This window comes from Salvia splendens, chromosome 14 (genome assembly GCF_004379255.2).
Source record: "Salvia splendens isolate huo1 chromosome 14, SspV2, whole genome shotgun sequence".
In the NCBI taxonomy this organism is placed as follows: domain Eukaryota; kingdom Viridiplantae; phylum Streptophyta; class Magnoliopsida; order Lamiales; family Lamiaceae; genus Salvia; species Salvia splendens.
This window is the reverse complement of record NC_056045.1, coordinates 17831023-17975201: the sequence shown is the minus strand read 5'-3', so window position 1 is coordinate 17975201 and position 144179 is coordinate 17831023. Positions and strand designations below refer to the sequence as shown.

The 144179-nt window shown below is 38.2% G+C and overlaps 7 protein-coding genes, 2 long non-coding RNA genes and 1 pseudogene across 11 annotated transcripts; 5 read left to right on the top strand and 5 right to left on the bottom strand.

Annotated features, from left to right (window-relative positions):
• Positions 1–14936: 14936 nt before the first annotated feature.
• On the bottom strand, positions 14937–16735 carry LOC121763486 (annotated as a pseudogene).
• Positions 16736–25313: 8578 nt separating this feature from the next.
• LOC121764848 lies at positions 25314–26847 on the top strand. The gene is made up of 3 exons (XM_042160874.1): positions 25314–25504; positions 25955–26408; positions 26562–26847. Exons 1-3 carry the CDS (start codon positions 25374–25376, stop codon positions 26757–26759), a joined length of 783 nt encoding a protein of 260 aa, XP_042016808.1. The 5' UTR covers positions 25314–25373; the 3' UTR covers positions 26760–26847.
• Positions 26848–28490: 1643 nt separating this feature from the next.
• Positions 28491–31053, bottom strand: LOC121764689. The gene is made up of 2 exons (XR_006042601.1): positions 30868–31053; positions 28491–28797 (listed from the first exon to the last, which is right to left on the bottom strand). It is a non-coding gene; the product is annotated as an uncharacterized LOC121764689 (long non-coding RNA).
• An 8250-nt stretch (positions 31054–39303) lies between these two features.
• Positions 39304–45151, top strand: LOC121764986. Its single transcript, XR_006042674.1, has 3 exons — positions 39304–39442; positions 40357–40431; positions 45038–45151. It is a non-coding gene; the product is annotated as an uncharacterized LOC121764986 (long non-coding RNA).
• A 7236-nt stretch (positions 45152–52387) lies between these two features.
• Positions 52388–54884, bottom strand: LOC121765957 (uncharacterized protein C227.17c-like). 3 transcript variants are annotated; one of them, XM_042162256.1, is made up of 5 exons: positions 54765–54884; positions 54646–54675; positions 54119–54231; positions 53657–53775; positions 52388–52703 (listed from the first exon to the last, which is right to left on the bottom strand). In XM_042162256.1, exons 3-5 carry the CDS (start codon positions 54198–54200, stop codon positions 52590–52592), a joined length of 315 nt encoding a protein of 104 aa, XP_042018190.1. In that variant the 5' UTR covers positions 54201–54231; positions 54646–54675; positions 54765–54884; the 3' UTR covers positions 52388–52589. The 3 variants fall into 3 exon arrangements, with proteins under 3 accessions (XP_042018190.1, XP_042018189.1, XP_042018191.1); XM_042162255.1 differs by lacking the exon at positions 54646–54675; XM_042162257.1 differs by lacking the exon at positions 54646–54675 and having other exon boundaries at positions 53657–53786; positions 54148–54231.
• A 1700-nt stretch (positions 54885–56584) lies between these two features.
• Positions 56585–57034, top strand: LOC121764277 (glutathione S-transferase T3-like). The gene has a single exon (XM_042160324.1). It carries the CDS (start codon positions 56585–56587, stop codon positions 57032–57034), a length of 450 nt encoding a protein of 149 aa, XP_042016258.1.
• Positions 57035–74587: 17553 nt separating this feature from the next.
• Positions 74588–78019, bottom strand: LOC121764020. Its single transcript, XM_042160114.1, has 5 exons — positions 77837–78019; positions 77679–77759; positions 77499–77581; positions 76808–77010; positions 74588–74794 (listed from the first exon to the last, which is right to left on the bottom strand). Exons 1-5 carry the CDS (start codon positions 78007–78009, stop codon positions 74726–74728), a joined length of 609 nt encoding a protein of 202 aa, XP_042016048.1. The 5' UTR covers positions 78010–78019; the 3' UTR covers positions 74588–74725.
• A 16779-nt stretch (positions 78020–94798) lies between these two features.
• Positions 94799–95851, top strand: LOC121764606 (E3 ubiquitin-protein ligase RING1-like). The gene has a single exon (XM_042160617.1). It carries the CDS (start codon positions 94910–94912, stop codon positions 95669–95671), a length of 762 nt encoding a protein of 253 aa, XP_042016551.1. The 5' UTR covers positions 94799–94909; the 3' UTR covers positions 95672–95851.
• Positions 95852–112183: 16332 nt separating this feature from the next.
• LOC121763786 (transcription factor bHLH94-like) lies at positions 112184–115715 on the bottom strand. The gene is made up of 3 exons (XM_042159866.1): positions 115094–115715; positions 113901–114290; positions 112184–112455 (listed from the first exon to the last, which is right to left on the bottom strand). Exons 1-3 carry the CDS (start codon positions 115424–115426, stop codon positions 112357–112359), a joined length of 822 nt encoding a protein of 273 aa, XP_042015800.1. The 5' UTR covers positions 115427–115715; the 3' UTR covers positions 112184–112356.
• Positions 115716–128767: 13052 nt separating this feature from the next.
• LOC121763573 (probable glucan 1,3-beta-glucosidase A) lies at positions 128768–132464 on the top strand. Its single transcript, XM_042159618.1, has 10 exons — positions 128768–129166; positions 129249–129364; positions 129443–129562; positions 129782–129964; positions 130198–130356; positions 130503–130672; positions 130770–130925; positions 131353–131705; positions 131818–132000; positions 132166–132464. The coding sequence occupies exons 1-10, from the start codon at positions 129091–129093 to the stop codon at positions 132246–132248; spliced, it is 1599 nt and encodes a 532-aa protein (XP_042015552.1). The 5' UTR covers positions 128768–129090; the 3' UTR covers positions 132249–132464.
• Positions 132465–144179: the final 11715 nt, after the last annotated feature.

The following is a 144179-nucleotide window of genomic DNA, read 5'->3' as shown; positions in this document are numbered from 1 at the left end:
TACGCCGAACATCAGCATACGACTTCTGTCGGTCTTGTGCTTCTTTTATCCTTTGTCGAATTTGTCGCACAATCTCTATCATTTCTTCGACCGAATCTGGCCCGAGTATTCTTCTTTCACCAACCTCATCCCAGTAGAGTGGTGATCTACACTTCCTCCCATACAATGCTTCATATGGGGCCATATTTATTGTCGCCTGGAAACTGTTGTTGTAGGCAAACTCGATCAGAGGTAGTACAACTTCCCAATTTTCTCCTCTGTCAAGAACCACGTCCCTCTACATGTCCTCGAGAGTTTGAATCGTTCTCTCGGACTGTCCATCGGTTTGTGGATGGAAAGCAGTACTAAAATTCAGTCGTGTACCAAGCTCTCGTTGCAGACTCATCCAAAACCTTGAAGTAAACCTTGTATCTCTATCTGACGTGATTGTTACTGGCACCCCATGTAGCCGAATGCTTTCTTTCACATAAATCCGAGCTAGCTTGTCGGATCCATGCGTTATAGGGATGGGTACAAAATGCGCACTCTTGGTGAGGCGATCTATGATTACCCAAATGGCCGTATTCCCTTGTCGGGTCTTTGGTAATCCCGTCACAAAGTCCATGGCGATATGTTCCCATTTCCATTCTGGTATCTCCAGCGGTTGCAACTTTCCATAGGGTCGTTGATGTAAAGCTTTTACTTGTTGACACGCCAAACATCTCTCCACAAACGAAGCTATGTCCCTCTTCATTCCATCCCACCAGAATGATCCCTTCAAGTCCTGATACATCTTTGTACTTCCAGGATGAGCGGTGTATGGAGTCTCGTGTGCCTCGGTCAGAATTTCATTTCGGAGTCCTTCGTCACTTGTCACACACAGTCTCCCCTCGTAGGTGAGAGCATTATCAGCTTCTTCTCTAAACTTTTCTTGTTCGCCCTTCTCACCTTCAGTCGAACTTTCTCCAGATTTTCATCATTTCGCTGCCCTTCTATTATCCTTGTCCGTAGATCGGATGCAATTACCGAGGTGGCAATCTTTCCCTTCACGGTCTCCGGAGCTCTCACCACCTGCAATCGCATCTTGCTGAAATCGCGAATCAATTCCGCTTCCTGAGTGAGAAAAGTAGCCAACTGCGGTTGGGCTTTCCGGCTCAAAGCATCTGCCACTACATTTGCTTTGCCCGGATGATAGTTAATGCCACAGTCATAATCCTTGACTAGTTCGAGCCATCTGCGTTGCCTCATATTCAAGTCTTTCTGTTCAAAGAAGTATTTCAGACTCTTGTGGTCGGTAAAAATCTCACACCGAACTCCATAGAGATGGTGCCTCCAAATCTTCAATGCGTGCACAACAGCCGCTAGTTCTAAGTCATGAGTAGGGTAGTTCAACTCGTGTGGCCTCAACTGCCGTGAAGCATAGGCAATCACCTTACCATTCTGCATCAAAACACACCCCAGTCCAACCTTCGACGCATCGGTGTAAACCACATAGTCTACTCCCGGTTCCGGCACGGCTAGAATAGGTGCGGTGGTCAACTTCTCCTTCAACAATTGGAAGCTAGCTTCACATTCCGGTGTCCAATTAACCTTGGTCCCCTTCTTCAGTTGTTGAGTCATTGGCCTGGCGATTTTCGAAAATCCTTCAATAAATCTTCGGTAGTATCCTGCCAGTCCAAGGAAACTCCGAATCTCGTTTGGGGTCTTTGGCGCCTTCCACTGTTGTACGGCCTCCACTTTCGCGGGGTCAACTCGAATCCCTTCGGCTGTCACAATATGCCCCAGAAAATTCACTTCCTTTAGCCAGAATTCACACTTACTGAACTTGGTGTACAACTTTTCCGTTCTGAGTGTTTCCAACGTGATCCTTAGGTGCTCCTCATTATCTTTTTCATCCTTCGAGTAAACCAGCACATCATCTATGAATACCAGAACGAACTTATCGAAGTATGGATGAAATACTCGATTCATTAAGTCCATAAATACTGCAGGTGCATTTGTCAGTCCAAATGGCATTACTACAAACTCATAATGCCCATACCTCGTTCGGAATGCCGTCTTGGGTATGTCCTCCCTTCGTACCCTCAACTGGTGATATCCCGACCTTAAATCCATTTTCGAGAATACTCCTGCTCCCCTGAGTTGATCGAACAGGTCATCTATTCTCGGCAGAGGATACTTGTTCTTGAGAGTCAACTTGTTCAATTCCCGGTAGTCTATGCACATCCTCAGTGTCCCGTCTTTCTTCTTCACAAACAGCACCGGTGCTCCCCACGGCGACACACTCGGTCGGATAAAACTCAAGTCCAGTAATTCTTGTAGCTGGATTTTGAGTTCTTCCAACTCCTTCAGCGCCATCCTATAGGGTGCTTTCGACACTGGTGCGGCTCCTGGTTCCAGATCGATAGTAAACTCCAACTGTCGGTCAGGCGGAGGGCCTGGCAAAGCATCGGGAAATACATCGGGTAACTCACGTACCACTGCCACATCTTCAACTTTACTCTCTTTCTTGTCATGTCCCTGTAGATAAACGAGATAGGCAGGACGCCCCTTTCTAATCATCGTAGTTGCTTGAAGTGCCGATATCACACAAGTTCGCTGATTCATCGAAATTCCGTGGAAGGTAGAGGGCTCCTTCCCCGGGGTTTGTAACGAAATTTGCCTCTCTTGGCATCAGATAGTGGCATAGTTTTCAGCTAGCCATTCCATCCCCAGAATAATGTCGATGTTATCCATTGGCATAACATGCAAATTGTGAGCCGTTAAGCTAAGTTCTCCCACCATGAGTTCTATGTTCGAGCAAGATTGTGAAATTTCTACAAGGCCTCCTACCGGTGAGTTCACATTCATCTTATGTTCAAGTTTAACAGCAGGCAGTTTTAAAGCAATCACGCAGGAGTGCGATATAAAGGAGTGCGACGCACCCGTATAAAACAGAACAGCAACAGGCATGTCAAGTAATGTTCCCATACCTGCCAGATTATCTTGTTTTGGCTCTCCCTATGGGGCTTTTGCTTGATTGCGTCCCAAGGCATAGGCCCTAGCTTGAGTCGGGTATGGTTGGAGACGCTGCTGCTGCTGCTGGGGTGGTGTAGGATTCCCTCGAGGTCCGTTCGGCGTTCCCCCACCTCCAGTATTGTTGTTGCTCGGGCACTCTTTGGCGATGTGTCTAACTCCACCACACTTGTAGCACACGTTGGTCCCGACTCTGCATTCTCCCATGTGGTTCCTCTGACATTTGGCACAAAGAGGTGCTCTCTGGCGGAAATCTCCACCTTGGAATGGAGCAGCTTGCTTTCTTTTTCCCTGGGAAGAGTTTGGGGTACTCTGGAACCTCTTGTTCTCAAAGGGTGCGCGGTTCCCGTCCCATTTCCTCTTGTCCCGAAAATTCTGTTGTGGGGTCGGCGGTGTCGGAGTAGTGGGTGTAACTGTCTTTTCCCGTGGCATCGCTTCCTCCACATCCAGTGCACGGGACAATGACTCGGCATACGAGAGTCTGCCACGGCATGCCAAAGCCATCCTGATTTCGTGCCTCAGACCGGCACAAAACTTCTTAGCCATCTTCTCATCTGTGTTCACCTGCTCCGGTGCATACCGAGACATGTCACATAAGGCACGGTCATATTCTGTCACAGTCATCCGCCCCTGTTTCAAGTTGTAGAACTCGGCCTCCTTTGCCTTGCGATAGCTCCTTGGAATGTACTTGTCATACAGTTCCTCCTTAAAGTCTTCCCACGTCAGGGTGTCTAACCGTTCCTGCGTCATTGTCCGCTGCTTGGTCTCCCGCCAAAATTCGGCGGACCCGGTAAGCTGGTAGGTCACGTACGACAGGCGCTCTTGGTCGGTACACCTTAAGAACTTAAAGATGCGTTCTATGGCCCGAATCCAGGTCTCGGCCTTGGTTGGATCTCCCATTCCGTCAAACACGGGAGGACGTTCCTTTCAGAACTCCTTCTCGATGTTCCGTTCCGGCTGTGGCGGTGGTGGAGGTGGTGGTGGTGGTGGTTGTCCTTCAGGACCCACACTGCTTTGGGTCTCGTTGCTTGCCTCATTCTCGTGGTGAACGGCTGCACGTCGGGGAGGCATTCTGTTCAACATATGCGTTAGTACGAAAGTCCAATTTTTACCATCACCACACCACACCACACAACTTTTCCAAAGGCTATAACACCAACTTTCCCAAACGAACACAACAACGTAAAACGAACACAACGATAAAACAACGGGAAACTTATTAACTTTAAACCAACAAGTGCGTGTTTCCACAAGGTCTTTGAAACAAGGAAAGAAAACAACGTCAAAAGAAACTATTACATCGTTCGTCAAAACAAAACGTTCAAAGGCTAACAAACAGCAAAAGAAATACTACTTCTCTGGAGCTCTCTCGTAATTCGCCCCTTCCTCGCTGTCAACCTCAACCTCTCTCGCAAGGGGCTCTTCTTCGGGGTCTTCCTCATCCTCCATGTGATCTTCCTCCTCTTCCTCATCACTCTCCCGCACATATGTAGCGACGTCGATATGCTTATCGACCATAAGAACTTCCGTCGCGGGAGGTGCGGAGGTGCGCATCCCAAGCCTCCTCCTCTTGGGGAAGTTTGGTTGCGGCGTCTCACCCTCGTACCGACCCCCGCTGTAGGGGCTGCGACTCGATGAGGATGTCTCCTTCCTAGGAGGAGCATAGGGGGGTGGTCCACCACGAGCATCAACCAGTGCTTCCAAGAGAACCTTCACAAAACCATGCATGTCCCCTTGCATGCTGTAGTCGGGAAGCTTATGCCAGACGTATGACCGTGAAGCTTCGTCGGCCCACCTATTCCAAGGTGCCGGTAATCCATCAATCAATCTCTTGATTCCCTCATAGTGCCTCACTCCACAGCCATGAGCATCCCGCCATAATGTCAAGTAATCGGCGACATAAGATATCAAAGGGGTCCTCTCGTCCCTCTCGAACCCGCGATACATTTCCACCGCCTGCAATCCATTCTTGACGTACCTTCCCCTTAACGGTGCGTGGATCATGATCGCCATCTACATAAAAGTGAGTCCCTTTAGCAACCAGTCGTAGAAAAGAGTAAAGCAAGGTAGAGAAAGATAAAACGCGTAAAGACGTCATACGTACTACCGTGCATATACCTGTCGATTTCCATAAGGAAAAGTCGTAACAATTCTTTTTTTTTTTATTATCATCTAAGGATAGATGTTTCGTATTTTATAAACGTGGTACTTTTGCAACTTCGTCTATCCTTCAATCTATCACAATCGCGTTTCACAAGGTTATCCTTGCCTCGTCACCTCATCATTCTTTGGAAATCGCGCCCTTCTGCGCCCCATTCGCTCTTTCACATCGAACTTGCTTCATTTCAAACTTTTGCCTTCTTTCGTGTTGAGCGCAGTGAGACGGAGTGTTGAGTGTTAAGCGAATACTCTTTTAGTCTAGCGAAACGAGTCTAGACTAGATTGAATAAATGACTCTCGGTCCAGAGCGGAAGGAAAAATTGCTCTGATACCATTCTGTCACGACCGCACTTCCTAAGGATAGGAAGCACGGGAAATCGTGACTAGTGGGGGAATTAAGAAGTGGGGAAGAAGGGGAAAAACAATCAAGACAATGCAACTTAACAATCAGAGATGAAATTCCATTTATTTAACCAAAGTTTCAATCCCGATATTGCATAATGGATAATAACAGAGTTCAACAATTTAACGAGAATAACAGAAATTCTTAAAACATTGAGTAGCGGAAGCAATATGAGAGTTTATCTACTATTATGTATGAAGACATAATAGTAACCGGAACAGTTCTTGGATCATCACTCAACATCCTCCGCCTCCCGACCTCGCTCAACCTGCACATAGGGAAAACATATGCAGGGACTGAGTACTTGATGCACCCAGTGAACTCATGCCCGAAATACATTCATCATTAAGATATGTCAAGCCATCATCGAGTGAATCCCGGGTTTTACTCTAAAGGCCGAGAAACACTAAAGTTCATTTCTTTAAAAAGTGTCCGCGCGGACTAACATCATCCTCCATCATATACTATATCTGAACCATCATGTGAAACGAGACTGTGGCCACAATCTCGATCACTGGACCGGCCGACCTAGGGGACAGCTCACGATCCCTATTAGTGCACTAGTCCGAGTAGGGACTCACTCCCTAGTCAGACCCGAATTCGTTAACTATCAAAGTCTAGTAGGATATTATCCCAGTAGACACTCAGATGGGCAATTCAAAACATAAAAACGGCATGACATACTATTTTAAACCACCCTTATTTCACCATAAACATATCATTGCAAATAAAAGAGTTTAAGTAATAGAGCCCACCTCAAACCCTTCGGATTTCCGTAAAAACTTCTTCTTTCCGACTGTTAACGCGCGTGCGAACCACCTTTTCGGAAAACACATAACATTCATATCAAAACGCGGAAACGACGAAAATTAGAATGCATGCACTCTAATTAAATTCCTTAAATCTTCTTTCTCAGTTTCCGTGCTTTTTTTGGTTATTCAACGGCCGCCCAAGGCGTCGCGTGCGACGCCGGTCGACCGCTTATGCTCGTTCTTTTCTTCGTTGGCTCCTCATATTTTCCATAACGTCGGAACTAATTTCTAAAAAATTTTAAGCACATACTTTAATTATCGCAATTATTTATCTTTGAAAACACATTATTTCATGCTTAGGGTAACATTATTCATCCTTCAAAAAAAACCTCCGGGAATTAACTAAATAATTTCCCCCGATTTACTTTTAATTTCCGGCCCAAAAGATTAAGCTTAGCCCACCTTATTCCTCAAAAACTTAATTAGGAAGCCCCAACAATTATTTAGAGTTCCAATTAATTGTTAAAAGGCCCAATTCACAAAAAAAACAAAAGAGGCCCAAATAAGAAACTAATTACAAGGCCCACTTTTACTCTATCTTCTTCCTCCCACATACTCTCTCTCTCTCCCTCCTTTCTCTCTCCCCGACTCTCTTTTTCTCTCGGCCATCTGACCGTCACCACTGCCCTCGCCGTCGTTCTCCCTCCGGCTCGCCACCGTCGTTGCTGGAGCCGCCTGCTGCCGCAGCTGGAGTCGCCGGGGTTGCTGTGCCGTCGCGGAGTTGCTGTCCGTAGGAGCTGCTGCGGTTGGCGACGCGCCACTGTCGCGGCGCCGCTGCTGCTTCGCCTGGACGCTGCGACAACGAGGACGGGAGGAGCTACTGCCGTCGCTCACCGAGAATCGTCGCCTGCCCCGGATTGTCGAGCACGGCTGTCCGCCGCTGCCCATCGCCGGCGGCGGTTCTTTCTCCACTGAAACCACTCCAAAACGTCACGCAACACACGTTATGTTTATAAAGTTACGTTCTTTCTTAGTTTCGGTTACACGCGGCGATCGTTTGGTTGATTCTTAGTTGGTTTCTACTTGAAATGGTTATGGAAAAAAAACAAGGCTATATGCATCATGCAAGGCTATATTAAACTCATGCTTTGAGAAAGAAATGGATTATACCTCCAAGATGGTTGAAAATGGTGGAGAAAAAAAATACACAAGATGGTGGCTCAAAGCTTCCTCCTTCTCCTCGGCACTCTCTCGTCTCTTCTTCCTTTCTCTTTTTTTTTTTGCTAAGGGAAAGGTGAGGGGAGTTAGAGGGGAGGTTATGGAAGGATAGTGGTGACTCTTGGGATGGTGGAGTAATGGTGGAAGATGGAAGGTTTAGGAAGTGGAGAGTCTCCTCCAAGGTGAAAAGGCTGTCGGCCATGAAGAAGAAAGGAGAAGAAGAAAGAAAGAAAAAGAAAAAGGAAAGAAAATTTTGGGCTTGGTCCAATAAAATTAAAAACCATACTTGGGCTCCACTAACTCATTTTAATTGGGCTCAAACAAATAAAAAAGTTACAAGCCCAAGTTAGTAAAAAAACTACTACTATTTGATGGATTAAAAGAGTGATTAGGATCCAAATTATTTTGTAGTTAATTGGACTCTAATTTATTTTGAAAAAGTCCAAAATAAATTCATACGTTATATTTTTCGCATTTTCCTTCGTTAATTAAAATTCATGGGTCCTTATTTAATTTTGTTATCTCGTTCTTCACAACCAAAAAATTAAAGTACGTTTAACGTCATCATTTATATTTGGTGTTGTCCCAAATATAATATCCCTTCGACCATTCCTCGATTTACTTGCATCGTTATCCATAGATAGAAAATATATTCCTTTCCACGTACTTAATTTGTCTTGCTAAAAATAGCAATTTCGTCGTCATTCTTTCCACGAGACCTCCAACATGTCTCCCAACGTTCACAATTAAACAATTAAGCACGTTCCTTTTCACATTTAACACAAAAACCACATTTTTTTTTCAAAACTCCTTCATCGATAAGCATCATATTACGAAATAATTTTATCAATTATTTCGTTACATAAAATTAATTTCATACTTAAGGTACGGGTGTTACAGTTTAGGTGCTTGAACACAAACGGCAAGATTTGGATCTTCTCTCACAGGGATTGGCAGATCGATGTGATTGACGACTCCAAGCAGGTCCTTCATGTCCGAGTTACTGCTGCTATATTCCCGTTTTCGATCTATCTCTCCGTAGTGTACGCTAAGTGCTCCAGAGAGGGGAGATACGAGTTGTGGAATAAGCTTAGGGACATCTCCTTAGCGACTGACGGGGCACCCTGGCTTGTTGGAGGCGACTTCAACATCTTCTTGTTAGAGGAAGAGAGATGGGGCAGTACAACAGATAGGCACGGAGAGATGATGGACTTTGCTGACGCCGTCGCAGACTGCCAGCTCCTGGACCCAGGCTTTGATGGCCCACCGTTCACTTGGACGAGGAGTGGGCTCTGGGAGAGGTTGGACAGACTCCTTCTAGGGGAGCATTGGACGACAGTCTTTGCAGCTACTAGGGTGACTCATTTGCCTAGGATCTCTTCAGATCATGCCCCTTTGCTCGTGCGATGCCAGCTCACTACCCAGATCCCAAGGTCTTTATTTAGGTTTCAGAACATGTGGGTACGGCATCATACTTTCAGGGATGAGATCGCCAGAGTGTGGGCGGCGGAGACGGGCTTCTTCGGCATGCTCAATCTTCAGTTCAAACTCAGCAGAGTGAAGAATTTTCTCGAAGGATATAACAGAGAGGTCTTTGGGAACATCTTCGAGAGGCTGAGGGAGGCTGAGGTGGCAGTTGCCGTTGCACAGGCAGCTTACGACGGGGATCCCTCGGGAGCCCATAGGAGTGAGCTCAGCCGATGCACCGCTCTCTATATACTCTGCACTAGGATGGTGGAGGATTTCTGGAAGCAGAAGGCTGCCATTCGGTGGGCGGCAGAGGGCGAAAGGAATTCCAAATTCTTCCATGGGTGGGTGCGACAGAAGCAGGTGAAGTCCCGGATTCACACCATTAGGCGGGAGGACAGACTCTCACGTCAGAGGACGACATCAGACAGTCTGCGGTTGGCTTCTTCCAGCAGCTGCTCACGACAGATGTTGAGCAGTTGGAGCAGCCGGACCTTGATCTCTTGAGCAGTCTCCCAGAGTCTGTGGACCGCGAGGGCCTCTGTGCAGTCCCCGACTCAGATGAGGTGAGAGCGGCGGTCTTTGGCATCAGTGGGGACAGCGCCTCACGACCGGATGGTTTCTCGTCACTGTTCTTCCAGCACTGTTGGGACATCGTGGGAGCAGAGGTGGTGGCAGCAGTGGAGGACTTCTTTTTAGGAGCCCCTATGCCCCGCAGCTTCACAGCCACGACCATCATACTCTTGCCGAAGAAGGCAAGCCTGGCGACCTGGGTGGAGTACAGGCCGATTAGCCTTTGCAATGTGACCAACAAGATCATCACCAAGATCTTGACATCGCATTTGGCGCCGCTGCTACCTCTGGTATTGATGCGGTTTTGTCAAAGGCCGCTTGCTTAGTGATAATGTGCTCATGGCTCAGGAATTGATTCATGATATCAGCAGGTCGCTCATTCAGAAGGCTAACTCCCCTAATCTGGCCCTTAAGCTAGATATGGCGAAGGCTTATGATCGAGTGCAGTGGCCTTTCCTCCTCATGGTGCTTGAGAGGATGGGATTCCCGCCGGGGTGGGTGAGTATGGTCAGGAGATGTATCTCTTCGTGCTGGTTCTCAGTGCTCGTGAACGGGGCGTCGGCGGGTTTCTTCCAGTCTACGAGGGGACTTCGCCAGGGTGATCCACTTTCGCCATCGTTGTTCGTGCTTGCTGCAGATTATTTCTCGAGGAGCTTGGACAGGCTTGTGGCCACACATCCAGATATGGCATATAGATGTGCTCGACGCGCGCCGGTCATATCCCATCTGTCTTATGCCGACGACATTGTCATTTTTGTCAGGGCGCACAGGCAGTCAGTGGAGAGGCTGGTACATTGTCTTGACCACTATTCTGCCGTGTCTGGTCAGATGGTGAACAAGGGAAAGAGTCACTTCTATCTCTTTCAGAAGTTCGACTCTTGGGCGGCCGAGGTGGCAGAGGTGAGTGGATTCCAGCAGGGATTCCTCCCTTTCACTTACCTGGGAGTGCCTATCTATAAAAGGGGGTTGAAGGCCGACTACCTTTTAGATATCCGACAGAAGATGGTGGACCGGATTCACAGCTGGTCCCACAGACATCTCTCTCTTGGAGGTCTCCTTGCTCTGATCAAGAGCACCCTTGTCACTATCCCTCTTCACATCTTCCAGGTTCTGAAGCCGTTTGAGTACTGGATGAGGGACTTGGAGCAGATCTTGGCCAGGTTCTTTTGGGGCACGGTTGGGGAGCAGAGGAAGATTCACTGGGTTAGCTGGAAGAAGAAGATTTGCTTGCCGTTGGATGAGGGAGGCCTTGGCATCCGTCGTTTTCGTGAGCTCGTCAAAGCTTTCAGCATCAAGCTCTGGTGGAGATTTCTCGCGCAGGATTCTTTATGGGCGCAGTTCACCATGCGCAAGTATTGTTTCCATGCTGGTCGTGCCTTCATTTCTCCTTACTCTGTGCATGATAGTTCTATATGGCATCGTCTCACGGACATTAGGGGTCAGGTTCATGGTCTCATTAGGTGGTCCCTCGGCGAAGGGCGGATTAGTTTCTGGGATGACGTGTGGGTCGGGGATCTTCCCCTTAGGACCTATTGTCTGCCTGGGACTGATCTTCCTGCCGCTGAGGTCTCTAGGTTTTGGCGTGATCATACTTGGCATGTTGATAAACTGCATGATTATTTGGCTTTGTATGTTGTGCATTTGCATGTGTTGGATCTTATCAGGGCTGTTCTGATTGAGGTGGCCAGGCGGGATGTGATGCGATGGAGCCTAACTGGCGATGGCGAGTTCTCGACGGCCTCAGCTTGGGAGCTCATCCGAACACGGTCCCCTAGACATTTCGGACTTCGTATGGTTTGGAATGCTGGGCTGACCCCGAGCATTTCTATCTTCATCTGGCGCCTCCTCCTCCAGAGGGTTCCTGTTGAGTGCTATGTTCAGACCCGCGTTATCTCTCTCGCATCCAAGTGTCTGTGTTGTGTCTCTTCTTTTTCAGTCGAGTCTTTTCAGCATTTGTTTGTGTCGAGTTTGTTGGCAAGATCTGTTTGGGACTACTTCGATGGCTGGTTCCCCTATATTAGCACACACATTCACACGTGCACTGATATTGCACTTAGATTTGGTTTTTGGTGGAGGTCCTCTCACAGGGCTCCCACCTTGCACATTCGTTTTATCATTCCTTGCTTGGTATATTGGTTCATTTGGACGGAGAGGAATAGCTGCAAGCACCGCGGCGTTTCTTTTCGTTCTTCCCATGTTATTTGGCAGGTGATTCGGCATTTGCGGATTCTTGTGGCGGCGGGTGTGCTAGTCCCCCTTCATTGGCGTGGTTGCACCCCGACTGTCGACTTCATGCCTTCAGTTCCTCCTCGCCGACGAGTTTTGAGGTCCTTGAGTGTGCTTTGGCATCCACCCGATGATCCTTGGGTGAAGCTGAACACAGATGGGGCCTTCTCTACCTTGACGGGACAGGCTGGTGGTGGGGGAGTGGTTCGTGGTTCAGACGGTTCTCTCTTGAGGGCCTATTGCACAGCCCTCGTAGCTGCGTCGGCCTTCGAGGCGGAGCTTCTAGTTCTTCTTCATGGGTTGACGATGGCTATGGAGTTCTCATCACAGGTTTGGGTCGAGATGGACGCAGCAGCGGTGGTCGCAGTGTTCACTTCAGGACGCGTGGGAGCGGCGGATGTGAGACATCACATGGCTCGCATTCGCATATTGCTCTCACAGTTGCAGGTTAGGTTCTCTCACATCCATCGAGAGGACAACCGGGCAGCTGACTTTCTGGCAGGTAGGGGGTCCAAACCCCTGCCATCACTTTCTATGATGCAGACACAGCGCCTCGATATTTGAAGTCACTTGTGAGGATGGACCAGTTGGGCTATCCAAACTTCAGATTCAGATATCGCGATGAATGATTTCTTATTTTTGTTATGGAATTTGATATGTATTTTTTGTATTTCCTTTGGGCTTGGCCACTCCTTGGTCATCACCCAAGTTATTATGTATTTTATTAGTTCGTTTGCTAGATGGATAGTACCCGGCTTATGGGGATATCCTAGTAGCTCTTTTTGTGGACCAAGTCACTTTTGGGCTTGGTCAATGTACGACACATTATCGTTTTGATTTGATATGGACAGGTTGGGGGTCCGCCTAACCCCCCGCCGTGATGGTGTTTGAAAAAAAAAATACCTACTTCAACCAACCTTCACCCAATCAGCAAAATCCCTACTTCAACCAAGTTCCCAGTGGAAACCTATTCGTTGGAGGATTCACTCCTTTCGTAGGCAATGTTGGGGCAACTTACTTTACCGGGAATAAATCAACCCTCTGTTAATGATAGTAAGTTAGTTTAACACGACACGATAACGACTAAAACCTGATGTTATTATACGATTTAAACATGATATTCCATGATAAAATAAAAAATTACCAAATTAAAATAATTATTTTCTTAATAAAAATAATAAAATTGAAGTATAGTAATATTATATCTATATAACAAAATTAAATAATTTAAAAAATTAAATTTTAATAAATTCTAAGCATAATATTTTCTTAAAATTCGTAAAAAATTAATTAATATTTTTTAATTAATAAAATTAAAGTGATGTATTTTTAATTAATGAAAATTAAAGTATAATAGTATTTTTTTTAATTAATTAAAATTAAAGTATAATATTTTTTAATCAACAAAAATAACTAAAATTAAAGTTTAATAATTTTTTAATTAGTAAAAATAATTATTTTTTTCTTAACGTATAACCCAAACCCAACCCAACCCAAACCCAACCCAACCCGTTATCTTCGGGGTCTTATTGGGGCGACCCTATAAGGACTCAAATCATATACGTGCGTGTTCATGTCGTGTTAATTATGTGCGGGTTCGTATCGTGTTATCGTGTCGTAACAAAAATTTTCAGCCCTATCGGCGAAGATCCGGTTTCTGGATCCGCATTGCACAACGATACAATCAGGCTGGAGTGAAGCCCGATGGGGCACCGACTCAAAAGGCGCCAGAGCTTCGCAAGTATTTTGGGCATTTCATGTTCCACATCGGTAAGTTTCATGGTATCTACGAGAACAACTGCCGAATGATGAGGAGCGGTATGAGCTACGACGACGTGCTGGATTTGTCGCAAGCGCAATTCACGAGTACTATCAGCAGCGCCGGATTCCAACACTGGGCATCAAACTGAAGGATCAATCCAAATTTAGGGCGGGAATTGAGGTGGCATTGGCGCAAGGCTCGAAGAGGACGAGGCTTGTCGGATCCAAGAGTTTGAGCAGCAACGGTCCGGCGCTAACCGACTTAACCGAGTCGGTTGAGGTACTTTAACCCACTCCTCGGCGCCCGACTGGAGTGAAAGCGGCGAAGGGGAAGGGGAAGGGGAAGACATAGGGGAGCGCCTCCTAGTCAACCGATGGGGACGTGGAGGGTGATGTAAGAATTGTCGCTGTATCGAGATGAATCGGATGATCGTGCCAAGACAGACATCTGGAAACTATCAGCAAGACAAAGAAACAATATGGTCTGGATTCTGATAACGATGCTTGAGTCTTTATCTGTGTTTTTCATCAGTGTTTTTTTCTAGGTTTTTATTTGTGTTTTTGTTTGTTTGTTATTTTCTGTTTTTTTTAAATGTAGGTTTTTTTTAATGAAGTATGTTTTTTTATAATTTATTTGTGGTGAATTTATTCGTGTTCACCCTTTTATCGCATTTTAGTTGAGTGAAACAATAAAATTTGAAATATACAAATATTAATGATGTGGAAATGAAATGGAAAGTGGGAAGGGCCTACTCCTTTGGAGGGAAATAGGCCCTTTGGAAAATGTGGGATAAAATGACGATGTGGAAATAATAAAAAAAGAAGGGCCCTGTGGCCCTTCCATGGTGAATGCTCTTATATATTCTCTTTTTTAAATTGTGTAATGACATAGATGTCTCCCTCCACCTACCGATAAACTTGGTCTAGGAAAATAAGATTTCTAAATTATTTAAATTGAGCCAATTACTAGGTTTAATAAAAGTTAAGTCTGAGACCAATATGCATTGATGCTAATGGTTAATATTATACAAGTTAATAAGTTGCTCGATACACGAAATTTGAACTCATTACATATCACATTCTAGAGGTAGTGGTCTAAATTGAAGATTGAATAATGTATTTCCATCCAAATGTTAGCAACCAAAATAAATATCTTTTTAAGTTCCTTTTCTTTGTTCAATATACGAAAATATTGAAAACCAAATGTACAAACTAAACCGAACCAAATTTTCACGTACATTATTGCTAGTGCGAGTATATTGAGAATAAATATAAGGCTAGACAAAACATGGAGGTACCCATGACAACAACGTGCAACTAAGTTGGTAAAATGCTTCCTCTCCAACTAATAGATCGGGAATTCAAATGATCACAGAGGTAGATGAAGAAAGAACCATTATTGATCCTCTTTATATATAAAAAAAACATGGAGGTACACATTTTAAAATGACAAAACCCTCTTTTAAACAAGACTCCAGCCATGTGAAAAATCAATAACTCTTCCTACTATCTAACCTGATGAGAACAGGATCAGGTTTTCTTTGGAACACTTGATCGATAATACCATTGGCATAAGAATTAAAGATGCAAGATTCTGAATGAGCAGAAACTTCTACTTGTCGTCATATAGATGTCCGTAGTGCTGATTCCAAAAGCGTTCTGCTTCTTTTGGGGTCCGAAAGGTCCATATATGAGTCTGGGCTTTCTTGCGAGCTTCTAATATACTCTGCAACAAGATAAGAGTACTAGTTTCTGTTATGTTCAAAAAATCTCTGAAAGTGAGAAAAACTAAAATGTGAGATTATAAAGGAAAATGTGAGTTAACAGTCCCTAAATCTCATGTGAGATTAGTCATTCTAGCAGATATGACATTTAACTAGGTTCCTAAAAGTGTAGATTGACCAACATGAAAAATTTTGCCTATAAGATGCAAGAGACAGTATTATTTGTCAAGAGTAGGGACAGGATCATGAAATCTAAATTGGCTATTACAATATCTTAAAAGATCCATGTGATGCTCGAATCAATTATTGCAGCTACGGTTATCAAATTGCATACACAGTCCCCTTACTAGGAGCAGGTTTGAATCCAACCAACATCCCCCAAGTCAAAAATGAGATTTAACTGCATCATACTACTACATGCAGCCAACTTATTTTGATTTTTATACTATTGGATATTAGCTGATTATAGAAGGAACATACATCCAGAGAAAATAACAAGCTTTTTATTGGTTTATGTACGCCATAGGAAACTCTTAACAATTATCATCCCGCACTCCCTTTCCGTTCTTCTTTCATTCATGATGTGTAAGCTTCTAAGTATGCCTCAGGGCTCAGTGTTTTCAGTAGAAGACAATAAAGCAGAAAACAATGTGAACAGTTTCCTATCCATGCTACTTCCGTAAACTACACCAAATGATATAACCTTCGTAAGAGTTAAAAATTTACCACTTTGAGATATATGTCATATTCACAATTCACAATGATGAAATCAAGACTAGAATGACACAAAATTCATACACCAACTCATAAAACATAGCATGCATCCTAATCCTGAAACATAAGGCTGATAAAACACACAGTACCAAACATAAAAGCAAAGTAAGTAAGCAATTGTTACAGACATACCTCAGCTTCAGAAGCTTTTTTGGTCTTGAGACACAAGCAATCATAGAGTGCACTCCATTTTCCGAAACAATTGTCAAGTTCACCAATGCGGTAGTATTGTTGCATCTGATAAAAAGGGGCTGTCATAAAACTGAAATTGATCAATTTGAATCCCTGAATGTATTCATTATTCAAAAAGCAAGCTAATAACAAACATTTGGTGTGCTCATTCGCATAGAACCTAAAACTAGCCAGAATCAATATAAATCCTAGATCCAATAAAATAAATTTGCCGATAATCCACCCCAAGAAACAACAATCTCACTACGTTTTCAATCATATTCCTCAGCCAAAACTGCAACTCATAAAATATCCAAGCATATGCAAAAGAAACAGAAACGAACAAACCTAAATTCTATAATTGAGGCCATATATTACAAAAATAAGTACTAAGGAGGTAATGAATGGAAGATTCCGTCATACAATAACAAAAGTAGAGCGCATCAAAATACTTGGTGCACGATAGTCGCCTCTTCGGAGTTCGGAGCTGCGTCTTCATTTTCTGAGCTCATTGTCGCGAAAACCGATGGCTAAGTCCAACACCTAGAAAATGATGAGCATTACTAAACATATCTATTGCTCTTATATTATCTACCACAATCATACACTCCACATGATAACTACAAGAACCATTACAAATGCATATCAAGTATCACTATCAACAACAAATTCAAACTCGAAAACAGTCGGATAAAATCATAGTTTTCCGTTGGTATTCACTAAATACTCCTATCTGTCAAATATTAAGAATTTTATACCTAATTGATTAGTCAATGAATAGATCTGACAATCTGACATCGAATTTCAATAGCTCACCAAATCATTAATTTCTAGATCCAAAAATCAAAATCAAGTATGAAAACCATTTCATTCTATGCTTCTTAGCCCATATTACATACTTGATACTCCAATATATGCAAAGTCATAGAATCGATAAAAAATTTAGAGAAATGAGAACCTCACCTGCGACAGTCTATGGCGGAATTGATTTCTTTTAGAAACAAGTTTTAAGTTTCATGCTTTCAAAATCAAGTTTTGAAATGAGAAAAGCGATAACCTTAACTCTCGGCGAGCTGGGCTGGCCAATTTCCGGCAGGAGGTGTGAGAGTTAAGAGAAATAGAGTAAAGAGGTGAGATAGAGATGTACCTCCATGTTTTTTTAATATATAAAGAGGATCAATAATGGTTCTTTCTTCATCTACCTCTGTGATCATTTTAATCCCCGATCTATTAGTTGGAGAGGAAGCATTTTACCAACTTAGTTGCACCTTGTTGTCATGGGTACCTCCATGTTTTCTCTAGCCTTATATTTATTCTCAATATACTCGCACCGGCAATAATGTTCGTGAAAATTTGGTTCGGTTTAGTTCGTACATGCTGCTTGAAAGTTAACGATAATATCATTTGTGTTTTGATACAAGGGCTACAAAAAGCTAAGAGCACAACTCTTCAGGATTGATTACACAAATGCGCCCAACCAAAGTAATCTTTTCTTCTTCCAACCTTTCGATCATCACATTCATTCCCCCTTCCAGGTTCTTATCCAAAATTTAGCTAAATAATGTTGGCTGATCAAAATTACACCTCAAAGTCTAAAAAGCACCTAATTACTTAGAATTCCAGGAAACTGATGTTCGATGATTGACAGAGCAGATAAAAAATCTTTAACAGTATCTAACCAACCCTAAGCCAACATAATCGTAGAAGCTTAAGATCTTCCAATTCTATTTAAGAATTAAAACAAAATGCACAAGTAAGAAACTGCAAGTGAATATGTAGATTGATTAGATTATCAACCAATTCAAACCACACGATTTTAAAAATTAAAAAATCCTAATTCAGCTTCGTTATGCCCAAATCGAATCGCAGCATACTAACCCTAGAATCACGAACTCATATCACCACAATCAAAATCGAGGGAGGCCTAATCGAATGACCAAATAATTTAACAAATCAAATCGAAAGAAAACAGATTAGAGCAAAGAACAGAGACTAACCTCTTTCTCTCTCTCTCTAAAATCTGGGGATGGAATGAAAAGTTTGAAAGAGATGAGGCTGATGCGTAAATAAAAGGGGTTGAAAGGGTCAGTGATTTGCCATCTCCGGCGAGTTGAGGATGGCGACGGGAATTGAGGGTTTTCCTCAATTTGGGGATTTCCGATTTGGTCGATTTGGGGTAGGGATCTCTTCGAATTGGGGATGCAACCCAGCCGACGGAGGCCTGAACCGTCGGAGTACCGCCGGCGAGGCGACGGAGGGAGGACGACGGAAGTTGAGGATCTATGGAAATTGAGGGAATTTTTGTGAAGTAGAGTGAGGGAGGCGGAAGTACGAGAAATTTCGGAATAAGGGTTTAAATTGGCTGACCTTTCGTAGTTGGGGATTCAATTTGCTGACCTTTCATAATTTGGGATCCAGGCATGCGTATTTTTCGTAATAAGGGATTTCTGATATTTTAGCTTATTTATGTGCTTTTTAAATATTAATTACCTCTAACTATTTATCAATTGTCTAAATTATCCCCTTCAAATTTTTACCTAAAAATGAAGATTTTGAATCAGATTTGGAGGATGCTCTCGAAGCTGATGATGAAATTGAAGATCTATGCAATGCCAGGGATTATGTGATGGAGAAAAGGTCGTCTGATCCAATTTTCAACACGACTGACCATAAATGGAACGAGATGATTAAGGAGGCTACTGAGCGTGGTCATCTTCAGGATATGAAGGAATGTGAAGACTTACTAGAGGATATGCTTAATCTCTTTCTCATTAGTATAAAAAAATTTATGCCAAGTAAATTGCAGCATAGAGGTAGCGGAAAGCATAAACCTAGAAGAAATACAGTAAAAATATTTGCGAAAATCTAAGAAGCTGACTCCAAGAAAGCCAATTTAGTGATAATTGTTCACGTAAATATATGGAAAGAAGGAAAAAAAAGTTGGACAAATCCTATTTAGAAACGATTGGATCTATATTTTTTTATAGAATTTTGGTAAAAATTTGAAAGGGGTAATTTAGACGATTGATAAATGGTTAGAGAGAAATAATATTTAAAAAGCACATAAATAAGCTAAAATATCAGAAATCCCTTATTACGACGAATACGCATGCCTCGATCCCAAATTATGAAAGGTCAGTGAATTGAATCCCTAATTACGAAAGGTCAGCGAATTTAAACCTTTATTCCGAAATTTCTCGCGGAAGTACCGAGAGAGAGAGAAGGGAAGTATTTTGTTGACTCCTTTTTCTTTGACTTAGTTTGGACTTCTTTATTTTGTTGTTGGGCTCATAAAAATTTAATTGGAGATATAAGGTGGGGAATTGGGTCTTTTAATTCAATCCTGGGCTGATAATTAAATTAATTGTGGAGAATTATCTTAGTTAAATTCCGAATCATGCGAAGGATGAATAATTTATCCTAAGTCTGAAATAAATATAATTTCAAAGGGAAACAGTGGCGATAATTTATTTATGAGCTTAAATAATTTTGGGTTTTAATTTGATATAGTGGAGGAAATTACGAGGGGCCAACGGAGGAATTATTGGCGTAAGCAGGCGACCGGCATCGCACGCGACGCCTTGGGGCGGCCGCTGAATAATCGAAAATGCACGAAAACTGAGAAACGAGATAAAAGACTTTAAGTAGGGTGCATGCATTCTAATTAGTAGTTTTCTCGAACTAATTGTTGTGTTGCTACTATATTTGTTTAAAAGGAATTATTCCGTGAGACTCTAATTCGGAAAGAGGAATACTCAAGTTGCGATATCTATTAAGCGAACGAGGTGAGCTTTCTTTTAAGTACTGTTCATAAAATATTTTGGGCTTTGTTCCCAATGATGATAAATTCTTTGACGTGAAATGAATGATTGTCATGTTGTGTTTTGGATTTTGTGGAATACCTATCTGCCCTAGCTTTTTGCTGGTTGCCTGGCTCTACTAGATGATAAATCGAATTCGAGTTTAAGTGTGAGGCCGCAAACCTCGCTTAGACTAGCACCATGTGGGGACCGTGAGCCATTTGTCACGCATTTGGCCGGTCCAGTGACCGTCGTGGAATGTGGCCACATTCCCGGTTCACGAGGATATTCCAGATTGTGTATGGACAACGGAAAAATGCTTGCGCATGCGACTTTATTGAAATGAAATACTTTTAGTGTACTTGGGTTAATTTGAAAGCTAAAACCCCAAGGTCACTCGAAATGGGCTTGACAATTTTTTTTATGCAAATATTTTCGGCAACTGTCCACTGAGTATCTTTTCAAGTACTCAGCCATGCATGTGTTTTCCCTATGTTTAGGTTGAGCTATGACGAGCCGTGGTGGGTGTTGAGTGGAGCCTCTGAACTTTGCTTGTTATCTCGTATGGAATGAGTCGTGTCTTCACACACGACGTCATCCTTTTACTCTTGTTTGCTTCCGCTAAGACTAATGACTATTTTTTCATAATGCAATGTGCGCCGAGATACTTTAAACTCAATCACTCTGATACATCTTTTGATGATTTTATAAATTATTATTCGGTCTAATTCTATGAAAGTATGATATTGCTTCAATCCCCCTTTCTTCCCCGCTTCTTACATCCCTCCCCAGTCGCGATAAACCGTTCTTTCTATCCTTAGAAAGGGCGGGCGTGACAGAAGTAGTGATCGGCCTGTCTTTACGGGAGGAACGTTACCAGTTTGTATGTTTAGATTTCTCTAGATAAAGGTTATTAAAATCGTAAAATTAGTTTTTTAGTAATATCGTGATTGGTCTTTACTGGAGCAATATTGATGCGACATTATAAGGACTTGAATTTTAATAATGCTTAGAGGGAGCTATAGGAGGAGGTGCTTGTCCGGTTCGACCTTTCTTTAGAGGAGTTCACGCACAAGTGATGAATCCTTAGTGCTTAATTTTATGGTTAAAACGCTTTAGCAATGTTAGTCAGTCATGCCATTCTTATGGTCTCTGGACTATCTGTCGACATTGTGGCCAGTAAAACTAATGAATTTTTGCATGAATATGACACGGCTTCCTCGTTGAAGAACGTTTGGGCTTGATTTTTGTGGATGTAAAATGGATGAATTGTTTTGTGGTTATTTGCAATTCTATGAAATTTTACATGTTTATATTATTGGTGTTTATTCTCAGCTTGAACGAAAGATGATTACTACTTGGGATATTTATTATGCGATACTTAGTTCGAGGAAGCATGACTCTGAATTATATAAGGGATGGAAAAATAGACTTGACGTTGACATCTTGGTCAATGACTTGAAGTTGGTTATCAATGAGGACAGTCTTCCTACATTCCATCTACAAGATGAGGACAAGAAATTGCACGCTCGATGGCATACCGCGGATTGTCATCTCAAGGGATTTCTGTTGGCCACTATTGGCAATGCCGTTGAGAGGTTTGACGAACCCAATAGGCCGTTGATTAACAAGCCCAGGTGGTTTGCAGAAGTGTCCTCCAAGGCAAGGGCTGGACTTGCTGTGAAGCATTTAAGGAGTGGAGTATTGGAAGAGGGCCAAGACGTGGGCAGGTATGTCTTAATCATGCATGGCTAGTTCCATGAACTTCTCTTGTCGGGGGAGGGGGGAGGGAATTGACCCAAAAACCCGACAGATAATGGTCCTTGATGGGCTTCCGAATAGCTTTAATGAAGTCAGAGATGAAATTTTGTTTAACGACAAAACAATTTCAATTCTGGAGCTTTATAATAAGCTTGTAAGTGCTCAAGCAGAGATGAAGAAAAGGGGTGGTCTTTGAAATGACCATGTTCAAGTCAGAAGAACTTTATTTTTGCTTTATTTACAATTATTGAATTTGGATTTTTGATATTTCTATATTGTTTGTTTTTGATATCATATGGGATTATTGATGTGGAATTATATTCCTAGATTATCAATTGTCGTTTTGGATTATCAATATCGTTTTATAATGCTTGCATTATTAGAAAAGTGAATTTTGATTATCCGATTACCTATGACATCGAATGAAACGAGATTTAATATTAAAATGTTTACTTGTGGTTATACTTGTAGATTCAATTATTAAGAAGTTTCACTTCTAGTTATGTTGATTATTAAGTTTCTTTAATCCTTAAATTTTTGAACCATTATTTTGTCAATGAATCAATAGAACATTTATGTTCGACATGGATTCAAAGCAAAATAAAATGATCTTACGATCGCTTTTGTTCAGCTAAAGATATAAGAAAAATAATCACAATAATTGATTACAAGACAAGTGAATTAATTCAACTAGTCACAAGATAAGTATTTATTAAAAATGCTAGAAATTCTTGTACAGTAAATCTAGTGTGCACATTAAAATTTATTTTAATATTCCAAGCCAAGAGTTAACTATTCGAATAGTTGATGTTTTATTTATTTTGTTGTGAAAGTGATAATTAAAATAGTGGGAGCTTTTCTTAAGGAATAATTAAATTCTAAGTGTTTATAAGAGCTTTATAGCTCGTTTGATTAAACTAGAATGAATTTAACTCCAGACACTGTTTAAATTATTTTAATAGCTTAAAGAATATTGAGACTTCTATTTTTTTACTTTTAAAAGTGGGAGCTAAATTTTGTCTCATTGAATATTCATAAATGGAATTAAGGTAATGTTCGATAGAGTTAAAAGGGCTCACACCCTATAATGAAAGGAGTGGTGATTTGCACAACTTTCAAAACTCTAATAACATTAAAAGGTATTTCCAAGTTAACTATTAAAAATTAGAAATACTTTTGGATTTCCAAAGTATTTCTAGAGATCACAGTGTGTGTAGTGGGTGAAATGTGTGAAGTGTGTGTAGTGTGTGTAGTGGGTGTAGTGTGAAATGTGTGTAGTGTGTAAAGTGTGTGAAATGTGTGTAGTGTGTGAAGTGTGTGTAGTGTGTGAAGTGTGTGAAGTGTGTGTGTGTGGATTTTTCAATTGTTAAAAATTTTAAAATTTTAATTTTATTATAAAATTGTGATGATATTAAATTTCAATATAATATAAAATAATATTTATATAATTTGTTAAAATTTAAAATAAGAAGAAAGGAATATAAATGGAAAGGATTGGCTATTCCTTGAATGGTGATTCCTAAGAAAAAAATTTACCAAACAAAGGAAAAGGAATGAAATGGAGGTAGGAATGTAATTCCATTCCCCTGTTCCATTCCATCATACTAAGTAGGGCATTAGGTGTCAAAGCTTATGACCGAGGTGCGTTTCTTCTGTTCCATACAATTCTGCTGCAATGTTGTTTTAATTTGCGCTACTTTCTTCTATTCTGTTTACATCTTTCCATATAATTCAATGTAGGATTAAATATAATAATCTATTATTCATACTCTCATTTATTTGCTACACAGTAAATAAAAATATGTATATTATAAACATTATTTATGGTTTCTAATTATGCATAAAATTGAAATTATACTGCATTTTATTTTATCTTGATATATTAGAAGCTCTTTCTAAACTAAAATAAATTTCCTATTATTATATATATCTAAGAATCTCCATTTTAAATAATGAAAACTTTGAAAGTACTTCTTTATCGTATCCCTAATTTAAATTTTCTAGATCCGCCACTGTCTCATTGGAATGCGATATCTAAAATATTGTCGACTACACTTATTAATGTAAATTAAAAAAACCTCTATATTATTAACACAAAGTGACTAATAGTATTGAATGATTCGATCGGCGAGCGATCGGCTAACCGCAATTTTTAATTTTTTTTTCAAATCTATATATACGGCTCGTTGCAATATGTATTTTGTCCTTGATGATGTGGCATGCTGTGGAAGCTCTTGATGATGTGACATGAAGAGTTTTTGGCTAGGCTATTGGCTAGTCCGCATTTATTGCTGAGGTAGGTTTTCAATTGAGTTTAGCCTTAATATTTAATATTGTACTTTTACAATTATTTTGATTAAAAAAGATATTATTATATCATTTTATGTTTGAGATTATCTATAATTTATAAATATGATAGGATTTTAATGTTATAAAAATTTAAGATTCCTAGTATTTTATTTAATTTTAATATTGTTATACTATATATTTAATTATTTAAATAATATTGTACAATATTCCGGCTCGAGCGCTAGTTTGACCGGTTCAACCAGTTGAACCGTGGTCCGATTGGTTTTAACCGAAACCCAACGGTGCTCTGCCCTAATTGATACATTTGAGGAGGGTTCGAAAATTTGAAATATAGAATGGAGCCTCTAACAGTATTAATGGATGAGCTCAAACAATGACGGATCCATGAATTAAAAATTGTGGGGTCGAACGAGAAAATAAATATAATAGTATTTAAATATATGTGTTTAATAAAAATAAATTACAAATGAAATATATCCATCTTATGTTAAATGTGATAACTGGTAGTATATAATATCATATTAAAACCATGAATAGAAACTATTCCACAATTTTCTAGTCGTTGTGGTTCTTATTCAACATTAGCTAAAACAACTAACAGAAACTCGAGATCTTTTTGAGAAAATTTAATCCATAAATATAGAAAGGAAGGTAATTAAATTTAATAATGAAAAATAACATACTGATCATATTTATTAAAATTAGGGTAAAAATATAATTGTTATCACCAAATAAAAATGAAAAAAATGATAAAACATGATTAAAGAAGTAAAACCAAATTTCAAAATAATAATATTATATAAAAACTAAATTGGTTTAGCGTTATGTTTGGCTTTTTCAAAATCAAATCAACCCAAATAAAAAGATGAACCAAATTTGAAAAACTAATATCTTACTTAAAAATCTAAAAACATGTTATCATGATATGGCCAAATTATTACTCCATATTTTATAGATGATCACATAAAATATAGTCTTATAGGAGTATAACTTTTTCTAATTTGTTAACATTAATATACATATAAAATCGGTAGCCCTTTTAGTGTTTCCGTGGCATTACATTACATAAAATATTCAATAAAAAATACTTTTAATAAATAATGATAATTAGAATATAATTTACCATTTTTGACTAATCTGTCTTTATTTTTTAACGGAAACCATCTAATTATTCAATAGTCAAGGGAGTAATTAATAGAACAAGGCCCAATCCCAACTGAAGTCTTTCTTCTCCAATTATCCATCTCTGTTTTTCACCGCAGACACGGCGGTGACAACCATGAGCCGTTGGGAGTATTTTTCTGGCACTCGACCCCACCTTCCTCCGCCGCTGAGCTGCTCAAATGGCTTGCCACAACGGCGCACGACTTGGCTCACGGCATCCTTAACTCTGGCCGCCGCCATAGTCCGGTATTCCCTCAATTTCTGATATTTTCATCTTGATTTCTTTTATGTATGCATTTTTTGGTTTGGTGATTTTTGATTCCGGAGTTAATTTGGTGCTGAAAATATGTGAATGGAAAACAACTCTTTACAATGTAGATGTGAAAATAAAGGGCTGACTATTTAGGAATAAAATAAACTCTTCTGCCACGAGCTTAGTGTGCATGTATAGTTCCATCACAAGATATTTGATGTTGAGGACAATAGTTTAATCTCTTTGGAGTTTGGACTGGCTTAATGCCTATTTCTTGGAGGAAGTATTAGGATAGAAAAAACAATTTTTTGTATATGGCATTTTGATGGTAGAATGAAGGACTTTCGCCTTTCTGCTTGCTTAGTTTTGTAGCAGCACTGAATTGTTAAAATGTTTGAATAGCTGTTTAACCTTGACTTGTGGGGTTGATTGTTTGTTGGTAGGATCAGCTATGAGATGGGGCATTACAAACTATTCAAATGGTGTGATTTACAGATTGATATCTTGAAGCGCTTACAACGAGAAGCCTTTTCAGATATCATGAAACTCAGGGATAGGCAAGACAAGGTAGAAAGACTACTCACTTTCTACAAATCTTCCAAGGGAAGTCCATTCCAGGAATCCGGCACTCTTGTGAGGGGAAATGTCAATGTACTAGGGGCATTCTTCGTTATGGATGATGTTGACGAGCATGCCATTCAAACATCTGCTTTTAGAAATGGTATTGATGCTAGGCTGAGATTTGAAACTGATGTAAGGGAGAAAGATAAACTTGTAGCTGAATATTCTGCCAATGCCAATGGCAAGGTGATATGCTGGGCGTTTCACTTTCGCTTGCAAAATTTCTCTATGCTGCACATTTTAGTGATTGGTTCTCTGCCGTTGCATTCCCAACAAGTACTTACCCTTCTGTTTTCTTGGCTTTCGTATTTGTGCTGCTCTTTCTATCTTCTTAGGAAATATTGCTTTCTGCCCTTTCCTTTTACTCTCTAATGCATGTTTAAACGTGATGGAGATGATATAATCGAAATTCATTGATATGCCCTTCAGACGGAGACATTCTTGAACATGAATTTCGGTTACACTGCGACCAGGTCTTGTATATGTGAAGGATGGAGTAACCCAGCTCCCGGCCATAACGATCTATTCCAGCTGGTCACTATAACTGTTGCTCGCCATTTTGTGACATATATTTCTCTTGTTGCCGAGAAAAACATGGATTCTACATGTGAGCCATTGATGTTATAATAGTAGTAGTTGTGATATTGGGGCAACTATGTTTTTGGTTTCTTGTAAGTTGAAGCAAAACTGGTGAAGAGGTGAAGATATAGCCTTATTTTAGAAAAAGTCAGAAAAGGTAATTACTTTTTATAATCTTTTTTTTTTGTCTAGAGATAAAATGGGGTTTTATTTTAAAAACTGTTTAGAATCATATTATTGAAGAAATATAAGTGGATATAATTAAAATTCCCTCCCTGGAGTTCTGTTAACAGAAGCAACAATAACCATGAAAACTCTCCCAACAAAGTCAAATTAATACATACCCGAATGAGGGGCAATGAATGAGAAATGAGAAGGACTAACGATGGCTTAAAAAAAGAGTATCTTCACTCATGAGAGTGGTAGGACATCCAGAAATTACTACAACTAAAATAAAAATTAAAATACTACAGAAAATAGAAGCTTTATAAAGTTCTATTGCTGATTTTTTTTCGATTGATTGAAAATAAATAATACATTTTTAAAGGGAAAATTGAATTACTGATCTAGTGTACATTTTAGGAATTCAACAACCTAAGGAGTCACTACCTCCTTCGTCCATGAAAAATACTACTCCCTCTGTCCCCAAAGAATATGCACTTGAGTTCGACACGGATTTTAATGTAAATATGGAAAGTAAGAGAGAGTTCGGCACGGATTTTAATGTAAATAGAAAAGCAAGAGAGAGGTCAAGAGAAAAAGTAATTAAAGTATTATTAGTGGAGAATGAGTCTAACATTATTCGAGAGAAAATAGTTTTCAAAATTGAAAAGTGCATATTCTTTTGGGACGTATTAAAAATGAAAGAGTGCATATTATTATGAGACGGATGGAGTATTACTATCTTAGTAGTAAATGATAGGAATTTTAATACTCCTTTACCCAAGAAAAATAGCTCAAATAAAATAGAGAGATAGATAAAGCTATCTATTCATTAAAGATAAAAACTTATCAAATTAATTTTTTTTTTGGATAGACCGAAATGAAAAAAAGCCGATTTTCATGAGTAGAGACAATATATTAAACTAAACATACTTAACAATGATCTATAGAGATCCCGAGTCCTACATTTGTGTATACTTTTTAATGAAAATTTTACACTCGATTATTGGATACAATCAATCTTAACTCTTGTTCTGATGCAAAAGAGAATACTGCTACTTCTATAGTACCAGGCCATAATTTGATCGGGGTTATTTATGTTTTAAAACTGGTGTCTAATTTTGTAGTTATCCAAATGGCAAATCATATTTGAAAATCGAGTTATTGAATAAATGAATAGCCAATTACCATAAGCTGCATTTTAAAGGTCAAATATGATATCAAAATGAAGTCAATTACATATGAAGTATGTGATTTTAGTAACGATTAACCTATTACACGACTTCCTCTTGGGACAAGAAAACCCCTCAAATTACAAAAGTGATGGAGACTTGCACTGATTACCGCATCCAGCATCATTGAGACAGGACACACAAAGGTTCTATGCATTTCAATAACAAAATTTTTAAAAGTTGCAATGAGGTCTATTTCCTACGTTCCAACAGCTAAGGGAAATCGAAGATTTAGAAACTCTTATATTTCTTGGACATAGTGGAGATTCACAGTCCATATTCATTTATGTTATAATTTGCCTCCATCCTCACGGAGACAAAGGTAGAAGATGTGTGGTTAAGAAGGTAGCCATATTAATGTCAAGCTTGTGCTCTCACAAACACATACTCCACTTCATAAGAATCTTCCAGCCTTAATGACGAACAAACAATTTGTTTCTCAGTATACAAACAAAAAAAGTTCTGAACTAAGATCAGTTTTGGTGGGGTGGGGATGGGGATGAATTCATCGTGTTCAGTGAAAAATTTACAGACTAAAAAGAAAGTTATAGCCAATCTCTGTTCCATTTCTTTTTCTTATTTTATTATCTGGGGAATGAACCAATAGCAGCGTTTAGGTGCATCTTATTCTTGTCCGTACTTCATAGCATCCTCATTTCCCCCAAGCGATTTCCATTTTCTATCTCCAGCCCCTGCAACACATGGATATTCAATCAACGTCAATGTATAAAAAGGCCACATTGTTCAATATATGGACTTTGATCATATATTAACTTTGATCATTACATGGTGGCATATTACAGAAAAGAAGGTAGGCTTTTGGAACAAAAATGAATATGGACTATAATCTGGGTACAAGGATGTGTATACAATGACTTGCTAACATGACCATATTAAGTATAAAATGCTACACGACTCTATGGTTGTGTTCCTTCAAATATGACATATAATTGGAAAATGACTAATAACATAATCATCATGAAGAGTGACCAAATTTACATTAACATATCCCAATATACACCTTTTACTAATTCTATGTAATTCTAAAAAATTAAGTATTGACGTATGATCTTAGCATTAACATATGACACTATAATTTACTTCATCAATACATAATACAGCGCAATTAGACACAAGTCGCTAGTTGTGGTCATGTATAGGTCAAGCAAGCTCAATTATATGATAAATAGATGAATATAGAGGACATAGGACTACAAGATTATGTAACCCACTGAGTAAGCTGCATTTTTGTATATAGATAAGTAGAAAACCATGTAACACCACCAGCCCACTTCAGTTCTATTGAGTTTAGATGACTGGAAAATTGTGAAGAGTTGAAAACGACTAGAAAGAACTGACTTCACAGTGTATGAGTTATTTATTACCTATTAGCTCTTACAATTGGTAACTTCATAATGGACAAGGAATTATAGGTGGGAAATCTTGAAAATTAATTAAAAAACAGAAGCAACAACAAGTCCAAGGCAATAAAGAGAGTATATGTTTCCTAATTTTAAAATTAGGTAATTAAACAATTGGATTCATATATATGGAGACAAATCTCATCTGATCTGGAAAAGAAAATGACAAGTCCACAACAATAAAATGGGAATGCATGCATTTTCCTAATTCCATTTTCCAAGATTTAACAATAAAAGAAAAGGATTATCAGATAAGAGTGCTTAATGCTTCCGTACATCTGAACTAAACACTAAAGCCCCTTCTGATTTGTTCAAGAACAACCAATTCATGGTTGATTTGGTTCCATCTATTCTATGTCCATAAATGAGTAAACAGATTGTTTCAATGTTTTTTATACTATGCTAGTTTTGATTAGGCCATTACATCCAACAAAAGTTTCAGTCAACATGTTTTCTACCCACCTAGTTTTGCTTGCTAATACTACAACCACCCTCCCAGTATGGCGCAGTGTAAATCAGAGTATGAGGTGTGAGCCTCGATATAGTTGAAGCTAAAAACACATATACCGGAAAATGTAAGCGTAATAGATGAGCCACAGATAGCTACTTATCCAATCATCATGCAAAGATAACAAAAACTAATAGAGGCAGTACTATGTTCATGTGTAACACAATGAACCCAGCCTGCTACTTAAGAGTCCTTGGCTAGCACTCCAGTCCAGTACAAAACAGGTCCATATTGTTCACACTCTAGAACTCATACCATATCTGAAAACACAGGGTTGAATTTAACAGTCACAGAAAAAATCAAGATTAGAAATTTCATTCAGTTTCTTTGACTATTTTGGATCACTTTAGTCTATTTATAGTAACTTATAATACCATCAATTGGGCATGTCCATAATTTCTAACTCCATTGGTAGTATAGATTTACCCCTATAGCATTTGAACAAGCCATAGCAAGAGCACATATATGATATCAATTATAATGTTACCAGCATTCAATTTTTTGAAATAAAATCATGAAGGAAAAAGATACACCGATGTAACATGTGAAGCTAACAATGCCTAAATCCATAGCCCACAAGTATTCAAATAATGATATTTAGGCGGAGTGTATAATTAAGGGAGAAAGAGTATCAGTTTCTCACGGCTCAAACTCGCTCATTTTCCACTTCATTGTCGTCAGACACCAGCAAATTTTTCCGTCAAAACATTTTTTTTGATAACTCTTTATTAATTCACCAATTTTAAATAGTAAATCTACATGCATATCAGTTAGAACATACTACTATTAGAAAGTTAGAGAAAGTGAAAAAGGAACATTGAGCTAGAAATTACAAGCTTGATTGCGCCGAAGCCCCAACTGAGGAAGCTCCCGCCGGCGACGAATAAATTGAATCCGATCAGCAGAAGCACCGTCTCAGCCGCCGACTACTCCTTGGCGATGACGATTCTGTTAGGACTGAGACGGCGCCGGCGCGGATGCGAAAGGCCGTGCTCCTGTCACCCAACTCCCAAACTGCGGTTCTTTTTTTACCGGCAAATTTATGGAAGTGCAAATTAAGAGCATCCACGATAGGGACGGACATCCCAAAATACCTCCTGTCACGTGATAAGGACATCCTACTGCACAATAGCGGACATCCCAAGCATATCCCGACGGACATCCCAATAATCAAAATTCACAAATTCACAAATATGCAATTTTACGGAATTAAAATTTCGACACGAATACAGAGAAAATGCAACCATTTTATTTTAAAAAAAACATACATAATTAAATACATTGTTCAATGTGCACCCCTCCGCGCCCACAACTCTTCAATTATATCATTTCGGAGTCGAATATGAGCTTCTTGTTGGCGCATGTCGGCAAATGCACGGACCTGATCGGCGTTCCCATGAGGTATCCCCATTCGTACATTGGCGGTGGTAGCGCCGTGGCTTGGACCGGCAGCATCGACATCATCATTGGTCCAATCAGTCAGCGCTGGACTTTCATTTTCGACAATCATGTTGTGCATGATAGTACATGCGTACATGACATCAGCGATGCACTCAGGATACCACAGTCGTGTTGGACCTTTCACTGCCGCCTATCGAGCCTGTAGCACACCAAAAGGCCCGCTCCACATCCTTGCGCGCTGCCTCCTGTCGGCCCACAAAGTAGACCTTCTTTTCATCGATTGGACATCTGATCGTCTTCACAAAAACAAGCCAACTAGGGTATATCCCATTAGCCAAATAATAGCCCATATCGTGCTGGTTGTCGTTGACGACGAAACTGACGGCCGAACCAATGCCTATGCACTGCTCGTTGAAAGGGACGACGAATTTGGGACGTTGATGTCGTTGTTCGACTTGGATACTCCAAAATACGCATGCCAGATCCATTGCCGGTAGTCAGCTACGGCTTCGAGGATCATCGTGGAATTCTTGCCTTTGAAGCCGGTCGTGTACCATCATTTCCAAGCGGCAGAGCTGTTCTTCCACTCCCAATGCATACAATCTATGCTGCCCAACATTCCCGGAAACCCATGCTGATTCCCGTGCATATCCATCAGAGCCAAACAGTCTTCGGGGGTAGGCTTCCGAAGATACCTTTCCCGGTATATCTCAATAACGCTCTGACAAAAGTACTTCAGACACTCGCGGGCAATCGTCTAGCCGATGTGGAGGTACTCGTCGAACATATCGGCCGCGCCTCCGTATGCCAGCTGCCTGATTGCGGCATTGCACTTCTATATAGGCGTGTAACCGGGTCTACCACTCGCATTCTCCCTGAACCTGAAATACATGTACCGACGCTCTTAAGCATTTACGATACTCATAAATAGCGGCCGGTGCATCCTAAAACGCTGTCGGAAAAAGTTCTCCCCAAACTGCGGCTCCTCCGCGAAGTAGTCCTCAAACAACCGGCGATATGCAGTGATGTGGTCTCAGGGTACTACAGCTCAACGATGGATGGGACGAGGTACCACCGGCTGCAGCTACCGCTGCAGGTGCTCTTGTACCAAACGATTTATCTCGGCGGATGTATAAGCCCGCAACCGTTCATTAATTTGCCGCCTTGTGTCAGCAGCATCCCCACCACTACCACTGCCACCCGCACCACTACCACTAGCCATTTTTGATTTACCGATAGAACCGTAGAGAGAGAGAAGAGAAACTTGTTAATATAAGTGGTGCGAATGAAATGAAGTTCAACGAGCCGTACATATAGAGTTTTTTTTAAAAAAAAATCAAAAATTTGGGACGTTCGCCGGGACGCCGCAATTGCGGACGTTACGACAGACGTCCGCGCACACCCGCGGATGACCTCTCGTCCGCATGGGACGTCCGCGTCCGCCTCCGACGACGCAATGCTCTAAACAACGGAAGCTGGTAAATTATTTTATCGATAAAAGAAATTGTTTAATTTACCCATTTCCTCAAAACTGGAAAGTTAAACAATAAGATAAATACCACTCCTAGTATATAAAATTAAACAGAACAATATATTTATGAATTTAGGTGAATTAATCAAAAGAAAAAAAAGATTATTTTTCGTAAATGAAGGTAATATATTAAATCACGGAGTTCTACATTTGTGTATCTATAAGTTTGTAACAAAAAAAATTACACGGATACTATTTGAGCTCTTGCTCTATTGCAGAAGAGAATATAATAGTTGGCTATAAGTTGATCGGAGTTATTTTTTTATAAAACTGGTTTATAAGAGCATCCACGATAGAAATAGACCCGCCATAGCCTAACCACAAACTTCCCATGCCACATCAGCAACACTAAAAACTCCTCCTGACACATCATCAGGACGAGCATCTGGACAAGCAATAGGCCAGTCATAGCCTAGCCACAATAAACAAAATTATAAAAAAATAAATAATTAACAATCACACAAAATACGGAATTAAATTTACGACATAAATACGGGAAAATTCAATAATAATATTTAATTAAAAAAAGTACATTAATTAAAAAAAAGTTACATAATTAAAAAAAAGTTACATTAAAAAAATTACATAATTAAAAAAAAAACTAACGCCGTGCAGTCCTCCGCCCCCACAACTCTTCAATTAAATCCTTTTGGAGTCGAATATGAGCATTCACTTGGCGCATGTCGGCATGTGCTTGGAGGCAACCGACTTCATCATGAGGTACCCCGCTTCGTACGTTGGGGGCAGCCACTCCGTGGCTTGGACCGGCTTCATTATCGTCGTTGGCCCAACTAGTCAGTTGTACACCTTCATCTTCGACAATCATGTTGTGCATGATAATACAAGCGTACATTATATCAGCAATGCAGTCGACATGCCACAAACGCGTTGGACCCCTAATTGCCGCCCATCGAGACTGGAGCACACAAATGCGCGCTCTACGTCCTTGCGCGCCGACTCCTGTCGTTCCGCAAAGTAGGCCTTCCTCTCATCTGATGCGCATCTGATCGTCTTCACAAAGACGGGCCACCTAGGGTATATCCCATCCGCCAAGTAGTAGCCCATATCATGCTGATTGCCGTTGGCGACAAAACTGATGGCCGGACCGACGCCCTGGCACTGCTCGTTGAAAAGGGGCGACGAGTTGAGAACGTTGAGGTCGTTGTTCGATCCGGCTACCCCAAAATACGCATGCCAAATCCACAGCCGGTAATCAGCTACGACCTCGAGGATCCTCGTGGGATTCTGTTAAGGGGCGTTTCCCTTAACAAGCACCGGCGGCGAGTGTGGAGATAAATTTTCGGCGGCCAACAGGCTCGGCGGACGATTGCAGAGTTTCTGTGCGCGGGAGTCGCTCCCGTCGGGCAGATAACTCGGCGATTGATAGAATACTCCGGCGTCCAATTAGGATCGGCAGAGGGAATCCAAAATTAGGATTGGAAAACACACGTTATATTTGGGAGAGAAAATATTTCATTAATTGATTGAATGAATAAAAAAGATAACAGTCTATCCTATTTATAATGCTACTGACTTAATGAACAAGAAAACAAAGATATAGAAAAAGATATGCTAAATCCCTGTAATATCTAAACTAAATAATAATAATAATAATAATAATAATAATAGGCTCGTATCAACTCCCCACGGTTAAAATCCACCTTGTCCTCAAGGTGGGAACCATGAAGCAAAAAGGAGAGTTGAAATCAGAAGCTTCGGCGTGGCAACTCCTCCTGGATCAAACACACATTGAACAGCTGAACGTCTCCCTTCTTCACCTCCATAAAAAATCAACAAAGGTAGACTAATGTGGTCGTCCAAATTCAACGCTAAAATGGAAAGTTCTGCCACACAGTCATGAATGCTCAAACACGGCGTGTTATTTCGCAGAGGAATCAACCTTGGATCGGCGTCGAGTGATGTTGATCGTTGATTCAGACTTGTAACATCACCAACATTCAAATCCTTATAGACACAAGCACTTTCGTGGAAAACAGTGTAATCACCAATAGAACCATCCTCCTCTTTATCTTCTAGCAATGTCTCCTCCTTTTCACCAATCTTCTCATCATATACCCCAACGAGCACTTGCAGTGACTTGTTGTCGTTCATGACAATCCCTTTGTTCTTGACGAACTCTCCAGGGGACTCGTTGTTTGGAACATCAAGAGGAGCGCCATCATTGTGAACATCGGTAATGTCATTGGGAACATCATCACCGAATCCTATCGTGGGAGTATTATTAGTTTTCTCTTCGGCTAAATTCTCATCTTGAATGTTCTCCTCAAACTCCTCCCCATCATCCGCATAACAGAGAATGCGTTGTTTACACACATGTCCCATCACCCATTTCTCGGAACAGTGCCAGCAGAGACCCAACCTGGACCGTTCTGACTTCTCCGCCTGGGAGACCCGTATTAGCGGCAGGCGTGGCTGCTCCGGAGTTTGACTGGTCACACGTGCGGGCTGACTGTACAGGTCCAACGTTGGCTTTTCGGTGGAGTAGCGGGGCTGGTGGGAGGCGGGCTGGACTCGCACTCTCACCTCCTCCCGAGGGCGAGGTCGGTCCCAGCACGTCTCCGAGCGTCTGGGCCGGTCAACGGTCGGGTAGCCGCGGTCCTGCTGTTGCGCCGGTGGGTCCCAGCACGTTGGGCGGTGCCGCTGCGTTGCGGTTGTCGGGTAGCGATCAAACCCTAATTTGGTCTGATGCTCTCCGCGATCAGATAGGTGGCCACCCCTCTCGACGTAGCCGCTGCGGTGTCGGGGCCAAGCGTCTTGCGCGCGATCGCGGTACCCGATGGGCTGGTATCTCGGCCGTGGGCGACGATCATGTGGATCCAAGTGGTGTGAGACGTAGGGTGATTCTGGATCAGGCCACTACGGCGGGCGGAGTACTTCCACCCGGATGCTTGGAGGGTCCCAACTGGTTACACGGCGAGGTTGGGTCGGATGGTAGGGACGGAATGGCTGTGTGGCCTGAGGGAAGTCGTATTGACGACGACGATAGCCGGCGTAGTCGTATGACATGTTGACGGACTGAGGCGTGGCTGTGGTGGATGATGATCGTCTGACTTCGGCGCGGCACGCGGGAATCCTTCCCGTCGGGCGTTACAGACGTAGTGTTGTCCTGCGGCTAGAGCTCGGCGGACAGGCGGGACTCGACAACCAAAGCAGTTGCTGTGCGCGGAATGTTTTCCGTCGGGCAGCGGTGTAGCTTCGGTTCGAGATGGTGGGAGGGTCAGCTCTCAATGAAAGCACCAGTTGTTAAGGAGCGTTTCCCTTAACAAGCACCGACGGCGAGTTTCGCTCGGCGGTGGAGATAAATTTCCGGCGGCCAACAGGCTCGGCGGACGATTGCAGAGTTTCTGTGCGCGGGAGTCGCTCCCGTCGGGCAGATAACTCGGCGATTGATAGAATACTCCGGCGTCCAATTAGGATCGGCGGAGGGAATCCAAAATTAGGATTGGAAAACACACGTTATATTTGGGAGATAAAATATTTCATTAATTGATTGAATGAATAAAAAAGATAACAGTCTATCCTATTTATAATGCTACTGACTTAATGAACAAGAAAACAAAGATATAGAAAAAGATATGCTAAATCCCTGTAATATCTAAACTAAATAATAATAATAATAATAATAATAATAGGCTCGTATCAGATTCTTTCCCTTGTAGCCGGTCGTGTAGAACTCCTTCCAGGCAGCAGGACAGTTCTTCCACTCCCAATGCATACAATCTGTGCTGCCTAACATACACGAAAACCCATGCTTCTCCCCGTGCATCTGCATCAGCTCTTAGCAGTCTTCGGGGTAGCATTTTTTTATCGAGATAACTTAACATTTCTTAAATAACTTAACAAAGAGAATGTGCCAAAAGTTATGTATAATTTCCTTTATCGAGATAGCATTTTTTTTCTCAAAACCCTGACGCTGAAAATATGATATTAATGTGCTCCACTTAATAAAGAGAAGGCGCCAAAGGTTATTTGCACAATTACACTTTTAAGATCATCTCCATTAATCTATATTAATATAATATTTTTTCAGTGTTATATTACTAACTTCACATTCTTAATTAATCAACTAAAATAAGAAAAAATATTACGCATTTTACAAAATTAATAACTTATTTTTTACTTTATTATTTATGGCACTCACTATCCACTATCATTCTCTCTTACTTTTACCTATCACACATTAAAACCCACGTCATACCCAATTATCCGAATTCTGTGGTATAGAAGGAATATCTTTTAAGAATTAGACCGATATGAGCAAACAAATATCAAAATAAAAGTGTTTTCACAGTTAATATATTCATTTTTTTCTAAATTAAATTAAAAAACGTGAAAATATACACAAACATGATGAAATAAATTAAGAAAAAATAAAAAGAGACACGAAAATTTTAGTTTCCCTCTTGCGTTAAAGTAGCACCAAATGTACGATCTAATGCTAATATCAAGAAAAAAACACATACTACGTGTTCGTATTAAAAAAATGTTGTTGTAATGCAATATTGTTTGTTATTGACATTCATTTTGTTTCGCTTTTTTATCATTATTATTATTATTATTTGGTTTAGCAAGATTTGAATATGGAGTAATACGGAGTGCATGATAATATATTCGTATTCCAATATTTTGAGAAATCTAAAAAATAACAATATGAGTAAATCAAAATCAACTCAATTCTAACTACATATAAATTTAATTACTTATTGAAAAAGAATTAAATTATAAAAATATAGTAGTCATATTATACAAACTCAAATAAATTAGGAGTTGAAATTAAAACTTAGTTTAAAACATAATACTAATAGAATCCAGTACCCAAATTAAAAGTCCATTTAATAAAAAATGGTACTCCATCAATTACATAATTTTATAGCCTTATTTAAAACCAAAAATATACTCCAAAATCCAATACACCAAAAGCCCACTAAATACCTAAAATAAAATCCAAATAATACTCACAAAAATGAATTTGTAAAACCCTACAATGCAACACCTCACGTCCCCGTCTCTCCCCCCACCCACCATCTCCCTGGCAGAGCATCACTTTCTTTTGCTTTTTAAATAATGTTTGCTTTTTTTCCTCAATGGATGACTTTCCCACTCTTTGAGAAGAGTGTCAACAACTCCCTCATTATATTAGTATAGATAGATATGTCTATTTAATTCAACTATTTCACTTTTAATTTTAAAAATTATAAATCAAAAGGTAAATTGAAGAAAACTCACCATCATAATTCATAAACAAAAAAATTAAAGCAAATATGTAAACAACATCAAATGATAATTTCCAAAATTTAAGCTACTGATGAAATTTAAAAGCATGGAACATATATCCAATTTATCAAAATTTAATCCTAATACTTTCCTAGTCGTCGATTTTTCAAGATTCAATTGAAAATGAAAACCACCATACAAATTATAGTGTACTTGTTTATTTGCTTTTCTATTATTGTGTTTTTAGCATAAGCTAGATTATCGAGAAGTTATTATTTTCTGTTACATTATATACATGCATATTGTACATGTAATTATAATTCTAATTATAAATCAAAGGTAATTCAAAAAAAATATAAACCATGTTATATCATCTATTTAATTAACAGTAGTACTTATTATTCTGTGGGATAATATTGCATCATCTCACTTGCTCATGCAATGTAGCACCCCGGAAAATTTTGACTTTTTTTATTTTTATTATTTTTTTATTTGATGGCTTATTTTCGTTTTATTAATGTGGATGTTGATTTGGAAATGCATTTTTGGGAATTGATTTCTATGTGATTGTGTTAACGGTGTGAAATTAATGGTTGAGAGTTATGTTGAATAATATGATATGTTTTCCAATGGGGGGGGGGGATTTAATTAAGTGGGATCATGCATATATTTCTAGCCATATTATTTGGAATTTTTGACCCTCCTATCCATTGAAAATAATACTTTCATTCTTGGATTTAATTAATTGCTTTGGGATATTTATCCAAATTAAAACCAAACCAAATTATCCCTATGCTATTCTACATAATTTTTGCCCATATGCCTTTCAATTACTTGTGGGATTAATTTATTTGTTACCTATTTTGTGTGAGTCTTTTTCTACAAGAAATTACCAATTTAAATCTTATTCCTATTTAATTGAGGATTTCAATTTTTTTTAAAATACTCCCCTAGTACACGTCCTTTTTCCCTATTTTTACTCCACAAATTTTTTTTTTATTATTTTTGTTTGTTTAAGTGGGGAATTAATCCTAGAATATAAAAAGGGAGAAACCCAAACCCTAGCCCCATTATTTCAACGCCTTTTTCTCTCCCTCTTCTCCCTCCCACACGCCTTTTTCCCTCTTCCCCACCAATCATTCACAAATTCTTCATCTTGCTTCGTTTTGGAGTTGGAAACTCAATAATCGTTGAAGAATCGAGCCATTCGTTGCCTCTACCGATTGTTTTTCAAGAGAAAGGTATACTTTGATTCATCTTTCTCCTTCTTACCATTGAATCCTTGTTCTTGATTCCCTCATGCATATAGTGAGTGTAGAAGATCTAAGAATTAATCGGGTGGGATTGATGGTTACATGAGAAAATATATATGTAAGTGTTTATTGATGTGTATGAATGAACTTGTGGATGATCGTTGGTGAATGATATGTGAACATATGAGAACATGGTTGTGAGATCTTTTTGAAGCATGATTATGTGTTGGAAGCATGAATAAATGGGTTTAGATGAATAATACATAAATCTTAATTCGAATTTGTGAAGCATGAAAACTGTGGTGTTCGAACAGTAAATTCCGACGTGTGTTTGACCGACCAAACAATCTTATTTTGGAACGAATTTTTAACTGAGTAAAATTGGAGATGTCTTCTGTGTTGTGTATAAATTGTAGCCTCGTTTGACGAAAGATGAATTTTTAATGAATTTTTGAAGTTAACTGCGCAGTTCTGTCAGAATTTGTATTCTCGTCCGTGAGTTTCGTTTTTGATTTTACCGACCTAAAGATGTGATTTTGATGTGAAGTTTTAACTGGATAATCCTTGATGTGTCTACCGTGCTGTGGTAAAATTTCAGCCCCATCGGAGGTCGGATGGATTTTTAATGATTTTTACAAAACGACTGCGCAGTTCTACCAGATTTCTGTCATGTTAATATAATACCTCTTGTCAAGTTTGAATGAATTACATGATGCATGTGTGATTAAGGAACGTATCTTATGGCGTGGTTATGTGTGACACGTTGAGAAATATTATGGCATGTTTTCCTTATGTTGATGAATGTTTGGGATGGGTAATTTAAGAGAACGATGAAAGGAACGATAGGGCATGCATGTTAAATTGTATTGATGGAAGGCTGATTGTGTTGTGGTGTTGACAAGGGTTGTTGTGCGTACGTGAGCATAAGGAATGAGGGTTGCTTTTGACTTGCGTATTGTGTTGTCTAAGCAAGCGAGGTGAGCTTTCTTTTACTAAACTCTTTTACGTTTCAAAAATATGATTGTGGAGCTATAAGGGTGGTTTAAAGTGTAATGTCATGCCATGGTTGTTTTGATGTTGAGATTGTTACCTGATGCCTAGTTCGTTTGAGCTTGCTCCGTTAGGCTATAGGGCTATGTTGAGATTGTGCTTGATGCCTAGTTCGTTTGAGCTTGCTCCGTTAGGCTATAGAGCTATGTTGAGATTGTGCTTGATGCCTAGTTTGTGAGTTCGCTCCATTAGGCTATAGGGCTATGATAAACGAATTCGGGTCTGAGTAGGGCCGCAAACCCTATCAGGCTGTAAACACAGGTGGGATCGGGAGCCGTCCTTGCGAGTCGGCCGGTCTCGTGGGCGAATAGTGTGGCCTCACTTTCGTCGCACTATGGAAAGAGGATGTGAATGATTGATTGATTGATGAGAAAGTGGGGAGATTGTTTTGTCTGGCCAGACTATGAAAATATTTTTGTGTTCTCGATGATATTTCTTAACTTTATGTAAAACTCGAGTTCACTGGTATGTATGACATAACTGTTATAAAATGTTTTCGGCATGAGCTCATTGAGTACAACAAGTACTCAGCCCTGCATTTCTTTTTAAAATTTTGCAGGTTGAGCGGGATGTTGCGATGGATGTTGAGTGAGCTTTAGGAATTCCCGGATGCGTCGTGTCTTCATACATGGGCGTCATCCTATGACTCTCCTTTGATACTTGTTTTTCCGCTGCCGTGTTTCGAATCGTTCTTGTTAAAGTCTTTCGTTTTTCCCCACACGACGTTATGACATTATTTACCTTGAGACATTAATCCGTTGTTTAACTATTCGATAGATCAAAATATTTCTTTTTGAAGTTAATTGGGTTTTCATATTCAATCTCGTCCTTTATTGTTGTCTTTCATTGCGTCCCCCTTTTCTTCCCCGCTCCTTAGTCCCTCCCCTCGTCACGTTTTCCCCGTCTTCACTATCCTTAGTAAGGGCGACCGTGACAAAGTGGTATCAGAGCTTCGTTCTTTCGCTCTGGTCCGAGAGTCTTCTTTCATATTAAGTCTAGAATAGTAAACCTTATACTAGAAGTGTCACGAAGGCTCAACATCCAAAGCATCACGCTCAACCAAAGAAAGTGAGGTATGTTTTAAGTTATTAAAAGCATGTGAGATCGATGTATGAAATTGATGATGATATGATGATGATGTTTTGGCAAGTGTACGTATGTGAATAAACGTTGTGTGAAAATGAGACTCTGATGATATGATTATGTGGAATATGAGCATGATTGGCAAGATGATCTAAGCACGTGTTGTATGTGCGAATATGATATTGTTATGGTGTGATTATGTGGGACATGAGCAAGATTGGCATGGTGTCCTAAGTATGTGTTATGTGTGAATATGATAATGTGGTGATACGATTACGTTGGAACATGAGCATGAGTGACACGATGTTGTAAATGTGTGCTATGTGTGAGAAAGTGTAAAAGTACTACGACATAAGCATGCGAACATAGGAAGCCTTAGGACGGCCCCAAATTTGGTGACGCTTGACGAACCCTAGATCTATCACAACGAGATAAAATATATGTTGGAAAACCTTCATCTTCGTTTAAATGGCACGGATAAAACAACCCGCACACAAGGACACTCAATATAGTGTCAGAGTGCGACGAATGCAAGGAAGTTATGATTTTGATAACAACGAATACTAACAACGATGCTAACTTGTGTTTTGGACCAGAATGCCACCGAGACGCAGACGTGGCCCACAAGTGGAGAACAACGTGGAGGAACAGTCAGAGGGAAGTGTCGGGAATCAACCCCCGCCTCCACCACCACCCCCACCTCAACCTCAAGAGAGAGAATACATTAAGGACTTCCGAAAGGAAAACCCTCCAAAGTTTGACGGACTGGGAGAGCCCCCGAAGGCGAGGCTTGGATACGCGACCTCGAGCGTATATTTGACTTCATGGGATGCACCGATAGGGAACGTCTGGCTTGCGTGACTTATCAACTGACTGGGCCTGCCGATTTTTGGTGGGAAACTAAACGAAGAACTATGAACCCTGCTCGCCGTGAGGCGCTCACATGGGAAGAATTCAAGGAAGAGGTGTACGACAAGTACATTCCCATGAGATATAGACGGGCGAAGATAGTGGAGTTCCACACCCTGAAATAGGGAAACATGACGGTGACAGAGTACGACCGTACTCTTTGTGAAATGACCCGATATGCGCCCGAGTTAGTGGACACCGATGAGAAGATGGCTGCAAAATTCCGTTCTGGCCTTAGACCAGAGATAAGGGTAGCCGTGGCCAGCCGCAGAGGAATCTCTTACTCCGAAATTTTGAGTTGCGCTTTAGATGTGGAAGAAGCACTGCCTAAGGACGAGACGGCAGCGAATCCTACACCACCAACACCTCAACCGAATTATCGAGACAAGAGGAAGTGGGAAGACAACCGAGCTCTTTATGACAACAAGCGACACCATTCTACTTTCCGTCAGACACAAGACTATGACCGACAAGCCATGCTACAGCCGAGAGGGAATCAACAGAAGGCACCCCACTGCAACCGGTGCTCCAAGTACCACTTTGGCGAGTGCAGAGCTGGAGGCATCCGATGCTTCACTTGTGGTGGAAATGGACACATGTCTCGAGAGTGCCCGCATAACAACAAAGGAGGAATGTGGAATAGGCGGGACATGGGGAACAACAGCAACAACCACAACCCATTCGACAGGTGGCCCCACAGCAAGCTAGGGCGTATGCACTGAAAGGAAATGAAGGGCAGGAGCAACAAACCGACAAGGACTGATGGGATAAAAGAGAAGTACCCCGAATTGTTTATGGAAGACGAACAAATTTCGGGACGAAATTTCTGTTAAGAGGGGAAGGATGTAGCACCCCGGAAAATTTTGACTTTTTTTTATAATTATTTTTTTATTTGATGGCTTATTTTCATTTTATTAATGTGGATGTTGATTTGGAAATGCATTTTTGGGAATTGATTTCTATGTGGTTGTGTTAACGATGTGAAATTAATGGTTGAGAGTTATGTTGAATAATATGATATGTTTTCCAATGGGAGGATTTAATTAAGTGGGATCATGCATATATTTCTAGCCATATTATTTGGAATTTTTGGCCCTCCTATCCATTGGAAATAATACTTTCTTTCTTGGATTTAATTAATTGCTTTGGGATATTTATCCAAATTAAATCCAAACCAAATTATCCCTATGCTATTCTACAGAATTTTTGCCCATATGCCTTTCAATTACTTGTGGTATTAATTTATTTGTTACCTATTTTGTGGGAGTCTTTTCCTACAAGAAATTACCAATATAAATCCTATTCCTATTTAATTGAGGATTTCAATTTCTTTTTAAAATACTCCCCTAGTACACGTCCCTTTTCCCTATTTTTACTCCACAAATTTTTTTTTATTTTTGTTTATTTAAGTGGGGAATTAATCCTAGAATATAAAAAGGGAAAAACCAAAACCCTAGCCCCATTATTTCAACGCCTTTTTCTCTCCCTCTTCTCCCTCCCACACGCCTTTTTCCCTCTTCCCCACCAATCCTTCACAAATTCTTCATCTTGCTTCGTTTTGGAGTTGGAAACTCAATAATCGTTGAAGAATCTAGCCATTCATTGCCTCTACCGATTATTTTTCAAGAGAAAGGTATACTTTGATTCATCTTTCTCCTTCTTACCATAGAATCCTTGTTCTTGATTCCCTCATGCATATAGTGAGTGTAGAAGATCTAAGAATTAATCGGGTGGGATTACATGAGAAAATATATGTGTAAGCGTTTATTGATGTGTATGAATGAACTTGTGGATGATCGTTGGTGAATGATATGTGAACATATGAGAACATGGTTGTGAGATCTTTTTGAAGCATGATTATGTGTTGGAAGCATGAATAAATGGGTTTAGATGAATAATACATAAATCCTAATTCGAATTTGTGAAGCATGAAAACTGTGGTGTTCGAACAGTAAATTCCGACGTATGTTTGACCGACCAAACAATCTTATTTTGGAACTAATTTTTAACTGAGTAAAATTTGAGATGTCTTCTGTGTTGTGTATAAATTGTAGCCTCGTTTGACGAAAGATGAAGTTTTAATGAATTTTTGAAGTTAACTGCGCAGTTCTGTCAGAATTTGTATTCTCGTCCAGTAAGTTTCGTTTTTTATTTTACCGACCTAAAGATGTGATTTTGATGTAAAGTTTTAACTGGATAATCCTTGATGTGTCTACCGTGTTGTGGTAAAATTTCAGCCCCATCGGAGGTCGGATGGATTTTTAATGATTTTTACAAAACGAGTGCGCAGTTCTACCAGATTTCTGTCATGTTAATATAATACCTCTTGTCAAGTTTGAATGAATTACATGATGCATGTGTGATTAAGGAACGTATCTTATGGCGTGGTTATGTGTGACACGTTGAGAAATATTATGGCATGTTTTCCTTATGTTGATGAATGTTTGGGATGGGTAATTTAAGAGAACGATGAAAGGAACGATAGGGCATGCATGTTAAATTGTATTGATGGAAGGCTGATTGTGTTGTGGTGTTGACAAGGGTTGTTGTGCGTACGTGAGCATAAGGAACGAGGGTTGCTTTTGACTTGCGTATTGTGTTGTCTAAGCAAGCGAGGTGAGCTTTCTTTTACTAAACTCTTTTACGTTTCAAAAATATGATTGTGGAGCTATAAGGGTGGTTTAAAATGTAATGTCATGCCATGGTTGTTTTGATGTTGAGATTGTTGCCTGATGCCTAGTTCGTTTGAGCTTGCTCCGTTAGGCTATAGGGCTATGTTGAGATTGTGCTTGATGCCTAGTTCGTTTGAGCTTGCTCCGTTAGGCTATAGAGCTATGTTGAGATTGTGCTTGATGCCTAGTTTGTGAGTTCGCTCCATTAGGCTATAGGGCTATGATAAACGAATTCGGGTCTGAGTAGGGCCGCAAACCCTATCAGGCTGTGCACACAGGTGGGATCGGGAGCCGTCCTTGCGAGTCGGCCGGTCTCGTGGGCGAATAGTGTGGCCTCACTTTCGTCGCACTATGGTAAGAGGATGTGAATGATTGATTGATTGATGAGAAAGTGAGGAGATTGTTTTATCTGGCCAGACTATGAAAATGTTTTTGTGTTCTCGATGATATTTCTTAACTACATGTAAAACTCGAGTTCACTGGTATGGATAACATAACTGTTATAAAATGTTTTCGGCATGAGCTCATTGAGTACAACAAGTACTCAGCCCTGCATTTCTTTTTAAAATTTTGCAGGTTGAGCGGGATGTTGCGATGGATGTTGAGTGAGCTTTAGGAATTCCCGGATGCGTCGTGTCTTCATACATGGGCGTCATCCTATGACTCTCCTTTGATACTTGTTTTTCCGCTGCCGTGTTTTGAATCGTTCTTGTTAAAGTCTTTCGTTTTTCCCCACACGACGTTATGACATTATTTACCTTGAGACATTAATCCGTTGTTTAACTATTCGATAGACCAAAATATTTCTTTTTGAAGTTAATTGGGTTTTCATATTCAATCTCGTCCTTTATTGTTGTCTTTCATTGCGTCCCCCTTTTCTTCCCCGCTCCTTAGTCCCTCCCCTCGTCACGTTTTCTCCGTCTTCACTATCCTTAGTAAGGGCGGTCGTGACATACAATTCTTCAATCTACCTATATTGTTCCTCTCGTATCAGCACTAAATTGTTCTATAATTAGCTATATAGTCTCTGAATTATAGTGGCAAGTATGGTTAATTTATTGTTTTTAATGGTAATTGATTGATTGATTAGCAAATGAGAAGACAAAAATAAAATTAAGGGAAATTTATTTGAACCAAAAAAAAATATGAAAAACTCAGTTTCATCTTGAAAATGATCACTCCTCACCGAAACTATTTAATTGAAAAGCAATCAAAATGAAATTTACAAACTGAATGTCAATAAAATAGAAGTAGAAAAATGATGATAAAGCTTGAAACAACCAAGGAATCAGCAACACATCATAACAAAGTTGAGATATATAGTAAGAATCAATCACTTTTTTCCACCATTATCTTCATCAGTGGATTTCTCAGCATCTTCTTCAGTAGCTAATCTATCTCTTGCAGCTGCTACATCTCTTTCAGCTTCTGCTATTTCTGCTAGAGCTTTTCGGACATTGTTGTGCTTCTTCGCAATCTCTTGGAGAAATGATTTTTTTGAATTACGGGCTCACTTACCAAAAATAGTACAGATAAAATCAGACAAAAATGACAAAATTGGATAACTAATGTGGATCGGAGGGAGTATAATTCAATCTTGTATTCTTGAATTTAAATTATAGATTAAATCAAAATACATATTCATTATTATAAATATTACTCCGTATAGGACCGTAACCATCTTAATTAAAAGATTTACGGCTACTAATTTGTATGACATGTATTGAAAACAACATTAGTACTCCCCCGTCCTACTTAAGATGACACGTTTTCTTTTATATGACATGTATTGAAAACAACATTAATTAAAAGATTTACGGCTACTAATTTTATATGACATGTATTGAAAACAACATTAGTACTCCCTGCGTCATACTTAAAATGATACATTTTTTTTAGTTTGTCCCAACTAAGATGACACATTTCTTTTTTTTGGAAACTTTCTCTCTCCAATTAATACACCTAACCACTTTTTTCAACTCCTATTACTCTCTATTTTAATACTTACCTCCACTTTTTCTCTCTTCAATTAAACAAATTAACCAATAACTCATAAAATCCCATGCCGACTAAGGAATGTGTCATCTTAGCCGGGACGGAGGGAGTACTATATTTCTATACGTGAAAGGAGTTAGCATGCTATTAATCAATGAGGAATGGAAGACATATGACATTGCAAATTAAATACATGAACAAACGATGATCTTACCAAAACCAAAAATTGGCACTAATAATAGACAAGAAGCCAATTAAGCTACGAAACGAAGTAAAATTAGATAATGCAACCAAACATAGGAACAAAACACTTATTTATCCTTCAACACGGCAGAAAATGAAGCATTATGAGGATTTTGAATGTGCATGTGTTGTAGCTATTTTATTGATGATTCAGGCATAATTAAAAATTTCCTCACCCCAACACACTCAAATAGCTAAAGAATAACTTTCTGGATATTAAAAAATCACAATTATTTCTATAATAATGAAACTATGAACCAAACACAGTTTAAGCTTAAGAAGTGAACTAGTAGAACTACTATACATAGACATATCTTAATCTAATCAGCTAGACATCAAACATTCATTGCAGCAGTGATTCCGTCGCCTTGGCGGCCCCCACACTCCGGCCAGACATCATGTGAGGGGGTTCAATTAGGGTACGCAGTAGCCTGTTAAGGGGGAGGCCTAATCCACTGGCTGCCAGAAGCCCATCTCTCAAGACCTCATACTTGTGCCTGATAGATGGAAGCATCTACACGACAGTAGTGGGATTCGAACCAGACTCATTGCAGCAAGATCTGTCCCTCCGTTGCCAACTGCGCTACCCCTGGGGCGACATCAAACATTCATAACATTACAAATTTCCAACAATCTGAATTAAATGCCACCAAAACAAATACAGACAAAATGAAATTCAGATAGATGATTAGATCATATTGAGAGCAAAGTGCATCAAAGCAGTAGAAGTAATGCAACTAGAAAGATACATAATTAGGGTCAAGTCCTTCCAAATCCCATTTCATAATTAGCAGCTGCACATGATTCAACCATCCCTTTAACCTCTTCAAAACCCAAAAACCAGAAATTTGTTCAATAATTCTGGTAAGAAATGAATTATCCATGCATCAAAAATGTTTTCTTCATCTCTTTATAAATAATATTTGCAATTATTTAACCTACGTTTAGGTATAAAGATTGATGGCATGCGAAATAAATGTTCGTATGGCTTGCTTTGCGTCCAATCTTTGTGTTGTTGGATTCACCATCAAAATTCGCCGCCTTAAGAGAATAATATGAATTTTTTGCATGCTACTATCTAATATTTGCACACACATTGTGTATGACAATCACCTTCAAAGTTTATTTTATTTGGTATAAGACATCATGTTATTGTGATGCAGCTAAGCCGCCATGTAACATACCATGTTTATTAGCAACCACACGACCAATCAAACTATTCAGTTTTTCAATATTTAATTAATTTCTATCTCCTCCACATCATCTTCCACATTATTAATATTCATCTAACCAACCATACATTTTTTAATGGTTTATCAATGACCACCCTATATTTATTTTTATTATTTTTGATGAAAATATATTACATGAATTATTACTATTGCACAATAAAATTTATAAAACAACACAATAAATGATAAACTAAAAATTATAAAAGCAAACAAATAAAAACATGACATAATACTAAAGAATAAGGATTTTATAAGGAGAAAAGATAAGATTTTTGTGTACAAAACTATAACAAATGTGGTCTATTTATAGAGAATGAAATTTTTTGAATTTTGGTATAATTTTTATAATTTTTTAATATAATATATAAATTATATAAAAAAATATCAAGCATTGATATTATGTCATTTGACGCAACCCCATTGGTTGAATCAATAGAATGACCTGTCAACCAAGTGGTTGAAGGTTGGCCTCCATGCGACCAAGGTTAAAGAGAGGGGGAGACCATAAATTAGAGCATTCACTATGGGGGGCCGATCAAATGGGGCGTTGATCGGCTCCCCCATCGACCCACCATTGCGACGGAGGGGCCGATGATCGGCCCTCCCACCTCCCCCGCAAATGGCTGTTGTATCGGCTCTAGCTGATGGATAGGGCCTTTGATCGACCCTCCATTATGGAGAAAGGGCCGACCATCAGCCTTATCCTATATTTTATTTTTATTTATTTTTGTTTTTTTAAAATATTTTTTAATTCTCTCTATATATATCCACTTCCCATCATTTTCATTCATCCCTCCACTTCCCATCATCCCTCATCTCATTCTACTCTTTTACTCTCTCTACAAAATGGATTCCGACAACTCTTTGCAATTTTTCGGCGATGGAAGCCCAAACACGGGTGAAACCCAAACGGAAACCTAAACTCCACCCACTCAGCAAAATACCTACTTCAACCAACCTCCACCCAGTCAGCAAAATCCCTACTTTAACCAAGTTCCCATTGGAAACCTATTCGTTGGAGGATTCATTCCTTTCGTAGGCAATGCTGGGGCCACTTACTTTACCGGGAACCAATACGCCAACTTCCCTCAATTCTCCGGCAACTCCTTTGTTGGTGCTGGCAGACCAATAACCCCACAGGCGTTCCATTGTAGCATTAGAAGAGGAATTGACCCAAATTACGGAGATGCGGTCTACCAGCCGGAAATGATGACTTCTACACTCGGTACTCACGGATCCACAACTATTCCAGTCACAATCCGAGCTTCAGCACATAAGAGTCTGAAGTGGAGGAAATGCACCCATCACATCCCAAAGAGAAGGGGAAGGGGAAAGCGAAGGGGAAGGTCGCAGAGCCGTTGGCACATCTTCCGAAGGGTAGGAGGCCGCGAACACATTATTCGGCAGCTGAGACGCTTGCTCTGGCGAGGTGTTGGGTAGATATCGACGAGTAGGGCTGTCAAATCGTGCGTGTTGGGTCGTTATCGTGTCAACCCATTATCGACCCAACCCAATAAGGTCAAACCCAACCGAACCCGATATCATCGGGTTCTTATCGTGTCCCAACCCAACGGGTTCGTGTCAGATTCGTGCGTGTTATCGTGTACCCAAGAAAAAAGTCAACCCTCTGTTAATAATAGTAAGTTAGCTTAACACGACGCGATAACGACTAAAACATGATGTTATTATACGATTTAAACATGATATTCCATGATAAAATAAAAAATTACCAGATTAAAATAATTATTTTCTTAATCAAAATAATAAAATTGAAGTATACTAATATTATATCTATATAACAAAATTAAATAATTTTAAAAATTAATTTGTAATAAAATCTAAGCATAATATTTTCTTAAAATTCATAAAAAAATTAATTAATATTTTTTAATTAATAAAATTAAAGTATAGTATTTTTTAATTAATTAAAATTAAAGTATAATAGTATTTTTTTAGTAATTAAAATTAAAGTATAATATTTTTTAATCAACAAAATAACTAAAATTAAAGTTGAATAATTTTTTAATTAGTAAAAATAATTTTTTTCTCTTAACGTATAACCCAAACCCAACCCGACCTAACCCGTTATCTTCGGGTTCTTATTGGGGCGACCCTATAAGGACCTAAATCATATAAGTGCGTGTTCGTGTAGTGTTAATTTTGTGCGGGTTCGTGTCGTATTAAAAATTGCCAGCCCTATTGACGAGGATCCGGTTGTAGGTAAAAATCAACGGAAGATTGGTTTCTGGATCCGCATCGCACAACGATACAATCAGGCTGGAGTGAAGCCCGATGGGGCACCGACTCACAAGGCGCTAGAGCTTCGCAAGTATTTTGGGCATTTCATGTTCGACATCGGTATGTTTCATGGTATCTACGAGAACAACTGTCGAATGACGGGGAGCGGTATGAGCTACGACGATGTGCGGGATTTGTCGCAAGCGCAAGTCACGAGTACTGTCAGCAGCGCCGGATTCCAACACTGGGCATCAAACTGAAGGATCAATCCAAATTTAGGGCGGGAATTGAGGCGGCATTGGCGCAAGGCTTGAAGAGGACGAGGCTCGTCGGATCCCAGAGGTTTTTGAACAGTAGCGGTCCGGCGCCAACCGACTTAACCAAGTCAGTTGAGGTACTTCAACCTACTCCTCGGCGCCCGACTGGAGTGAAAACGGCGAAGGGGAAGGGGAAGACACAAGGGAGGGCCTCCTAGTCGACCGATGGGGACGCGGAGGGTGATGTAAGAATTTCCGGCTACGCTCAGCTGCATAAGTTCTACAAGCTGTATCGAGATGAATCGGATGATCGTGTCAGGACGGACATCTGGAAAACTATCAGCAGGATAAAGAAACAGTATGGTCTGGATTCTGACGACGATGCTTGAGTCTTTATCTGTGTTTTTCATCAGTGTTTTTTTCTAGGTTTTTTTTTGTTTGTTATTTTCTATTTTTTTTAAATGTAGGGTTTTTTAATGAAGTATGTTTTTTATAATTTATTTGTCGTGAATTTATTCGTGTTCACCATTTTATAGCATTTTAGTTGAGTGAAACAATTAAAATTGAAATATACAAATATTAATGATGTGGAAATGAAATGGAATGTGGGAAGGGCATACTCCTTTGAAGGGAGATAGGCCCTTTGGAAAATGTGGGATAAAATGACGATGTGGAAATAATTAAAAAAGAAGGGCAATGTGGGAGGGCCCTTTCACGGTGAATGCTCTTATTTATTCTTTTTTTTTAATTGTGTAATGACATATATGTCAGCCTCCACCGACCGATAAACTTGGTCTAGGAGAATAAGATTTTTAAACTATTTAAATTGAGCCAATTACTGAGTTTAATAAAAGTTAAGTCCGAGACCAATATGCATTGATGCTAATGGTTAATATTATCCAAGTTAATAAGTTGCTCGATACACGAAATTTGAACTCATTACATATCACATTCTAGAGGTAGAGGTCTAAATTGAAGATTGAATAATGCATTTTCATCCAAATGTTAGCAACCAAAATAAATATCTTTTTAAGTTCCTTTTTTTTGTTCAATATACGAAAATATTGAAAACCAAATGTACGAACTAAACCGAACCAAATTTTCACGTGCATTATTGCCGGTGCGAGTATATTGAGAATAAATATAAGGCTAGACAAAACACGGAGGCACCCATGACAACAACGTGCAACTAAGTTGGTAAAATGCTTCCTCTCCAACTAATAGATCGGGGATTCAAGTGATCACAGAGGTAGATGAAGAAAGAACCATTATTGATCCTCTTTATATATAAAAAAACATGGAGGTACACATGTTAAAATGACCAAACCCTCTTTTAAACAAGACTCCAGCCATTGTTTTCTTTGGAACAAACCCTCTTTGGAACACTTTGGAATAAAATCGATAATACCATTGGCATAAGAATTAAAGATGCAAGATTCTGAATGAGCAGAAACTTCTACTTGTCGTCATATAGATGTCCGTAGTGCTGATTCCAAAAGCGTTCTGCTTCTTTTGGGGTCCGAAAGGTCCATATATGAGTCTGGGCTTTCTCGCGAGCTTCTAATATACTCTGCAACAAGATAAGAGTACTAGTTTCTGTTAAGTTCAAAAAATCTCTGAAAGTGAGAAAAACTAAAATGTGAGATTATAAAGGAAAATGTGAGTTAACAGTCCCTTAATCTCATGTGAGATTAGTCATTCTAGCAGATATGACATTTAACTAGGTTGCTAAAAGTGTTATGTCGCACTACAAGATGGTTTTGGCAGAGACGCGACGATTAAGTGTAGATTGACCAACATGAAATATTTTGCCTATAAGATGCAAGAGACAGTATTATTTGTCATGAGTAGGGACAGGATCATGAAATCTAAATGGGCTATTACAATATCTTAAAAGATCCATGTGATGCTCGAATCAATTATTGCAGCCACGGTTATCAAATTGCATACACAGTCCCCTTACTAGGAGCAGGTTTGAATCCAGCCAACATCCCCCAAGTAAAAAATGAGATTTAACTGCATCATACTACCACATGCAGCCAACTTATTTTGATTTTTATACTATTGGATATTAGCTGATTATAGAAGGAACATACATCCAGAGAAAATAACAAGCTTTTTATTAGTATATGTACGCCATAGAAAACTCTTAACAATTATCATCCCTCACTTCCTTTCCGTTCTTCTTTCATTCATGATGTGTAAGCTTCTAAGTATGCCTCAGGGCTCAGTGTTTTCAGTAGAAGACAATAAAGCAGAAAACAATGTGAACAGTTGCCTAATCCATGCTACTTCCGTAAACTACACCAAATGATATAACCTTTGCAAGAGTTAAAAATTTACCACTTTGAGAAATATGTCATATTCACAATTCACAATGATGAAATCAAGACTAGAATGACACAAAATTCATACACCAACTCATAAAACATAGCATGCATCCTAATCCTGAAACATAAGGCTGATAAAACACACAGTTCCAAACATAATAGCAAAGTAAGTAAGCAATTGTTACAGACATACCTCAACTTCAGTAGCTTTTTTGGTCTTGAGACACAAGCAATCATAGAGAGCACTCCATTTTCCGAAACAATTGTCAAGTTCACCAATGCGGTAGTATTGTTGCATCTGATAAAAAGGGGCTGTCATAAAACTGAAATTAATCAATTTGAGTCCCTGAATGTATTCATTATTCAAAAAGCAAGCTAATAACAAACATTTGGTGTGCTCATTCGCATAGAACCTAAAACTAGCCAGAATCAATATAAATCCTAGATCCAATAAAATAAATTTGCCGATAATCCACCCCAAGAAACAACAATCTCACTACGTTTTCAATCATATTCCTCAGCCAAAACTGCAACTCATAAAATATCCAAGCATATGCAAAAGAAACAGAAACGAACAAACCTAAATTCTATAATTGAGGCCTTATATTACAAAAATAAGTACTAAGGAGGTAATGAATGGAAGATTCCATCATACAATAACAAAAGTAGAGCGCATCAAAATACTTGGTGCACGATAGTCGCCTCTTCAGAGCTGCGTCTTCATTTTCTGAGCTCATTGTTGCGAAAACCGATGGCTAAGGCCAACACCTGGAAAATGATGAGCATTACTAAACATATCTATTGCTCTTATATTATCTACCACAATCATACACTCCACATGATAACTACAAGAACCATTACAAATGCATATCAAGTATCAACAACAAATTCAAACTCGAAAACAGTCGGATAAAATCAGAGTTTTCTGTTGTTATTCACTAAATACTCCTATCAGTCAAATATTAAGAATTTTATACCTAATTCATTAGTCAATGAATAGAGCTGACAATCTGACATCGAATTTCAATAGCTCACCAAATCATTAATTTCTAGATCCAAAAATCAAAATCAAGTATGAAAACCATTTTATTCTATGCTTCTTAGCCCAAATTACATACTTGATACTCCAATATATGCAAAGTCATAGAATCGATAAAAAATTTAGAGAAATGAGAACCTCACCTCGTCCCGGAGATTCTGCCCTGCGACAGTCTACGGCGGAATTGATTTCTTTTAGAAACAAGTTTTAAGTTTCATGCTTTCAAAATCAAGTTTTGAAATGAGAAAAACGATAACCTTACCTCTCGGCGAGCTGGGCTGGTCAATTTCCGGCAGGAGGTGTTAGAGTTGAGAGAAATATGTAAAGAGGTGAGATAGAGATGTTCCCTCATTTATTCTTTTGGGTTCTTATTTTATTAATTAGGTTGGTCCTCTTTAATTTGGTTATGTGCTTGGGCTTAAATATAAATGATAATATGTGAGCCCATGCTTTCTAATTTCCTCTTGTCATAGTTTATGTTGTTGGATACTCCCTCCATCTCTAAATAATATGAACTTTGGGTTCGGTCCGAGTTTTAATAGTATTAGTAAAGTAAGAGAGAAATAGATAGAGAAAGCTTTTTACATACTGTTAGTGGAGAATGAGCTCCCACCTTATTAGAGAGCAAAGAGTTTCTAAAATTGGATTGTTCATACTCTTTGGGACGGACGAAAAAGGAAATAATGCATGCTATTGAGGGACGAGGGAGTATGATTTTTGAATTCTTTAATAGATTATTTAATTATTAAGTTTGGATCAAACTAGTAACTTTTTGGATTTATGTTTTCTTGAATTATTTTAAATATGCGCGTGCTTGAATAATTTGAGTAAAGTAAAGTCTTGAAGTTATTTAATTAATTAATCTCTTGATTAATTGTTTTTAATAATTAAATATCTCAATTTAATTAAGCGAAAGAGTTAACGTTTGAAAGAACGAGAAGATAAGATGCATATCATACGTTTTTATTTAATTCTTGAAGTTTAATCGTTTATCTTTTATTGGACAAAGTCCATCGCAAGAAACTTAACTTCGAGCGAGTTAGTATTATTTTACGGAGTTGGAAGCCTACAAGGTGAACTTTCTATCTTATATACAAATAAAAATATGAAACGGTTTTGTAATACTCTATATATTTATGCAAATGATATTGTCTAGGCATAATATTTTGTTTTAGGAAATGATGCATATCTGTCTGGTTATACCGAATATGCTATGCCAAAGAAAGTAAGAAATCGAATTCGGGTCCCAGCAAGGAGAGTGTCCCTACTCAGACTAGTGTACACTTGGTCTGTGTGTCATTGAGAGGGTTGGCGTTCGGTGTCCATGGAAAGCGCCCACTTTCCCGGCACAAGAAGGAATGTTATATGGCAAATTACAGAACGAACTCAGTGTGATCAGACGAACTTTTAAGTAAAAGAATTTGGTAAGCCAGGCCTTTTTAAGGAGAACCCCCGAGTATTATGGTGATGATGGCTTGACAATGATTTATAAATGTATATTTATATCTTTCGACAATGTATTCATTGAGTACCTTTGTACTCGACCCTACATATATTTCTATATATACAAGTTGAGCCGTTATGGAATGTAGGATGCTGATCCAAGTGGGGCTTATATGCTTAAATAGTACTCTCATACACGAAATCGGCGCGTCGGCCACGTGGCGAGCAGCGGTTGGTGCGTGACGCCCACTCGCTGGTTGTGCGAGCGGGCGTCGATTTAGGCTATTTTTAATTATTTTTTAAAAATCTGAATAATAATAAATAAATAAAATAAATTTTCGACCATTTTTTTCGGCCGTTATTTTTTTCCTTTTTTTCCCACATTCATCTATAAATAACACTACACACACACAATTCCCTCACCATTTTTTCACACAAACACTATATCATCTCTCTTTCCTTTCCAATTTCTGCAAAAATGTCTGGTGAAGGAAACTCCGGCGGCGGCTACGACTTGAACGTGTTTGTCGACTAGGGGGATATGTACAATGTTTTGGGTGCTTCCGGTGCTCGGCGACGCCGGCGTACCAAACACCATCTTTTTCAGTTGATGCATACTATCGTCTTCCTCCCTTGGGGATGAGGAGCTCGCAAACGCATGGATTATCCCAAATTAGGGAGGATATTCCGGAGGCGGTGCTGGACGGAGAGGACGGCGACTATCATCCATACACACAAGCGGAGACGATGGCTCTGTTCGACGCTTGGATCAGTTTGTCGAACGATCCCATCCTCGGGAATCAACAAAACCGCAAAGTTTTTTGGGATAAGGTCACCGTCGTATACAACGCAAATAAGCCGAGGGGGGCCTTCCGCCGCAACCTAAAGATGCTTCGAGCTCATTTTGAGCGAGCCGACAGAGATGTCAAAAGATTTTGTGGGATCTACAAGAGGGAAGCAGAGCAATATCAAAGCGGAGCCAGTGGATCCAACATTATGAGAGCGGCTTTGCGAATCTTCAAATCCGACACCGACAATGATTTCAAATTTCCCGATGTTTGGGAGGCGGTCAAACATCTTGATAGGTAGGCTGGCGGTGTCGATTCCAGCACGGGCTCGAGCTTGAAACACACGAAGCATACAGCGGGTGGCTAATACTCGTCTAGTGAGGGCGGGGAAGGCAACGCCTCACAAGAGGTTGAGTTCCCGACAATCGATGCAGGGGGCTCCTCCGGTACACGACGTCGGCCGCAAGGGAACAAGGCGGCGAAGGCGGCTAGAGGGTGGGGGAGGGGCCGAGGCGAATCAAGCCAGGCGGGCTCCCAAGGGCCGCCGTCCTCCCTAATGTCCATGTACTTCACCTCCACGATGGCTGACACTTCCCGCATGACGCCTCTCCAATATCAAGTCCATCTTGCCGACATTGAGTATCTGGCAAATCAACTTGGTATTCCGCCTCCACCTAGCTTGAGGGCACCGCCACCGCCTTCGGGGGATGATTCGCCGGCGGAGTAGTTTTTATAATTTAAGGGTGCAATTTTTAATTTCTAGTATTTTAAATTATGTCTTTTTTATTTTTAGGATTTTAATTATGTGCTTTTTTTTAATTTTCTTAGGATTTTAATTCTGTGTTTTTTTTTTTTTAGAATTTTAAATTGTAATTTTCTTTTATTTAATGAAGTGTGTTTTCATTAATTGAATTTGTTGGAAATAAAAATGAAAAATGAAATTTAATGAATAGTTAATGGATGAGATGATTAAGAGACGGGGTAAAAAGTGCAGTGGAGCCCATGAATAGTGATGGGATGAAACGGTTAAGAGACGGTATTGAGACACGGATGTGGATGACCTTAACTCAAATATTTATAATCATGTTATTCTATTCGAAGTATATTCTTTTGGAATAACCCTTAACTGTATGATTGATCAATGTTTCTTTTCCCTCATTTCTATGTGCTCTTCTTAATCCCCATCCCCAGTCACGGTTAACGAGTTTTACTATCTACTATAATACTCACTCTGTCGCCAAACAATATGCACTTTGGATTCGATATGAGTTTTAATGCAAAATTAGTAATGTAAGAGAGAGGTAGAGAGATAAAGTAATTAAAGTATTATTAGTGGAGAATGGGTCCACCTCAATAGAGAGAAAAGAATTTCAAAAATTAGAAAGTGCATATTTTTTGTGAGACGGACTAAAAGGAAAATAATGCATATTCTTCTGGCACGGAGGGAGTAAAACGCATTCGTGACATCTGTAAGTTGTTTGTTAGTTTTAAGTTTGTATGCGTAATCATATGCCGTAAATCAAGAAATATAATAATTTTAAAAGTAGAGTAATAAATTTTGGTGTCTGATTGGCCCGATAAATCGAGCCTATTCATTGTTATCTGGTTTAAATGGTGCGTTGTTGGGTTGTTGCTTCACCATCGATTCAATAAAAGATTGTCATATATAGGTGTGAAGCCAGATGTTGGTGGACTTATGATGCTATTTTGAGCTGCCCAAAAACATCACTCAGAAAGAGAAAAAACGGTAACAACACTTGGTGAGTTAATTATTTACAAACAATTTGAGAAATCGACAAGGGAATTTAATTTATTAAATTATGAGTTAATTATTCACAAACAATTTGAAAATTACAGAATATTTTTATTTCACATAATAATCGACAAGCATACCCATAATAAAATCACCAACCACAAATCTTGTCCAATTTTGAAAGTTCTAGTTAGAATCTTTCATAAATGGTAATAGGTCCTATATTTTATTAACTTTATTAAACTCACATTTTATTATAAAATTAATATATAAAAATAGGACTCATATTTCATTATTTTTTTCATTAACTTTCTTTTACATTTCTTAAAACTCGTGTCGCAATTGAGACTCCTAAAATTAGACGGATGAAGTAATATTCTCACATTTGCAAACATATGCCTTTCTTGTTTAAAAGGAGTGTTATCATACCGCTGAAAGAGCAGGTTTTTCTAGGGTAGTGGTGTGGTCAACTGATCAGGAGGATATCCCAACCTAGCTGAGTAGTTGTCATGACAGCCTAAACCTGGTATCAACAAAAATTCCTCAAACCACTTCTACTGGCTAGTATAATGGATGTAAGGGTCGAATCCCACATATATGGACACGTCAGAGCAATTGCGGTGATAATCTGGAAGGTTGGTTTGCTACCACGCTTGGGTTGAGTTTTTATCTAGGTAGGGAATTTAAGAAATCTACTCTACTGACCAGTGGGCGTGACAATCATCGGCATTTGGCGGTGTACGTGAATATGTTAGACAAAGTGTTTCAGGGACATGTGAAAAGTGGAATGTTACTATAAATGGCTAAACAGAATAACATGAGATATTTGGTGGTGCAGGGCTGCCACTGTTTAGGATCTCTGAAAAGGTAAAGGACAAAAAATAAAAGCAACTAAAAGTGAAAAGTGGTCCAAAAAGCAGAAAAGGACGTTGTCTTCTCCACCAAGCAACACAAAAATTTCTCGGCTACACATATGCGAGGTGACAGAAATTTCTCGGCTACGAACTCATGCAATTTCCAGATTCAACCGATCAACAAACAAGAAAAACACATAGCATCCAGATCTAACTAAATCACAAGAATTTCTTACTTAAACATGTAGATTCTACACTAAAATTCCAGATCTATCTAAGCAAGGCCGAATGAACATGTTGCAACCCATAAGATGAACAAAAAGTGAAATCAAACTTCATTAAGAGCAAATCCATACCAGAATACTTTAGAATCCAAAAGACAACTAAAATTACGAAATATTCGAAAGATGAAACAACTAAAGTTAAGCTAAGAAAAACGATTAAAGATTATTTTGCCCCACAGGCGATGAAGCGGTGTTTCTGCTACGATGCTAACTGGCTGGAACGACTGTGAACTTTCTCCGGTGGGTGGACGGAATCTTCAGGTGACCATGGCTGTGGCGAGGAATGAGAAGTGCAGGAATCAGACTGCTGCTGGAACTAAGGAAATCCGAGAGAGGGCTTTTCGAACTAGAGTCAAGTGTGTAGTGAGATGATGATCTTCTTGGTAATGGTGAGTAGTCCGTTCTCTCTCCAAGTGACCCTTCTATTTATAGGGTGGCTTGCCCTCACTTTTAGGGTTGACTTTCCTTGTGAAATGTCTCTTTTGCCCATGCGTGTAGTTGGTCATTCTTGGAAATCCTTCCTTTTCCATGTCGAGCCTTTTTGGCATGCATCCTGGCCAGTATAGCACCTTCTGGCGCCCTTTTCACCTGAATTGTCTGACTTCTCTCCTACTGGTTTGTACCCTTTTTCCTACACACGTAGGCAACTTTCTTGTAGATAATCCATGTTAATCACATCATAATGACTAGTAACCAAGGCCTAGAATATGACTTATCAAACTGCTCACACTTAACACATGTTTTCCCTCAAGCGTGAATGAACAAACAAAAACAAGTAAGTCGAATTCTAGCTTGGTTACTTCCCTGGCCGACCCTAATCTAAAACAAGACACACAAACACTTAAAAAAAACGACGCAAAGAAAACAAACAAAGAAAACAAATGGGTACACATATATAAAGAAAAAACACAGAAAGTAAAACACGTAAAAATACATTGAACAGACTATATTTTCAACCATCAGCCTCAAACTTCTGCCGCCCCCCTGTTCCTTCCTAGCCAGTGTATCCGCTCGTCAAGATTACCCAAACTCTCGGCCAAACACTAGATTCGCTCAGTCACTCATTCCCCACCAGGAATGTTAGGACTGCTTCTCTTAATACGCTGGACCACAGATGCTTCGGACTTAGATCTCACGAGTAGCTCCTAAGGGACTTTAAGGCTTGTAATGGGGCTGTGGGCTTGTAACGTTTGGGGTGGATGTTCCTAAGGCTCTAAGGTTCAAAACTAAACTACTTTATTCTGATGTGGGGGAGTTGTGTGTACTTGGGCGCTTGGCTGGGTGACCTTCTTTGGCTTGATCTTCTTCGATTGGGCGCTTGGCCGTTTACTTCTATTCTCTTTCTCCTTTTGGGACTCAAGCGTTTGCCTGGTCCATTTTTCTTTTCTTTTTTCTTGCATTTCTTCTCCAGTTGGATCTTTAATTTCACCTTCTTGGTCAGTTGCCTCCCTGCCTCATGCCTTTCATACACACAGTCCCAGTGGCTAGTGGGTTATATAGGGGTTAAAAGAGGGGCCAGAAAAGGGGTTCTGAGGGAAGGATTTTTTTTGTGTGTGTGGAGGGGGGGGTTCTTAATGCCCTTAGGATTTTGCTACACGCAATCACTTCACCCTAGACATCATGTGGCAGCCACTCTTCTTTTTTATATGTTTAGTGGAAAGTGGTTCCACTTTAGGCCTGTAACTCACCATTTAAGAGAGCTTTCGTGTTTGGCTTTAAGGTCGGGCTTTTCTCTCATATTTGCATCATCTACACTGACTAGGATCTATTGGGAGGGGTGGTTCCATTGTTTAGCATGCTTTATTTCCATCAATTCCCCTCATCGTCAGTTTGAAACAGTTGAGTTTTAAGCCCGTTCATTAAACACATATCCTAAAAAAAACTATCCTAAAAGGACCTAGAACAAAAATCCTAAAAACAAACTAACACATATATACAAATCGTACTGGCCATTATCTCCCCCCTCCCACTTCACTAGTGCCTCCCATCAGGTACGGGCTGTGAAGTGGAAAAATGGGATAGACACACAGACAAAAATAACAAAACAGGGACAAAACATGCAACGTCTAAAAACTTCTCACACTTAGTCTATACAATAGGCTAAGTGAGAGAATATTAGATGAAATACAAGAAAACACATAACAAAACATATATTATATACCTAAAACTTCTCACACTTAGACTATGCAATAGACTAAGTGGGAGAATAACATGGATACGACAAAAACACAGAAAACATATACACATGCGTTAAAGTTGCAAACCCTTTACTTCTCACACTTAGACTAATGAATAGGCTAAGTGTTGTGAATGGGGGTTTGTATACATAGAAACTGAAACACAATTACTTCTACCTACAACTAAACAGGAATAAAATAAAAGAAAACTGAAAACTAAAAAGAAAACTAACTGATCGGTCGGGTGGCATTGGTAAGCTGTCCAGAATCCTAAATGTAGTCTTCTGCCGCGCTTTGTGCACCATAACATGTACAACTACGTCATTGATGTCCTCACGGCCGAATTAGTCTGGCCCAATAGGTTATAATCCAAATACAGCTGGACAAGTCAGAGGGTGGGATTGTTGAAATGTATCGACCTGGATAGCGTGGAGGCGAACTGGCCAGCGGCTAGGTGTGTCAATTCTTCCCAAGCAGCTTGGGGGTTGAACCCCACATGCCGTCTGGGTATCCCTCTCTCCCTGCTTCTCCATTCAGGCCTTATGGCCTCTTCTAGGCTACATATCCTTAGCCTCACGGTCCACTCAATCAAACTCATTAACAACTTTATCCCAAAACTATAAAGGAAATAAAAACCTCATCCAGGTCCGTTGTGACCTGGAACCTGAATGTGGTAAGGAATTCCTTTGCTAACCTAACTGGTATATCCGGGTCTCTATTCTCCAATAACCATTCAAAACCCAATGCTCTTACATACGACAGAAACGACTCACATATAGCTAAATCATCCAGAGAAGGTTGATGGAGTACCTTGCTGCACTTAATCTGCTTACTGCTATCTTCCTTATCGTCAAAGGCGTCTTGGAGCTTCTTCGTACTGTAATGTTTCATGTCTTCCATTAGCTCATCATCGAGCTCCACTTGTCAACGCTGGTACTCCATTCTTTCCACATGAAGGTGGACGAGTTCGCGGTGCTTACCCACCAGCTGTCTTTCATGATATTCCTCGTCTTCCAAAGAGACATCGTCATCGGAATCGGACTCTTCACTTGAGTAGTATTCCTCATCACTCTCTTCCTCCCTGGTTAGACGACTCATTTACTCTGTTCCCTGATCACAACCCCAGTGTTGGCTGTGCGGGCCTTCTTGCTGCTCTCCTTCTTCTGCACTTGGGCTTTTCCCTTCCCCTTCCGTTCTAACTCGTACCTTTCTTCTTCTAACTCTTCTTTCAGGCTCTTGGGTGCTGAAGGTCTTTCCTAGGAAGTAGGCTGACGATTCTGGGTTTCAACGGGTACCTCCTCTACTGGCCTAGATGGAGTTGTTGTTAGGTCCTCCCCAGGTTTTGTAGGATTTCCTTCCTCCTGGCCAATAGGAGCAGGTGTTTCTGGTTCCTCGATTGGGTGGCTTTCCTTCTGGCTAGTTGTCGAGTCGGGAATCTCCCCAGGTATTGTAGAATTTTCCCGATATTCGTCACTTGAAATTTTTTACTGCCTCAGATGCAGTGGCTGCCCCCGTCTTCTTGGTCATCCCACGCCCAAGACACCTTTGCGACACACGCTTTGGCTTCCTTGTTTCCCTTGGTTCATCCTTCAATACTAATTTCCTCTTCACTGATTCTAGTCACACCACTGGTGAAGCTTTTGCCACAGATTGGGCAGTTGGAAGTTGCGGTTCTGCCTCCACCACTGGCTCGGGAGGTGCTTCTTCTGGTAGCTTTGCAGGTTCCGTTTGGCTTTCACTTTTTAGTGCCTCAGATGCGAGGTCCGGACACTCAGCCATCTTGGCAGCACTCTCTTCTGCCTCATTCCTCACAGAAGTCTCTGCAATCGACTCTCCTTCCTTCTCGCATCCATCTGCTCCTCCCTTCTCGCCTCCTAATCCTTTTTCCTCACCCTCAGTGTTCTCTGATTCTTCGCCTGGATCTTGGTATGCTGAAAGGGGGCTCACATCCAGTGGCTTGTCTTGGTTTGGCTTTGGTGAGGGTAACGGAGTTTCAGGGGATACTGATGTTTTATGGGAGGGCTCTGTGGTGGTAGGAGTTCTAAGTCTGGGGCGGCGGTTGAAGGAATTTCGGATGCCGGAACTGTTGATGGAGGGATTAAGACTGTAGGTGTCCCACTCATGGTAGAGGCATCGCCGATGACTTGGGTCAAACTCGCTAGTGCCGCCCCCAATTTACCCCAGGGTTTGTCGTTTAAAGGAACGCGACTAACGCCTCTGCTGATATCATGGTTCCTGGTTGTAAGGGTTTAGGTGGGGGCGGTTGATTCATCGGCGGTGGATTTCTGGGTGGTTCCTCTTGTGGTGGTGGTTGGTTCGCCGGCTGCTCTCCAACGGTTAGGTCTTCAGCTTCTTTCTCTCGCGGTAGTGAGGACATGATTTTGGATGTTTTATAAGCCCACTCATGGTTGGTTTAGTAGTTTAATGGTGGTTCCGATGGTTTCATTTTTTGAGTTTCAGGTGAGCTATTTTTTTGTAAGGGGGTTTGGTTTCTGGTGGTGGAAATGGGATGGGGTGGTTTCTAGTGGCTTATATATAGGGGTGGAAGTTGCAGGGTTTCAACCGGCTGAGGTGGTTACCGGGTTGTGCCTCCCCGTCTCTGCCATTTTTTACGCGAGCAGTTGATGGGATGTTGCCCGTCTCATCTCTGACCAACGCGCCTCTAGTCGCACCTGCACCTGCGAAAAAGGTGCACTAACCGACAAAATAAAATAACTGCCTCCCAATTCAAATTCAAAATTCCCCCTAATTTTGCTAAGTATGGAAATAAAATAAAAGGAGACTTAAATATATTTTCAGAGTTACACCAAATTGGAAACTGCTTCGGTCAGTACGTACTCCGAATAAAATATAAGTTCCAAAAATATTTTTTTTAGTTTTCAAATTTCGTTACTTGCTTAACATTAAATTTTAAACTACCAAATATTTACAATATTTACACTCCTACCTTAGGCAATTTGAAATTCTACCTGGTCAGTACATGCAAACCTTATCCTAAAAAAAAACTGACCGGGTGGAACTCCAAATTCCTATCCTACTGATCATTAGGTGACATTACGGTGTGCATGTAGTGGAATTTCTTCCATCATACACATCTCTGTGTTATCCCTAAATACCTTCAGTCTATGTCCACTTACGATAAAGGGTTCAGAGTTTGGGGCATTCGATGAAATTTCCACTGCTCTGTTGGAACGAAGTGCGGTTATGATGTAAGGTCCTGCACACTTTGATTTAAGCTTTCCGGGCATCAGCTTCAATCGCGATTGAAAGAGTAGTACTATCTGGCCAACTTGGAGATCTTTGATCCTCAGATTCTTGTCGTGCCATAACTTTGTCCATTCCTTGTACCACATGGCAGAATCAAATGATTCCAATATGAGTTCTTCCAACTCCTGTAGTTGCAGCTTCCTTTCCTCCTCACAGGCTTTACCATTCATGTTAACTTGCTATACTGCCCAGTATGATCGATGTTCGACCCCTACTGATAAATGATCGATGTTCGACCCCTACTGATAAATGACACATCTTCCTGAAAACGATGCGGTAAGGGGACATTCCTATCGGTCTTGTAGGCCGTCCTGTATGCCCATAGAGCATCCTCCAACCTCGCGCTCCAGTCCTTCCCTGAAGAGTTGACTGTTTTCTCTAGGATGCTCTTTATCTCTCGGTTAGAGATTTCTGCTTGACCGTTGGCTTGGTAGGGGCTAGATAATCTGTGACTAAGACCGTACTTCTTCATCAATGCTTCAATGATACAATTACAAAAGTGGGTTCCCTAATCAGATATGATGGCTCTTGGTACCCCGAACTGACTGAATATATTGCTCTTTAAAAACTTGGCAACCTCCCCTTGCTTCACATGTGTTTGTGGCCCTGGCCTCGATCCACTTAGAGACATAATCAATTGCTACCAGAATATATGAGTTTTCGTAAGATGAGGGAAAAGGACCCATGAAGTCCATACCCTAGATGTCGAACACCTCGCAAACAATAACAGGCACTTGTGGCATTTCGTCTCATGCAGAGATCCCACCGGTCAGTTGACAACAGTTGCAGTTTTTGCAGAACTCATATGCGTCTCTGTTAAGTGTCGGCCAGTAGAATCCACTATCAAGGGCCTTTCTCGCAGTCTTCTAGGGTCCGAAATGCCCTCCACATGCCAAGGAGTGGCAATGTGTCAATACATCTCTCTGCTCCCAGTCAGGAACACATCTTCTTATCCCTTGATCGGCTCCTACCTTCCACAGGCATGGGTCGTCCCAAAAATAATATTTTGCCTCACTTCTGATCTTCATTCTCTGAGCCTTCGTAATGATGGGCACTTCTGGAAGTTCCCCTGTTACTAGGTAGTTGGCCAGATCGACAAACTATGGCTCCTGCCTAACTTTTTCCTTTCCTTTGGCCGTCACATCCTGGCCAGTAAGCTTCATCACTTCTTCCCAATTCATTTTTCTGATGGAGAAAACCACTTCACCCAGGTGTTCCTCCGGGAATCTGTCCTGCACATCTTCACTGCTCCCTTCTTGCACGATTCTACTTAGATGATCTGCTACCCTATTCTCAACTCCTCGCTTGTCTTCCACATCCCAGTCAAACTCTTGCAGGAGTAGCACCCATGTTATCAGTCGGGGCTTTGATTCCTTCTTGGCAATCAGATACTTAATAGCCGCATGGTCAGTATAGACGATGACCTAGGACCCCAATAAATACTGTCAGAATTTCTCGAACGAATACACCACGGCCAACATTTCTTTCTCGGTGGTGTCGTAATTTTGTTGGGCTTGATTCAGGGTCTTCGACGCATAGAATATCACGTATCTCTTACCTTCAATCTTCTGACCTAAGACAGCTCCCACTGCATAGTCACTGGCGTCGCACATCACCTCGAAGGGGTGATCCCAGTCAGGTGCCCGGATGATTGGAGCGGATATCAGCTTTTCCTTGAGGAGGTTGAAAGGAGCTTTGCAATGCTAGTCAAAGACAAACTCGACTTCAATCTGGAGGAGTCTGGTAAGTGGTTGGGCGATTTTGGCGAAATCCTTAATGAACCTTCGATGAAAACCTGCATGCCCCAGAAAACCTCTTATCTCCTTCTGGTTAGTAGGGAACGGTAGCTTGGATATGACTTTGACCTTGGCTTGATCCACTTGGATTCCCCTTTCTGACGCCACATGCCCTAACATGATACTTCCGTAACCATAAAATGACATTTTTGAAATTTAGGACCAGGTTTCTGTTAGGATTGGTATACTGAAAAGCATATTTCGAGCAAGTTGCACGGATAGAATTGCTTGTATACAATAAACTCTACAATCCACTTTTAACTCAAGGCGAGAAGAATTAATTTTATTGCATTGATGTTTGCTTGTGCATTTATAAGATGTATCTCAAACATTTAAATGTATAAGAAGCAAATAAGTCTAATTCTTCTACATAGTAGATTGGTCGTGAACGACGTTCACAGAAGGTGACGCAGTCGGTCCTTTGTAGAAGAGAAATAGAATTTCACAACCCAGATAGGCTTTGGCTACCTATCGTGAAAGGTTGCAGTGTCAGTCCGCATGTTTCCTTACCTTAGGAAATAAACGACACTGGTGTGGTATTGCACTGAAGGATCTAACAGTTGAGATAAGTCTTTCTTGCTATTTACTGAAAGACGAGGTCTCGGTGATTGTTATTTCTTAATCATTGTTGACATAACATTGAGCATACGATATTGATTATGCACTACTTTGATTTATCAAATGGTGCGGATTTTCGCAATCCAAGAATCTTGGTATCTTGGGTAGTGGTGATAAGAGGTGCTAGTATTGTTATTGCAATGAATCGTGTGCTGGGTGAGTCCAATTTGATAATATCCTCAAGAGGTGATCGAAAAAGGTTTTATTATTCAGAAACCCGGCCGGTTGGAATTTATTCCAGAATAATAAATAAAGATTTTGAACTAGACAACTCTTGGAAAAAGATAGTAATTAATTAAAGTCAAATAGCAGACTTAAATTAATTAATGGATATTTATATCTTAAACACGGGAAATAATAAATTAAAGAGGTAAAGCCCGGATTACTCGTAATTTGGGATTGGACGGGCAGTCAATATTATTACACTATAGTGGATGATAATAATATTCTATTGGACTTGTATTAAATTGGGGCTCAATTTAATTAGTAAAAGTCCAACAGGTTTGGCCCAAGTCCAACCTCCATGGATCCCTAATCTGGCCCATCATAACTCTATATAAAAGGAGATTAGAAAGGAGATTCAATGATAATTAAGAGTTAATTTTCGTGCTCCCCTCTGGGAGTGGACGAAAAAATCGATTTTTGACAAAACTGATATTCTGTCTCCTTTCTAATCAAGTCCTTTTCGATTCTGACAAGCTTTGCCCACCCAAAGGTCATTATCTGAGTTCGGGATACAGATTAGAAGATTTGTGGTTGAGTACGAAGATCATCACGTGGAGAAGGCGCAAGCAATCGTCGATTCTTTAGAGAATCAGACCGGTAATCCTAAACCGTAGAATATCATGAATTAGGATTTTAATTCCTTAAGCATGATTTTTGTGCATTCTTGTATGCAATTCAATGTTTAACATGTGAATCAATTAATCCCATAATCGGTCAAATAGATCCATATGTATGATTTATTTGTGAATGCATGACTTCCGCTGTGCAAGGGGCACCAAACCCCAGCAGTTTCTTGCTTGACATTTCTCCAGAACCACATCTAGGTGGCGTAGACAGGAGTCAAAAGAGTCTCCTAGACGGTGAAGTTGTCCATGAAGATATCTATACAATCTTCGATCAAATCAGAATAAATGCTCATCATGCAGCGTTGGAACGTTCCTGGAGCATTACACAAACCGAACGGCACCCGCCTATATGCATAGGTTCCAAACGGGCAGGTAAACATGGTCTTATCCTGGTCTTCAGGATCCACATAGATCTGGGAGTAGCCGTTGTATCCATCCAGAAAACAAAAATATTGCTTCCCAGCCAACCGCTCCAACATCTGGTCGATGAACGACATGGGGAAGTAGTCCTTCCTGGTGGCAGCGTTCAGCTTGCGATAGTCTATACACATCCGCTAACTAGTAACTAAACGGGTGGGTACTAGCTCGTTCTTGTCGTTCTTCACCACCTGGATCCTCGATTTCTTAGGAACCATATGGACTGGACTGACCCACTCGCTATCAGACACTGAGTAGATAATTCTCAATGACAACAACTTCGAGATCTCCTTTAAAACCTCTTCCCACATATTCAAATTCAACTTCCAATGTGGCTCTCGGGTTGCTTTAGCTCCTTCCTCCGACCTGATATGGTGCATATACACATCTTGACTTATTCCTACTAAGTCTGTCAGATTCCACCCGATGGCCTTCTTGTTCTTGCTCATCACAACCAGTAGCCTTGCCTCTTGTTCCTCTGTCAGCTTGCTGTTGATAATTACTGGAAGTGAATTCTCCTCCCATAGGTAGGCGTACTTCAGACTGGCTGGTAACTTCTTCAATTCAACTTGTGGGGGGAGTGTATCTGACGACAAGGGGTTTCTCCCTAATTCGTCCTCTTTCTCTGTCTCTAGCTCAATAGTACCTTCTGCACTGGTTGGTAGCTTAGCACTTGTGGCTCCCGCGAACTCTGGTTTCAGACATAATTCCTTAATGGCTTCCTCGTCAGTCAGCCCTTGGCTGCTAATCAGGTCACACCGCGCTGCTGCTTCTACATCGGCCTGTTCATACACATCTAATGCTTGGAGCTTTTCCTGCAATAATTCAGTCTCAAGAAATTCTTGGACGAGGGGGTCAATCACATCAACAAGAATCAATGCATATTGTCCCCTCAGCCATATCTATAATTGTCTTAGTTGTTCTCAAAAAGGGTCTCCGTAACAATATCTCGCTAGACTCCTTATCTTCAGGCTCACTCATTCTAATCACGTAAAAATCAGCTGGGTAAGTAAAATCATGCACCTTTACCAACACATTTTCCAACACGCCCTCAGGGTTTATGCACGACCTATCGGCCAATTGGATCAGAACCCTAGTGTTTGCTAACTTCACCCCTTCAAACGATTATAGATCGACAATGGCATAACATTTATAGATGCCCCTAAATCACAAATCGCATGCTCGATTATAACATCTCTAATAGTTATGGGCAAAGTGAACATACCTGGGTCGGCTCTCTTGAGCGGCAGTTTTTCCTGCACAATGGCTGATGCTATTCCTTCCACCACGATCTTTCCACCCTCTTAGGCTTTCCCTGCTATGAACTCTTTAATGAATTTTCCGAATGGTGGTAGCTTCATGGCCTGGAGGAATGGTATGGTGACGTCCAGCTTCCCGAAAATGGATAGATAGTCCACGGGGTCCTCCTTCTTTCTCTTTGTCACAAAGCGGTAGGAAAATGGTTTCTCCCCCTTCGTCCCCTCAACTGGGTCCTTGGTAACCTTCGTGGAGTTTCCCTTTGGCATTTCAGGGGTTTGAGGTTCAGCTGCTGGTTCTGTTTCTTCAGGGCCATCTCTCCTAGGTGGTATATCCTCCGCATCTTTCATTCTGACAGACTCTTCTCCCATGAAAAATGGATCCTCCATCTGAGGCAGCGGCCTCTTCAGTTCCTCTAGCGAGACAGTGTCACCAAAACCCGTGTGGTTGTCCCGTTGGGCTGAAGATTCACCCGACACCTCCACCCTACTGGGTTCTCCCACAGGTCTCTTCATCTCGGGTCCCTTGTACGAAGTTCCGGACTGCGGCATGATTTTACTCATGTTCGCCTTTTCTGGTATGTGGACTGTAGATGAGAGCTTCCCTGAATTTCCCTTCATCGAGTTTGCCAGCTGGGCTAATTGCTTGTTCATCATGTCCATGTTAGCCCTATGTTCCTTCTTTGCACTTTGCATCCCTTGCACCACTTCGTTGTTTAACTGCAAATCATTCCTCATACTCTGCTGTGAGACAAGTAGCTCCCCCATCATGTCCTCCATAGATCTTCTTGACCTGTTAGGATTCTGGAATTGATCCGGTCCTAGTTGGTGGTGAGGGTTATACTGGCTATTAGGCATCTGCTGGTAGTACTTGAAGTTTGGTTGGTAAGTAGGGTTCGACTGGTTTTGGTTAGGTGGATATTGGTTGTACAAGGTAGGAGGGTTATGCTGGTCTTGGTGGAACTGGTTCTGGTTCTGTGAGTGTTGGGGACCTTGGTTAGGTTGGTTCTGGTAATTCTGGTAATTTCTTTGGTGGGGTGGTATGTAGTAGAGCTTGAACTTGGGTTTTGCGGGTTTTGGTTTTGGGAATGGGTGGGTGGTTGTTGCTTCCTCGTTGGCCAATTGGACTGGTGGTCTGGGTTTGCAGGGCCACGGTAGGAATTTTGGTTTTGAGGGGGGTTATATTGGTTTTGACCTTGGTTCTAGTTTTGGTTTCCATCTCCCCATCGAAAATTTGGATGGTCCCTCCATGGTGCTTCTCGATGCTTCCCTGGGTTCCAACTCCCATTGGGATTCCAGTGCCCTGCCGCGTTAACTTGCTCCATGTTATCCAGATCGCTCGGCTGATAATAAGTAGGACTCTGACCTCTTGGTTCGGCAGCTTGGCTGTTCCCAGTTGGAGAAGTTGGTGTGTTCTTTTCTATTGCACTTAGGAGTACCTTCTCTAGCTTGTCCATTCGCAACTCCAATTTATCCTCATGGTCAGTTGACGAAGCGCTCACCACTCATTTCCTATTGTAGCTGTCCTTCGGGTTGTCGTAAGCCCTTTTTACATTCAAAAGTTTCCCGAGAACCTTCTAAGCCTCACTGACCCTCAACTGCGGGAAACCTCCTCCGCCTGACGAGTTTGCTAGGTCCTTAGTCTCCTTGTTCATTCCCTCAATAAAGGTGTGATAGATCTCCACATCAGATATGCGATGGTTGGGACATGCGTCCAAAAGACTCATGTATCGCGCCCAGTAGTCGCTCAGGGGTTCATCATAGTCTTGCCTTACGCACGATATCTCCTTTTTCAGTGCACTCTTCTTGGTTGACGGAAAGAACTGGTCCAGAAAAGCTAACTTGAAGTCGAACCAAGTTCTGATGGAGTTGGGTGGTAGACGCATGAACCATGTGTTCGCTTCTCCCTTCAAGACGAACGATAAGGCCTTCAATCTGTAATCATCTTCACTCGACCCTGTTGGCCGCCTCTGCGCCTTACAAATCTTACAGAATTCATGAAGGAACTCGTAAGGTCCTTCGTAGCTCTTCCCGCAGAACGTGGGTAGAACTGCTATAACATGTGGCTTAACATTGCAGGTTGCCTGCCCTTGGGTGACAACTATGGCCTGTGGTGGTTCTCCATCGGTGTGTGCATTCAGCGATCCGATCACTGGTCATCTTCTATTAGATCAACCATCCTTCTCGGGTTCCCTTCTGACTTGACTGGTGCTACTGGCTCCACTTCCTCTATGATATCCTTGTCCTCGTCACTACTCGTGCCTAGGTCAGACAAGGCTGTCGGCAGGCCAGAACGAGTGGTAACAAGTATCGATCCTCGTGGGAGTATCTTCGGTCTCCACTGCTCAAAGGCTGAGCTCCTTCTCATAAACTGAAAATCAAAAGAAAGGAAAAATTATGAACAATATGTACGCCAAAGTATCACGCACAAAAACACGTAAAAACGTCATCCATCCCCGACAACGGCGCCATTTGAAAGAGCAGATTTTTCTAGGGTAGTGGTGCGGTCAACTGATCAGGAGGATATCCCAACCTAGCTGAGTCGTTGTCACGACAGCCTAAACCTGGTATCAACAAAAATTCCTCAACCCACTTCTATTGGCTAGTATAATGGATGTACAGGTCGAATCCCACAGAGATGGACACGTCAGAGCAATTGCATTGATAATCTGGAAGGTTGGTTTGTTACCACACTTGGGTTGAGTTTTTATCTAGGCATGGAATTTAAGAAATCTACTCTACTGACCAGTGGGCGTGACAATTATCGGCATTTGGCGGTGTACGTGAATATGTAAGACAAAGTGTTTTAGGGACATGTGAAAAGTGGAATGTTACTATAAATGGCTAAACAGAATAACATGAGATATTTGGTGGTGCAGGGCTGTCACTGTCAGGTCTATAGGATTTCTGAAAATGACAAAAAGCAAAGGCAACTAAAAAGTGAAAAGTGGTCCAAAAAGCAGAAAAGGATGTTGTCTTCACCACCAAGCAACACAAAATCTCAGCAACTTCATCTACTCCATTAATGATCAACAGAAATCATGCAACAACATTAAACTAAAATGAAATTCCATAATCAAAAGATCAAACGGCAGTTCTCAACTTACGCTACCAAACACGCATGCAAAGTGACAGAAATTTCTTGGCTACGAACTCATGCAATTTCCAGATTCAACCCATCAACAAATAAGAAAAACACACAACATCCAGATCTAACTAAATCACAAGAATTTCTTACTTAAACATGCAGATTCTACACTAAAATTCCAAATCTATCTAAGCAAGACAGAATGAACATGTTGCCACCCATAAGATGAACAAAAAGCGAGCAAACTTCATTAAGAGCAGATCCAGATCAGAATACTTCAGAATCCAAAAGACAACTAAAATTACGAAATATTCGAAAGATGAAACAACTAAAGTTAAGCTAAGAAAAGCGATTAAAGATTGTTTTGCCCCACGGGCGATGAAACAGTGTTTCTGCTACGATGCTAACTGGCTGGAACGGCTGTGAACTTTCTCCGGCGGGTGGCCGGAATCTTCAGGTGACCAATGGCTGTGGCGAGGAATGAGAAGTGTAGGAACTAGACTGCTGCTGGAACTAAGGAGATCCGAGATAGAGCTTTTCGAACTAGAGTTAAGTGTGTAGTGAGATGATGATCTTCTTGGTAATGGTGAGTAGTCCGTTCTCTCTCCAAGTGATCCTTCTGTTTATAGGGTGGCTTGCCCTCACTTTTAGGGTTGACTTTCCTCGTGAAATGTCTCTTTTTCCCCTGTGTGTAGTTGGTCATTCCTGACAATCCTTCCTTCTTCATCTCGAGCCTTTTTTGCATGCATCCTGGCCAGTATTGCACCCTTCTGGCGCCCTTTCCATCTGAATTGTTTGACTTCTCTCCTACTGGTTTGTACCCTTTTTCCAGCACACTTAGGCAACTTTATTGCAGATAATGCATATTAATCACATCATACTGACCAGTAACCAAGGCCTAGAATACGACTTATCAACCGTCCACGTACTTTTAGATTTATGAGAATAATATAATAAGATGGTGTCCGGTTTCCTAAATAAAATAGTACTCCCTCCGTCCCATTGAAAATGACTCACTTTCCTTTTTTTGTTTGTCCAACCAAGGTGATCCATTACTAAAAATGGAAACACCTTTTATCTTTACTTTATTCCCTCTCTCGTATTGTACTCTCTCTACTTAACACACAAAATAAAGCTACATAAAATCCGTACCGCCCAAGAAAGGTCATATTCCTAGGGACGGAGGGAGTACCAAGATACAATTTAGGATAGAGTTATGAGATTATTTTGGTCAAAATGAGTTAGATATGACTAATTATCCCATACTTGTCCATCTAAGATTGAGTTGTGGTATTGAATCTCATGAACCAAGCACACTACATATTTAATCTTGAGATGCAATCTTGCAAACAAAACACCGATAAGTATAACAATCATATTTGATGTTCGATACAACATTGCAGTTTCGAATACATAGGACACTGAAACTCTCATATTCACTGGCCATTAGTAAAAATAAATTGAAGAACAAATACTTTTTAACTGGAAACTTATTTAAGAAAAAAAAGATAAATTATTATTTTCTTAAATATTTTATAACAAAAACAAGAATGAAAACATAGAGAAAAATACTGCCATCATATATTGTTGCCACAAGAATCAGCTATTTTGATATGGTTTAGGGTTTACACCTATTTGTCGTCTTGATTTTTACCACCTTTCATAAGCACCCCCTCTATCTCCTCTTCCACATCCTTTACCTGCAAAAAAACGAATACCGTTGCTTAAATTTGTGGGAATATTTGACTAATACTCCTTTATTGTTTGTGAATAGGAGTTCCGTTTTCCATTTCGGTCCGTCCATAATTAGGAGTCCTGGTTCACTTTTATTATAAATGATATTTTACATGTCCCACATTCTACCGACCCATTGCACTCACATTTTATTTAAAAATAATACATACAACCCATATTCCACTAACTTTTTTTCACCTACTTTTCTTAACATTTCTTAAAATCCGCACCAAAAAGAAAATGAGACTCCTATTTGCAGAAGGAGGGAGTATAATATAAATTTTTTTTGAGAAAATAGTTACTCCATGTTTTTTCATTAGACTAATATAATGTAATACTTTGTCTGTAAAAAAATAGTTACAATTTTTTCATTTTGATCAGTAAACTAAAATAGTCCTATTTTTCATTTATGAAAACATTCTCATTACTTCTCTCTCTTTATATATATTTTCTATATTATCTTTATTTTTTCTTCTTTGTCGCCCCTCCTTTATCAATTGTATAAATAAATTTGTGATATCCATCAATGTGATTTTTTTTGGGACAGATGTTATTAGAGGTTTAATGTCCCACATATATTATGAGAGCAATTAGTACGAGGTTTATAAACTGAATGAGTTATCTCTAGTAATAAGCTAGTTTTCTAAGATGAGTATCCTATTTGATAATGATATGTAACGTTGGTGCTTTTTTAGAGCCAAAACAACTCGTAGTATTTTATGCGAAAGACAGTCATGACCAACAAGTACATTTGACCAGAGCCGATTCAGAGTGGTGGTTGGACAAAGAACACGTTGTGGCCAACGTGGCATGGCCAACAAGAACTCGGAGGTGGCATGATAAGGAATCAATCGTGATTAAAAAGGACATTGACCTTTGGGGGGGTCGATTGTCACATACTCAATGTCCCACGTTGATTGTGAGAGCAATTGGTGTTGAGTTTATGGATTATATGGGCTTTCTCTTCTAATAAGCAATAAGCTACAATACTAGTAATTTTTTAGGATGAATTCCCTTGTTTAGTTTGTAATAGTGTTCTTGTTTAGTAACAGTGTAACAAATGTAGTAAGAGTCCGTTCGGTTTGTAAGATTATATCATGAGATTAAATATGTATTCATGAGTTTGAATTCCACAATGTAATCATAGATGGATAATTATATGATAATTAATCATAGCTATCCCATTCAATTAAAATAATATCACAACTTAATCCTAAGGTGATGTTCGGTTTCCAAAATAAAATAATACCAAGATATAATATAAGATTGAGTTGTGAGATTATTTTAGTCATAGGGGGTTAGTTATGACTAATTATCCCATGATTATCCCTCTAGGATTGAGTTGTGGGATTGAATCTCATGAACCAAACACATAACAAATTTAGTCCCGGATACAATCTTACAAACCGAAGACCCCTAAATGGATTATCATATAATTAGTCATAACAACCGAACAACATGTAACTATATTATTATATCATATATATGGTTCATAGTTTTTAATAGTGCATATAAGTTCTTATTACATATAGCATCGTGATCAATGTATAGTATATTTCTTTAAAAATAGTATCAGAAGCCATGTGCGGATATATGGGACATGTGAAGTTTCGATACTTCCTGAGTATTAATGATCAATCAAATTAATGTAGACCTAACTAAAATCATCATCATATGGTACTCGTGGATCTCATGATTGACATACTGCAAAATTCATTATAGGAATTTAAACATTACAGCTATTTAATGGAGTAGTAGTATTTAATAATTATGGCAAGTCTCCTCTTACAAACACATTATTTAGTGTCACAAAGTTGAAATTGCATCGGAAAATTTTGTTAACTTTATTCGCGGCACATGCATTAATTTTAATAAATAGATAAATCATCTACTCTATCATGTCGAAGAAGGCATCAATCAAATTAAATTGGTGGATACTCATGATAATTACTAAAAAAGAAAAAGAAAAATTAAGTTACCTTGTGAATAATGTCTTCAGCTTTCTTGGCTTCCTTAACAGCAACTTTAGCAAGATTTTCAAAAGATTCGAGTGCCTTTTTGAGCTTGGAGTCTCCGGGGAGCTTCTCCTCCACCTCCTCCACGATCTTCTCCGCCTCCTCCGCCATCTCCTCCACCATCTCCGTCACGTGCTCCACCGTATTTATGGCTTGATCGATTTTGCCTAAAAGAATTAATTCAGACTTGACCATTATGCATTAGATTTATATATAAACATACATAAGTAGATTGATCATATATTGTCAAATAAATCACGAAAAATAGTTAAATTTTGATTTGTCCAAACACTTTTTGAAACTGTAATGTGAATCACCAGGTTTCACAATTTCACAATTATCCCATACGTCATTTTTCCTGATGAAACACACGATGATGTGGCAACAAGATTTCGCAACTATCCCACCATCATTTCTAGGTAAACCATACACGTTATTATGTGCCGTCACCATTTTATCTACGTAGATAAATCTGGCTGCCACATCATCGTGGATTTTATTGGGAAAACACTGTATGAGATAATTGTAAAATCCCGAAACTTAGTACTTTATCATTTCAATTCAAAAACATTTCAATTCAAAAAAGTATGAGACAAGCCAGAATTTGACTAGTTGTAATTTATTTGGCAATTCGTCATAGTTTTTATACAAAAACCTTTTAGGCCTATCAGAAGCCCTCCCTTGTGACCAGCTGCTGGAAGGATCACGGTTAGTAGAACTCCCCAAAGCCATTTTTTCCTACATTAATTCACACATATCACATAAATTTCAACAAAATTAATAATCGTTTTTCTAGAAAATCATATCTCAATTAAAGGCATAAATAAAATATTACCACGGAGAGGAGGAGGAGGAGGAGGAGGAAGGGCTCGGCGAAGAAGAAGACGACGAAGATGAAGAAGCCCGGGGTCGAAGGCTGCCCGTAGAGTGACAATAAATTTAATTTTAGAGTAATTCAAAATAGTGTAGGAGAACTTTGAAATTAAAACATACCTTAAAATTTGGTATTTGGTGTTCAAGTTTAAGGAAAGTGGAGGTAATTCATCACTCTTTTTCAATAGTTTGATGGGTGGGAAATTGTTGATTTTGAGGAAAGTTGTTCCACCATTGTTGAAGTAGCTGCAACTGCCTCTTGATCCAGAATTTGTGATTGTATTAATGGACATGATTATGATGTTTCTGTAAATGGCACATCAATATTATGCAATGTAGCCTATATATACATATAATAAGTATGCAATCATGGGACATATGTGAGCTGGAATTTCGCAAATTACAACCTACTGTTTAGTTTTTTATTTATGTTCATTTTTTGGGTAAGATACACTAACTTTGCTTTGATTTGGATTTTCCCTAAATTTTGTGAATTCAATTCTCAAATACAGAGTCATAGACTTTACATAATTTTTTATTTTGCCTTTTTATCACTGCGATGAAATTGAAATCGACTTGATAGCTGGAATTTGTGATTGAGGTGTCAACTAAGGTTTACAATATATATGGATCGGGTCATTATCAGTTTAACCTGATAACGATCCTAGCCTAACACGAATAGATATGATAAGAAAATTATGAACCGAAACAAAAATTTGATCTATTATCTTTAAATACAAACACGAACCACATATAACATAAGCCCGTTAAACGAAAATGAAATTTGGAGAAAATTATAAATAATATGAACTATGAGCACTTAATTAAGGATAAGATATGAAATATATATAAAGAAAGGGAACCGTGCTGCCGACTTTCTTGCAGGGAGGGGGCGCAGATCCCTGCCTTGTCCTTCTATGATTCAGTCTCTGCACCTCAGTACCTGAAGACACTTGTTAGGTGGATCAGACGAGATATTCTAACTTCCGCTTCCGATGTAGAGATATGGATTGATTTTTTTTGTTCTGTCTTTGGATTCAAGTTACCTTTGAGCTTGGTTCATGTTTTGCAACAATATATTTTGATTTTATTAAAGGGTTGGGGGTCTGCCTAAACCCCGCCCACACTAGGTGTTTTTAATTAAAAAAAATTAAAATATATGTGACAATTCCAAATTGAAAAAAAAGTATCGTAATCCGGAAGGAGTACCTAATACATTGTAACTACAATTTCGAATAAATCACTAAAGTGGATAAGCCGATCTCATTTTATGAAGAGAAACGTTATTTTCAGCATAACATTTCTCTTGCATTTATGCACTCAATTTCTCCCTTATTTTCCATCTTGTTCTATCTCTACTATTTTAAATCTAAATAATTATGTTAACTTTTTCTAACAAAAAAATTTAATAAAATAAATTTTTTATTTATCCAAAAATTTATATAAAAAGATCAAAAAATTCTTTTATTTTCATATTTATTTTTGAAATTTTATTAAAACAATTTGAGTTTTAATATCATCAAAAATATGTTGATTAAAATACCAAATATTATAACGTATGATTTATTCCAATTATATTTTTTTGTGATAGTTATATTTATAACAAATATAGTGCACAATATATTTGATAATAAAGATTTGCAATTATTTTCATCGAAATCATAAAAATTTTTGTAGTACTATTATAAATTGATACTCCCTCCATTTTTTTAAAAATAAAAACATTTGAAACGACACTGGTTTTAATTCACAATTTGTTAAAGTAAGAGAGAAATAGAAAAAAATTGATAAAGTAAGAGAGATGGAGAGAAAAAAGTGGTAAAGATAGAGAGATGGAGAAAAAAATTAATGATAGTGGATTATAGGGTCCACTTTATTAGTGGTATAAGTGGTAAATAAATTGATGTATAAGGGTGTAAAGATTTCCTAAAATAGAAAGTTTGAAAGTTGCTATTTTTAAGGAACGGACTAAATTGGAAAGAGTTGTTATTTCTAAAATACGGAGGGAGTATTATATATAGCTATTTAAATTATGAGATTTGGCTTAGGATGGTAATCAATTGTTAAATAATTAACTATTACTAAAAAGAGAAATGACTCGACTACTAAGGAACGTACTACAATGACAATATAACTCCACTGCTGTGGAATAGAGTGAGTAATTACTATTCTCTGATATGTTTATTAGTGTTAGGGCTGAAGATCCGATCAAATCATCTAAAACAAGACTTTTCCTCACATTCCATATTTTATCTGATAGTATAAAAAAAGATCACGTGGTAATTAGATTAAAATTCATGTATGACTAATGAGTTTGACATAAGATTGGATGAAGAAACTTATAAGTCATACACATGTAAGAATATTTGATTAGTTAAAGGTTGCCTAATATCTCAAGTTGCCTAATTTCTTTATAATATTTTTCACATGCGATGTAAACGCAAGATGTATCATTGGCTGACAATTTTATAAGTTTAAGGCATTTTCATAATCATTGAAGAGGTCGATTATTTAAGTCTATTCTCGTTATCCTCCTCTTGCACCTTTAGGGCAACCCATAACCATCATGTTCCATTATTGTATCCAGGCACGTCTTATAATTAATGTTATCAATACGTACGGGATGAAATCAAATGCAAACTCTAAATATTATACAAATTTTAGACTATAGTTTGGACCCTTAGAAATATTAACAGATGATAAAATAATAGCAACAAAAAATGTAAATACAGTGTTAAACGGTTGACACTATGTTCTCATCAGTTGACATTTTCTAACGGTCCAAATCATAATTTGAAATTTGTACAATATATAGTGTTTACATTTTATCTAGGGGTGGTTCAGTACGGTATACTGTACTGTGAGTGTCATAGCGTATACCGTACAGAAAGTTACGGTATGACAAAACACCATACCGATACCGTACCGAATTTTCGGTATACCGAATTCCGGTATACTATAAAATTCGGTAAGGTAGTTTTTGATACCGTTACCATACCGTATTTTCGGTATACCATACCGCATTTCTGTATACCGTACTTTTGCGGTAAACCGAACTGCGGTACGACATACCGGTTATACCTGTTATACCGAAAAAATATATTATGCCCAAAATATGCAAAAAAAACAATTTAATTTTTATTTTTGTATAATAGAGAATTATATTTTTAAATTTTAGTATAAATATAACATAAATATTATATATACTATGTGTTTAAATATATAATAATCAATCGGTATATCGGTATACCGAAGCGTCGGTATATATCGAAGATTCGGTATGCCGGTATATACCGGTATACCGAAGATTCGGTATACCACGATATACTGCGGTATAGGAAATCTAATACCGTTACCGTACCGATTCTTTCGTTATGGTATGATACCGTACCGAAAACTACGGTATACCGAAAAATTGGTATTTTCAGTATTTTTTCGGTATGGTAAGTCCGGTATTCTGGTATTTCGGTATAATTCCCTAGGCCTAATTTTATCACTAACCCCATTTCATATCATACATACATACATACATACATACATACATACATACATACATACATACATACAAGGAAGTGATAAAACGCAAACTCTATATATGGTACAAACTTCAAACTATGATCTGAACAATTAGAAAATGTTAATAGTTAACAAAATAGTAATCCCTCTGTTCCCTTATAATTGAGCCATTTTTCTATTTATTTAACATACTTAATATTCATCTCTTAAATTCCGTGCCGAAAATTTTTGCCTCAACTATGAGGGAACGGAGGGAGTAGCAACAAAAAATGTCAACACAGTGTCAATTCAATGTCAATACAACATCAACCATTGACACTGTATTGACATTTTTTGTTGCTATTATTTTGTAATCTGTTAACATTTTCTAATGATCCAAATCATAATTTGAAATTTGTAAAATATTTAAAATATGCATTTAGTTAAAATCTCTATCAAATGTATGTTTGAATGATTTATTCTCATGTGCAACAAATTCGACTTAGTTAATAGGTATTGGATTCTATGTCGTGTATTCATTAATCTATGTCGTGTATTCATTAATGTTTAATTTATCAATCCAAATATTATACTAACAAAATTGCAAGAACAAAGGAGCAATTGTGCTACTTAACGTTGAACTGTTTAACTTGAAAAGAAATGTACTAAAAACATATAAATTCACTTTTTGATTTTAATCAAGACTGTTTTAAACTAATAATTTAAAGCAATTAAAAGAAGTTTAAAACAAAGATTAAACAAGTACACTGAAAGATTGTTGCCCCAACTAATAATTTAAAGTAACTAAAAAAAGTGTAAAACAAAGATTGAACAAGTGTAAAGAAAGATTGTTGCCCCCAACAATTGTTAAGCTCAACGGATGAAATCAATAGTTAATCAAAAGATTCAAGTAATTTAAGAATACCTTAACTTATTAACATTCAATACATTAATTAGTTGGTTAACTATTGGATATAGCTAAACACAGACCAGGGACTAGACTTCACTGTTGTCTCAAAATATGGATGGATAAATTAAGCATAATGAAATACAAATCAAATAAAGTAAAATTAGTAGTGCACTTTCATTATAACCTCGTTGACATATTGAAAAATGCACTTAGAAGTGTTTCGAAGTGTGTTTATCACTCACTATATATATATAAATTCTCAAATCATGCATCATGCATGCAATGTTTACCATAGGATTACTCCAAAATATAATCTCTCATTTGCTTGTTGTGATTAAGCATCAAATTTTGAAAAATCTTTATTTTTTCTATAATATAGGCTCATTGATAGATAAAAAATGTTTATCTAAAAAATGACTACATTCCCAAAGTAAAGAATGAACTAACATCTACTTCTACTTAAGTCTCAAATTAACTCCTTGACAAAACTCTAGACTTTGTCTAGTTACTTCTCACTTTTCCCGATTTCCTTGATATTTTATTTTCTTTCATATTTTTTTTCTCTTTTCCTTTTTTTCTTTTCTTTTGCACATCTTCTTTCTTTTCCTGCTCACTTGATTTTTTTTTTCTGATTTTCCTCAACTATGCAATTTTACAATTAAGCTCACTACTTTTCACTATTTTTCTACCTATCTCTTCAACTCTTTTACATAAAATATAAATAAACCCAAGAGTTATCTCCATTATTTTAGCTTCCAAAGAAAATGCCTTAAGGGCTCAAAGTGGCTAGCTAGGTAGGAGAAATTTTTGAGTAAGGTTATAATTTTGTATATAAAAGTAGCTAAGAAAGATAGTGTAATGTGCTCTTTTATCAACTAAAACATTATGTAGACTTAGGCAAACTAGGAGTAAGTTCTAGAATTAAATACATATACGGAGATAAATCACACAAGAAAGAAATTAAGAACGTGCGCATAAATTCCGTGTTTATCACTTGACTAAGCAATACCACAGGAACCCAAAACATAAAACCGAACACTATTTTCCCTAATCTTAACGACTTATGCTTGAAGAAATAAAGGCAACAACACTTTATTCTTCACCTACAAACATGCGAAAAGCCATAAATACAACCAACTCGTACAAAGAAATGAACATCTTAACCATCAAACCACGAAGTACGAAAGGTAGATCCAGTTTACATAAAAAAGATAGCAACTTGAATAAATATTAGAGCACTATGATAGTAAAAGTTCAAACTAGTAAGATAACTAAGGAGAGTAATCCATCGTTTCCTTCTTGCTCAAAATTCCCTTTTATACTCCATCAGGTAGCAAATAAAGGGGCGGACACATGTATAATAAGGCTGGGGCTAAAGCCCTTAATAAATTTATTTTCAAACCTTTTTTCTTTTGTAAATTTTTTAAATCTATCCAAGTGTAACACAAATTATTATGTAAAAACCCCGATAAATATTCTAAAATAGCCAAAAATATACTTTGAAACAAAATTTAAAAGTTTCTGCCCTTATCGTTATTTATTTCTGCGTCCGCCCCGAATAGACACATACACGTGCCGCGTGCGATGCACATGAGTAGCATGCGATTTCTTCGATGAGTCCACCCCTTCAGTCCGCAGCTGGAACCATTTCCTAGGTTTAACGCATGTCCATAGGTTTGCCAACTTCTAATGAGAAATATTTGCTATTATTGAAAAGATTTTTTAAGTCATTTTCAAGATATTGATTTTAAGTTCGTAAGATTCAACTGTCATTCGCAGTAAAAGATTGTGCCACTTAAATTATACTCATGTTATATTTTTGACAATTATTATTTCTAATGTATGGATTCCTTGAATTTAAATTTCTGAATTCGTCTGTGCTTAACAACTATCGATCCGTTGCTTCTTAGTAATAATTATTTGTAATATTTTTTATTTATAGATCCCTTGAGTTTAGATTTCTAGATCCGCCCGTGTTTAATAAGTCGAGTTCGGGTTTGGCTTGAATTATTAACAGATTAATCCGATAATAACTCAATCCGCATAATTTTACCGATGAGCTAAGCTTTTAATTTTCGGTTTCCAAAGTATAACCACGAAACAATACTCCTTTTTGGTTTGACAACAGCCAAGAGGTGATCAATATAAAAGTGGACTTGCAATCAATTTATTAGGATATTTTGCTGCACATTTTACGGCACTATCAATAATTTTTATGTGTAATACAGCCTGTCCCTTTTATATATGTAACACTTTATTTGCTTAGGTAATATGTGATGGGTATGCAATATAATAAAATTAATTAAGTCGACTCATTAAATTTTTACATAGGTATAGAACATGTACAATAATTAATTGAAGATTTGGGAATCCGAGGGAATAGGAACTTAGAGAAAATCGATAGAGAAACTCAAACTCTCAAGTGAAAAATCTGATTAATAAAAAGGAATGTGAATCCAGTGAAAAATCTGATTAATAGAGTGCCTTACTCCATGCCGCTTCACCACTTCACCAGCGAAGGATCTAGACTTTCAAATATAATGTGTGAATTTTGTAAATAAATACATGACACATTAGGTATAAAATAATATTTTAAATAGGATTAGTATATTGGAAAAAAATGTTTAATTTTAAATTCACATATATTAACATGCTACACCATAAAACAACACTTATATCATAGCACAGTTAAATAACTATTCCCTTCGTTCGTTCCAATAAAGATGACCTCATTTCCCTTTTTAGTTTGTCCCAACTAAAATGACTAATTATTAAAAATAGAAACATCTTTATTTGTATTTTACTCTTACCTTATGCTTTATACTTAACACACAAAATAAAATTATAAAATCTTATGGCACTTAAGAAATGAGTCATCTCCTTTACAACAGAAGGAGTATAATATAACCACAAAACAAAAGAATAAAAAGTGTAAACTATCTAATATCTGAAAGAGATAATACGACAACAAATTGAATTTCCAAATTCATACCAAAGTAGTATTAAAATATTAATTAAAAGTAAAAAAAAAGTACATACTATCTAATAATTAAAAAATTGAAAATCTAAATTCATATAAATACATCAAAAATATAAATGAGACAAAATATTTAGAAAAAAGTAACAAAAAAATAATGAGACAGTAAAATAACATAAAAACCTACCGAAAATCTATTAATATAAAAACAACCTAATATATATAATAAAAAGTATATAAAATAAATAGAATGATAAAACTTCAAAATTGAGAACAAAAAGAGTTAAGTAATTGAAATAAATAGTGTGATAAAACTACAAAATTGAATAAAGAAGAGAAAATTGCATGGAGGCATGGAGGAGGAATTAAACCCGTCTATACGCTACATCATCTACCGCTATGTAAGAACACATTAAATTGAGGCTTGAACGATGTCTCTCCCTGCAAGCCGGATGCTAAGAGTCTAGAATCAATGGCCGATGCAGGATTTCAACTCTATATGGGGGTGTCCAATTACTTATTAACAGTTGCACACAGGAGCGGAATCAGGATTTCAATTTGACGGGGTAAAAATATATCTAATAAGAAATTTTAAAAGTTTGAGGTGAGACATTTATAAAGGAAATAAAAAAAATTAAAAATTACTCCATGAAATAATACTACATGAAATATATTGAGGAGGGGCAAATGCCTCTTATCCCCTCCTAGTAGATCCGCCCCTGGTTGCACAATATTTTTTTATATACCTCAGTACAAGCACTGCCGATCCAGTGTAGTACAGGGTGGTACAATTGTATCCCAAAAATACGGTTTTGTATTATATATTGTACCATATCAGTAAATAAAGCTTCAGTGGCGCAGCGGTAGAAGGCGCCTCTTGCCTTCCTTCAAGCGTGAGTTCACTCCCTAGTTGCTACGTTTTTTTCTTTAATCATTAATCTCCTTTATATTTTGGAATTATATTAAACTGTAGATATCTATGTTTATGTATATTTCTAAGTATAATAATATCGATTGTTTACTTAGTTTTTTATTTTCAAAAAAAGAATTAGTTTGTAGGCATTTTATACTCTCTCCGTCCGCGAATATGAGTCCCGTTTTTCTATTTTAGTCTGTCCGCAAATAGGAGTCTTGGTTCACTTTTACCATAAATGTAATAGGGTCCCACTTGGGACCCCTATTCCATTAACTCTTTTTCACTCACTTAACATTTCTTAAAACTCGTGCGGCCAAGGAATAATACTCCTAATGGCGGACGGAGGGAGTATATTGTATTAATATTATATTTGTATTAATATATTCACAACTAACAAAACGAAAGAAAACTAAGCAATGGAATTTTCTCTATATCAAAGTAAATGTCGCATCCTAAAATCAAGTCCTAGATCCACCGCCAAGTATAAGTACTTATGGCATGAGTGAAGTTGTGAGATGTATAGATTATAGTGAATGATAGTAATAAAAAGGGTGATGACAATAACTGGAGATACATAAGATTATTGTCGCTAAAAGTAGTGTCGACATTGAAGGAGCCAACATTATTATGGATACGTATAATATAAACTAGTACTATGGATCATATATGATACATTTGTTCTGAATAATAATAATAATAATTTAAATGACTTATTTTGAATTATAATAATAATAATACTCCATCCGTCCTTGAAATTTTGTCATATTTCATTTTCTGTACTCGTTTTAAAAAATGATAATAAATGATGATAAAGTAAGAGAGAGAATAACGTAGATGCGAGTCTTATCTACATTATTATCTCTCTTACTTTACTCTCTATCTACTTTAGCTATTTATTATCATTTTTCTAAAATGAGTGCAGAAAATGAAATGTGACAAAATTTTAGGAACGGAGGGAGTAATAATAATAATAATAATAATAATAATAATAATAATAATAATAATAATAATAATAATAATAATAATAATAATAATAACTATTAGGAGTATTTTTTTATTGCAAAGTGTGTAGTTTAAAATTAATAGCTTGTCTATTTAAAAAAATGGGAAGTGTGGACAAAGTAAAAACTATGTCAATGGGAAACATAGCAGTGCACAAATTAGAGTCTTTGGTGGAGTCGAAATCGGCTGATCTCCACTGGAAGGCTGAAGTGTCAGCCACTTGCACTAACAGACCTATATATAATTTTTGTGAACATATATACTATACATCTTGCTAAAGTTATAAAACTTAGGGGTTCCGTGGGACCCCCAAGACTCCTTGTACGACGAACATGCAACGAAATATTACTCCTTCCGTCCAAAAACATATATGTGTCTCCAATTGTTGGAGCAGCTTGCAGCGAAAGACTAGCAAATGAAAATGAATTCAACAACGAATCTATTTGGTTGATTATGAGATTTATAACTAACATGCTAAAAAACAATCAATTGCATACTAGAACGCATATAATCTACGTAAAGAAAATTAAATCATAAATAATGAATTCGACGCTTAAAGTTAATGATTTATCAAAATATCAAAGATGGCAAAACTTATCGAATATAAGACTCGACATGAAATGAGACAGTATTTTACTTCCGGAAAGGGAGCTAAAATTTTCTAATCCCCACATATGGGATTTTCGAAAATATTGAATGTGTAGGAATAAGGTTTCTGTCTTATGTTTAGTAATAGGCTAGACTAATGAAGTTGGACCTTCACTGTATAAATTGAGCATCAGTTTAATCAGTCCAATCCAAGTCAAACAGAGTAATATAATTTGTTGGGATACCCACATATACCCTATCCAAAATTATCATGTATATGAAACCGAAAATACCAAACTCCCATACAAGATACCAGACCCGATTCCTTTTTGAGTACCCGCATACCTGACTCAGGTATCCGGTACTGAAAAAATGGGTATCCGGTACTGAAAAAATGGGTATTCGGAAACCGATTTTTAAAAATATTGAAATATACTCTCCTTCTGAAATTAGGAGTCTCGTTTTTCCATTATAGTCTGTCAGCCAACAACAGTCTCACTTCACTTTTATTATAAATTGTAAGTAAGTCGACATTCCATTAACCCTCACATCCTAATTTAACTAATACTCCAGCTCTCCCTCATTAAGTGAGGCATTTATTTTTTGCATGAAATTTAAGAAAATGAACTTTTGTTAGTTAAGTAGAAAGAATAAAGTATTACATGAAAAAGTGGGGAGACAAGAGTAAGAGAAAGAATTTCAAAAAATGATATGACTCACTTAACTTAGACATCCGAACAAGGAATATGAATCACTTAACAATGGACATAGGGAGTACACCTATATAAGAGTGGGATCCACATTTCCCTATTTTTCTACCCATTTTTCTTTATTATTTCTGAAAGTCCACACCGAACTCCAATGGAACTCCTATTTGTGGATAAATTGAGTACCTTCTAATATTACCCGTTCCCATCTTGTTGAATAGATGAATTTTGAAATAAAATATTCAATATTATTGTATCTCAAAATTACATAAAATAATATATGCACCAGCCAAGAACTGAAGATTGGTTATTTTCTCAAATTATTGAATTGAAGACCGGAAACCGCTATCCGGTTTGTAGGAAAGAAATCAGGAGCATAATGAGTAATTGATATGGAGAATATTTACCAAAGATAGGACACCATTAATGTAAATTAGGTTTACCTTTCTTGTATCATAGTGCAGCCTATATAAGCTTATGATCTCTGTACATTTATCATCAATCAATAGAATCATATTCATACCCTAATTCTACATGGCATCAAAGCAGGAGGCTCGAGTTGCTCGTTGGCTCAGAAATTTTTCATCATAGCCTGATATACCAATCTCGACCCTTCGGCCTAGACCAAACCAATCTCGACCCTTCGGCCTAAATCAAACCAAAGTATCCCACCCTGCAAAATCGAAAACATGTCAGACACAGAGGACGTCAAACACGATCTAGAACAACCGGCGAAACTGAAGAACATCAAGAATGTCACCGTGGCATTCAAGCCCAATGGAAAGAACTACCCATTGTGGTCGAGTCTTATGAAAGTCAAGACGGAGGCCGAGGGGCCTATTCGCACATCAGAAACGATCCCCCAGAACCCGGGAGCAAGGGTTATGACGACTGGGAGGAAGACGATCTAGTGGTGTGTTCATGGATCGTCGATAATATCGAAAATGAAATCATTGTCGACTTTGCTCATCACCTAAAAACGAAAGCTCCGTGGGACAGCCTCGCCATAACGTTTGAGAACAAGGCGGACAAGTACCTCATATATGACCTGGAAGAGAAAGCAATCACAATCAGACAAGGAGATCTGGACTTAGAGACGTATTACCGGAGAATCAACGGGCTATGGATTAACATCGACCGGTGCCAGAAACAGCCCATCACTTGTTGCGATAAGGGCGTCAATCAATATCGAACACATTCGAACGAAAAGAGGTTGTTCAAGTTCCTAACCGGACTGAATCGGGAGCATGATTCCATCAAGCGAGAGATCCTCAAAGAAGACCCCTACCCATCAGTCGAGGCGACCTATGGATGGGTGAAGACGGAGGCGGCTCGACGGAATATCATACCACCGGCGTCGTCTCCCCCTACCGAAACCGTCGGCAATTACGCCGGAGACACATCATCTGGGGGAATCGGGAGTGGGTTCTCGGCCCAGAACCAACGCGCATCCCCGCGACACAGACCACCGTGACCCGCAGCCACCGGCCGACCAGGGAACCGCCAAGACACGTCAAAACTCTGGTGTTCACACTGTGGCAGGCAGAAACACACGTATGAGACGTGTTTCAAGAGGTTGGGATATCCGGAGTGGTGGGAAGAGAGGCAGAAGGCGAGAGCACCCTAATCCCAGGCTAAATTAGCCGTCGGAGTGAACGAAGACGGAGTACTGAAGCAAATCGGTACCGGAATTAATGGATGAAATGGAGGACAGGGGCCGACGGTGAACTCGAAGGTCTAACCTGGCGGCGGCAACATACGGGGGGCAGGCAATTTCGTCGGACGAGCAGAGGCAACGAGAGGATCAGACGGAAGGGGTGGCGGCGCAAATGGAGGTAAAGCGTTTGGTTTTATACCAAACCCTAGTTATTTACCCAAATTAGAATTTCCACCACATAAGTTTCGATTATTACAGAATACACCCCGTAGAATTACAAAGGAACCCCCTGATCCGTATAAATTCGAAATTGACCCCAGCTGCAAGTCAACATCTCATATAAGGCCCCATTGTCATAAAAATTGCAAATCAGCCCCAGTTTTATTTGATTATGTGTCTAAAAATCCGTTTGCACCCCTAGAGAAAATTTTCGTTGCGTTCCATGTTGATAAAATGACCGATATACATACGAGGGGATAGATTTTTGACTGTGGGGCAACCGACACTATGACTCCAGAAAAAAATGATTTTGTTAATCTAAGTTGTGAAGTTGATAAATAATACATTAGAACTGCCAATGAGAAACTAATTACAGTTGTGGGGTCTAGAACTATTGAGATATCTCCCACTCTTCGCCTCAAGAATTGTCTATATGTTCCTACTTTGTCTCAGCGGCTAATGTATATTAGTCATGTCACCAAGGAATTGAACTGCACGCTCCTAATGCATCCTGATTTTTGTATCTTGCAGGATATTCAGACGAGGATGATTCTTGGGGGTGGCACTGAGAAGCAAGGACTCTACTACGTGGACGAGATAGCTCAACATGGTAGTGCAATGCTGGCTCACGGGTCCATGAAACAAGAAACTTGGCTTTGGCACCGAAGACTAGGACACCCCTCCTCGGGTTACTTTAAACTTCTTTTTCCAAACCTTTCTATTCCTGTTGATTTTTCTTGTGCAACTTGTGTTTTGGCCAAGAGCCATAGACAGTCGTTTAAACCTACGAATACTCGAATGAATTCCATGTTTTCCTTAGTACATTCTGATGTGTGGGGTCCTACTCCGATTGTGGGTGGAAATGGTTTTAAATATTTTGTGATATTTGTTGACGACTGCACTAGGATGACATGGGTTTATTTTCTAAAACAAAAGTCCGAAGTATTTGACAGATTTACATCCTTTTTCAAACTTATCCAAACACAGTTCCACACTACTATTAAAACCTTCGATCTGATAATGGGAGGGAATTTGTGAATAGTGCCATGACCCAATTTTGCACCGAAAAGGGTATCATCCACCAAACTTCCTGTACCTATACACCCGAACAAAATGGGGTAGCCGAAAGAAAGAATAGAACAATCTTAGAAATGACCCAAGCCTTGATGATTGAATCCAAAGTTCCGAAATCCTTTTGGCCCGAAGCAGTTGCTACCTCTATCTACCTCATGAACCGACTCCCCACAAAAATCCTTCGGATGAAAACACCCCTTGATACCTTGTCCAAAATTGCCAAAATTCCCGAGTACACGAACCTCTCACCAAAAGTCTTTGGGTGTACCGTCTATGTTCATATTCCAAAACATGAAAGAACCAAACTGTCCCCATGTGCAACCAAATGTCTCTTCGTGGGGTATGGGTTACACCAGGAAGGCTATCGATGTTTTGATCCCCAAACCAAAAAGGTCATCACCACTATGAACTGCAATTTTTTGGAAACCGAATTCTTTTACCAAACCCACCTTAGTAGCCACAGGGAGAGTGATCCAGGTAGTACTAGTGACTATCTAAGTTGGGTTGTGCCATTGTCAAGCTCTTCGATTGAGGATCCAACAGAACCAGTTGTCACTACCGCCGAGCAGGTCTTACCACAAGAGTCGTCTCAACCACTAACTCAAGCACCTCATCCGACGATATCCGAGGTAAATTCCGACACATAAAAGTCTTCTATACCTATTTCCACTGACCCAGTTGAAACAGAACCTCAAGAAGAAGAGAATGGCATTGATGGAGACACTGGACGGTATATACTCTCACACCGAAGTACAAGGGAGATACCGCCAAAGAGATATTCCCCCGAGAAGATGGGGAAGAAAAAGCAGATATGGAGTGGAAAACATCGTGCAAGGGAATCTATCTAAAATGACAAGGTCTTTTGCGGCCGCGCTATATGAAGAAGAAGAGATCCCACAAACGGCCGAAGAGGCAATGAGGCATAAACACTGGAAGAGACAATGCTCACCGAAATGAAAGCTTTGATGAAGAATAACACGTGGGTGAAAAACAAGCTGCCTGAAGGGGCAAGAACTGTTGGATGCAGATGGGTGTTTACAATCAAGAGAAGGCTAGACAAAACGATAGAACGATATAAAGCTCGACTCGTGGCGAAGGGATACACTCAGACGTATGGCGTCGATTATGCTGAAACATTCTCTCCGGTGGCCAAGATTAACACTGTGAGAGTGCTGTTTTCCATCGCCGCTAACAAGGATTGGCTACTTCATCAGTTTGATGTGACCAATGCATTCCTCCACGGTGAACGGTGAATTGCCGAAACCTGTATTCATGGAACCCTCTCCTAGGTTTACTCAAGAATTCCAGAACGGTGAAGTCTGCCAATTGAATAAGACACTTTACAGCTTGAAACAGTCCCCACAAGCCTGGTTTGGAAGGTTCACTGAAGTGATGAAGAAATATGGGTATAAGCAGAGCAATTCAGACCACACTCTGTTCCTAAAAAAGAAAGATGGTAAGATCACATGTTTGATTATATATGTAGATGACATGATCATTACAGGAGATGATGAAGAGGAAATCAGCGAGTTGAGAAAGAACTTGTTCAGAGAATTTGAGATGAAGGATTTGGGATTGCTCAAGTACTTTTTGGGAATAGAGGTGCTTCGGTCAAAAAGGGGAATCTTCATCTGTTAGAGGAACTATATATTAGATCTATTGGCGGAAGTTGGGATGATAGATTGCAAGCCAGCAGATACCCCCATAATCCAAAACCATGGTCTACAATTGAAGGAATGCGCAAGACAGACAGACAGGAGGAGATACCAGAGGTTAGTCGGAAAACTGATCTATCTATCTCACACGAGGCCGGACATAGCCTATGCAGTGGGAGTAGTAAGCCAGTTTATGCATGCACCTCAAGAGGAGCATTGGGAGGCGGTCCTGCGAATAGTTCGATACTTGAAGGGAACAGTCGAACATGGACTTATGTTTGAGAAACATGGTCACATGGAAGTTCATGGTTTCACTGATGCTGATTGGGCTGGCAACCCAAATGACAGAAAATCAACTGCCGGATATTTTACCTTCGTGAGAGGAAATCTTGTGACATGGAGGAGTAAGAAGCAAAAGGTGGTGGCACTGTCCAGTGCAGAGGAAGAATTCCGAGGAATCAAGAGTGGATTGACAAAGATATTGTGGCTAAGGAAACTTATGACCGAGCTGGATCTGCGACTTATACAACCATGTAGGTTGTTTTGTGATAACAAGGCAACAATCAGCATATCCGAGAATCCGGTTCAACACGATCGAACCAAACATGAGGAGGTAGATAGACACTTCATCAAGGAGAACATTGAAGCTAAGGTGGTGGAGATGCCATATGTAAAATCTGAAGATTAATTGGCGGATATTCTGACAAAGGCTGTGAACTCGAAGTCATTCCGAGAAGTACTAGGCAAGTTGAGTATCGAAAACCCGGTTACTTAACTTGAGGGGGAGTGTAGGAAAGAAATCAGGAGCATAATGAGTAATTGATATGGAGAATATTTACCAAAGATAGGACACCATTAATGTAAATTAGGTTTACCTTTCTTGTATCATAGTGTAGCCTATATAAGCATATGATCTCTGTATATTTATCATCAATCAATAGAATCATATTCATACCCTAATTCTACACGGTTGAATCTATTTTTCAATTTTTTTGTAAATCCACATTTTTAGATCTTGTTAGGTGTCAGCCCGTCTCTTGTACCCTTCCCTTCACCGCTGGGTGCAGATTTAGAGGATGATCATTAAGAATTTAGAAATAGACTAGATGGAATTGAGAAAGACTAGCAGTAATTGAGAAACAGAATAGGGATTGAGAATTAAAACGGGATTGAGAGAAAGAGAACTGTGACTGGAAAGATGATTTCAAAATAAGAAGTAAGTTAGGTCATCTTTAACCATTTACACCAAATTCAAATCTATTTTTGAGTATACGATATACTAAAAAGTAGTTTGATTCCAACAATTACACCAAATTCAAAATTTACACCACTTTTGAATTTTTGTCTCACAAAATATTTGTAGTAACACCATATTTAGTGTTGTTTTACAAAAAACATCAAAAATGAGTTTGAATTTAGTATATGGTTGGAAAAGATTTCTACACAAAAACTCATTTTGGAGTATAATTGAAGATGGTCTTAGATTAGCAGTAGGGTATTAAATATAGGGGTGTCGTGTTAGGGTAGCTGGTATGATATTTTGTCATACAGTAATTTTTGGTATGATATACAATACCGATTCACTCCTACAAAAATAATATCTTGTTAATTAATAATAATAATTTCCTTTTCTTTGGTTTGAAGTATGACAATCCAATCTTACTCAAAATTAAGGTGACAAAATAAGTAGTGATTAATATTTCTCCTTCTCCCATATTTAATCAAAAGAAACACTTTTAGCCGAATCACCAAATCAACCACACGCAAAGCGGTGGGGACTGAATTTGGAAAGTTAGTAGATACAATGTCCCACCACTCTACGTAACTAATCATAATTAAACTAGTAGAGAGTATTCAATTTCAAACCCTCACAACTAAACTACACTACAATAAACTAAACTAAACCCCCCCACCTTCTCCCCTTTTCCTAATCAATTAATTTCGTCAACCATTTTCATGTGAATCCAAATCTCCCTTTTGTTTCCTAGTGACGATGGCCTCTTCTCATCACCGAAAATTCACCACCCAAAAATACTCCACCACTGATTGCTACTTATGCTATGTTTGCCCCGAAAATTGCTACCTCCCACCACCAACACCGCCGCCGCCGGTCCAATTTTCCGGCGACAATCCGGCCAAAAATCACGTGCCGACACTCCTGATTTTGATGCTCTGCGTGCTCGGAGTCGCATTTCTAGTGCTATCGTACCTCACCGCGGCCCGATACCGGCGCCGGAGAAGCGAGGCGCCTCCGGAGCCTTCTAGAACAAGTATCGCCGGCGAGAACCAAGGCCGGGCCGCGGTGGACCACCCGATCTGGTACATCCGCACGGTCGGGCTGCCCCAGTCCGCGATCGACGCGATGGCGTCGTTCGCGTACGCGGACGGCCTGGTGGATGGGAGCGACTGCGCCGTCTGCCTAGCCGACTTCCGCGACGGGGATGCGGCGCGGCTGTTGCCCAAGTGCGGCCACGCCTTCCACGTGGACTGCATCGACACATGGCTGCGGTCGCACAAGAGCTGCCCAGTGTGCCGCGCCCCCGTCGCCCCGGACCGGGTGCCGCCGCCGGCGGGCAATCCGAGCCGAGCCGAGTCAGGACCAGGATCGGCTCGCAGCGGCGGATCGAGTCCGGCGGCGGCGGCCGAGGTCCGGGGCGTGAGGAGATCGGTGTCGATGGATTTGTCGTGTGCGTCGAATTCGAGCATTTATAGGGCGATGAAGAGATCGCAATCGCTTCAATTACACGGTAGATAATGGCTATAGATTTTATTCATCCTAAATCTTAATTCAATTTGAGACTGTTTGGATATATCAATATACGGATTACGGAGTGTATATTTGTTCATGATTCTATATTCTTCCAAAACATATTTGGGCAGAGAAGATGTAAATATTTTGATTGGATATAAAGATCTCATTTTTTTGGCTTCGGAATTGGACTTTGTCTTCATTCTTCGTCGGTTCTTGATAAGAATAAGTTTCTTTTTCAAGTTTGAGAAATTTGGATTTTAGGTAAGAGCAGCGGGTGGGATAGGGGATGACAAAATTTTCGAAATGAGCTTGATTGGAGAGTCTCGAAATGGGACAATATTTAGTCCTACACATTCTTAAAATGCATATTCAGACACACTTAAAGTCAGATTTACAGGTTAGACCCTGGCATGTGCGGTGTTTTATTAACAATATAAAGAAATGAAAAAGGTTTTATTTGTTTTTTTTACCAATAATTAGGGGAAGTGGAAGTGGAAGTGGAAGTGGAAGTGAAAGGTTTTTTTAGTAAGAGTGCAAAGTCATATAAAGGAGCAAGTTGCAACTACAGCTAGATTCAAATAGTAGATGTCATCCAAACTTTCTAAAAAGACTACCGGTCTATTTTTTTTCGAAAGAGTTATGACCATTATGCAACCCATGCATTGAAGTGTTCAATGGGGCGACAGAGCCCCAAGTAGCCGGGTAGCCCACAAATTACCTCACCCAAGCCAGGTCAACATATTGATGTCTTCATCTTTGAATGAGTTTCACATGAGTAACTCGCACGTCTCAATCGGAGTCCGATGGAGAGAGTTATGACCGTTCTACGAAAGTCACGGATTGGAGCATCCAAGGCCGGGTCCAATGTACGAGATGGCCGAGTGCAGAGCGACCACTCGGACCGGGTAGCACGGTTGAAGCCGGATAGTCCAGAGGGTCCAAGTGATCTAGGTTACTAATTAATGGTGGTGTGTTGGAGCAGAGGAGACTAATTAATCAAATTCAGCCGCAATTTTATTTTATAGGTTTTGTATTTAGTTTCTTTAGCGATCTACATTTTGTTGCTTTCTCATCCGTATCTGCAATTACTAATTGAATTATTTTTTACATAGATGCAAAGAGGTTGATCAGTCGCAAATACAGTGGCCATTCTATAAAACTATTTTATATAATAATTTATTTTTATTAAAATTACAAAATTTCAATAATTGATATACATCTATTAATTTAATTTCAAGTTTATAATTCCAAACAATATCTGTGAATTTACTAAATTATTATTTTAAGGCTAAACTGTTATTAAGTACTCCCTCCGTTCTTTGTTAATAGAGACATTTATTTTCGGCACGGAGTTTAAAAATAGTTTGTTAAATGGATGGTGAAAAAAGTAAGAGAGAATAAACTAAGAAAGATGAAGAGATAATAAAGTAAGAAGAGGAATTACTTTTTGCTAAAAGTAGAAATGATTCAATTAACTTTGAACTTTCTAAAATAGAAAAATAACTCTAATAACATGGAACGAATGGAGTATACATTTATATGTTTTTTATGTTAGGTATATATTGCTTCATTTATAAATATTTAAGCAAATATAAAAACAAATTAAAGGTTTTGTTATTCTTCATATGTAGCTTGATCCTCCCTATTAAATTACTTCCTCTCTCTCTCTTCAAGTTGTTGGTTATCAATTGCTGTAGTAGGAGTAGATGTTGAATCAAATTAAAGCTAACAAAGTAGATGAATGTTGCATTAAATTAAGCAATTTGATGGAAACATTAAACGTGATATAGAAGGGCCAACAGTCTCTGAAATTCTGACTGGGTCAACCAATTGGTTTCTTCTACAAATTAATTAATTAAACCAATTGACCTTTATATTTTTAACTTACGTTACAACATTAGCAGTGGTGCGGACATCCCAAAAACACCTCCTGCCATGTCATACGAACATTCCACTGCGGATGTCACGTCATACGGACATCCCAGTGCACAGTGGCGGACATCCCCAAGGTCATCTCGACGGACTTCCCACAATAAAAATTCACAAATTAAACAATTTACGGAATTAAAATTTCGACACAAATACGGGAAAAATGAAACCACTTTATTTTTTAAAAAACATACTTAATTAAAAAATACATAATTATTAAAAAAAAATTACATTGTTAAAAAAACCCGCATTCTCACTCCTCGTATTCCCCGCCGCCAGTCCCCTCATCGTCCCCGCCGCCGCCACCCCGTCTTCGTCACTCTCCGACATGTCTCCGAACCCCAAATCGCGCTGCATACTGTTGATGATATCCTTAAGCGACCGCTTGTAATGGCGGTCAGTCGATTGGTGTCATTCAACCATTGCACGTAACAATGTTTCATGTGCCTTGATGCGAGCGAATGAGGGGTTCTCGGGATCGTTTTGGGTGGGTGCTGCCGATTGGGCCTCGCCGGATCCGATGGCACTTCCCCTCGCCATCCGCACCGCGGACTTTTGCCTAACCGGGCGACGGCGGTGGCCCGACGATGTGGGCGTCGGGAACTCTGCCTCGGCGGGCGGGGGAGTTCGTGGGAACCAACACTGCTACTATACTCCCCGGAGGCGCTGATCTTCGTCCGCTTCGGCCAGCCAGATTCAACACCCGCAGTGAACTTGGCCGAAGTCTGCACCACAAGATAGACCTCCCAATATTTGAATTCCCTGAACCTCTGTGCAGTGTCGATGAACTGATGGTGAGACATGAGCTTCACATCCTCGGCAGACATGCCGCTGGTTGCCGAGCGGAGGTTGTTTGTGTAAATGCCAGCAAATCGGCTGAGCTGCTTCCTCAGCCGCTCCCACTGTTTCCGGCATTGCTCTCCGTTGTGAGGCTTCCCCCCTGGCAGTTTGAACTGGAGGTATCTTTGGCTAATGCGCCACCACATCCTGTCTATGTGCTGGTTAGCCCCGACGTACGGATCCTCCACCACACTGATCCACGCCTTCGCCAACGCGATGCACTCCTCCATGATCCAGACGGTCCTCTTCTTCCCGCTGGACCCCCTCCCCCATCTCAGCGCCCCCCGCCTCACCACCGTACATCGGGACGGGCGAGGTAATGCCCCGTCCCCTGCCCCTCCCTCTCCCTGGCCTCCCCCTCCTCCCTGTCGCCGTTGGTGCGTCGGTGGGAGAATCCCGGATCAGAGATAGCCCCAACTCTTCAAGCGAGAACGTCTCGATGCCAGTGAACTGAGTCTCGAGAGGAGTACTCGGCGGGTTGTCTGGCGCCAGTAAATCCATATAGGGTCGATAGACGTTGTCCACCGGCAATTGGGGGACCCCCTGCAGCGCCAGTCGATCCCTGCATCATCCCCGACATCATCATCCCGGGCATCTAGGGCATTATTCCCGGCATTCCGAGCATCATCCCCGGCATTTGGGGTATTTCGGGACTCGCCCCGGGCATTTGGGACATTTGGGGCATCATCCCATACCAATGCGGGTACATGTTGTAGTACCCGGGCATCATCCCCGCCGCCGTTTGAGATTGGGGCATCATCCCCGGCATTTGGGGCATCGCGGCGGACATCGGCGTACTACCGCCGACGGGAAAATAAGGCGCCTGTGACTCGCTCATGGCGGAGGAATCGCTACCGTGGTGCTCAATTGTTTTTCGAAAGAAAAGTATTTTAGAGAGAGAGATACTCGTTAATACAAGTGGTGTGAATGAAATGAAGTTCAACGATACGTATTTATAGAGTTATTAAAAAAAGAAATTAATGCAATAATTGGGACGTCCGCGTGGACGTCTGTGGGAGTCAACGCAATGGTAGACGTCCACACGGATGTCGCGACGGATATCTGCGGAACGCCGCGGAACTCTGGTGTCCACAGCGGATATCCGTATCCGTGTCTCCCTTGCACAATGGCAGACGTCCCGTGTGGACTTCCGGCACGCCGGTCGGAATTCCGCAGGGACGGGCGCCATTGCTAATGCTCTTATTATATTAGTACTTTGTTTGTACCCTTCTTTCACGGCCATTAATTGATTTCATAATTTTATTTACTTATTTAATTTTAAAATCATTTTTAGACTTTAATTTTAAAATAGTTTCCAAAATCAATTATTTTCTCTATAATTTGATTTTAAATAATTTTCAAGATCAATTATTTTCTCTATAATTTTATTTTAAAATATTTCCAAGATAAATTATTTTCCATGAGTATGACTCTGAAATAGAAGTTTGAGTACATTTCATTAATTATTTATATATTTTAAAATTCGTTTGGAACTCAATCAGGACTCCTAATCATTTGTGGATCGATTAAATTTGAGTACATTTCCAACAGAAAATCTTATTCTTTCAGCATATTATGCTAAAAGACAGATTAAATTTTCATAAATGGCTTCCTAATTATCTTGGCATGCCAAACTCCCATGTATTTATATGGATAAATATTAGTAAAAAAGTGAAAACAAATATTTTGTGAAAGTGTCTAAGGGTGTCCACTATAAGGCGGACACCCAAATAGCCCCGCCCCAGTTTTTGTCCATAGCCCCAGACCCCAGTTTTTTTGTCCACAGCCCCAAATTTTTGTTTCCGCCACTATGGTGGACACCAATAGCCCCAAAATTTTTATTTTAATGTTTCAAGCAATTATGAATATATTTATCGGACTATACGTAATTAGAAGAAAATGACTATACGTGAAGAAATTAAAATTAAAGTACAAATTTTCATAGTATTAAAATACAGGAAAAATTATACAACGAAAATTTAATCTAGTGCAAATCACAAAGGTGTTCACACTGCGGCGCCACCTCCCCTACGTGCCTACACTTCTTCAATCAATTCTGCCTGGAGTGTGGTATGTGATGTGGTCATGCGCATAACAGCGAAACGTTGGATCAAATATTCATTGTTCCGTGTTACGCCCATCGGGATCGGCGCGGAGGCAACACAGTGACTTGTACTTGCGCCCTCTTCCGGTGCCCAGCGCTCTGCCGCAAATCCTTCATCTTCTATTATCATATTATGCAATATGATACATGCTAACATAATATTCGCGACATCATCTTCGTGCCAAACTCGTGCCGGGCACCATATAATGGGGTGTATTTATAGGTGAATTAAATTGAATTAAAAAAAAATAAAAAATTCGCCGCTTACCGCCGCACTAGGCACCGCTCCACTATAGGAGCCCCGCCTATCCGCCGCGTCCGCCCCGGAGTCACCGCGTCCTCGCCCCGGGGATAAGGAAAGAAGGTGACTGGCCAGGAGGACGTACAAGAATAATCAACTGGAGAAAGAAATCGAGAGGTAAGGAGAAAATCGACCAGGAAAAATTTCGGGTCCAAAAAAAATAAGAAGGAATAAGGGTGGCAAAACCACATTAAAAAAATATGTTGAAGAAAATGATCGAAAACACTTGACCACAAAAAGAAGGAAGAAGGAATAAGGGTGGCGAAGCCACAAAGAAGCTACTGACCAGTTGGAGGTCAATATCAGGAAACGCCCAGCCAAAGAGAAGCAACAGCCAAAAGCCCAGATACACACAGTTCCCCCACATCAAAATAAAGTAGTAGTTTTTGAACCTTAGAGCCTTAGGAACACCCACCCCAAACACTACAAACCAATAGCCTCATTACAAGCTTTAAAGCCCTTCAGGAGCCGCACGTGAGATCTGAGTCCGAAGCATCTGTGGTTCAGCAATTTGAGAGAATAGTTCTAACATTTCTGGTGAGGAATGAGTGACTTAGCGAACCTAGCTTTTGGGTTATAAGAGTGGTGATCTTGACAAGCGGATAGACTAGCCAGTGAAGGGGAGGGTGGTAGAATTTTGAAGTTGTTTACAGCCGGATCAATTCAACCCAAGGGGGATGATTGATTGAAAATATAGCCTGCGTAATGTGTTTATGAGTTTTTTTTTTCTTTTGTCCGTTTTCTTGTTTTTTGTTTTCTGTGAGTCATCTATGTGTTGAAGAGTCTTTTAAGTTTTAGAGTCTTAGGTCGGTGAGGGGAGGTAACCAGGCTTGCGAACTCAACTCATTATTTTTATTTAGCTTGTTTCTTAATACTTGAGGACAAGTATGTGTTAAGTGTGAGCAGTTTGATGAGTCTCGTTCTCGGCCTTAGTTTCTCACATGCACACTCGTACCCTAATTTACACACGCGCTTTAATTTCTTTTATCACGCAACATTTAGAGCCCACCCTAACCTATTGGTCAGGAGGGGTATAGGTTCCATTTCATTTTCCGACTAGGTAAAACTCAACCCCAAAAAATAGCGTGGTAGCTAACCAACCGCTCCCAGAATGTCATCGCAAGTGTATCTCGCCTACATCCATCTCTGTGGGATTCGACCCTTACTCCACTATACTAGCCAGTAGAAGTGGGTTGAGGTATTTTTTTGTTGATAGGGAAGATAGACATAGACCCAACGACACAGCTAGGTCTAGGTACCCTCCTGGCCAGTTGACACACACACACAGAGTCATAGTCTCATCTTTTCCCTCTATCAAATCGCGCCGTTGCCGGTGATGGATGGCATTTTTGCACACATCTGTTGCATGACACGTTGGTGTATATATAGTTAATTATTTTTCTTTTCTTTTGTTTCTTAGTTTATGAGGAGTTTTGTTAAGAATTTTTTTGTGAATATTGTAAATAAACTTTTCTTTATTTTTTGTGTTCCGCATTTAAATGAAACTGAGTCCAACTGGCCAAAGGAAAAGGGGCAAATCCAAGCACCACTCATTCAGAATTAACCACTGCCTTGCCTGTTGACTTGGATGCGAGTGGTGAGGAGGATCGCGGCACAGCCATCAAGAGTGAACCGGAATCAATATCCGCAACTGAAGAGGAGAAAGCCAACATGGCTGACCAGGAAAATGATCCCGAGATAAGCTCGTTGTACGCTCACTTGGATGGCGAACCACCGTAAGCAATCATCACGACCCTAGGACAAGAAGCAATCTACGTGGAGCCCCACATTATGGCCGTCCTTCCTGTGTTCTTGGGAAGGAGTTGTGACAGCCCATACGAGTTCTTGCATGAATTTTGAAAAATCTGCAAGGCTCTAAAGTGGCCAGCGGGGTCGAGCGAAGGCGACTACAGACTGAAGGCCCTTCCCTTTGCCCTTAAAGGGAAGGCGAATACTTGGTTCAAGAGGCTGCCACCAAATTGTATCAGAACCCGGTCTGACTTCAAGATGATGTTCTTGGATCAGTTCTTCCCAGCGGCCAGGACAAGTGCACTAAGAGATAAAATCCGATGAGTTACACAAGGTTATGATGAGACCCTAAGTCAGTACTGGTCAAGATACATGGGTCTGTTGGACGCATGCCCAAACCACCACATGTTGGAAGTAGAAATTTACTCGATTTTCTATGAGATGAAGAATGCGGAGAGCAAGGACTTAGTGAACTCATTAAGTGGAGGTAGTTTTTCCAAACTACGAGTTAGTGAGGCCAAGAGATTCATGGAAAGACTTCTCTACGCGAAAAGAGCCTATGACAATCCACGTACTCTCCCGTCCAGAAGAGGTATGGCAAATGCTGCAGCAGTAGGAAATAAGGATCAATTAGAGAGTCGGATTGACAAGCTCGAGAGGGCACTTTTGTCAGCAATTGAGAAGAGTAAACCGCAAGTTCCTCCAGTCAATGCCACCACGGTAACTGCCCAAGAGGATCACTATCCAAATACGACTGGGCTTTGGAATTCAAATAGGAACTGGAATCCTGAAAAGCAGGAGGACACACCTTGGAGAGAACACCTGGACTTTATATGGGGAGAGGGAAACTCTAACTAGCCCAACCCACCTCAAAATGCATACAATGGACCCCCAGCCCAAGATTCACAGCCGAACTAGTCAGGAAGAAACCAACATAATCCGCACCCACCAAATCCATATCAAAATACCACCTATGTGCCACAATATCAGATGGGAAACCAGAAGTACCAATCCCACTCACCCCAACATTGCCAAAATCACCCATGCCCTAACCTAACCAGCCTCACCACCCCAACCAGTTCAGTCAGTACCCTTCACACCAAAATCAGCCAAACTACCCTTACAATCAAAACCATCCCATCTACCAGTCGCATCCCAACGGCCAGTATAACTCCCATCACCAGTAAAATCCCTACCTACACCACCTGAATCCCAATCACAGTCAACCCCACAACTCTAACCAATTTGGCCAGTACCCCTCTCATCAAAATCAGCCAAACTATACCTAGCACCCATACCCTAACACCCAGTATAATCTCCACCATCAGCAAAATCCTAACCATTTCCTACACCAAAACAAGTCAGGAAGATCTATGGAAGAGATGATGGGAGAGATGCTTGCTTACCAGCAAACCATGAGGAGCGAATTTCAGTCAAATAATGAAGTGGTGCAAGGCATGCAAAACGCCCAGAAAGAGCATAAGGAAAATATGAACATGCTGAATAAGCAATTTTCCTACCTGGCCAGTTCGATGAACGAGATTTGTGGGAATACGGAAAGGCTCCCAGTTACGGTGCACATACCTGACAAGGCTAATGTGAGGAAGGTGACATTATGGTCAGGAACATCCTACAAGGGGCATGAACGGAAGGAGTCATTTGGGGAATCAAGGAAGATGAAGGATAAGGGGGACATACTGACCAAGACGAGTGGTCCTGATGAAACTGAGCTAGTTGTTGAACCTCAAATCAATCAAGGTCCGGAAGAGAGTTCAAGGGAAACCACTAAAGAACCTGATGAAGAGGTGAAGGAAGAAAAGTCATTTACTGTTTTGTAAAAAAGAGGAAGGAGGGAGAACCCGTACACTACATGTCTATCTTTGGGAAACTTGAAGTGACCATACCTTGCATCCAAGCTGTAAAGTTACCTCTACTCGGTACAAATATAAAGGTGTACATGGTTGGAATTACATGGGAGGAAGAAAAGATTGTGACAGAAGGCAACACACCAACCATGGTCTTGAAGAAGCTACCACCCAAGAGGAGTGACCCCAGATGGTGTGATCTAACCAGTAGCCAAACGCTTACTGTTCAGGATATTGAAGAGACTATTTTTCAGAAGTCAAGATTTGCTAGAGCCACTGGGGCTCACCAACTGGCCGAGAAGAAGGCAGAGAGAAAACAAGGGCCGAAGCGCGCATCGAGGCGAATCATCGGGCGTAGGATTGAGAAAAAGAAGGGGCCCAGCAAGGTTCATGATCTTGTAGAGATCTCAAGTGAGGAGGACAAGACTCCTTGCAACAAAAAGAAGAGCAAGGACACTGATACTGGCCAGGAAGATAGTGAACCTCCTACAAAACCTGGGGAGGATCCAAAACATGCTACAACCAAGTTAGAGACCCTGCTGTTGCTGGACATCCATCATCGACCCTTACTATCCAGGAAGGAGGTTCTCCTACAAAACCTGGGGAGAACCCGACTGCAACTTTCGCCCAGCCAGTACAGAAGGCCAACATAGGCAATCCACTTGCCATCCTTACTGCCCAGAAAGAGACACCAGTACCAGAAACCGACTTACAAGAAAATCAAGACAAAGAAGGAAAATGCAACCAAGAAAGAAAGAGGAAAGACAATGGGGCAGCAAAGTAAAAGAAGGAGACCAAGAAGCCCAGGGTGGTCCTATCGGCCATTATCATCAAGAAGCTGGGACAAGTGCCCAAACTGATCGGGAGCAAGGTTCCCAACAACCATCATCTGCGGCCCATGGAAAAGAGGAAAATCAAGGGGACTTTCAAGAATCATAAGAAAAAGAGTGACACCCCTGATGTATACCAACAAAGGAACCCGAGAAGGAAGCTGCACAAGGCTCCTGACCAAAGAGGATCCAGAGGAGAAGATGACCGACCCTACCAACTGACCAGTTAGCTTTCTTTTTATTTTCAGTAAACTTGAGTTTTTTTTTCTAATTGTGTTGTTTCTATTTATTTTATACATGTTTTAGCATGCGTATACCCTCATTCAAAACACTTAGCCTATTCCATAGTCTAAGTGTGAGAAGATGAGGGTTTACAACGTAATATGTGTTTAGGATGTTAGAAGTTGTCTTTGTTTTGTGTTTTTTTATGTGAGTCCTATACCTTCTCCCACTTAGCCTATTGCATAATCTAAGTGTGAAAAGTTTTTGTTGACATAGTATGTTTTGCATATTAGTTCTTGTTCCACATTGTCTATGTGTTCTCTATGTTTGTTATTCTTCTCCCACTTAGCCTATTGCATAGTCTAAGTGTGAGAAGTTTCATATATAATATGTTTTCCATGTGTTATGTGTTTTCTGGTTTTTTGTGCTTCGATGTGTTGGATACTGGTCATCCTGTTTTCCACTTCACTAAACTTGCATGAAGGCAAGCAATGATGAAGTAGGAGGAGGAGATAATGGACACTATAATTGTATATATGTGATGTCATGTGTCGAGTCAGTCCCTAGTAAGTCAGTTTAGGTTAAGTTTTGTTTTTTTTAGGACATGTGTTAAAACACGGGCTTAAAACTCAACTGATCCAATCTTAAGGCGAGAGGATCGATGGAAATAAAACACACCAAGAGTAGAAACCACCTTTCTTAGATCCAGGCTAGTCTAGAGGATGCAAGTATGAAAGAAAAACCCGATTAGAAGCCAATTGTGAAAGCCCTCTTAAAATGGTGAGTTAAAAGCCTAAAGTGGAACCACTTTCCGCTAAACATTTAAAAAAAGAAAAGAAAAGAGTGACAGCCACATGATGCCTAGGGTAAGGTGACCGCGTGTAGCAAGTCCTGAAGGCATTAGGAAACCCCCCATGCAAAAAAAAACACCCTTAGAACCCCTCTTTCTAGCCAAATCTATACCCAGATATAACCCACTAGCCACTGGGACTGTGTGTGCGCGAGGCATAAGGCAAGAAGGTGACTGGCCAGAAGGACGTACAAGAATAATCAACTGGAGAAAGAAATCGAGAGGTAAGGAGAAAATCGACCAGGAAAAATTTCGGGTCCAAAAAAATAAGAAGGAATAAGGGTGGCAAAACCACATTAAAAAAAATGTTGAAGAAAATGATCGAAAACACTTGACCACAAAAGGAAGGAAGAAGGAATAAGGGTGGCGAAGCCACAAAGAAGCTACTGACCAGTTGGAGGTCAATATCAGGAAACGCCCAGCCAAAGAGAAGCAACAGCCAAAAGCCCAGATACACACAGTTCCCCCACATCAAAATAAAGTAGTAGTTTTTGAACCTTAGAGCCTTAGGAACACCCACCCCAAACACTACAAACCAATAGCCCCATTACAAGCTTTAAAGCCCTTCAGGAGCCGCACGTGAGATCTGAGTCCGAAGCATCTGTGGTTCAGCAATTTGAGAGAATAGTCCTAACATTTCTGGTGAGGAATGAGTGACTTAGCGAACCTAGCTTTTGGGTTATAAGAGTGGTGATCTTGACAAGCGGATAGACTAGCCAGTGAAGGGGAGGGTGGTAGAATTTCGAAGTTGTTTACAGCCGGATCAATTCAACCCAAGGGGGAGGATTGATTGAAAATATAGCCTGTGTAATGTGTTTATGAGTTTTTTTTTTCTTTTGTCCGTTTTCTTGTTTTTTGTTTTCTGTGAGTCATCTATGTGTTGAAGAGTCTTTTAAGTTTTAGAGTCTTAGGTCGGTGAGGGGAGGTAACCAGGCTTGCGAACTCAACTCATTATTTTTATTTAGCTTGTTTCTTCATACTTGAGGATAAGTATGTGTTAAGTGTGAGCAGTTTGATGAGTCTCATTCTCGGCCTTAGTTACTGGTCAGTATAAGGTGCTTTATTGGATAATATCTGCAAAATAGCTGCTACAGTGTGCAGGTTGAAGTACTAAATTAGGAGAAAAGGTTCAGAATGAATTCGAGTGGAAAAGCTGCGAAAAGTGTGCAAACTAGTTAGTATGAGCAGAAAATACGCAAACTGGTCAGGATGGATGCTACAGAACTGGACACGAGAAGGAAGGACTTGCTTGGAATAATCACCTATCTAAAGAAGAGCAAACTTGTCATTCCACATGAAGAGAAAGCCCTAGAAATTAGGGCAAGCCACCCTATAAATAGGAGCTAAACATAAAGAAAATGGAGGAATTTTTTACACCACTTCACTTAGGACTTATCATCACTACTACATCACTTTTGAGGAGAATAGCTCCACTAGCTCTTAGTTCCATCTAAATCCAGCAGCCTGACTTGAAGATTCCGGCCACCTGCCGGCGAGGAGCATCATGCCTGATTCATTCCAGCCGCCGTAGTTCCAGAAATTCCTCCAGTTTCAGTTTCCGATGAGCCAAACAATCTTTTACTTGCTTTGTTTTTAAGATTTCTTAGTTTAAGTACTTGTTTTTTTTACTTGCCTTTGACTTGGATTCCAGTAGCTACTTAGTTGGAAAATCTTTTGGGTGATAATCTTGAATGCAATGAAGTTTATTGTGGTTTTATTTTGTGTTTCAGCTTGCTTATTATTTCTTTCTGCCTAGTATCTAGATCTGGTAGTTTTACGTTGATTTCTGTTGTTTAAGTGCTTGAATCTGCTTTGCTTAGTTAGATCTAGGTTTTCTTGGAGTGGTTACAAGTTTTAATCAGGTTAAGTTTCTCAAAAAATGCATGGGAATCGTTTCTGCTTACTTCTGTCACCTTGTCTCGCTGACCAGTTTGCGTAGATCTCAGTTTTCTTAGCTTTCGTTCTCGATTTCAAGTTAAATATTGCATTTACGAATTTTCAAGCTTGATCATTCATCAATGGAGTTTGTTAGATCTTGTTTGTTTAGCTTGGTGAAGAAGATAATTTCACAATCAAAGAATGGGACCACTTGTGTTGCTTTTGTTGCTTTTTGCTTTTGTACTTGCATTTTTTTAGCTTTTCTGCACACCCAGGAGACAGTCTGCCAGCATGCCCTTTGATTCTCTTTACCTTTTGTCTAGCCATTTTTAGTAAGTTTCGTTTAGTAGTTTCTCACATGCACACTTGTACCCTAATTTACACACGCGCTTTAATTTCTTTTATCACGCAACATTTAGAGCCCACCCTGACCTACTTGTCAGGATGGGTATAGGTTCCATTTCATTTTCTGACTAGGTAAAACTCAACCCCAAAAAAAAAGCGTGGTAGCTAACCAACCGCTCCCGGAATGTCATCGCAAGTGTATCTCACCTACATCCATCTCTGTGGGATTCGACCCTTACTCCGCTATACTAGCCAGTAGAAGTGGGTTGAGGTATTTTTTTGTTGATAGGGAAGATAGACACAGACCCAACGACACAGCTAGGTCTAGGTACCCTCCTGGCCAGTTGACACACACACAGAGTCATAGTCTCATCTTTTCCCTCTATCAACAGCGGAGAGGAGAGCGGATTGTTTGATGAACTGCCCTCACCCGACGTGATCACTCCGTCGTGCAGCCCATGTATCAATGGAGATGAAGAAACATTGTTAGATGACGAACATTGTTAGATGACGAGGAGGAGGTTGATTCCATTGAGGAAGTGAGGAAGGTCGTCGCATCTGTCGATGCTGCTCAAATGACATATCAAGATGTTGTTGAGAATCGTTTGGGTGAAAATGGAGGTGCATTGTTGAGAAAATTTTCCAAGGATTCACTATGTGTTGATGAAAGGAAATATACATTTGACGCGGTGTTTGATGTCAAAAGAGGTGATCTTCTTGATCCAACATAATAGGAGTCGGAGATAAAGGATGCGGTAAGAAATGTGTCTACATGTGCTCGAATACAGCGACCGTGAACATTTGATCCAGGAGGAGATAAATCGCCGAAGTTTCTGCTTTCAACTCTCTTTGTTGCTTCATGGTTTCCACCTTGAGGATAAGGTGGATTTCAACCGCGGGAGAGTTGATAAGATCCTATATTTAGTTATCTTTTAATTCATCATAACTTTCCATATATTATTTTCTTATTCGATAAGTTAGGGTAGTAGTAGTATATTATTATTATAAATAGGCGAGACTGTTATCATTTAATCAATGAAGAATACAATTATTTTATTGGCTTTATCATTCTTCTTTTCACGAGAAACCTAATCGCATTTATCAATCTCCTTGATTGACCTAACGTTCGCGACGGAAACTATCTTCGATCGCCGATCTAAAGACGCTGATCAGCCCGATAAGAGGTTTATCCTATCAATTCCACACGATTTTCATAGAATTCCTCACAGTACACACATACTCCTAGAGAGAGAATAACATAGAGATTGACGAATTCAAGAAAGGACTACACCAATAATTCCACAGAGTGTAAGCGGAGCTTCCAATCGTGATTCCTTCGGTCAAGGGTGTAGTTAGTTTGTTTTATCATGTTTTCCTCCATTAGTTGTTTGACTTTTGTTATGAACATGTCTGGTTAAATATTTATTAGAGTTTTACGTGGGTGATACAATGATTTCTAAGTTTAATTGATTTTCATTTCTCTATGTCTTGGCTTAAGTACTTATTTCAATTTCTCTTGTACTTATACATTTATTTGACCGGTCATCTTATGGATGCAAGTGAATTTTACAACGTACAATAGTGAAAAGATGAGTTGTTTAATTTAATAGAAGAGAATTTGACACCTTAATCAATAAAGTGAGAGACTTGAGCTTTTGTGCGAAGAATTGAATCTCATGAGCTTTTATGAGTTGTTAATTTAATTCTAGATGGAGACTTTAGTTTTAAGTTATAATATACAGATTGCGTGATTCGAGAGAAGACATGATTTTACCTTTGAGATGGCTTAATGGCGCTCGATACCCTTGCTGGCATAGTTTGAAATTAATTAATCATAGGTTGGTTGATATCGAACCCATATGAATTTGCTTCTCCAATTCTTAGATTTCATATCTTAATAATTTGTTTTATTTTAATTTTTTCTTTAGTTAATTAGCAGCTAAGGTATGTTAAACACAATCTTTTGATAGTCTAGATAGCGAAGGATATTAATTTGATGTACTCAAGTAGGTAATTAATCTTCGTTGATACGATACTCTTACTTGCTGATGGTACAGTAACCACGTACACTTGTGGGATAATAATTTACTAAAATAAAGACGAGTCACAGTTTCATACAAAAGTGTGGAATAACATATAAAAGCGAGACAACCCTTTACCTTTGATCATAGTTTTGAGTTATGTTAGAGCTTCATATCTTAGAGATGTGATCAATTGCTAACTAATTAGCAATTCAAAATTATGACCAATTTTTAACCATTAGACTAGGAGATCTAGTGGTTAATATAATGTCAAGTAGATTAAATTTTAAATTTAAATAATTATTAAATAAAACTAAAGGGTACTAATTTCAATTCTCTCTTGTTAAAATTATCCTAAACTTTAAATTTACGTAACTCTCTCGATTTAAATTATTTTTTCGCAAAAAATATATCAAATTAAAGGTAATTTTATAAGGATTATAAGATATCTCAATTGCATATGTTTCGACGACGTTCGGATTATGAAATTTGATGATTTTTATTTCAGTTTTCGTATATGTTGATAAGCAGATTTTTTATCAACAAATATATCAAAAAAGTTCAATATAATGCATGTAAAATATCAATATAATGCATTTAAAATTCAATATAATGCATGTAAAATCTCAATAAACTGTGTTGATATTTTCGTGTATTTGTGTTGAAATACTCGTATCATTGTATTGATATTTGTAATACACTGTGTTGATATAAAAAACACGAAAATTATGATATGATAACAGAATGACGATCTTACCCTTTTGTTGATATTTTATCTACTATTTATTGAAATTCGTAAGATTTAATCTCGTCCACTCATTTTAAAATCTAAGGGTAGAAATTTGGTCTTGATTTTGGATTATGATGTTATAAGCAATATAAGAGAACCCTCCAATCTTATAAGCTTATCAATATGGTGGGATGAACATAGTATGACAAAAGTGGTGTGGGAAAAAGGGATGGTGGGCCCGTGGCTTTGGGTTTGCCACCCGACGTGTGCCGTCCGCGGACATCCATTTTAAATGATTGATAAATTGATACGATCCTAAATTGGTTTCACACGAAAGTGTGGAATAACATATAAGATGGTGTCAACCCATTACCTTTGGCAGTTGGTTTCACCGCACGAAACTGATAAGGACAAGAAACGGAAATTAAGTCAATTAAACCTAAATACTCCGATACATGACAATTTAAATGTTGCAATACTCGATCCCGCACCTGGTATTTATTGATGTCAGGTCTGATCCGGTAATATTCGATACTTGTTTTGCCATTTCTATTATTCCCTTCGTCCCATAAAAATAAAGATATTTTTCATTTGGTCAGTTCTATAAAAATATTTCACTTTTATTTTTTTGGAACTTTTTTCTCTCGGACTTTATCCTCCACTGTTACTATACTCCAATAATTTTTTTATTACTCACGTATTTTACTAGATATGCATTAAAATTCATTATTGCTTCAAATATCTCTATTTTATAATATATTAATCCGAAAACATGGTCGAATGCCAGATCGAAGTATCTTGAAAGTCTTGATCCACCTAACTAATCTAGGAGAGTGGTAGCCACCATTATATTAATCAATGGAAAATTCTAGTTTCGAAGAGGCCACAGTTGGTGAATATAAGAATCCTAGAAAATGACTTACAATAATTGAATCCTAAGACTTAGTTTACATTTGTAGAGAGAGAGAGAGAGTCGACAATTACAAATGGAAATGAGAAAAAAAGGCAGTGTGCGGCGCCTTGTCTAAGCTATAGATGTAGGCTCATTGTGGATCCTTCCAATCATCTCGTGCACCGCTGTGGCTATCTCATTCACCGTGCTTAGTTTGCATTCGTCTTCTACCTGCATTTCATTTCATTCTTATTTACACATATCTTAATTTAGAAATAAATACTCACTCCATCCCTTAAATTTTGTCACATTTTTCATCCTTCTACAAAATTTATCATATTTTACTTTTTATCATTTTAAGTAGTGGACCTCATATTTCACTAACTCATTCTAACTCACATTTTATTTTAAAACTAATATATAAGAGTATGACTCATTTTTCACTAACTTTTTCAACTCACTTTCCATTATATTTCTTAAAATTTGTGCCTGGTCAAAGTTTGATAAAATTTAAGATTGTTACTCCCTCTGTCCCGGACTACTTGCACTTATTTCCTTTCTGGGCGTCCCAAGTTATTTGCACTTTTTCCATTTTTAGTAAAAATTGTCACCTACAGCCGCAATTGTAGACTTTGCTATATACTCATTCCTTAATCTCCGTGCCGAAAAGGAAATGTGCGAGTAGTCCGGGACGGAGGGAGTATTATTCAAGGACACATTTATATAACTTTGTCGTGGTTTGAAAAGGTTAAGGTTCTCTTATAGTCATGTCATATCTTTATTATGTGCCTCAATGATTGAGAGCAAACTTGAGAGTATTCTACTCTTTGAATTTTTAATCTATGTTGCCTAAAGAAACTTTAATTCCTAAAAATGTTCCATTTATTATTTTTATTATATGATTTATTCGTTAAAACTACAACTTTTGTTAAGAAAAATAAAACTCGAAGTTCTAATAGTTATGTTTTTTTATTCATAATAATAAATCATTGTTATGTACTGATGTTTTCTCTGTTCTATTAGTGTTGTCATATTTCTTTTCTACCGTTTCATTTCAGTTTAGTACTTTCTCATTTTGGTAAAATTCAACGTATTCAATCTATCTTATTTTATTATTTTTCTTATAGCAAAGTTCAACATATTTAATACGAGTATATTTTTTGATAATCTATTCTTTTTTTTCTCTCATTATTTACCTATTTTATATATATCCTCCTATTCTTTTACACTCCTTTCAACTCATCGAAATTTCTTTCTTAATTCATGTGCATAAAGAAAATAGGGAAGTGTTTCCCGAAAGACAAGTCATAGATATATAATTGTTGTTTAGATGCATATTGAACGCACAATTATGTAGACAATATACACATGTGATTTTGGGGAGACCTACATATATCATCTACAGTGACATTTTTTTTCTTTTGCTATATAATTTACTAGTGGCTTCCAGTGATGTGAATCTGAAATGAAATAAGGCCAAAGCGAGTACGCCCATTAACTATTTCAATAGTGTTGAGGGATAAAAAAAATTCTCTCAAGTTAGCCTAGTGATAGAGTGGTTGATGCATTAAGACATGGGTCTTGGTTTTTGAGTCCATCATTATTGTTGTCTTTAAATTTCTATTCAGTTGCCTTAAAAAAAGGAGAGAAAAAAGAGTTAAAAGCAGAGAACATACCTTTACAGTGAAAGAGTATAGAACTGATTGATCAACGGTTGTGATGTTAAGATGGAGAATGTTGAGGCAAAAGGATTGAAATCCAGCCACCATTTTGAGGAGTTGCTTTGGCTTTCTCTTTGCTTGGATCCTAATGCTTGCATGACTCTCCACCTTAGTCACCTCGATATCCGCGATGCTCGAATGCCTCTCCACCGCGACATTCATCGCGATACTTGAAGGCCTCGAGTATTGAGGGAAAGTGAAGAAATTCGAGAATATGTCGGAACTAGTGGCCACGGTTCTTACTTGTTGCCCATTCCTAAACTTGTAAGCTTCCATGAATTGAACTTGGTGTTCGAGTTCCTTCACAAAATTGATTGCACCACCCACAATTGATGCTTGATCTCCCTAGATTTAAATATTTTTATAACTATGAGTACCATATAATGTTACATTATAATTTTTAATAGTATAATGTTTGGTATTTTCCTTGCTATGCAGCAGGTGAGGAAGATAAAGATGTTCCATACTAGTATTACATAATACTTGACAGAATATTACCTAAAGTGACTAAACATGTACCCTACAAACCCTAATCATACACAGAAATATATGCATCTATTAAAAAAAAGAAATTATTTATGCCCATTGGAAATTTAAAGTGATACTTATATAGTTATATACTCCTTCCGTTTCATTAAATATGAAACATTTGGGAATCAACACGAGATTTTATATACTGTTGTTTTGTGAGTTAATGAAGAGAGAGTAAAGTAAAAGAGATGAAAAAGTAGAGATAGAGTTATTTCTATTTTAGGAAACGTTTCATTTTTAATGGGACAATCCAAAAAGGAAAACGTTTCATTTTTAATCGGACCGAGGGAGTATTTCTTTTGATATTTCTAATTCTATATGACATTTTTAACTAAAAACATCATTTTCACTACTTTATTTACTTTTCACTTTAACTCATAAAACAATTATGCATAAAATTCTATGCCAAATAAAAAAATATTCCATTATGAGTGGCAGTGAATTTCATTTCATTTAGTAGTTCTAAGTAGGATAAAAATGTACGTAAGTCAATAGGATATGGCGACTAACTGTCATACAAAATATAAAGTTTCTGATATTTGACCAACTTTAAATTAAAGTTCAGGTGAAATACCAAATTTAATTTTAGCCAAAGTTGGCAATATGCATTAATTTACCCTTTGAGCATAGGAAGGAGGCATCAAGGAGCGGAGGACGGCGAGGTAGTCGTTCATCTGGCGGCGGCGATTCCTCTCGACGGCGATATGAGTAATCCGCTGGGTCTCGAGCTCCTCCTTGTTCTTGGATGGCTTGCTCCGCCTCTTCTTCGGGCGAGCCTCTGGTGTGTTGTGAGCAACGGGAGACGGCGGAGATGACTCCCAATTATAAGCAATTGAACTCTGTTGATCAACATTTACCTTTTCTTCAACCCCCAATTGAGTAGTGTAGTTGTAATCTATGCAGCCATAGATGAATGGATCTTGCTGGTATATCACTGCTTCTAGACTCATTCTCTCTCTAGCAAATCAGTTGTTTTTTTTGGGTTTGTGAGGAGAGGCAGAGCATATATAGGAGAAAAAGAGTGACTTTGAGCCTATTTAAAAGTGCTCACAAAGGATCAAACATTAAAAAAATGGCCAAGTTGCATCCATCTACATATCTACAACAATTCACACATGAGAGTGTTTTGTCAAAGATAGACGACAAAGAGATCTAGATCAACTTAGGTCTGCTCTGATATAATGTAGAAATAGGTCGATCACCCCTTAGAATGGCTTCGTAAGAGGAAGGACTATCCAAGAATATATAGATGAGACTGAATCATTACTAAGTCGATGTAGGACATGAAATGAGATTTTCAACTCTAAAGGAGTTGTCATGCATTTGATATTTATAAAATTTCAATCATTTTGTAATTTGATTGAATTAGTACCATATATACAGAAGGATGTTTATAAATTACAACTATGCCCTACCTGACTTGAATTAATGGTATATAAAAGGCTTGGGTGGTAAGTGAAATATATGCTAATTTTTCACGAATTAATGTGGTTTTGTTAGAATCGGACAAAATTGTTGCGGAGTTTGAGGTGAACTATGAAGGATAATAGTAGAATCATGTGAGTCACAGTAGATAAAACTAGGATGATGTTTATTACTCTCTCCTTTCCATGTTAAATTAGTCATTTTTCTATTTCGTGAAGTTACAAGTTAATTGAGTCATTTTTATTTTTGACAAAATATAATTATATTTTTTTATATTATTTTTTCTTCATTTATCTTACTTTATTCTTTCTTACTTTTTCATCATTCATTTAACACACTATTCTTAAACTCCATGACGAAAAGAAATGCATGTATTAAACAGAAACGAAGGGAGTACTTCCTCCATCCCACACTAAGAATTCATTTTTGTCATTTTAGTTTGTTCCACAATAAGAGTACATTTTCACTTTTACTATACATGGTAAGTATGTCTCACATTACCCTAACTCATTTCATTTACATTTCATTATAAAACTACTCCCTCCGTCCCGCAATAGGAGTCTTATTTGGTTATGGCACGAGTTTTAAGAAATGTAAAGAAAAGTAGGTTGAATAAGTTAGTGGAATACGAGTTCCACTTATATATATATTAGTTTTATAGTAATAAAATTTGAGAGGAATAAGTTGGTGGAATGTGGGGCCTAGTTACTATTTATTGTAAAAGTGAAATACGAAACTTATTATGGTACGGACCGAAATGACAAAACATGACTCTTATTATGGGACAGAGGGAATAATTTATAAAAATAAGACTCATATTCCACTAACTTTTTTAACTTTCTTTATTTTTCGTAAAACTCATAGCAAGTCAAATATATACTCCCATCATAGAACGAAGGTTTTATAAAATTTTGAAACAACTATGAATGATAATAGTATAATTTAGCGAGAAGTATAACTAGGAGATATATCATTTATGTTAATATTTTAAAATAACATTTATTTTCAATGAGAAGTTAACATCATTTAAATGCCAAATGCTATAGCTCAACTGGGCAAAGAACGAAGTACATACCCAGAGAAGCATTAGAAATGAGCCACTTACCTTTAAAAGACCTTATAAGGGAGAGGATTATTCATATTTATATAGATGAGCTAGGATCATCACCAAGTTGACGTGAGACAAGATTTAAGAGTTTTAACATGCCCCCCACGTGTGGGCTGAAATGACACATCCGACTTCCATCACGTGAGTAGGCAAGAGAAGAGATAAAGAGATAAAATTCATCATCAAATTGGGTCCGCTCTGATACCATATTAGAAATGAGTCACTCACCCCTTAAAAGGCCTTATGGGAGAGGGTTATCCATACTTACATAGATCTATAGGTTGGAAACCAGAAACCGAATATCCGAATCGAACCAAACCAAAATTTTGAAATTCAGTTCGGTTTTTTCGGTTTTTCGGTTCGGTTCGGGCGAAGAAAAAAAACCGAAAAACCGAATTATATATATATATTCTATTAATTTAATATATTATATTATATAATATATATATATATATATTCTTTTAATATATTAATTATATTATTAATTTTATATTATATATATATATATATTCTATTAGTATATATAAAATAAAATAAATTACATATATATATTAATATTATATGTTTTTTTTCGGTTTTTTGGTTTTTTCGGTTTTGTCGGGTTTTTTGGATTTTTAAGTTCGGTTTTCGGTTTTTCAATTTTTCGGGTCCGGTTCGGTTTGGATTTTGAACTAAATTCGGTTTTGGCAAAAAACCGAACCGAAACCCGAATGCTCACCCATGTTCATCACCATGTCGATGTAGGACAAGATATAAGAGTTTTAAAAAGAAGAAAAAATTTGATTCTAGTGCAAGACACTCGATTGCGTGCCGGCCAAGAAATGTGTCATCTTAGTCGAAACAGAGATAGTATCATTTTATTAAATCTCGTGCCCAAAAAAATCCATCACTTGTGGTTGAACGGAAAGAGTAGATATATATTAATCCAAAGTCAACTATGCATCTTAAAGTGTTGATACATTACTGTGTAGAGCCTAAGATGCGTGACTAGCTTATTTTAAGTGAATCATCCCTCGATTAATTATCAGATAACTGAAAACGCAAAACCAACACGATCTTAAGAGCATAAAACAAATGAATTTATTGCTTTCTTTATACATTAAATTTTTAATAGCTCTCTACATAAGTATGATTGACTATAACTACACTCCTATCGACACTCAAAACTCCTAATCAAACTTCGATTCCTCTTCATTTAACCTGCTGTTAGAGTCCAATATATTGATATTTATATTTTTAAAAAAAAATGGTGTTAGAGTCCGACGCTCGCAAGCATTGGCACACTCTTTTGTCTACCTCGATACACATGTGAAGGACGAGCCGATTGCTATCATAATTAGTCATCATCAATAAAATTCCATTATGTTTCAACCAAATTAGAATCTCTAAATATTTCAGTGAAGATAAATTATAAAATGAAAATAACACTGTTCAAATATAAACTAGAACAATTACGAAACATAATCAACGACTTTATTGGTATTGGCTTGTGAAAATTCGACAACATGTGAACCTCTTCGATGATGACAAGATTATTAATTTTAATTCTAGTGATGATGAATTTCAAGTCGGATAGTATATACTATCACATCACGTAGTTATAGATATAAACGAAAAAAAATAATTAGCTAAGATACCATTTAGATGTACAAACATATTTTATTCTTTTCATAAACTAATTCAATAATACTATCTTTGTTATATTTCATTTTAGTCGTCCACAAAATTTAATATTTATTGATATATTTTCCATTCTAATTAAATGAGTCGTATTTTTTCATAACATTCATTCAATCACATTTTCTTTTTAACTCTTTTACTTTAATTTTTTTAACTAATTACAACTATTCACCAAATTCACGGAAATGAATGAATGAATATTTACAGCTGGATGGCTGCTAATATAACTTGAGTTAAGGTTTTGAGCCTAGACCCTAGTTACCACATTAATCATTAAAATAGTTAATTACTCTAATTGGCCTCTAATTAAAGGTTAGTCCAAGAGCGACATTTCGATCAATAAACAACAATTTTGTATATATTCTCTAGCTTTTCAATAAGTTCTACCTTATTACCTTACTATAGGCAAATGAAGAGAATTCTAAAAATTGTGTTATAGTGAACTTGAATCTGTGAATTTGGCCTCAAATATAAAAAATATAATAATTTATTTCGCACTAGTTGTGATACGTGGATCGATATGCACTACATACAACTATCTTTTTAAATGTTGAAATAATGTCATTGTATTTATTTCTTTGAACCTGCTCGTTCGCAGAATATAGTTAGGTGTTCTTTATGTTGGGTACAAATCCATCTCGTATTGGTTGACAGATAGAAGTTGGAAGTATATATAAGTGTTGTCCACCTCTAACTCTAATTAGTATGTGGTCTTTTGGGATGATCCTGAGGTAGTTTGGTCCAAAACAGACAATACCAAATATTATACAGTCGTCTGATCCTAACAAGTGGTATCAGAGCCAAGTTAGCTTGGGTTGGAGCCTTGTGTGACCAAAGGGTCGGGCCCTGAATGACTCGTGCAGTCGACTGATCTTAACAAGCGGAATTAGAGCCAAGTTGGCTTGGGTCTGGGCCTTGTGTGACCAAAGGGTCGGCCCTGAATGACCCGTGATTGAGAGGGGCCCTGGATGACTCAAGTTTGTGTTGGCCCCGTAATGTCTCGATGTGTCGTCTGTGTTCGTGGTACGGTCTCGGTTTGAGGGGAGGTTGTTGGGTACAAATCCATCCAACATCATATGTGAGAGGGAAGTTGGAATTATATATAAGTGTTGTCCACCTTTAATTAGTATGAGGCTTTTGAAAGTGACCCAAAAATAAATCCGTGAGTGCAGGCTCGGTCCAAAGCAGATAATATCAAACTATTATGTTGACTGCTCTAACAGTTAATTTATTATTTAATTAGGTGTTCACATGCAACTTCATTATTTTCTTCTTGTGCAACAGACCTAGCCTATTTCCATCCAAATCCAGATGTCTTAGATTAATTGCTCATTAGTTATCATTTTCAACAAATCAGCCTCCCTTAATAGCTTTTGACATCTTATACATGTTACGACAAATGAAATTAGCGCATCATTTTAATAATATTTAAACCGAAAATATTCTTATGTAATTCCAGTTGTCCTGGTTAATGTAGTAGGAGTATTATTTAAGAAATTCAAATTAATTTTTCTAAGTATATATCTTGTAGTACTATTTAATTCATTCAAATTCATTTTTCTAAGTATATATATCTCGACCCAAAATGTTTTTAATACAAAATTAACGTCAAATATATCCGAATCTATCTATTGGTATGGTGTAATATTCATTTTTTTCAAATGTTAATATCATTTATCCATACGTCCTCTTTTCAAATAGGCAACGAGTATTAAACATAACTGGCGAAATATTGAGTATCTTACCAACGGGTTGTAGCGCAGTTGACAGCGCGGAGATGTGGTGATCTTGAGGTCACGAGTTCAAACCCCATCACGCTAATCTTTCGGCCTTAAACCGTAAACCCGGTTGAACATGATTAATCGGATTTTGTTATAGGCGGATTCGGTACACCTATGGTGAAACAAAAAAAAATTGAGTATCTTAAACTTTATTTTTCTTAGTGATTCTGTACCAATTAAAGTCAACAGACTACAATTAATCGGACTCGAGTCTAATCTCCCATCTTAATCATGTACCTTTGATAAGTAACTGATTTAGATTTTAGTCTTAAGTAAGGCTTCTCTTAATCATACCACTTATCTATTGCAAAATAGTCTTTAGATTTTCATATGGTAAGCTTTCATTGAATAAAATTACGCTATAATAAAATACGACGTGGTTTTTTATTTTCTTTAAATATAATCCCTTGTCTTTGTAATTAAATTCTTTTCATATTTTATGCTTTCATTGAATAAAATTACGCTATAATAAAATACAACGTGGTTTTTTTATTTTCTTTAATTATAATTCCGTGTCTTTGCAATTAAATTCTTTTCATATTTTATGCTTTCATTGAATAAAATTACGCTATAATAAAATACAAAGTGGTTTTTTATTTTTTTTAATTATAATTCCATGTCTTGGTAATTAAATTTTAAAAATAATAACTTAAGAGTGAAAATAAAGTTTAGAGAGCAAAGTAAAGGAAGAATAAAGTACTATTGCAGTTTGTCAAAAAAGGAAATGATCTAACTGCAATAGAACGACCCACAAAAGAATACTCCCGCTGTCCCACAATAGGAGTAACATTTGGTGTGTGCACGAGTTTTAAGAAATGTAAAGACTAATGAGTAGGAAAAGTTAGTAGAATATGTGGTCCACTTTTTTATATTGATTTTATAATAGAATGTGAGTGAAATGAGTTAGTGGAATGTGAGACTTACTTACTATTTATGATAAAAGTGAAATGTGACTCTTAATGTGGGAAGGGCCGAAATAGCACAATGTGACTCTTATTGTACGAGAAATGAAGTATGACCCAATATGAATAGGATGGAGTAAACATATTTTAAAATATTATATATGTTCTATAACATTCGTCAAATATCCAAAATAATTAGAAAGTATTATAGAATAAAGAAAAAGAGAATAAAATAGTAAAGTAGATTGTGGTTTGCCCGTTAAAAAAATGATCCAACTGTAATTGAACGGAGTAAATATTTTTTCCACAACATCCATCATCAAATTCCCAACGTAGTTACTCTGATGTTGCCATATTGGATTAATCTCATCAAATTGTCATACCAAAAAGCTTGTTAATGGATTCTTGACAGCAAATATCATTATGTTACATTCATCGAACCTGAACTTCAAATGACTTATGAAAATTTATTCTCCTCACTCAATTTAGAGATCTAATGTAAATCCATAAGTCAAACATGATCATACTTAATTATCAACTTTTTATTACTATGATTATCTAGTGATAAATCTAACTAAGCTAGCGTGGTTTAGTTACTAGTTCATGAACCGCGGTTGAGTAATTGACTAATTTCTATACAATTTATTTCAAACGAATTAATTTATATATGATATTCCGGATTTCTGTTGATGTGAAGGACGACAATTTCTCCAAATTGACATATGAATCTACCAAATTGTTCATTTATATAAACGACAACAAAAGGATTAAGGATGTAGTATGTATTTACCTTAAAACAAAAACAAATGCTCAGTCTATCATATTTCAATAGACGACCACTTTATTTTATTTAAACGTCCAATTTTAACAGACCATTATCTAAATATTTCAACACTATATGCCACTAGTTTTATCTCTCTATTTCTTATTGTTAGTAAAGGAAATAAAAATAAATATAACACTCTCACATTGGTATAAAAAAATATTGAAACTACTATATAAATTTTATGGATCATTTTTATTAATAATTAGTTTTAGAATGAAATCTTATGAATTTTTATCATGACACCAGAGCGAACGAGCAACTGTTGAACAAATTTAGCTGACATAACAATATATATGGGCTGGAACTAAAGAAGACATATTTGTGTCAATTCAGTAAGAGGGCTGCTTGTCCTACTCAATCAGGAAAAAAAATCTAACCCTCCCTACATCCACGGTTATAAGGTTAAGTTTGACCAGACACACGTTTTAGGAAAATATAATGGAAAAAGACAGTGAAAAGTAGATCATGCTTTTTATATATTGGTGTTGTAATAAAATGTGGGTGATATAAAATTAGTGGATTGTGAATTCATTACCAAAAGCAGTAAAAAAGCAAATAGGTAATTTATTGGTGGACGGTCAAAAATTACAAAATGTGATTATTGATCGACGGAGAGACTTTTATTTATTTTATGAATAAATATATACCTTTCTCATTTCCTACTTTGTTAAAAAATATTATAAAATTATACGGAGGGGTACTAACTCGCTTTTATGTTACTACTAAACTATCCCACAAATGTACGAGGCTGATGCAATACTGATAAGTAAGAGTATCATATTCCACAAAGACAATGTGCTAATGCAATAATGATAAGTAAGAGTATTGTATCCCATGTAGACAATGTGTCAACTTAAAATCTAAACAATCTAATTGGATTTTTGTTCTAAAACTACTACTTCAATGAAATTATATTAAAAACAAGTAAAACTTAAGCAAGTAAATATAAGGTGAAAAGTATGATATGAAAGAATGTAGAATTTTAGGATTTAGTGCACAATTTCAAGCTATTATCCAATCAATTCCCTTTGCCGTTTTTTAGACTCTAGAGTTATTAAGTCGGTCACTTATTTAGATTAAACCCCTTTCCGATGCGAGAAATCCATATGTTAGAGGTTAGGACCAAAGTCGTCTTCAAATACCTAACATCTAACTGCCAAAATCATTAAAACCAAAGACCACATGCAAAACCTCAACTCTCCCTAGTTCAATTAATTAAAGGGTGAATTATTCTTATTTCTTAGTTAAATTATTCCATCTCTCCATTAATTTAGTTAACTCTAATACATTCAAGAGATAACTAATCACTCAAACAAAAAAAACACAAAAAATAATCCAAACAACTACAAGAGCAAAGCATGGAAAATCAATCAAATAAGAACAATTGCCTTCGTCCCACAAAAATGTGCACTCTTTCTTTTTTTAGTCCGTCTCACAAGAATATGACATCTTTAAATTTAAAAACTCTTTTCTCTTGAATAATGTGAGACTCATTTTTTACTAACAATACTTTAATTATTTTTTCTTTCTACTGCTTGTGCATTAAACCTCGTGCCCAACCAAAAGTGTATATTCTTGTGGGACGGAGGGTATGTAGAATTAATGCCATCTTTACCAAGAATTTTTTAAAAAAAGGTTTAGCTTCTCATGCTCATTTATGAAAACAAAGTTTAGAACAATTAATTCAAACGAAAACATAAACAATAGCAACCTATATACTCCAGGGGACGAATAATCGAAGTGGAGAGTGCTTAGTTTAGTACGGCTCGAATTGAATGGGATAACTTAGGTAATTTTCCTCTTATTTCCTTCTGAAAATTTCATTTCTGGCGTTACAACACGCGTGACCTGTCCTGGCCACTTCATGGTCAATTATAGACTCGTTCGAATCACCTCGTGCCCGAATAGAGACTTGTCGGAATCTAACTCTCTAAATTTCTTAAGCTTTAGGCCATCCACAACGCTGTTCCTATACCGTTCCTATACCGTTCCTTAAACCACTATTTGAGGGCCCCACTGTACTTTTTTACTCCATTCCTTAACTAAGGAACGGAACCTGCAACCCTCCGTTCCTTAACCGTTCCTTAACCGTTCCTTAAATTACTATTCATTCTATTTCAATTTTTATTTTTATTTCAAACATACTTTATTAAAAAACAAACATACTTTATTAAAAAACACACAATATTAAAAAAAATTACAACTTAAACTTAAAAAAATTAAAAAAAACACACAATTCAAATCCTAAAAAAATAAAAAACACACAATAAAAAACACACAATTAAACGTGGGAAAATAAAAAAACTACTCCGCCGGCGAATCATCCTCCGGAGGCGGTCGAGGTTTAGGGGGAGGGGGAAGACCAAGTAGTCCTGCCATATGCACAATTCCGTTCCACCAGGCCGTGTATTGGGCGTACGAGAAGCGGGAAGTGTCCGCCATTGTGGCGGTTATGTACGCCACCATAAGTGTGTTCGAGCCTCCTTGTGAGCCCGATCCCGAGGCCGACTGGCTTGATTCTCCTCGGCCCTTCCTCGCTCTAGCCGCTTTCGCCGCCTTCGTCCCTTGCGGACGACGGCGCCCACGGCTAGATCCCTCGTACTCGGCGGCCGTAACCCCAACCTCCTGCGTGCCACGATCACTGGGCGCATCGGTGTCACCAGACGAGTACTGGCCGCTCGTCGTGTGCTTCGTCCGCTTTGAGGTTGATCCCGAGCTGGAGCGGACACCACCGGCCCACCTTTCCTCGTCCTTGACGAGCTGCCAAATATCAACATATTTGAACTGTACACCGGTGTCCTGGTGGAAGGCGCGCATAGCCGCCCTCAGTATGTCGGCGCCCGAAGCTCCGCTTTGGTAGTGCGCCGCTTCGGTGGAGTAGATCCCGCAGAATTTTTTGACCTGTAAATCGACTCGGCCAAAGTGAGCACGAAGCATTGTATATTTGCGCTTCCGGGCCCCTTTCGGCTTAGTCTCGTGGTAGACATCACGGACCTTTTCCCAGAAGCACTTGGCGGCTTGTTGGTTGCCGACGATGGGATCATATGAGACGGTGAGCCAGGCGGTGTACACCGCCTTTGTTTCTTCGTTGGTGTAGGGATGCCGGCCCAGATCCTCCGGCTCCTCCTCCTCATCCTCCTCGGGTGCCTCAGACGCAGCCCTGTAGCTTCCTCCCTGAGTGGGTTCAACGGGGATATCCTCCCGAATCTGGGACAAACCCTGGGAAAGCCGCGAGCCGGAGCCTCGAGCGTAGGCATCCACATCGAAAGTGGGTGGTTGGTACCCACCCGGCGTCGCCGACCCCTGCGTGCCCGGCGTCGATGACCCAGAACCACCAAGTGTGTTGTACATGGTCTCCCAATCGCCGAACGCGTTGAGATCCCACCCTCCGGCGCCGCCACCACCGTAATTGCCGTCGCCGGACATTTTTTGAAGAGATAGAATATGAAAATTGGAGAGAAATTGATGTTGATGTAGGAAGAATAGATGTGTAGTTGTGTATAAAATGAATGAATTAGGTGTATTTATAGAATAAGAAAATAAAAATTAAAAAAATTAAGAAAAAGTTAAAAAAAACGGTAATGTTACCGTTTAAAAAAAAATTTTTTTTTTAAAAATTCGATTTTTATAAAAAAAAAATAATTATTGCGTCATTGCTGACGTGTCCCACTCGCGGGCCGGCGAGTGGGAAGCACGCACGCACGGGGATCGGCCACGTCGCCCAGGCGCGTGGCGGCTTGTTCCGTGCCGCGTTACGTGCCGTCGGCACCCGGCACGGAATGGGAACGAGACGGGAGCGGAATGCAGCGCCGCAACGCGTTCCGCGGCGAAACCGTTCCGGCGGAACGGCACGCGGAACGGTTTCGGCACGCGTTGCGGGTGCTCTTATGAAAGAGGCCCGTCCGGGTAGCCGGTTGTCCACATATGACCGAACGGGCCGAAGCTTCTGGATTCTCCATAGTATAGAGATCTACTGCCCATCTAGGTAGCCTGTGGAGGCATCTACTTGGGTCTTGGCCTGGACGGGTCTTCCTATCTTGAACCTCTAAGTTTGCCATTTTGATCTATTTTTGCATGTTTTCTCTACAATCAAACACCTCATATTCAGTTGGCCGAAAATATACACTTCAATCTACAAAATTCGACAATAACTATATCAACAGACCATTTAAACTAATAGAACTAACAGAAATATGAGTTTACCAGGTACTCCCTTCATTCCGCGGTAGTGGATGCGTTTTTTTTCGGCACGCAATTTAAGAAAAAATGTGTTAAGTGAGTTAAATAAAGGAAGAACAAAGTAGGAAATGAAAAAGTGGTGGGACGGACGCGGAGTGATTTGGATTGATCAAGTTATATAGAAGATAACCGATCGGATGGACCAGTTAGCAAATGTCGTTGCCACTTGATCAAGGAGTTCTCGCTCTCGCTCACCACCAATGTAATTTATAACTCCCAGACTCGCACTACTTTAACAGAAAAGCGGCAAGTACGGGGTCGATCCCACAGAGAAACCGGTGTATCGAGTGTGTGAGTAGTGAACAGGGTTCGACTGCTGCCACGCTTTAATTTGGGAGTTTTTAACTACTGGATTTACCATAGGAAGAATGTAAACTAATAATTGATCAAACTACTCATCATGCTGACACAATTTAATGGATCAAGTAAGCGACATGCTAAAATAAGGACTTAACTACCTAGGCATGCTACCAAAAACACACACACTTTGCCATTCAACATAATAAAGATTCGGACACTTAATCAAAGACTTAAAAGTGAAACTGAACTGGAACAGTAAACAAGAAGACGAAAACAAAACAACTCCGATTTTTATATTCAAACTCAGAACAGTACTGCGAACATGCGAAATACAAAAAGATCGTTTCTTTAATTACGGAATTAAACTAAGCTATCAACTTCGGAAAATAAGAAAGCGAGTAAAGCCGAGAAGGTTCTCGGTCGAAAACTTGAAATAACGCCGAACAGATATTGGGTATTCAGCCGCGCTCCCTTTCGGTCGCTCTCTCTCTCTATATAACTAAACCTTTCTCTAACTAAGCTATCTCGGAACTGGAAACTAAACTAAAGGAAAATGAAAACTAAGCTAGAGTCGAATGAAGAAAATGCTGAAAAGGAAGATGCTAAAAAAGAAGAAGATCCTCAATTATGGTGGCACATCCTCTATTTATAAGCTCGCCGCAATGACCTCCAGCTGGATAACAATCTCGGAAGAGGATATTCGCTCACACTGTGATCGAGCGTCTCATCGATTCATACGTGTCTTCCTTCTAGAATGACGTCTCTCCTCAATAACAGAATGATGACTCAGCTCCGTCCTTGCGTCTTGCGTTTCAGCACGTGTCCCCTTCTAGAACGTCGTCCTTAATAACAGAATGATGATCATCATCCAGCTCATTAGCCTCACGTCCTTCTTCTAGAACGCAGTGGTCCCCGCCTAACTGCTTGATCACCCCCTTGATCATTTCTCCCGATTTTTGGCCTTTTTCGCCTTTTGTACCAACTTGATCAGCTTGGCCTTGTTGCCTTGGTCAAGCGGCATTCCTGCACAATTAACACTTGCTTTGCACGATAAACTGATCAAGTAGCATACATTTTAATAGCACCGTATTTTAAATAAAATTATTGAATGGAATAAAAAAATATAATTATATATTTTAATGAGAAAAAGAATAGATCAAAAATAAAAGGTAACAATCTTAACTGAAACAAAAAAAAGAAGTATAGTCATCTTAAAATATGACTGTGGAAGTATAATAGAGTTTTTTTTATCTTACTATATTTCATCATCCATTAAACTTAAAAGTACACTCCTTTTATCCGTCAAAACCTGAAACATTTTGTTATTTTAGATTTTAGATTGTACACATTTAAAAATAATATTTATCTTTTTCTATATTTAGTAAATGGACTATATACTCCATTAATTCATTACACTTAAATTCTAAAATTCCATCAGTTCCTACTTTAAGGAGGTACTACTATCTTAATCTCATTCAAGATATTCACATTCTTGAGTAGCATAGGATTTTAGGTGGAGTTGTTAAGTGAAGTAAGTAGAGAGAAAAAATGTAATTGAATATTTTTATTACGACTAGAAATATTATGGAAAGTGGGTTGAAAAAGTTAGTAGGATGTGAGTCCTACTTTTAAAGTATTAGTTTTATAATAAAATATGAGTGAGAATAAATTAGTGGAATATGAGATCTATTACCAAAAATGATAAAAAGTGAAATGTGACAAATTTTATAGGACAGACGAAAATGAAAAAGTGTGACAAAATTTCAGGGACGTAAAAGTATTTCTTCTCGGTGCATATTTTTAGAAATTGGAATTTTGTATATTAAGTAAAAGTAAAGTAAAATAAAATAAGAAAGAGAAGGTCAAATGACTCCCTTTATCTTGGAACTTTTGAAAGGGAGTCATTTAACTAGTTTTTCTACTTATTTCTTTAATCAAGTGAAATAATCTCTTCAAATTCGTGACAAATCACGACGCGTCTTTAAAAAAGCAAATAAAATTCAAAATTATGCACGTAACTCGATCATTCCTCAAGTGAGTTATGCATTGCATTTCTCAACTAAGCAACCAATTACTCTTTCAAAAGCCTTTGGTTTTGTCTTGTTCTTCACTCAAGATTGCATGAGCTTTCTCATTATGCCTTTTCCAAGCATTTCAAATTCCCATGTACCAATGGAGATCTCCATTTTTTAATTGCTGCCACAGTCTACTCTTCTGGAATCGTTTGAGCTGAAAGAAAGGAATTACCCATATTCCCCCATCTCTTCAACTTCACAGCTCTCTGTTTTATTGACTTTGTTTGTTGATGGCTTGTGCATTTTCCAATTAATTGAAACATTTGGGCCTTTTGTTGATGGAGATAGCTCTCTGCAAATGGGGGTTTTTGTTTCTGCTCTGTTTAGGTCTCTCATTTTCAATTGGATTTTCAGGTTAGCTGCAATTTACACATATGGAATTTTAAATGTGAGGTTTCCTTTATCTTAGCTTTTCCATTTAAATTTGTGAATGAAGTTGAGGGACTACATGGTAATTCAAGAGTAAGAGGGGTGAATTTAGGTGGATGGTTGGTGATTGAGGGTTGGATTAAGCCTACTCTGTTTGATGATATTCCCAATGCTGACATGCTTGTAAGTGTGTGTTTTTGTGTGTGTGTGTGTGTGTTGAGTGTACATACCTGTTAAAGCTTTGTGGTTGATGCATTGTAGGATGGAACAGAGGTCCAACTAAGGTCAGTGAGTGGGAACAAATATGTTTCTGCTGACAATGGTGGGGGAGGGGCCGTCTCGGTTGACAGAGACGTTCCTCTTGCTTGGGAGACATTTCGGGTTAGGCCTACAAGGGATTTCTTGCCCTTTTGATTATTGAAACCTGTTGTGAGCATTGAAGATGACATTTCTCATTTGTGAATCTGTTAAATTGAACTAGTAACTAATCCATGGTTTGAATTCATGACGAGTGATTTTTATTTCTCGTAGCATCATTTCAAAGATGTTGAACTGGTTTAAGATGCAGTTTATGTAGTTAATTAGTTTGTTTCTCTTCAGTTGTGGAGAGTATCCGAGTCAACATTCCAATTCCGCACTTCTGGTGGCCAGTTTCTGACCTGTGGTGGTGACGGGGACAATGTTACTGCTGTAGCAGAGTTACCGTCCGATACAGAAACCTTTTACTTGGAAAGAAATAACAACCAAATTCACATCAAACTCAAGACTGGAATGTATTTACAGGTACCATATTTGCCACGTATAGTCGTCTGATTGCTGTTTGTATGGGATATAACCATAGCCAGCTAGTTTGTACGAGACAACGACAAAATTTCAAACCATAATCATGCCAGTACTAAACTTGTTTGGACCTCTTGAACTTGTCATGGGAGGATGGAGCCTCAGATAGTTGTTCGATAAATTTAATTTTTCATAGGCATCAAAGAAGCATGATAGTATTATGTCCATTTGTTTAGGCTTCAAATGCCAACCAGCTCACAGCGGACTATCCAGGGACACCCGGATGGGATGATAATGCTGCTACATTTGAATTGATAATCATGTCTAATAATTTACACGGAGACTACCAGTTTGCTAATGGCTACGGACGTGATAAGGCAGAAGAAGTGTACAAGGTTAGCTGATCCCTGCAAAACGTCTTTACATTCAGATGCTGTATTGGACTTTTCAGTTGATATCTGATGAGTATTAATGTTTTAATAGATTTCTTGATACTAATTAAATCGCTTTCTACCATCAATATATACATTTGCGATTGCAGAATCACAGGAACAATTTTATCACTGTAGAAGATTTCAATTTTCTCTATAGGCATGGAATCAATACTGTGAGAATACCTGTTGGCTGGTGGATAGCTTACGATCCCAATCCTCCACCTCCTTTTATCGGTGGAAGTTTGCAAGCACTCGATAATGCTTTTTCGTGGGCACAGTAAGCCTAACTTTCCTAAAATCAAACACGTTGCTGTAAATAGACTATTCAAGTTCCTTCGATTCTCATGTTCCGCCTGTCAAATACTTTGGTTCAGAGAGTACAACATAAAGTGCATAATTGACCTTCATGCTGCACCAGGCTCCCAGAATGGGATGGAACACAGTTCTAGCAGAGATGGGACGACGGGATGGCCCACATCATCTGATTATATCTCACAAAGTCTAAATGCGATAGATTTTCTCGCTTCGAGGTACAATGGTCATATACACTGCAATTCTACAGGAAGCTCATGTTTTTGTCACTTCTAGTTTGTGAAAATAGACTCCTTATATCCATTTTCACGTTATGTGCGATGAATTGCTCAATCAATTGATCAACATCGGAGCTGTTATAAGCTTGCCTATCATCCAGCCGCACAAAGTATGAGTGGATGTGTGTTTATGTATGTCGGAGATTCGCTGTTTTACCTTGTTAGATCAAATCTCCTTGTTTTCTCAGGCTCCTTTCCGTGCTTAAGGTTACTTTTCAGACCTGTGTCCATTATATACAAGCCTTTGTGTTGTTTCTCAATGTTAAGTTTGCTCCATTTTTAAATATTTGATGATTTGAAAGTAGTGAGTTTTGCCAATTCCAAGTAGAGCAGCGCTATAATGCTTAGTTTGTTCAATTGATTGCAGGTATGCTCAGCATCCTTCGTTACTGGGGATTGAGCTATTAAATGAGCCATCTGCTGCGTTGGTTCCACTCGACACCCTAACTTCATATTATAAACAAGGATACAAGATTGTTAGGAAATACTCATCTACTGCTTATGTCATATTTTGCCAAAGAATTGGCAATGCTGATCCATTGGAGCTCTACCAGGCTAACTTAGGCGATACAAATACCGTGATAGACTTGCATTACTACAATCTATTCGACGCATTTTTTGCCAACATGAGCTCTATAGACAACATTCAGTACATATACAAGAGTAGGGGAACACAGTTACAATCTCTGAATGGTGCAAATGGACCGCTTGTTTTCATCGGTGCGTCCCTTGTTCTTACGCCAGTCTCTTGAATTATAATTTTTCTTTCTCGGGAAGTTGTGTACAAGATGGCTCATTCATTTCCAGATAATTGATTTGTACAAGAATGCAGGGGAATGGGTGAACGAGTGGAACGTGAATGGATCCCAAACCGATTACCAAGATTATGGACGAGCCCAGTTGGAGGTGTACAATGCTGCTTCGTTCGGATGGGCTTACTGGACACTTAAGAATGACCGGAAGCACTGGGATTTTGAGTGGAACGTACGCAACAACTACCTCCAACTTCAACTTGGTAAATATTTTCTTCGAACGATCCTTTTTCAGCCCTACCATACTCGATGCCTATTAGAATTCTCGTGGCAGTATGCCATTAGTTTGTTGGTCTTCGTACTTGGAGCAGATTTGCTGCGACAAACTTGAGCTTTGAACTAATGTTCGTGCATCAATTTTGTCGCAGGTTGTTCATCATGTAGGCGAAGTTGGAGTTATGCGATGCTTCTTGGATTGGCATTCGGCTTCTACTTCGTCTATGGTGTGTAGAGTTGCAAACTGTCGCAATCTGGAATTGAACACCTGCAGCCTGGAAATGTGGGATGAAAACTGAAGGAAGTTACCATGCTTCCTTCAAATTGAGCTCAACTCGACTTTATTCATTTATAAGTATCATTTTTTTAATAAAATGGGATTCTCATATTGGCCACAAGACAGCTTATTGACCCACTGAATTATCAAATAAGTTGAAAGTTGATCGGAAATGAAACCGATATTGCCATCTTTTCAAGATTTTATGCAATGTTATGCTTGTCGCAACTCTTGTATGTACAAGAACTTGTATGTCTTCTGCTCAAATTTTCTGCAAGTTCAAAATGACTCAACTATAATAGAATAGTTCAAAATGAAATACGACTCAGCTTCAGAAGCATGGAGGGAGTAGTTCATATTCTCATTGCACAAAACACCTATATACTCCATCCGTCCCATAAAAGTATGTGCACTTTCTATTTTCGTTCGTCCCACAAAAATATTTGCATTCAATTTTTGGAAAGTTATATCCATTAAATAATGTATGTCATACAATCCACTAACTCTACTTTAACTACCATTCACCTCATCTCTCATACATTACCGTATCATTCTCCTCATCTCTCTTACTTTACTAATTTTGTCTTAATTCTCGTATCATACCCATTGCTCATATTTTTATGGGACGGGGGGAGTATTTTACAAGAGACTAGAGTTGACTAGAAAACATCACCGATGTGGAAGACTTATTCTACAACCCTCCCTTTTAAACTAGAGCATATATATCTATCATGTCCAGTTTGGTGCTAAATTCTGAGAAATGTTTACGGTTTTGTGATCAACGGATGCGAAGTGAATGGAGTTGTAATCTTTTGATTCAAAATAAATTCTCGAATGAAATGGCAATTAACTTGAATATGTTTAGTCCTATTATGAAGGCCAGATTATTTGCAATGTAGATACCAACTTGGATATTACAATAAGTAAAGATTAGTTGAAATTGAACTTCAATTCTCCAGGTAGAATTTATAACTCTGGTCATCTAAGCAGCAGCAGTATGAGCCATAGCTGTATACTCTGCCTCAAGAGATGATCTGGCAACAGTATGTTACTCCATCCGTCCCATAAAAATATGGGCATATGTAGCGATGTCAATGTAGCCTCAACCCGTGGGCTGGCCCGAATACCCCGCCAAATTTATAGATTTAGGACTAGAAATTTCTAGCCCGATAAAATTAGAACTCGATTAGCCCGCACCCGATTAACCCATGACCCGTTAGGGCCAGACCCGAAAACCCGATAAAATTTCTGTTATTCTATTTTTACTCCTAATTCGACACTTCATTAATTAATTTTATAATATAGATAACTAAAAAATAACTTTCAATTTTATATTAAATATACAAATTATATATTGAATTTTTATTAATATAATAATTGATAGATAAATTAAAAACTTCAAATTCACTTAAAAAAATATTTAAATTTCTAAAACATGCCTTAAAATTTCACGAAATATCTCAAATATTAGTATTTAATCATGTTTACGATTGAGTTTGACCATATATATCAAATTTATCATAATTAAATATTTTACATTTTATGAATATAACTAATTTTCATCATTATTTATTGAATTGGTCGCATGTTAATCTTATCAGTAGCAACCCGATTAATCCGCTGGGCTAGCCCGAAATCCGAGCTTTTAGGGTTAGGGTTAACTTTCACAACTCGAAAATATTCACAACCCGATTAGCCCGCACCCGATTGACCCGCAACCCGAGTAGGGCCGGCCCGATTGACATCCCTAGGCATATGATATGACACGAGAATTAAGATAAAATTTGTAAAATAAGATGGATGAGAATAGTAGTTAAAGTAGTGTTAGTTGGTAGTGGGACCCACATTATTATAGTGGTTATTAAATCGTGATAACATTCCATAAATGGAAATGCATATATATATTTATGGGACGGACGAAAATGGAAAATGCACATATTTTTATGAGAACGATGAAATATTTGTTACTTAGCCATGTTATTAGGTTTCCTCCCCATAGGTGCAAATGTGCAATATCTACAAATAAACTTCTTAATTACACTTAGAACCAACATAATTATCATCAAAATATCCTTCAATTTTTAAATGACTCGGACGGGTTTTAAGAAGTGTAAACAAAAGTGGGTGGAAAAGATTAGTGGAATAGGAGTCCTACTTTTTATATTAGTTTTATAATAAAATGTGAGTGAGATCGAGTTAATGGAATGTAGTGTCAATTACCAAAAATAGTACTAAGCCAAAAAAGAGAAATTACGATATTTATATCTTAGAACTAAGCTCATTTATCAATGCATCACGTGCTTTATTAGCCAAAAGAGAGAAATTACGATATTTAATATCGTCCATAACAACTTTTGTAGTTTCAAAATACAACAATTTACGATTTCTTTTGAACTAAGGGACTAAACATCTAATTATTACCAAAAGAGCATTCTCTATTATAACCGTGGCTACCTCAAGTTTATGCCTATGATACCAATTATGTACCTTTAGAAGCAGCGGCGGAGGGAGGTGGGGTCGAGTGGGGTCAGCCGACCCCACCGCTGTCCCCGGAGAATAGCCAGAAAAATACTCCCAACGGTCCCCGACCACACGGTCTCTGGAATTCTGCCATTGATTCGGTCCTTGACCCAGTCACTGCGCCATGGCTCATGGTTGATTTCGTGTCTGTCTGGGGTGATAATTGGGGAAGAAAGACTTCAGTTGGGCTTGGGCCTTGTACTATTAATTACTCCCTTGACTATTGAATAATTAGACTATTAATAAAGACAAATAAGTCAAAAATGGTAAACTATGTTCTAACCATCTTTATTTATAAAAAAATAGATCAATAAAATTATTTTTTGTGGAATATATTATGTAATGTAATGCTACGGGAAACACTAAAATGGCTACCGATTTTATATGTATATTATTTAATGTTAACAAATTAGAAAAAGTTATACTCCTATAAGACTATATTTTAGTATGTGATCATCTATAAAATATGGAGTAATAATTTGGTCATATCATGATAACATGTTTTTAGATTTTTAAGTAAAATATTAGTTTTTGAAATTTGGTTCCACTTTTTATTTGGGGTGATTTAATTTTGAAAAACCAAACATAACGATAAACCAATTTAATTTTTATATATTATTATTATTTTGAAATTTGGTTTTACCTCTTTAACCATGTTTTATCATTTTATCATTTTTATTTGGTGATAACAATTATATATTTTCCCTAATTTTAATTAATATGATCAATATATTATTTTTCATTATTAAATTTAATTACCTTCCTTTCTATATTAATGGATTAAATTTTTTCAAAAAGATCTCGAGTTTCTGTTAGTTGTTTTAGCTAATGTTGAATAAGAATCACAACGTCTTGAAAATTTTGTGAGATAGTTTATATTGATAGTTTTGATATGAATATTATATATCAGTTATTACGTTTAACATAAGATGGATACATTTCATTTATAATGTATTTTTATTAAACACACATATTTAAATACTATTATTTATTTTCTCATTCGACCCTATGATTTTTTATTCCTGGATCCGCCACTGAATTAGAAGTCTTCTCCTATTTTTAGGCCCTAATTATTCATCAATTTCTTAACAAGTCAATCAATGTCTCTATAATAGTCGAATCACATCTAATGAAACAGTAATTGAATGCAATATTTGACTCCATCTTTCTTATCAGATATCATCAAATTATGTTCATCAATTTTGTCTTTGTTTTTTAAATCCTTAAAAAAGTATTATTGTCTGATCATGTGTGCTATTAACTTAACCTTCATGTTCTCTACAAATAGCAAAAGATTTTTCCTATTTTTAAACCTTGTAACAAACACATCATCTTCAAATCAATTTGCATTAATAGGGTCTAAAATGGTAACACCAAAAACAAAATGTCGTATCCTTTCTAAACATCACACTCCAACCATGTATATCATCCATACTGTATAAACTGAAAACTCCTCTTTTCTAAACACCATATGATATTTTCTTAAAGTCATGTCCTATTAGTATGGGAAGGTCCCTTGGATATGTATTATCTTCCAATGCGATCCCGAACATCATAATTAGCAATAGGTTTCCGTAGCCCCGTGTAACTAATTATATTTCTACATTAGATTCAAGTTTCAAAACTTGCAACCATAAAAAAATGGTTCACAATTGACTTGGAATTGAAATATTATTATTGTTTGGGTCACTTGAAGTTGAATCCTTCCTTATTTTGGAAAAAATATCGATACGTAAATGTAGTTAATATACGTAAATGTAGTTAATATATCAATATCGATACGTAAATGTAGTTAATATACGTAAATTATATCAATTATAAAATTATTTTGGAAAAAATATCGATACATATAAAATAACATCTTCTAAAATCTTGTGTCATCTCCCAAATATGACATCTACTATAATACGTAGGGAGTAGTTAATTATAATCAATTCCATAATTTCTATGTTAGATTTCTGTTTAACTTATGCGAGAAATGAATTATTTTTCAAGATTCCCAAATCTAATACCAATTAAACTATTTTAAAGAAATCAAAATTTTGATAAAAAAAAAAACATGAGGACAATGTTGCAATTCTACAAATAAATAATTTGTGAACCCAAGCTGTAATCTATATATCACTTGAGTGAAAAGATCTTGATGTTCCTTTTTGGAACGTCATCCTGCAATATTATGGGCTTATTCTGCAATATCATTAGTAAGTGTTTTAGATAGATTTTTATATATTGCATGATAGTAATAAGTGGATTGTAATGTAGATTGTTGAGTATTGCATTATAGGCTAGAATGTTTAATTTGCATTATATATATATATATATATATATATATATATATATAGAGTCGTGATCATATGATAACCCCTAAATATCGTAATAACCCTATAACCAAATCTGGACCACACATATTTCTAATCATGCGGTTGAGATTCAAACTTAGATTTACTTCATAAAAAATGCGCCGGGGTAAAATTGTCATTTCTCTCATTTAATTTCTGAATTTTGCCAAATATCACGTAAAATGATAAAATGATAAAATGATAGGTTTATTGCATAGAATGATAGTTTTGAGATTCAAACTTAGATTTACTTCATAAAAAAAAGCGCTGGGGTAAAACTGTCATTTCCCTCATTTAATTTCTGAATTTCGCCAAATATCACGTAAAATGATAAAATGATAAAATGATAGGTTTATTGCATAGAATGATAGTTTTACCGGATAGAATGATACTCTGAGTTGATAAAATGATACTTTTGACTGACTGATAAAATTATAAAATGATAGGTTTATTGCATAGAATGATAGTTTTGCCGGATAGAATGATACTATGAGTTGATAAAATGATACTTTTGACTGACTAATAAAACTATAAAATGATAAAATGATAGGTTTATTGCATAGAATGATAGTTTTGCCGGATAGAATGATGCTCTGAGTTGATAAAATGATACTTTTGACTGACTGATAAAATGATAAAATGATAGGTTTATTGCATAGAATGATAGTTTTGCCGGATAGAATGATACTCTGAGTTGATTACTTTTAGCTTATAAATGTTAGGTTTACTACATAAAATGATAGTTTTGCCGGATAGAATGATACTTTCAGCCGATAGAATGATAGTTTTGCCGGGTAGAATGATACTTTCAGCCGATAGAATGATAGGTATTTTTGGTGTATAAAATGACATTTTTGTTTAATAAAATGATACTTTTACCTGATAAAATGATAATCTAAGCGGATAAAATGACAGTAACCTTATAAAAATGATAGTTTAGCTGAAGAAATTGCATATAAGCTGATAAAATGATACTTTAACGTGACAAAATGACATAAAACTGATAAAAAGATAGTTTTGCCGGATAGAATGATACTTTCAGCCGATAGAATGATAGTTTTGCCGGGTAGAATGATACTTTCAGCCGATAGAATGATAGGTATTTTTGGTGTATAAAATGACATTTTTGTTTAATAAAATGATACTTTTACTTGATAAAATGATAATCTAAGCGGATAAAATGACAGTAACCTTATAAAAATGATACTCTGAGTTGATAAAATGATATGTTTACTGCTTTGTAGGTTTGTATATTATGTATTGTGCCGATTATATTAGGTTTATTGCATAGAATGATAGTTTTACCGGATAGAATGATACTCTGAGTTGATAAAATGATACTCTTGACTGACTGATAAAATGTAAAAATGATATATGTTAGGTTTATTGCATAGAATGACAGTTTTGTCGGATAGAATGATACTCTGAGTTGATAAAATGATACTTTTGACTGACTGATAAAATGATAAAATGATAGGTTTATTGCATAGAATGATAGTTTTGCCGGATAGAATGATACTCTGAGTTGATAAAATGATACTTTTGACTGACTGATAAAATGATAAAATGATATATGTTAGGTTTATTGCATAGAATGATAGTTTTGCCGGATAGAATGATACTCTGAGTTGATAAAATGATACTTTTTGACTGACTGATAAAATGATAAAATGAGCGAAATTCAGAAATTAAATGAGCAAAATTTGGATACGTAAATTTTATCATGAGCGAAATGACATATTTACCCCGCGCTTTTTTTTATGAAGTAAATCTAAGTTTGAATCTAGACCACGTGATTTTAAAAATGTGTGGTCCAGGTTATTACGGAAATTGGGGTTATCATTATAATGCACCCTTATATATATATATATATATATATATATATATATATATATATATATATATATATATATATAGGGTTCCATTATTCACATATCCACTCTTAAAGACCGAACCACCGAACCATACCAAATTAGGGTTTTAGATCTAGTTTTTTATGGATGAGACACAAATTTATCAATTATTTTCGCCTTCATCACGAGCCTATTTTAATTCATCCGAAGGTAAATAAGTCATACTAACATGCTACGGAGATTTAACTTCATTCCAGTAGGTTTTTACTTCATTCCAGTAGGATTATTACTTCATTCCAGTACGTAAATGCGGTTTCGCCGTCGCGTGCCGTTCTTTCTCTCTACAGTATCTATCACCACCGCCACAACGCTGATATGGTGTAATAAACACATGGAATGATGTAATAAATTATTGGAATGAAGTATGTGTAGAAGCATTTGAAGTCCTACTGTAATGAAGTAAAAACCTTATCCAATGAAGTAATAACGTTTCTGAATGAAGTAATAAACGCACTTGAATAAATTACATTTTTTAATGTAAATAAAGTAAAAACTCAGGTCAATGAATTCAAATGAAACATATGTTGAATTATTTCAAAACCTACTGGAAGAAAGTAAAAACATGTTGTAGTTTCAAGGTATTACGTACGGAATGAAGTAATAAATCTATACAATGAAGTAAAATGGGCTTGTAATGAAGACCGAAAATTTTACACAACAGCACATCTCATCAAATAAACTAGATCTAATTGCCCAGATTTGGTCTCTAGTTCGGTCTTTAAAATTGGACCGAAAATATATATATATAGACTGATTGCTTTTGTATACAATTATTTTGCATTATATACAATAATACAACAATCAACAATGTATAATGTAATCCACCTATTACTATCATGCAATATATAGAAATCCATCTAAAATGCTTACTAATGAATATTGTAGGGTACGCCCCTAATATTGCAGGATAACGTGTCACCATAATGCACATATTCTTAACAATAAATATCATTATACTCCCTTTGTCCTCTGTTAATCCACTTATCTTAAAATGTCTTCATTATTTGAAAAAATTATAACACGTGCATAGCACGGAAGAAAATACTAGTATAATCAAACAGACCACATCCTTCAAAATTCTTAACCGGATGGAGTGGAACTGGCGGCGGTGCAACAACATTCCCGCAAGTGTCAGGGCTGAGGTGAGGAGACTTGGAGGTTCTGAAATTTGGAAACTGGGATTTGTAGTTTGAGCTTCATGGCTTCATTTATCTTTGTTTCATTTCGGCAAATATTATAAACCACACAAATTTTATAAATAATTTGGAAATTGTAAAAATAAGTTTAATTTTGTATTATTATTATTATTTCACTTTAATATATTTTAGACATATCTTTCACTTTAAGATTGTTGACTTGTTGGGTTTATGCAATACTGAAACTTTATTTGGGTCATTCGGTTACTGTAACTTTATCCCAACTTGATTAATTATTTTTTAGCTTTTCAACCCAGGCCCAATTACAGTTAATTTCACCAGTTATCAGCTCAGACACAACTTTCTATGTGTTGTTGGACTTCTGCTTATGCAAACAATAGTTTTCTTACTACATTAATTCTTACACAGACAAACTTAGTTACAATAAGACCGGCCGAAAACTCAAGAGACCAAATTTATGTGTTGTTTGATGTTTTTTTAATTTGTGATAATTATTTATGTCACGACCGCACTTTCTAAGGATAGAAAGCCCGGTTGATCGCGACTAGGGGAGGATGAAAGAAGCGGGAAACAAAGGGAAAAACCGTGGCACAACTGAACTTCAACTTAAATAACTTGGAATATATAAATCAGAGTGCATGATACAAGAGAATATAATCTCGACTTTTACATTGCAGCGGAAGAGTCAAGAGCAGATGGCATCGTGTATGGAGACACGACACATCCAAGTACTATTCTATCGAAGGATCTTCATTTGTCTGTGCTCAACACCGCCGCCATTATCACTGCTCAACCTGCACATTTTTAAAACATATGCAGGGCTGAGTACATAGTGTACTTAGTGGACATGTGCCGAAATATATTTTATTTTCATAAAATAAAAGTTTATGTCAAGCCATTTCTGAGTGAATCTCGGGGTTTTAAGAAAAGGTCCGAGAACACTAAATCATTTTTTGTTCCTTTAGCAAAAGCGGTCTATCGATCTATTTTCCTGGAACATATGCCATATCTGAACTAACTCCTGGTGAAAAGAATTCACAAACTCCCGGTGAAACGAATTCACGAAACTCTTGGTGAAACTAGGGGTGGGTCGGTACGGTATACCGTACCGACCGTGCCATACCGCATACCGTACCGGAAAGTACGGTATGACAAAATTCAATACCGTTACCGTACCGAATTTTCGGTATACCGGAAATTCGGGTATACCGGAAATTCGGTATGATATTTTTTGATACCGTTACCATACCGTTATTACGGTATACCGTACCGTGTTCCGGTATACCGTAATAACGGTATGGTAACGGTAACGGTATACCGAAAAATAATTGGTTTCTTGATTTGTTCATTTACTAATTGGTTTCTCGATTGTTCATTATTTTTTGCTATCGGTAATTCGTCCATCACTCTATTCAATTTTATATTTTGGTTAGCATGTTATCAAGTATCATATTATATTTGTTGTTGCCGATGATGTTGATCTTTAAGTATCTTTTAATATATATTTATGGATTATTTTGATTACATATATTCAGAATTTTATCTCATAATCGTGGTTAATGATAAAATGAAGGTACTTATTGATTATTTTTGGCTATTTAGACCAATAGTAGTAATAATTGGTCTTATAAATAAAATCTCCAAATAGATTTTCAAGTGTAATGAAATAAAGATTCAATTTTTCCCCCTAGACTTTAATTTCAATCTATCATTATAAACATGCATACAAATTCTCAAAAATATTAACAAGGCACGGTCTTCCTTTGATTTGAATAAATTTTTAAAATACTAGCAAATAATATTTTTTTTAATGTGAAATACTAAAATTCAACATATATCAAAATTTGGCTCATTTGTTGGTTATGATGAGTATATTTTAAAGTTAAGGGTTTAGGATTTAGGTTTCAAGGTTTGGGTTTTTAGTGTATAGGGTCGCTATATTGCAATGAAATGAATCTCGACTAGAAAGTGTCTCACCAGTGCAATATTAAATTATTGCAACGTAAACTTGCTCCTACAGTTATAACTCAACGGTTAATTCATATTTTCACAGATTTAAAATGCTTTTTAATTTTAAGTTTGATATTTAAATGTCAAGACAGTTTATTAAAATGTCAACACAAATATGTGTTGAAATTTTAATGTGACCGTATTGACATTTTTAAGAAAAGGTAGCATTTAAACACACTCTTGTGTCTATGTGGGGTTAATGTGATTGAAAAAGTATAATCCAAAGTAACAGGATGTCGAATATTCATTTGTTTATTATTTCACAACTTTTATTTCGCAAAATGAAATAAATATGAAGAAATTAAAATGACATGTGCATCGCACGGGCGTGACACTAGTTAGTAATTTAAATTGGACATTTATTTCTCTTTAAGAATTAAGAATGACTGATCAGTATCCTATTTATTCATCCTTCAATTTAAGTAGTATATAAAATAAGATAACATACAAGGAATTAAACACTAATTAAACGATTTGATTCATTTTCAGCTGCACATATTTTTAATTGACATTTTATGAAGTGGGACGAAGAATAAAACAAAATTTTTAATTACTTTGTATATTTGGAATATGACATTACACAAAGAATCATATACTAAATGGTGTGAGTTAATACAAATTCTTTCAAATGTGCTCTGTTGAAACATATTCCCGATATCGTATTTCCAATCTTCTTTCGGTGTTATGTGCTATTGTGTTTATTATATTTAATAGGATGAGTTGATAAAAAAATAATTCAGGTTAATTTTGAATTTGTTTGAATAAATTATCATTTGAATGTTTAATTTTATTGTATTAATTGATGTATTAAATATTTTTTAATATAATATATATAAATGTAATATATATATTACAACATATTTAATATTAATATATATATATATATATATATAATAATCTATCGGTATACCGGTATACCACGGTATACTGAATCTTCGGTATATACCGAATATTCGGTATACCACGGTATACCGGTATACCGTGGATTCGGTATATACCGAAGTTTCGGTATACCGTGGATTCGGTATACCGCGGTATAGAAAAATTGATACCGTTACCGTACCGAAACACTGCGGTACGGTATCATATCGTACCGGAAACTGCGGTATACCGAAAAATCAGTATTTTCGGTATTTTTCCGGTACGGTAAGTCCGGTATTACGGTATTTCGGTATAATTTCTCACCCCTAGGTGAAACTAATCCACAAACTCCTAGTGAAACGAATTCACGAAACTCCTGGTGAAACGAATTCACAAAACTCCTAGTGAAACTAATTCACAAACTCCTGGTGAAAATAATTCACGAAACTCCTGGTGAAAATAATTCACAAACTGAAACTCCTGGTCTAGTTGGGACATCACCCTTGCTAGACAATCAGATAGGCAAAGTTCAAAACGAAACATGGCTTGGCATAATTTCCAAAACTTAATTTTTCACTGTCTTACATATTTGGAACAAAACTCATTTCTATCGGTCAAAGCCGAACACAAATATTATATGTAGGGCACTTTTAGGTCATAGTTAGTTAATGTTTAGGTCATGCTAACAAAGCATGACCTAAAATGATCTTAGCATGACATTAAACCCAAATATTATAATATGACCTAAAATTGCTTAATTATGACCTGCCGTGTTTTTAGTTAATTATTGACCATTAGATCATCTAATCCTAGGGCCAAGATTTGGGCCGCCACAAAATCAACAAAAAACCGATTCAGGTTTCATTCAGCAGTTGTGTCCGAAACATCGGCTATGATGGACGACGCGGCTACACGAGCAGTTCATTAAGGCTGTCGCCGATCTCGGTGGCGCAAATAGTAATTTTACTTTGTTTCCATTTTCTCCTCGGAATTTTATTTCTTTTGATAGACGGAGTATATTCAAAAAGTTAGAGATAAAAACTTCCTATTTTTCAATCCGATGAAATATGATTTTGAATATAGATTCTT

Bases quoted from the DNA above. Each gene is read 5' to 3' on its own strand.
- LOC121764848 (XM_042160874.1), top strand. From the start codon at position 25,374: ATGAGCCGTTGGGAGTATTTTTCTGGCACTCGACCCCACCTTCCTCCG. The intron at 25,505-25,954 runs GTATTCCCTCAA...GTTTGTTGGTAG, and splicing joins CTGGCCGCCGCCATAGTCCG to GATCAGCTATGAGATGGGGC. The intron at 26,409-26,561 runs GTACTTACCCTT...TATGCCCTTCAG, and splicing joins TGCCGTTGCATTCCCAACAA to ACGGAGACATTCTTGAACAT.
- LOC121765957 (XM_042162256.1), bottom strand. From the start codon at position 54,200: ATGAGCTCAGAAAATGAAGACGCAGCTCTGAAGAGGCGACTATCGTGC. The intron at 53,776-54,118 runs GTATGATGGAAT...GTTTTATGACAG, and splicing joins TGCGCTCTACTTTTGTTATT to CCCCTTTTTATCAGATGCAA. The intron at 52,704-53,656 runs GTATGTCTGTAA...ATCTTGTTGCAG, and splicing joins AAAAAGCTACTGAAGTTGAG to AGTATATTAGAAGCTCGCGA.
- LOC121764277 (XM_042160324.1), top strand. From the start codon at position 56,585: ATGAGGAGCTCGCAAACGCATGGATTATCCCAAATTAGGGAGGATATT.
- LOC121764020 (XM_042160114.1), bottom strand. From the start codon at position 78,009: ATGTCCATTAATACAATCACAAATTCTGGATCAAGAGGCAGTTGCAGC. The intron at 77,011-77,498 runs GTTTTTGTATAA...TAATTCTTTTAG, and splicing joins GCTTCTGATAGGCCTAAAAG to GCAAAATCGATCAAGCCATA. The intron at 74,795-76,807 runs GTAACTTAATTT...GTTTTTTTGCAG, and splicing joins CTGAAGACATTATTCACAAG to GTAAAGGATGTGGAAGAGGA.
- LOC121764606 (XM_042160617.1), top strand. From the start codon at position 94,910: ATGGCCTCTTCTCATCACCGAAAATTCACCACCCAAAAATACTCCACC.
- LOC121763786 (XM_042159866.1), bottom strand. From the start codon at position 115,426: ATGAGTCTAGAAGCAGTGATATACCAGCAAGATCCATTCATCTATGGC. The intron at 114,291-115,093 runs GTAAATTAATGC...ATTTAAATCTAG, and splicing joins CTCCTTCCTATGCTCAAAGG to GGAGATCAAGCATCAATTGT. The intron at 112,456-113,900 runs GTATGTTCTCTG...AATGAAATGCAG, and splicing joins TATACTCTTTCACTGTAAAG to GTAGAAGACGAATGCAAACT.
- LOC121763573 (XM_042159618.1), top strand. From the start codon at position 129,091: ATGGAGATAGCTCTCTGCAAATGGGGGTTTTTGTTTCTGCTCTGTTTA. The intron at 129,965-130,197 runs GTACCATATTTG...CCATTTGTTTAG, and splicing joins AGACTGGAATGTATTTACAG to GCTTCAAATGCCAACCAGCT. The intron at 130,673-130,769 runs GTAAGCCTAACT...ACTTTGGTTCAG, and splicing joins AATGCTTTTTCGTGGGCACA to AGAGTACAACATAAAGTGCA.